The 144,179-nt window shown below is 46.0% G+C and overlaps 1 protein-coding gene across 1 annotated transcript; it reads left to right on the forward strand.

Moving 5' to 3' along the window:
- The first annotated feature begins 54,231 nt into the window (after positions 1–54,231).
- DMBX1 (diencephalon/mesencephalon homeobox 1) lies at positions 54,232–117,738 on the forward strand. Its single transcript, XM_069635395.1, has 5 exons — positions 54,232–54,823; positions 97,570–97,743; positions 98,899–99,077; positions 105,294–105,648; positions 116,413–117,738. Exons 2-5 carry the CDS (start codon positions 97,584–97,586, stop codon positions 116,811–116,813), a joined length of 1,095 nt encoding a protein of 364 aa, XP_069491496.1. The 5' UTR covers positions 54,232–54,823; positions 97,570–97,583; the 3' UTR covers positions 116,814–117,738.
- The last annotated feature ends 26,441 nt before the right edge of the window (positions 117,739–144,179 follow it).

The following is a 144,179-nucleotide window of genomic DNA, read 5'->3' on the forward strand; positions in this document are numbered from 1 at the left end:
AGCTCGAAAACCCAAGAAACCCAAAGAGCTACATAGGGAAATGGGTATACTGCACTCCTAGAGGAACCTGTGAATATATGTATTGGTCATTTGAAGACCATGTTAACCACTATGGACATTTGGGAGGAATAACTAAAATATGGAGAGTAAGAGGAGATAAAGAAAAGGATATGTTTGTGGTCGACAAGTCGACCAGAGGGGGGACTGAAGTGGGAGAATGGAAGAACAGGCTCCCGCCCTTCCCCTCTCGCGCTTGGCCTAGAGGATCACGGCCCAGAAACCCGCCACGAGAGGAGTTTGCCCATCTACCAGACGACCAAATACCCTGGTACAGGAACATACGGATGTGCCCACCAGCCTGCCCTGCACATGCCGACACCTGTGGCATGGATGGACTCGACTGAACCATCCAGCACTAAATCAACACGTCGTTAGAGATGCCATGACGACCTAGCCAATGGTTAGCACACCTGTGCAAACATGCACACTGGACACTCCCACACCAATCCACACGAAGAATATACTCAGTGCTATGACGTAGGCGACAGACATACTCACGGACGTGCATATTTATTATTTTCCACATAGGCTCTCAAAATGCAGAAACGCAAGACGCATCATGAACTTATCTAAAAAGGCTTGCTCACGCTTCTTCTAAGAACCATGTACCATAATGAAGAATATAACGGAGACACGATACTGAGGATAGGGCAATATGATACCGTAACCTAAAGCGCTCTGCATCAAACGGTTCCACCTATGCACCAGGCCCAAGTAGGCCGCAAGCAAAAGCTTCCATGAACATTGAATGAGCAAGAGCTCGGTTGCTGACCCTGCAGAATGAGCCCGGCGAAAGCACACCGCCAAGGTCACGATGTTGCAATCTCGCACGCTGCAAGCCAACGCCAAGGTCGCACCTGCAAGATAAACCAGGCACACAGTGGGAAAAAACAATATTAATTGTGCTGAATTCTGCCTCAAACACGGTCCCACCTCACGTGACAAAGCCAAACCTGACAGGATGCCAAGCCCAGGAGGAAGGAGACGCCTAAATCCCACGTTTCAAGACACAGGCAGATACAATTAAAAGACTCATTGGACATCTGCAGCAGTGGGAGTAGTCGACCTCCCAACATATGAATAAATCCTCACATTTTTACACCTACCCATAGTAAAACATTGTTGCAAATTACAGGTGCACCGCGAGCTGGGAACAGCGATAGTCCCAGACTGGGAGGCTCGCGAGCGGACCAATCAGAACATGGGGCTCTTATCACTGACGCCATTAACATTGACCAATCCTCAGAGGTCTTCATGTAACAATTTTCATGTATCAAATTGAAGGGACAGCCCAAGTATATCACCTGACTAACCCTCAACCACTAACATCGTTCTCTATATGTATGCTATACTAACCCTACCACTCGAGTAACCAATCCAGAGTGGAAATAGGTTTTTCGCTAAACTTTGTAAGGTGACGCAAGTAGCGCGTCATACTAAGGTAAAAAGGGCCTGCGAGCCCCTCGATTGTGTGTGTGTCAGGACGGACGCGTACGCTCCTTGACCCATCCCTGCCGTTTTGTCTAATAAACAGCAGAGTCACCTTGCTTCTTGCGTGTGTCTCATACTCTATCTCTTTTGGGATATACGGGAGGAGTTGGGGCCTCCCTGCCCGGAGGTCTGCGGACGGCCCGGCCGACCCCGGCAGAATTTCCCCCCGACAGCCTTATGCAGGAAGATGTTACATTTGTTGCCAGAGTTTTTAGGTGGTTCGGGTCCACGTGTATTGCTGCACCAAAAAAGAAAAGGCAAGCTTGTTCTGGTTTTCTCTACTCACGGGTATTGTCCAGTAACCATTGGTCAGGTCAATGGCGGTATACAACTTTGACCCGTGGATCTGGGAAAATCCCTGATCATTGTAGGGAAGGGGCCCGTTTAACTCCCTAAGGTCTGCGCAAAGTCTCCATTGGCCTTTGGTTTTGAGTATACCCAGTACCGGGTTATTAAAGGTACTGTAGACTGGACGAATCATCCCACGGGATTCTATGTTTTTTATAATCTCTGTGAGTGACTTCATAGACGCGAGAGGCAACCGGTATTGCTTCACAAATATGGGAGCCATCTCAGGGTCCATAGGTATGGAGGTTCAATGTAACTCTGAGCAACCACAGTCATACGAATCCACAGCAAATATCACCTGAAAATCCAAAAACACCTGTTTCAGCTTCTGCTTTTGCTCCTCGGTCTCACAGGCATCAGGAAGGTTGATTTATTCTTCAACCATCTGCTTAAAGCCTGGAAATACCTTGGGTTTCCCAGTGTCGGTGGTATCCTCCAGTTGAGTGGAGAGATCTCTTGTTATGGTGTTGGCCTGAACATGTGATTTCAAGGATGGGAGGTAGTCACTGTTGACTTGAAATACCACCTCATCCTTCCTGATGTCACAGGTTACCTCTTCTCACCATAAGGGCAGGAAGAGTACACCAAGAGGTTGTCATGACTACTGTGAGGGGGCACAGTTGTGCCACAAGCAGGCTCCCACCAGAAACCTGAGGGCATTAAAACCACTGTAAAAGGGCTCCTGGAGCCAGTCCTGGTGCCTTTGGCACCAGGCTCATATGTAGGAAGGAAGGGCTGATCAAACTAGGTCCCATTTATTTACATGGGCCTTTAAATCCAACATGGAAGCACCCACACAGTCTAGTTCTAAGAACCAAGCAATGCGGTCTAGTGTTTTCGGTGTGGCAGGCCTGGAACTACTTTCCCTGGTACTACTTTACCTGGGCTATATAAACCACACCCTGACTGCAGAACACGCTTCGTGTTATTCTGCAACCAGCAGCGTGGCGCTCAACGGGTCCAGTGCCTGACCCGTTGCAAGAACAAGAACACAATTATTCTGTCTTACCTGAGAAAATACCATCCAGCACTCAGCATCTCAACTTGGCTGCAATCTTTGGAAATCGAGAGAAGAAGAAACATCACTCACCTGTGAGTACTGGCTTAAGGACTTCTGGCAAACCGCTACCACAGCTGCTGTTCGAACATTGTGACCTGCAATAACGAGAAAGGGAAAAACTTTGTAAGGTGACGCAAGTAGCGCGTCATACTAAGGTAAAAAGGGCCTGCGAGCCCCTCGATTGTGTATGTGTCAGGACGGACGCGTACGCTCCTTGACCCATCCCTGCCGTTTTGTCTAATAAACAGCAGAGTCACCTTGCTTCTTGCGTGTGTCTCATACTCTATCTCTTTTGGGATATACGGGTGGAGTTGGGGCCTCCCTGCCCGGAGGTCTGCGGACGGCCTGGCCGACCCCGGCAGAATTTCCCCCCGACAAGTTGGAGGCACTGCTGAGATCTGTTTAAGATCTGCTTTTTTATTTTTACTTTTTTCCAGGTAATCCCGTTGCGAGGAGGCCCGGCGGCGCGGCCCCCTCTGCCGTTGCCCCCTTCTGAGGACTACAGGACAATCGCGGAACTGCGAGAAGACCGGACAGCGCAATCCGGATATTGGCCTTCGGGAGCCGGTTGAGAAGTATCCCGCCCGCGGTTGGCGAGTGTCCAGACGTGGTCCAGACGAGGGGAGGTGGCGAGCCGCTTGGAGGGGTGCACGCAGTCAAGCGGCCCCGCATCAAGAGAACTTGGTGAGCATGCCACGCACAACAAGCAATGTGAAATTGTGAGGGAGGGGGGAGGAATTAAATACGGGAGGTGGGAGGTGTTGCACAGGTGCGCGGCGAAGGTTTGACAATTTAGTGTAGGTAATGAAATGAATGGTAGCCGAACGAGTGCGAGAGCAGTCGGCTACGTTACGCGAGAAAGGGAGGTGGAGCACGAAAACATCACGTGTGGCCGCTCGTAGACACTGATTGGCCTAGTTCACGACTACGTGTAAGGGTGTGTGTGTGTGTGGTTTCCTACGATTTGGCATTTATTGATCAATGAGTAGATGAGGATCCCTATTGTTCGAGCAAGAAACTCGATAGGTAGATGACGTTTCCCTGTAGACGGTAGCTAGTTAGTTGCCCAATACGGAAGATAATTGGCTGGTTAAGCCCTCCTGTCGAGGGGCGTATCACACGCGAGGCGACGCAGCGTGCGCAGTCCGATTATATTATTGATTACCTTGTTCCAGGAGTGACAGGAAGACAGCTGTGAGGATTAACGGGGGTAGATTGCAAGTGTATTTTGGACTTAAAGAATATATGAAGAACTTACCAGTAGTTCGAAGAGATCGGTGACGATACCAGTAGGGCTTTCATAGGATATCCCGAGCACAAGGCATCTTTCTTTCTGAGAGTGGTGGGGAAGAGAACTGTGGTAAGGGAGTGGAAACGGAGATAAACGGTAATGAATTGATCGAGGAAAGGCGAAACGGGGGACGTTGCGGCGCACGGAGAACGCCGGCCCCCGCAAGTGTAGAAGAAGGAGGAGGAGCAAGTGAAAATAGGACGACTGTATAAGAACGTCACAAGGGGTACGCAGCCGCAGGGGGCTACGTGCGCCTCGGCCGCAGGGGGCCGTAAGGGTGTCGTGTAAAGGAAGAAAGACAGAAGAAAATATACAAATGTAAATACTATATTTTAATAATTTTCCTTAGCGGACTATCGCAAGTCCCCAAACTTACGGGGCCAGGTAACGATATAAGGCTGTATATTGTAAACTGCTAGTGAGATAACCGCTACCAAATAGGGGAAGGGTAACAAGTGGAGCGCTACTATGTCACACGGGACAGGATCGGGAGGGTGGGGGAACACCCTCACTACCCCACTACAACACATATGTACACCACTGTCACCCCATAGGGAGAAACTGATCAAGTATAGCATAGAATGGACACAGGGGACGGACAACAAAATGATAACACCATGGCCGCCTAATGGTAGCTTCGATCCATATACCCAACATTCACTATTAAACCATTTGCATAATACATACAAAGGGAAGAAGTTGACAAACCACGTGGAGGTGTTTAACTTATGGAGGATGTTCCAGGGGTCCCGACCAGGACCAAATGGAATGTTCACTGTGGGGGAAATACCGGAAGAAAAAGAGATTAAGGAGGAAAGAGAGAATGGGAAAAAGGGGAGTGAAGACCCAAAGAACACGGGGAATGGACAAGAGGGAGGAGAAAAGAATAATAACTCAAAAGTAAATGAAATAAAAAAGGAACAGAGCAACGATATACCCCTAGCAAAGGTAGTGAAAACAGAGGGAGGGGGGTTGTACCCTTTAAGAGAATTAGGAGAAATAGAAAGAGGACAGTTAAGGGCGGCTGAGGGGTACTCGAACCCGGCATACAGCCCGCCACCATATGTGGCTCATAGGAAGATGCCAGCAGGGGAGGAGAGGAATGGAGAAGAACAAACTGTGGAAATAGGACATGAGGAGTGGGTAGCCGCGCAGATATTATTAAAATTACGAGGTTCATTAACAATAAAGGCACTGCGCTTCACGCTTTCACTTACCTAGAAAACGTGCCTCTCCATCGGGCACGCCAGCATCAAGGCCTTCGCACCTGAAAAGAAGGAGATAAAGACATTAACCAATTTCCACCATAAACAGAACAAAGACTTACAACTAACAAACCTACCTGCCTACCAGCAGATTCGGGGCCACAGGAGGCCTGGGCCCAGGAAAGACATACTGCACCAGTGAACAAACATCAAGCGCCCCTGCACAAGAAACGCAGGATGTATAGCTCACCCTACAAATAACTAAGATTCATTATTCAGCACTGGGCAACTACGCATCCAGGGTTCCAGATCTCAGAGCCTTTTAGACGCCCCCGGGGATATCAGGTGAGCGTAACAGAACACAAAGCCTTTAAACCTTATCCACCTGGGCGTCATGGAGACATCTGAAACTGATCGGTTAGCCCAGCTTTTGGGACAATTACGCGCCGAGGTACACGCAGCCCTGCAGGAAACCAATGCCTTAAGACGAGATTTAATAGTCACAAAAGACCGTACTGATGAACTAAGCAAACAGCTACTCCAAACATAGGTGGGGCAGGCTCCATTGCCCTGATTCACCCATCCGTCGCTACACCATCATCAGTCAATCCAGTACAGATAATGTTGCCGGGAGCAGTACCCCTGGCACCACCAGAATGGTTTAATCGAGACCCCAGAAGGTATGCAACATTCATGAACCAGTGCCGCCTCCATTTTCTTTGTAGGTCTGGGGCTTTCCCAAACGACCATATTTGAGTGGAGGTGCCGCAGACTGGTCGGTACCTTTAGTGAGCCAGGATAACCCATTACTGCAGAACTTCAGGGGTTTTCAACAGGAGATGGAAAAGTTATTTGCTCGAGACTTGCATGGACAAGCTCTTGATAATGAACTCCTGTCCCTCCGCCAAGGGAATCAAGATTTGCTGACTTATATTGCCACCTTTAATAGACTGGTTGTAGAAGCGGGGTGGCCAGAAGATAAAAGAACCACGTTGTTTCATCGGAGTCTACGAGGAGACCTGAAGGATGCCCTTGATCAAGTGGTAGACCCACCTAAAGACTGTGCAGAGTTTATCAACCTGGTATTTCAGTTGGACCACAGATTACAGGATAGTGCCATGTACATACGTTTAAAAGATAATGTTCAACGTCCATCAGAAAATACCACAGAACCCATGCAGATTGGAGGAGTACGAACCCCTTTAACCAAGGGTGAAAGAGACAAGAGGAGACAGCTACAGTTATGCCTATACTGCGGTAAATCTGGTCACTAGCTCAAAGAATGCCCAGTGAAGCCTCCAAGGAAGGTGGTAGGCGCTACAGAGAAAGAAGATGATGGAAAGGAATTGGAAAAGTACCAGGCCCGGCAAGCGTAGAGGTCCGCTTGTCGAGTGAGAAGGATGAGTCACAGACCTCACATTTGGCCCTACCAGTAACCTTGATCAATCACCAATGAACGTCACGGATGCATGCAATAGAAGCATATATAGACAGCGGAGCAGTTGGTAATTACATAGATCGAGATCTGACAACAGAAATGGGACTTCCCTTATGCACAAAACAAACAACTGAAAAGGTATCTACTGTTGACGGTACAGAAATTGCTTCGGGAGCAGTAACCCAATGCACAACAGAATTAACCCTTCTGTGTCAGGATGGATATCAAGAAGCAATCACGTTTGACCTCATCAAAGCTCCTCAGTTCCGGTTGATCTTAGGGATGCCATGGTTAGTAACTCACAATCCCCACATAGACTGGCGTGCAGAGAGACTGACCTTTTCCGATGAATGCGCCCATGCTTGCTACCCAAAATCTATACCACAGCCAAACCTAAAATCTGTTCAAGGAATAGCATCGGGGATCGCGGAACCAATGGACACCTTACCAAAAGAATATCAAGATTATCACGATGTTTTTCAGAAGGAACATGCTAACACATTACCGCCACATAGGCCCTATGACTGTCAGATCGACCTGATACCTGGTGCACAGGTTCCTTGAGGTCAAATTTATGCACTTACGGAAACCGAAAATCTCCACTTGAAGTCCTATCTGGATCAATACCTGGCTAATGGGTTTATCCGCCCGTCAAAGTCACCGGAAGCCTCTCCCTTATTCTTTGTACCCAAGAAGGAAGGCAATTTGAGGACTTGCATCGATTACCATGTACTTAATCAAATCACAGTAAAGAAACGCTACCCTTTGCCCCATATCCCGGAACTGTTGGACCAAGTCAAGGATGCCCGAATCTACACCAAACTAGACCTCAGAGGAGCATACCACCTTGTACGTGTTAAGAAAGGGGATGAATGGAAAACCGCGTTTCACACCAAGTATGGCCTGTACGAATATCAGGTAATGCCTTTCGGGCTGTGCAACGCTCCCGCAGCGTTCCAATACTTCATGAAAGATGTATTACGGGAATTAATCGATGTCTGTGCCCTGGTCTATATTGACGACATCCTGGTGTATTCCCTCTCTGAAAGAGATCATGTGGAACATGTTCGCTCAGTCCTTGCAAAACTTTGCCAGCACAAACTGTACGCTAAACTCAAGAAATACTCCTTCCCTGTCACCGAAGTTGAGTTCCTCGGTTTTGTTCTCTCGCCGAAGGGAGTCAAGATGGATTTACACAAAGTAGATGCCATCCTTAATTGGCTGTCACCTTCTTCACTTAAAGAAACCCAAAGCTTGCTCGGCTTTGCGAATTTGTATCGCTGATTTATTTCAGATTTCTCACGGATAGTCCACCCAATCACATTGTTACTGAGAAAAAACAACAACAAATTCCAATGGACTGCAGAGGTGGAACAGGCCTTTCAAGAACTCAAGAAAAGATTCACCTCTGCGCCAATTTTATGACATCCTCGCCCTGATCTCCCCTATGTAGTGGAAACTAATGCTTCCAGCGTAGCTATGGGAGAAGGTCTCTCTCAAAGAGATCCAGAAACAGCCCAATTACACCCCGTGGCCTTTTGGTCACGTAAATTCTCACCACCAGAACTTAACTATGCAATTACAGACAAAGAATTGTTGGCAATAAAATCAGCCTTCAAAGCCTGGCGGCAGTATCTATTAGGTGCCAGACATACCATCACAGTAATCACAGATCACCGAAACCTTCAATACCTAAAGTCAGAAAAAGCCCAATCGTCACGACATTTGCAGTGGGCTTTTTTCTTCGCAGAATACGATTATGTAATAATATACCGATGGGGAGTGCAGAATGGGAAGGCCGATGCCTTGTCTCGTATGGGTGTTGAAGAGAAAATGAACAGTACCCTGGACCCTGTTGCCATCATCCCAAGTGATAAACTAATGGGTCTCACCACCACATTGACTCTGAGTGAACTTCAAGATAAGATTCGAACCTTAATGAACCCTGAGATCTTGCAGAAATGGAATTCCCAAAATGAACATCACACGGTTTTGGATGGATTACCCTACTTCAGGGAACGACTATATCTACCAAGTAAAGATCTGCAAGAATTGGTCATGTCTGGTTATCACAATTCCCTGATCGAAGGCCATCCCGGAATTGCTAAGACTCTAGCCAAGGTTAAACGGAATTATTGGTGGACAACCTGGCGTAAGATTTGTTCTATCCTGTGGGATATGTGCACAGAATAAATCACAAAAACAGAAACCAGCTGGCCTCCTACAACCACTGGATATTCCACCGGCTCCCTGGCATACTCTTTCTCTTGATTTTATTACTGACTTACCTCCCTGTCAAGGCTTTGATACCATTCTGGTGGTTGTAGACCTGTTCTCTAAAATGGCACATTTCATTCCATTGAAAGGACTTCCTAACACTACTGGTCTGGCAAAAGCATTTCTTGAACAGATCATAAAACTGCATGGTTTCCCCTCAGTCCTAATCTCAGATCGTGGAAGCCAATTTGTATCCAACTTCTGGAGGAAATGTTGTACTATTGGAACAAATCGATGTTCGATTATCCACTAGCCATCACCCCAAAATGGTGAACAAACAGAAAGAACAAACCAGACATTAGAACAGTATTTACGTTGCATGCTGCATCAAGTCGAAGAGAATTGGAAAGACTTGTTATGGATAGCGGAATACGCATACAATAACTCCATACACACCAGCCTGGGACAAAGCCCGTTCTACACAATATACGGAAGACATCCACGTACCTCTGAACTAGACTCCCTCACGACCTTGGAAATGCCAGCGGTAAAGACTCTACACACAAGCATAACGCAAGCCTTCAAAAGGGCAAATGAACATTTACTGCAAGCCAAAGACAGACAAAAACAATTCTCGGACCGGCATCGAAAGAAAGCTCCTGATTACCAAGTTGGAGACAAAGGCCCTCCTTCTGAGTTTGGAGGTAAGGGAACAATGATGCCGGTAAAGGAATACCGGCATCGATTACTGCTACGGGATATTCTGACCAGCCCGACCACTAATAGCGGCATCGTAAAGTACCATGCCGGCATTAGGTGGCATGCCGTAAACTGGAGTAGATCACAAGTGAAGCGGACATGCAAATAACGGCCTCATGAAGGCGGAAAAGGTGCTCTCTGGCATGCCGTAAATACTGGCATCGCCGACCTACCGTAAAATGCCCTGAGCAGTGTTCACAACTGCCACAGGTGCACACAATCAGCACAGGTGGAGGCAATGGAGTCAGGCCCAGTACAAAAGGAGCACACCCACACACCACACCCCCTACCACACCAAGATAATTCCAATAGTAGTAGCATTACTGGAGCTGGAGGACATGCTTGCATTGCCACAACATCAACAACAACAACAACAACAGCCGCCACTACAGAGGAGACGCAGGAGGAGAGGGAGGGTGAGACAGGCCCAGCATGCCCCACCAGTGCAGCCACCGTCACCATGCCGGCAGCCCCCAATCCCTCGCATCAGAGCCAGTCCTTTCAACCTAGGCCCTGAGCAGATCCACACCCTGTACCGTCTGGACCGGGACACCATCACCACCATAGTGAACCTAATACACGATGACATAGTGAGCCTTATTGAAATACGCACTGCCATCCCCCCTCTAATGAAGGTAGTGTCTGCTCCACCTCCTTGCCACAGGCACCTACCAGCACACAGTGAGGCACATGCATGGCATATCACAACCCTTATTTCCTCGGATTCTGAACCAAGTGCTGAATGCCCTCCTCAAGCACACAAGGGACTACATATCCCTACATATCCCTACCACGGACTCCCCAGAAGATATTTGATACAAAAGTTGGCTTCCATGCACTGGCAGGCATGCCCTTGATTGCACCCACGTGGAGTTGGTGGTCCCGCATGCCCTGGAGGTGGTGTACACAACCGCAAGCAATACCATTCCATCAATGTGCAGATGGAATGTGACTCCAACAAGATCACCACACATTGTCGTGCCCGATATCCCGGATCCACACATGATGCCATGCTGCTGTGGAATTCCTTGTTACCCCGCCATATGGAGCGACGTGCCTGTCTGCTCGGTAAGTCACCTGACACTCCCATGCCAGTGCAGTTGGGCGGTGTGATTGGTGGGTGAGTGGAGACAGCACATACAGCATAACACTGTGGCCCTACATTTTCTGACCTGAACCAGACCCAACAATGCCTTACATCAGACCAATGGTTCACACCGATACACCATACGTAGAAGCAGGCCACATCCCTAAACGCGTCCACTGCACATCAACTGAGCATACCCTCTGCGACACAATCCAGCAACATGCAGTGAGTATGCCTAACGCACATGAAGGCAGCAAAGCACAATACAGTACATCTACAAGATCATACAAGGGAACACCCTGAAACATGTGGACTATGCAATCCACACCTGCAGACTATTGTCCAGCACACAATGTGACAAATGTACCTGTATGCATACACCCAGGGACGTGTGCATGTGAACACCAAATAGCTGCAACCATGACAGTGTTTTCTACAGGTGTAATGCCACAAATTGAGTTGTGCATACCTCATTGTGCCCCCATGCAGGTGATTGTGGCTATACCTTGAATCCCTGGCTCCTCATCGCTGTTTGGATCCTGCAGACCAGGCACGAAGAGGAGTGCAATGGGGTCCATATCCGCACCCGTGTTCTGATCGAGCAGACCTTTGGCCTGTTGAAGGCACGTTTCAACTGCCTCAGCAGGTATGGTGGAGCACTCCTTTACGGGCCTGAGAAGGTGGACAAGATCACCATGGTCTGTGCTATACTGATCAGCATGTGCATCCATTGGAACTTACCCTTGGGTGAAGATGGGGATGATGAAGGATAATAGTAGTACATCAGCCATATGCCAATGCCCATGAGGAACGTGCAGTGCACCAATCAGTGATGGACATTTACGTATCATGCACTGTGATGAAGAGGGTGCATCAAATCACGCTCACTGTACACTGGGTTTGGGGGACTCTGGGGAGTGTACACTGTTTGGCATTGAATCCTGACACACTTAATAAGCAATGTCCAGTCATGTTATGTGTATCATAATGAAATGTAATGATCAATACAACTATTTACATAGATGAACAGCCCACCCACGATGCAACAGAGTCTAGCCACCCACCCCTGTCCCCTCCGACCACCATCAGAACTCATCCCTCTAACCCCCCCATACAACCCCGTCCCAAAACTCCCCCACACACCCACGTCCCGGCACACATCATGAGTTCTAACAGCCTCCATCCCGCATGTCTGTCCGGCTACAGTCGGCCCCTTTTGCATGGAGGTTGTGGCTCTCCTGGCCGGCGCATGGTGCATAGTGACCTACGCACTGGGCTGGTCTGAGCTGAGTTTACAGGGGTAATGCTCGTGGATGGCAGGGGTCGTGACTCGGCAGGTGCTGCAGGGCATTGTGCCATGGTGGCAGCCAAATGTATGAGTGCCTTGTTGACTGATTCCATGCCCTGGCGCACCCGCCTAGCAACATGGTTCACAGCACGTGTGAGTGCCTGTGTGCTGAGACAGTGGGCCTGGCGTGTGGCTTCCCCTACTGCGATGAATTGTCGCAACATGTCCTCCATGGACTGCTGACGCTCCTCCATGGCGCCTTCACAATATAACACAATGTTCCATCCACTAAAGTGCAATCCACCTTCAATGAATAGTCTGCTACTGCTGCACTGTCACGAGTGAAAACTCTCTACCAGTTATGGCACAAGCCCCCAGTCTTGTCGTGGTTTATTACACGGTCACACCCAAGTCAGGGAACTCCTTCCCCCACAATGAATGTGCCACACAGTAAAGCGATTTAATTTATTTCTGGTTCTTTTTAGTAAGGCCTCCAACCCGTCTCACACACAACCCCAACAAATACTCTGTCCCACAATGCACTAGGAACCCGGCCGGTGTGTATTAAGAATATATTTATTAATTAATTTATATAGTACTTTATTTTTAAGCTTGTTACAAGATAACAATTTTTAAAAACAAAAAGGAAGAAGGCGAAAAAAAAGAAAAATCAACACTTGATTAGGAAGCAATTAATTTATTTACCCAAATATCACAAATAGATTACATCAGCCACCAATGTTGTGGCAACACAAGAACAAAATACCTTCTGTAAAGGAACCAACATGGAGATATGCTGTCACAATTAATTCCTTTGAAATCACCCACCAATACAAGAAAAAAACAATTGAACACACACAGTGATTTCAAACAGGGTTATGCTTTTCTCCCAGCAGCCCTCACTTTCCAAACATCAATTTGACTTGACTCCTCTGAATGGAAGACCAGTGGCAGGGAGTGGGAACACAATGGTAAAATTGGATGTGGGGTCTTACTCATGGAAACAACATGAAAGAAAGAAAAGTAATGGAAATTTTGTTTTACCACACCTAAAATGAACAGGCAGGTATTTGAGGTTTTAGTCAGCACACAATGGGGAAATTGATGTTGGGATATTTAGCACAGCTGCAGTTTAAAGAGTAGCAAGGAATGGGAAATTTGTTTTGCTACACCTAACAATAACACACAGAGCTTTGGGGTTTGTGTCAGAACAGAATGGGAAAATCGGTTTTGGGTTGGAATTAGAGATGCAATGTGAGAAAGAAAATGCAAATGGGAAAATTTGCTTTGCAGAGCACAATGGGTACACAGGGGAAATTTTGTTTTGCACCTTGCATATGCACAGGCACTACTAGGCTTCCAACTTCTGATTAAAATGAAGGGGATCAATGTGGAATTTCATTTGCACACCCTACACACACACATGGAACAGGGCTTGGGATTAATTTGTTTGGCTCTTCTTTATGTCTATACCGGTTCAAAACACACTTGGAAAAGTGTTGGTTTTGTATGCCAAAAATACAGATCCTGTGAATTCAATAGGGGAATTAATTGATTTACTTTGATAAATATGCTAGGGATCTACACAAATAAACAGGATATTTTCAATGGGGAGATAACGCTGGAAGAATACAGGGCCTACACAGACTATGGCTTTGGGGTAGATCTACTTACAGGAGAGGTCTGGGCTTGGCATCAGGGAACATCAAAGCAGCACTCAGACAGTGAGGGGTCAGTCAATAATCTCCTTCTGGGTCTTCCAAGGGGTCCCAATCAACTTCTATGCCTCCTGGTTCCTGTCTCCAATGCAAATGTAGGCCTCTCTGCTGGGATGTTATTCGCCAGGTTTCAGCAGCAGTTCGCCTCTCGGAATTGTTGTAAAACGTCCAGCTCTGATGGAAACTAGCTTATTATTAGGGCAAATGAAATCACAAATTTGTTATGATTCTCGTGAAAGGGATTGGTTGATGATCACTACCCACCTGTGTGCTGATAGGACAAGGGGATGAGGGAGTGCTTTGGAATAACTGTGGGAGGAGAAAGCTTCATCATCAAACTTTGACAGATTGCCACAGTTCGCATTGAGCTCACAAAATATCTCAACATGGTAAGTACCCTGAATTTTCAAATCTTTGCATGTATGAATACATTTTTAGAACCACATTTTAAGGCAAATCAGATAAGACTAGTGTGAAATATGCACGCCCTTTCTATGCAGAGATACTGTTTTTCTTCATTTACTCAGGGACCATATCAGTAAAAAATATGCCATTTTACAGTCATCATATTAATTATTACTGGCATGCTTTTACCAACTTTCGCATCTCTTGGAATCAATGGAATGCCCAAATCACATTTTCATCAATAACTTTAGTTGTGTTTATCACACCAGGATTGTTTTGCCATGGTTAGAATGGGGTGATTGTCACCTTTAATAAAAGCCTGAAATTAATGTTATAACATGAACGCTGCTCATGTTATGCGATAAAATGTATCACTCCCATTTAAGTAAACTGAAATTTCACAGGTCTCTCTCCCTCTTGCCCCCACCTTTTTTTAAGTTTCATTTCTCTTGGTAGGCCTGTGACCAGGAGAGCTAGGTCTGGGTTAGGTCTGCCTCCCACTTCAAAGCCCAAGAGCTACTAATAGATTTTTTAAGGGACTTGAGATCTGGAGGTCACAAGTGCTGCAGAACACACCTGACTTTATCTGGTCTCCACTGCATTTCTGATCTAAAATGTATTCCTGCTTGTATTTTTAAGACAGGGCAATGATGGATGAGGGCAACTAGGACTCAATCTCCAGGGCAACAGAGGGAGGTCCTGTAGGTTTGTTCTAAATTTGGAGAAATTACCGTCCATCTACCCTACAGCAAACAGTCTGTAAACTCATACATAAATGCATTTTAAAAGACAACTTACAAGGCACACAGTTTCAAAAATACATGTGTAATCCTTTGAAAGTGCCCTTATATGTTATGAGAACACCATGCCCAAGCCTGAAAGTCTGTTGGGCATTTTGCTTAGCATAAGGAGAAAAAAACAAAAATGACAATCTTTTATTTAATAGACATGGAATCCTCCGTTTCACTTCAGCTGTTTGGAGCATAATTTTGGTATCCCATTGAAGAAACTGTGCATTGCCGTTTCCTGATGTGTTAGTGCAGCTCTCCATGGATTGAATCAGAACATCATTGCCACATGTCTTTCTTTCCTTCCTGAAAGGCATTGCACACATCTTAGCATTTTCGGATTCAGGCCCACTTTCTTTCCTTCATAATTTATGTTCCATAGGCCTATGTCGGGCCTCATTTCTGTGATGGTCTCTGTATTTTGGTGGGCATGCACAAGTGACTCAGGCATCTTTATTTATGGCTTCATTGACTATATTTCACCCCACAGGTTTTTAACTCATTTTTGAGTTTTTCCATGAGGCTTTCTTGTTTTAACTCGAACTCATGGCTGCAAAGTGCTTGATCTTCTAACTGTTTAAGTTCTTTGGCAGCCTCATTTAGATTCTCAATCTGACTCGGCGCACAGACCTCACTGTTCTGCACTCGCTCTTCCACTAACTGCAAGTTGAAGTATAGAAAAGCTGTGAACTGAGCCATTTTACTCAGTTCTTCTTGAGCATTTCGGTTCATATAGAATGCCTGTAATGCGTTGTGCCATATCTCTCCTTAACACCAAATGTCAATACCTTCTGGTGTAATATTTTGCATCATTATAGCTTGCCAGCTCCCTCCATCCGTCACTATCCACTCACCACGAATGAACAGTTTAGTAAGGAAATGTCCCTGGCATCATATGCATTCAATTGCATTCATTTCTTTTTAATTACTTTTTTGCAAAATGTGTATAATTTCATGTGAGCAGGGGTGAAAATCACCCTGTCCCCACTTAATTTCCACTAACAATGCCAAATCAAAATGAATTGTTACTCAATCTTAATTTTTCATCTATATACCTTCCTGGAACTCAGGGGTGAAGTCCTTGCAGCACTTTTATAAATCAAAGATTACTTTCCCTCAACCGTAATGCAATTACATCAACACAAATAGTCTTTTACAGGGCACTTGTCATGAGTCAAAAATAGCCAGCCAAATCCCGGCCACGAGCCAATTTGCAAAGGTTTATTGAGAGGTCACCCTCAACACGGGGAGTTCCTTCCCTCCCCAAGATAAGGGTCACACAATAAATGGTTAATGTAATTTTTTATATTCAGCCCTATCACCGACTCCCTTGGATCTCTCTTCCTGAGCTACCAAGGAGCCAAGAACCATGCCGGTGTACATGAAATATATTTGTATTTATGTGGATGATAGGATATAGAACATAACACTAAAATGTCAAACACCACTTATTCCGTGGCACAATACAATAAACATCTCTCAACATAAATAAACCGTTGGGAAGAACACAAATCACAATTCTTTACTTTCTACAGATTGGTCAATAAACACAAACAATTACATATGCAAACGAGTGCAATTTTCAAGCTTCCATCAGGTTTACTGGGACTATCAGTTTAGTTTACATATTGGTACAATACATATGGCAGTTATAATTTCACCCACATCCTTTTCTTTATAATAATACAGAGTGATTTACCAGTTGGTTTTTCAGACCCCCCATACTTTGATCTGTATTGGGGAATTCAAACAGAAGAATTGGGTTGATATGTGAATTTTCGATTTTGGATCCCTCCCCCCCTCTACTTAAAAGCCTCTGTTGGGGAAGCTGGATAGCAACAATTGGGATGATTTGAGAATTTTGGATTTCAGACCCCCCTCCACTTAAAGGTCTGTGTTGGGGAAGCTAGTGGTAAAAATTGGGATGATTTGAGAATTTTGGATTTCGGACCCCCTCTGCATGTAAAGGCCTGTGAGGGGGAAGCTGAACAGAAATATTGCCACATTAAATTACAGACTCTAGTTTTCAGAGGACACTGGAAATTAGTTTTGTTAATTTTGAATTTTACCAAAAAACATCCTGGGTGTTCTACCAAATGGGGAATTAATTAAATAAATATTTTTGGTTAAATAGGATAAGTATCTACATCATTTTGCACTCGCCCCTCCCCACCATAAAGGAAAGGCTTTAAGGCAAGCAGACCCCTCCCCCCTTTTGGTTTCAAATGGTGCAGATCTACTTACATTTAAAACCTCTGTTTAAAGTTCAGGAAAGACAGCTGCATTTCAGGTCCCTTTGGCGGGACAGGGCAGGGGTCTGATCATTCCACTCTCAAGGATGGTCCCCATCTCTTCACCATAGGAACGAGTCATAATCTCCTTTTATTTGATTTACTGTGATATAGTTTGATACAAACGTTTCACACAACAAAGAAAAAAATGAAAGAAAACAAATCTCTCTTTGAGGTTTCCTTGCGGCTGTCAGGTGTTACATTTCAGCAGCTCTCTTGATAGTAATTTTAGTAGCTCTCTCAATGGTAATTTTAGTAGCTCTCCTCCCTTTCCTCATAGTGCATACATGTTATATACCAGTGATGACACCATCAAGTTTACAACATAGGCAGTTCCCTGCAAGAGTTCTCACAACCAATATTGGACCTCCTCTCTCTTCCTGAGTCCAGCCTCTCTCTAAGGATTGCTTTAGGAGTATGGAGCAGACATATGGCCACTTCCATTTGAAATCCCTTTTGTTCCCAAGTCAACTTGTTGGCACATATTAGATATGTGGCAAGACTTCAGAATGTACTAATAAATGCCATTATATATATATATATATATATATATATATATATATATATTCTGATTCCGCTCATCGTGGGGAATTAAATAAAATGACAGCCGGGCCTCTACCATGTTGCCGTTTGGCAATTGTCTGCCATTTTTACAAAAAGAATAATCGTTAGGAACATGTAATTTATTACCCCCATTCCTAATATTACTCTCCACCCATTCACCAACTCTCAAATTCGGAATATGTTCAGAGCAGCCAGGGACACCTTTTAGCTCATCATTACAATTCCCTATGTCACAGGTAGAGGAATTTTATATCACCAAAATCAGTTGGAAACTATCTAAAACTGGCACATCAATCAAGGAAGCATGACTTTTGGTTCCTGAGAAAAACGTCTAAATGATAATATTCCTTGTAAATTAATAGAAAATCTTTATGTTATGCAAACTGATCCCTTCCTGTCTCCAGTAACATTGGCCTCTCTTGACCAGTGTTTTCATTAGTCTATTTGTTATTTCAAGTATAGGCTGCAGATTGTAAACACCTGGGGCCTTGGCAACACAGAGATCCCCCTCGAGACATTCCTGTCATGCACTAGCTAGAATATTTGCCTGCTCAAATCTGCCCTCAGAGACGGAAGGTCTAGGGAAACTTGCTTTTCGACACCCTTCGGGACACATTTTATTGCAGTTGTAAACAGTTGGGATGCAAGCCAGATTTCCAGTGGGGGAGTCTTTTGTAAAGTCTGCCCTACAGCAAGCAAAAATGTCTGCCTCAGGCCTACAGGAACTTTTTTATGGAAACCCCTGAAAACAAAGTGGGATTTTCTTTTCAAATGTTTGCCAGTATTTCACATGTGAAGCATGATATACATTACAATTTGGCAACACACACTAACTCTTTTCCCTGACAGCTTTATGCTGGCAGGCAATCATTTTTCTCTTGACTTGCTTAAAACTGCAAACACACTTGCAAAGTCACTTTAGGGTCAGTGTTTGAAAATCCTGCTTTTTGTGTGAAAGGGTCCTTTGGATTTCTTCTGCCACTGTGAATTAAAAAGGCTGCTTTTCCTTTTGTAATGACAGGTAAGTCTTTTCATATAGTGCAGCCTCGTGTTATGTGCAGAAACCTCCACAGTCTGCCTTAATAGGCCCAGTTTCTGTGTGAATGTTTTTCTTATTTTCTTTGATGAAAGCTGGCAGGCCATACTTCCTGTGGCCCTTCAGTTTCATTTATTTGGAGTCTTTGATTAATCCCCACAAAGTTTCCCACATCCATGTGTGAGGGAGCAATTCAGCCTAATTGCTGCTTGAAATTCTGGGACTTGTATTTTTACTACATGTTGAATGGGAAGGAAAAACAACTATTTCCAGAATCCAAAGGGAACACAAGCATTGGCAATGCCAACAGTTTGGGCTTTTGGGCAGGCATGGGAAAGGCACTTGACAGGCACAGCTGTAGTGTTATTAACTGCCCATTGATGTTAGCAGGTGCAAAATGGTGCGAGTACCTGGGCATCTAATAGCAGTGCCCGACAAATACCTAATACTTATACTTTATCAGGGCTTCAGTAAAAGGACATGCATACTGCTCATAAATACAGTGTCTGAAACCAGATCTGGTTAAGACATTTTTATTATACCAGTAGTGGGTTCACAGACCCAATTAAGTAATTACCTCTCAGAAAACTGCTTTGGAAAAACACTGACATTTATTTGAGTGCAAGTGGTAAGACTTGATTAAAGCGAGCTGAAAGGGTCCCATTAAGAAGTGTTTTGTGCAGACCGGGGCATGAACTGGGTGGGAATGGCCATAGGGATTACCATGGCCATGGGCAGTCAATGGGTGGGCAGTTAATCAATAATTGCACTTGTAATTAGACACACGCACCACCAGCAATCATGGACCCTCCCCTCATCCGCCCTCTGGGCACCACCGAGGGAAGGGTCCCCGGGCACCAGTACCCTTATGGCCAGAACCTCCACGGGCCACCGCACCACCCAACTCAAGGGCATCTCCGCTCTCTCATTACCCGATGAGGCACCAGCCCTCGCCCAGTGGGGCACAACCGTATGCACTCCATGCACCTAATGGACACGGGCCCTTCCCGCAGTAACCAACAAAGGTCTGTAGGGAAGGGTCCCCGGGCACTAGTGCCCTCATGACTTAGACTGCCAATGAGAAACCCACAGGAAGCTCACGGCATGACTGTTCACAGGACCACCTATCCTTCACTATGTGTACTATTAACCCTATTAACCATGGGACTCTGATTAAACCATACCATGTGCAATTTTTTGCAGCCATTAAGGACTACCAATTGTCAAACATACACATTCTTCCTTGTCCTTAGGTAATAACCTCTGGAAACGAATTAACTGGGCAGACCTCAGCCCCGATGAACCCAACTACCCAGGATCAACCTGATGTACCAGAGCTAAGCAGAAATACAGACACCCCCTATCACCTACCAGGTGAGACCCCTGTCAATTGACTCAGGCAACCTCCAACTGATACTACTTTTAGGACCAAATCCAATATAGCTTAGGGAATTTTCTTCTTTTCTCTCCCTCATATATATGAATTACTGTGTAATGCATCTAATATTTGCAATTTTTTCTCTAAATGTATGTACCAATCTGCAAACAAATATGAAACTGTGTGTAAATCACAAATACCAAACTCAATGTCACTATCACTGGGAACTGATTCACCCCCACATAATGTGGTTTAACACAAATGTCACACATTGTCAACACGTTCACGAATTATGAATGCCCCATTTGGGGACCCCATACTCACCATATATGTATCCATCCTTTATGTATTGAAATTCAAAACTGGTAGCCTAGAAAAAGACCTGGTAGGTCGAAACACGTGTCGGCACCACTTGTTTTACCGTCAATTGATGAATCCAAGAAAATAATGATAAAAAATATTTAAAAAATAAAAAATGTGGAGTAATGATAACCAGAAGCTTGGTGGAATTGCATTTTTCTTGCGCTAATGAAGCAAGGGAGTAAATCCCAGGATATCTAACAGCACACGCGCCGAAAGAGTGGAAACTTTAACAAATCTCGCTTGATACACACAACAGGCACCACGAGCATGGGCCTTTTTTCAAGTTTCCACTGACTTGCTGCTAGTGCACCGCTAACAGAGATGGAGGGCACGGCAACCCATGGTACCTGGTGCTCCCAACGCAACAGTTAACCAAACAACACCTACACGCTGTGTGCCTCTCCTCTTAGGACACTATTTCCTTGTCCCTCCTCACTTGCCATATCTCCCAATCTGTACTCTAATACAATAGTGTCAGCTTATAGGTGGCACAAGAGCCACCTAATATCATCAAAACAGACCTGGGTGGATACTTATGCATGGCCAAGGGAATCATGAATGCTCTGGTAGCTGTGCTTCATCAAAGCCATAAGGGGTTGCGGAAGTGACGTCAGAATGTTGATAACATCATGTAACATCACTCTTTAACCCTTGATAACATCACAGGAAGTGGCACTGCACCATCTTTACCTCATGATAGCATGGCACGAGAAGGCATCACACAACCTTTGACCCGAGTTCATGGTCGCTTTTTTTAACGGTCTTTATTGAAAACTGCAGGCTGTAACGTGTTACTAAACATTTGTTTGTAACGTGAACAAATATCCAGCTTCCAAAAGTATCCAAGGCTGAATTCCTCTTGAAACACAAGAGGTCAGATTGAATAAATCGGAAAGGCTAGAGAGCAGTCTCTCGTGTTTGCTGCAGCAGCTGGATAGGGGTACACGTTACCCCTAAATGACACCCTTGGCTTTGTGAAACAGCTCCACTGCTGTGATGACTTTCACGTCACCTTGCTGGCGGGATAGCACTCAGGAGGACGTGATATCACAGCCTGCTGAAATGTTTCTGCCAGAGAGGTTTAAGGGAGTGAGGGACAGGGGGGGGCGGAGGGGGTTCTGAAACTGCTGTCAGAAATGAAAAGGCTTTAAGGAGCCTCAAAAGAGCCTTATAAAGGAACAGGCTTGGTCTCTTTAAGCAGGTCCCTAAATCGGCGTTTGGGGGGAGGGTCGTTTAACTCTCTAAGATGAAGGCTGTGCTAATAACGTGTCCGGGAGATGGCTCCTGGCAAATTGCTTTGTTATTTTTGTCAAAAAAAAAGGTCCCCTGGAAGCAGTCAATTTTAAACCATATATCAAAATGATTAATTGCCCTTAAATGAGCAGATGTTGGAGTACCCTTGAATATAGGCAAAGAGGCTAAACCTTTCTGGATCGCGCGCCTAATGTATTCATGGAGTTGCGGAAATATCATTAGGGCCCGGGCTATTCATTTCGTGACAGGCGCCAGGAGCGCGAGGGCGCCAAGGTGTTTTCTCGCGCCTCCGCTGCGTTTATAGCATGGCGGGGGGGGGGGGGGCGGGGAGGGCGGGGGGGGGGCGGGCAGCAGGTATATCGTACAGCAGGGAATTTCAAATATGTATGTATAAGAGGTCGCTTCTGGAGTCTAGAGTCGTATGCGGTGTAATAATTTGTTGTCACAGTAATACCGGAGTCCAGCCTCTAAGCGAGGGACCGGGGTTCGAGCCTGCGTTTTCTTGCCTCCGAGACAAACGTTGCCCCTGCGCTATCTTCCCTGCCCAGACCGCCTTTATTTTAGTGGGGAGTGGATGTATCAGGTTGTAATGCAAGCATGTGGCAGTGTCGTGTTTAAGAGAGGCTTTCTTTTTTTGTTGAGAGAGAACTGGGTGGTGTAACAGAAACTTTACACAGGTACAACTCCATTAAGCACTAGTGTAAAAAAAAAAGAATGCGAAACGAATATATTTTATGTCACTGCGTGTTTGCCCCCGTAAATGTTCGAACAGGGGCTGGTCATTGGTTAGCCCTGGTGCAAACTCTTATTGACAGAATATAGTTTGCTCCGTAGTAATCATTTCTCTTGCACGTGTGCGCGGTGTTCTGGCACGCAAGGAGGGAGTCTCGCGGCACGTGCGGGCAAGTAATGTGTCCAGCTTTGAGTGGTATGAACGGCACACAGCAAAGATACGCAACGTGAAAAGGGGGGCGTGCAGTGGAACTGTGGGCGATGCCAAACCATGCATTAATAGATGTTAATAGCTCCTTGCCCGCTGATACTCGTTTCAAGGAGCCCGGCAGTGTGAAAGACTGGGTTAGCCATGTTTCAATTGAAAGGTGCGTGTGATCTGCAAGCTAGACAAGCTATCTGCAGCAGGTGCATTAACCCACTGAGCTACCAGACCACGCCACTCATCTTTTTTTGTTGTGAGCGTGAGCACAGCCTAGAGGTAGAGCACACAAATACTCCGTGCAGCTCTAAAATGTGTGCTTAGTCGCAACCCGCTTTCGCACACAAATACTCCGTGCAGCTCTAAAATGTGTGCTTAGTCGCAACCCGCTTCCGGTGTGATGTGGAATAAAAGGAGAGCGCGTTGTATTAACCCATTCCACCTGAATGTTTAGGTACTCGCAACTTTGGTGTCACGAGTTTTCGAGGCGGATTGTTGCAAAGGAGTTTTGCCTAGAATAACACTGCAGCGTGGTATCCACGAACGGGCAGCGCTGCTGTTTGGGGGAGATGTAAACGCTTTAAAAGCGCATTGGCGCTCGTGTCCTTGAAGTCAAATGCATTCGATGGGCATTTCTGCAGCCGGGCCCTGATTTGGGGGAAACGTGTACAGGGCGTGCAGCGGCCCTCCTGGATATTGACAGGTAACCAGAGGACGGATCAATCGCGGGCGGAAAGGACGGCGTGCAAGTGGGAAGGGGCGGAAGTCGATGCGTCTGAATAATTTAAATCATGTTAAGGCACGTAGGTGTGGGCTCTTGTATTTCTCGGGCATTGTTATCTGTTCGTCTTAAGAAACAAGGGCAGGCAGTCTAAGAACCAAGTCCAGCGCTGTTTAAACAACCGAATATAAAACATCATTTCAATGGACTGAGCCAAGTCCACTTGAAGTCCTGGACAGGGGTGGAAAAATGGCCCGGTGAGTGTGTGTTGGGGGGGGGGGGGGAGCGGGACGGCTTTGAATTCAGTTTAAGTTTATAAACAAGATTAAATGGGAGAGTGTCAAGGGTCTTAAAGAGCGGCGTTATTGACCCTTTTAAAGAAAGGCGAGCCAAGGCTCGGCTCTATCCCCGCTCGCTTTAAAGCTCTCTTGATGGACTGGGCGTCCGCCCGCCCTAAATCCCCCCCAAAGCTGCTTTAAGGAACTGGCTGCGAGGAATGTCTTCTCGCTTTAATTGCTTAAGAAACGGTTCCCACAATTGAGCCGTGGCCTCGATTCGCCTCTCGTTTAACTTCTGATTTTTAGAAGTTCACAAGTTAATCCTTTATTTTTTTGTATTTTTCCCACCAATACAGTGGGCGCTGGAGTCAACGTGACGGGCGAAAGCCCGGAGCACTTAAGAAAGGCCCGGGCGGAGGAAAGAAAGCAGCCAGTGCAAGCGATTGGTTAAGCGGGATACTGGATCAACGCCCCTCTTGGGATGTGAGGGGAATTCAGACATTTAAGAATCCCGATCTGAACGCCCTTTTAATTTTAATGAGATCCAGCTTTGAAAACTAAACCAAATCTAAGGACACAATTGATATTCACGCACGAGACCCTGGTTTACAAAGCGCTTTTCAATTGGATTTTCCCATTGAAAACCGTTTTTTGTAAATTAGGTCACATGTATGTTTTCTAAAATAGAAAACGGATTGAACATTGTCAGGCAGTAAGATTGTGTTACCCCAGAACCCGGGAAATCGAACGTGAGAGTTGGAAAAACAGGCTTTGGTATTTTTTTCGTATCGTGTGTTAATAACGCCGCGCTGTTTACAGTCTTATTTAGAGCGCGTTATTTGCGTGTACAATGCGCTCTCCAGATCCGCCATCGTGCATTCGATCCCTAGCGCTATATTTAGCATTAAATGCCTTATGGGGCCATTAAACCCCGCCTTGGGAACACAGTAACAACATATTACGCTGTCAGTCCTAAAACATATGCGCCTTCAAAGGGTAATTAGCAGCAACTACGATCACCCGAAGAGCTCGCGCCGTGTATCTGTGCACAAAACGGGGGACACAAGTTTGAGTCCTGGCAGTGCCGAAAAATTGAGTTTCGCGAAACGGAGTAATAATAGATAATAACAATAATCATACTTATTATTTTTTATAATTACTATACTAGTAATGCCATGTCAATGTTGTTATATTGATATAAATATCACTATAGCGCTTAGAGGCGGGAAGGCATACAGCGGGAGACGGCATAGGCATTACGGGAATGGAAGCCAGTCGTTATTGGGAATGTCGTGTCTGGCTTTCGTTCGTGGCAACAGTTACTCACAACATCATCGCTCCCCACCCCCCTCCCACCGCCCCATCTCCAAAGTGCTGAAAAGTTCCAGAAAGGCTGGTTTTGAAACAGAGAAAGAACAACGCCTCGTCGACGCCTCTCCGCATATTAACCTTTTTTAAATGCCCAAATAGAACACATTTTTCCGTTGCGACGGAAAATGCGGACTCAAATATCAACCTTTAAATAAGGCTTGTGTCGCAGTTGTTGTCTATCGGCTACAATGGTTTATTAAAACACGCAACCTGTCTCCATATCGCCACGGACGGGACTTGGGTGCTCTATCCAGGAGACAGGCAAAGTTGAGCTTTTACCGATATACAAAAAGCCCAGATTACACTATAATTGGGCGTTCTTCTATGCATCGTCCGAAAGAAACACGGGACAAGGCAACACGCGGAAAGGCGCCACGACACGGGGCATCGCGGAGCGAGGCGAGTTTCGAGTTCTCTGAGCACGCCAGAGTTTGGCGGAATGAGGGTAAAGACACGAGGGCGATGTTCAAGGATTCGGGGCAACATCAACGTGAATCCGATGTTGTAATGCGCATGTGAGCCCCCCTGTGGAGAACCAAAACGTATAGCCTTTGAAATGGGACTTGGACACGCGCGCAAACGAAGCGTAAAGAAAAGTTGCACCAATTATTCTCAGTAGCAAATACGCGCCACAAACGCACCAAATCGGTGCTATGGTCAAAGTCGCCGTAGCAGAAAATAACACCACGACCAGTGATAGAGACACAAATTGCACCCCTTATTTCTGTCTTCACCTGGCCGGTGCCCTCCCTTTTCATGTCTGACAGGTGTTATTCCGCTGAAAGGTAAGGTTCTCACCGTTTATTTTAACCACTTGTTAACACGAGCATACGCTTATACTTAAAGCCAGAAGCCGAGATGTGACATTGACCCCTCTCAGGTGTCGGAGCAACCACACGTACGGTACTGGCTTTATCGTTGCATTCTGGTAGTTGTAGTCCTGGCGTACGCCTGCTGAAGGCAACTTCAGAGCGAGGAGTAGAATTGCAAGTATGTAGGCAAGGGTCCGTAGCACTACCTCGAACGCGTTTTCGAATCATTTCTAGCCCATCTGAAGCGAGGGTTGGCCCATCCATGGATGCATCAAGTGCGGGTTTTCTTGGACACTAGGACCCACTTAGTTAATTAATCACTATTTTATAACAGTCGGGACCGCGATTCGATCCCGTGCCTCTCTGCGTTGTCTTGCTTCAGAAACAAACAGGTAGCTAACTCTTGAGCTATCCTCTCGGCTGGCCCAAGGTGCAAAGAAGTGGCCATTAATTCCAAGTGTAGAAGACAACAAGAAAAATGGAATATCCAAATATGGCGGAGGAGTGTGGGGGGCTGTGAGATGTGATGTGTTTGTGTACTATTTTGATCAAATGTCCACAGAACATGTATGGCTCATATCCTGATGTATTCAGGACGCCGGCCATGCCACTCTTGAAAAGCATGCGTGCACGCTTGCATGCGTGTGTGTGTGGGTGTACATTCAAGGAAAAAACTTTAGTTGCAGGGACGTTAAGATGAGAACTAAACTGAGTTCATGTGCAGGAGTTCTACTCTGGCCGCTAGTGAGTGGTCATCTGTGGCCATAGACTGCTAAACAGGGGGCACAAATTTAAGGTGGCTTTATCTGTATTTCCGGGGTTTTGTTGCGTTAAGTTCTCAGTTTAACTGCCCTGCATCTAAAACATTTCCCTTGTATTTCCAAGGTTTTGTTATACCATAGTTTTTTTTCCACACCCCTGGACACAGCCTCAGCCCACTGTTCATTTTAGAACACTAACAGACCACGGCCAGTGGTCCCGGTCTTCGGTCATGCCCACTGACCATTTTAGAGCACTACCAGAGGACTAGCCATGGCTGTAGACCGTGCCCACTTTATTTTTTAAATCACTAGCTCTGTCCTTTGGCCATGGACACTGTGCACAAGCTCCAGCAGCATTTTTTAAAATTGTGCCTATTTTTTCAGGCAATGCACAGCGAGATTGCATGATTTGTTAAGTATCCCGCACTGTGATTAAGCAGAGTGCTGAAAGCCCCTTGTTTTATGGCCAGTCTTATGGTGACTGTGGCGATACATCGCACGGCCTCGACTAACCGAATTTAAGCAGCACAGAAAGAAGGGGGAATAATGAACGGCTGTAAGAATAACATATGACCAGGTACATTTGCCCCATAGTGAAAATCAAAAGCTGGCACCCGTGAATATACGCGCAGTAAGTGAGCAAATATCATGAAGTGAAATATACAAATGTATCTCATTTGACCTTCCCCTCAGAAGAAAGTGCGCAACACGAAATAGCATTTAACTTTTTCAAAAAGTAACGAAATCCAGAAAAATAACTTGAGAGGAGCCATGTTCTAATAAATATGCTGACAAAGTATAAAAGGTGCTCACCTTTTAAACCCAGTAATCTTTAGTGAAATAGTCCCTTGAAAACAAAATTCAATACAAGACAAGTGCTTGTGGGCTTGTGGGTAAGCGTATGCACTGGGAACATGACAACCTGAGTAAAATTCTGGTAGCCAAATACTTCAGCAAGCTTTCTAACCTCAAAAAAACCAAGGAGTTGCATCCGTCCTCTGAATAAAATGTACGCTATCCACCCACATGTGTGCTTTACTTGTGCCCTGAAAAGCAGCCACAATCAGAGGAAAATAACTGCACCAGGATTGCAAACTCTCTTGCCACATGTTTGGCAAATACTCATGACTTACTTGCCCTCCATCAAGGACCACATTGACACCCTGGCTCCTGCTCTTGCCGACTTCTGCAACCACTCCTTCGCCACTGGAGTCTCGCCTCCCCCCCGAAGCACTCCCTTGTGACACACTCCTTAAGAAACCCTCTGCCGAACCGCCCTGCCCGGCTAACTATCTCCCAATCTCCATCACTCCTTTCCTGGGCAAACTCCGGGAAAAGCTGCCCATCTCCCAGCTTAATCTTCACACTGAATTTGTTGGTTGTCTTCATGACCATCAGTCTTGCTTCCGAGCTGCCATAAGCATAGAAACTGCTCCCCTGAGCATCCGTGAAGACCTGCTCTCCAACCTTGATTCCAACCCCCCCTGTGTCCTCATCTTACTTGATATGATATGGCATTTATGACATGCCTATACACAAGTATTTCAATGCGCGACAAGGCAAGGGAGGGGTAACAGAGGGAAAACAGAGACAGCGATCTTACTAGGCCATGTGACATTGAGAGCACGCAAGTGCAGGGGAAGGGGAAGAAGTGTGGGGGAAGGAGGACGGGCAGTGTAGTACATTGGATCAATAGTAAAAAGAATAAATAATGCAATAAATAAAAGTGCGGCCAGCGGTGGCAAGTGTGAGGGTAAGTGCAGACATCAGGTGTCACATACTGGTAGGGGACTGTAGGGATACAGAAACAATCCCCAAGCGCGGGGGTTGCCAGGGAGGTAGTGCAGGTGTGCAATTGGTGGGGGAGGGGACATGGGCACGAGATCATATGGTGGCCCGGTGACCAGTGCAGTTTCAGCCAGGAGTTCAGCAGGGGAGAGGAGGAGAGAAAGCAGAGGCAAAGAGGACGGTTTTGAGGTGCTTCCAGAACCGGAGATGGTTCTCCTCAAGTTTCAGCGGAGCAGGGAGGCTGTTCCAGATGGAGGTCCCGGCCGAAGAAAGAGATCTACCCACAACTCGTTGCTTGGAGAAGCAACTGAATCTGGGGGAGCTGGAGGCAGATGAGCGAAGAGCAAGAGAAGGAAGGAAGTTGCAGAGGGCGGAGAGTAGAAGCTCTGGAGACAGTGACCTTCTGGGGGAAGGAAAGGAAAGGTATTCTTCCCTTTCTCTCCTTCCCCTAGAAGCTCACTGTCTCCATGGCTTTTGTTCTCTCTAGAATGGACTATTGCAACAGCCTCTTTCTAAATCTTCCTGCTTCTACTCTCAGCCCACTGCAACTCATCCAGAACAGGACTGCAAGACTTGTCCTTGGTCTCAAGCCCAGGGATCGTATCTCTCCAGTGTTAGGGAGAATTCTCTGTTTAGGCTGAATTTCCTAACCTAGTGAGTCCCCCAGCAGCTTTGCTGGATTTCTGGAGTTTGTTTTTTTCCATCCTGCCAAGAGTGAGACTCGTTTTCTCCCACTCTTGGACATGAATGTGTGTAATTCTTTTGAATGTCAATGTGTTCTATGGGCTATGGGGTCTTTTACATCATAGGGTCTCGTATGTTTTACTATGTGTGTTACAACGCACCCTCCGTGCCGTAGCACTGGGGCGTCCTAGTGGACCTCCCTCATAGACTCCATACCCGGGGACTGACTACTGTCTCCCCGGGCATGTAAAGTCACCATTGGCTTTACTAGACCTAAATTTACTAACAGAACTAGTACGACCATCCTATTATGGACGTACTAGTAGGGGTAATTCAATTACTCCTGGGTCTGTTATTCGAGGGGGCACAGTCCCGTCCCCCCTCGTCGAGTTTTGGCTGGTGGCAGTGGAAACTACTTGTTATATCCGACCCCGAATATAACCCTATGGGATTCTTCCCATTGTTGGAGATTGATACTTTTCCTCGTTAATCTCTAACATACCTCCGGTTTACTTATCTTAAATAAGTCTATCGGATGGTATTTTCTGCCAGAACTCGGTTTTTAAAAAATGGCATCTGTGTTTGTCTCTGTGACTCCTAAACCAAAGGTTGAGCCCTTTGTTCCACTTTTGGCGGGCTTCTGTACAGAGACCCTCCAAAGTGGTGCCATTCTGTCTGGGTTACCACAGGGGTGTGGGAGGGGGTTTAGGCACCCTGGACCGAGTTGCCTTGCCAACCCCGGTCGCATTCTGGTGTGATTGGCCCAAGTGGTGAGCCACCCCGCTCACCACTTAGCGTGTTTTGATTGACAGCTAGGCTGAATGAATGGGGGTTTTCTGCATAAAAGCAGGGCTTTTGGGACTGGATCTTCAGAAGTCGCCACAGGACCTAAGAATCCGACGAGGGTAAAGCTGAGCCGACCTGCAAAGATGACACCTCTGGTGGAGCCCTGCTGAACCGACTCACCACTTCCCGACGACAGATGAGATCTCCCTGCCGGAGAGTCTCTTCCCCTGACTGGTGGGAACAACCAGTCCCCTTTGCTTTTTCTTCGCTCCAGGACGCAGTGGTCGAATTGCCTGTGCAGAGCAGAGCACCTCGGCAACCGGATAGTAACTACCCCTTTACCGCGACCACCTCTCTCTTCAAATAAGTGATGCCGGTGAACCTAGACTTGTCGCACTATTGTTAGGGGGATTGATCTTTTTCTTCGTATAGTAATTGTGATTGAAGTTGTTTGCCGTATTAGTGCCAGAGTGTTTTCTATAGATGTGTTGTTATAAATAAATACCTATATATCTTTACACCGAAGCCTTGTTCCGTGTTTGCTTGTCCTACTGTGTAGATTGCCCTATTTTGTATACTCCACATACTGCCTAACTCTTCTTGAGGGAAGTCTGACTTCTCAGCCACAGCTACCAAGTGAATCTGTGTGGTACAGACTGCTACCAAGTGGATTTACTGCCAAACACCTGTAGTCCTAAATCTTTTGCAGTGGTCCCAGAGGGAACTGCACAGGTTTCCGTCTAACACTGGTCTACAGCGGTGGGATTTGTATCGAGTATACAGTTTAGAGTGCTTTTCGACACTTTAGGATAACTAACCACAAAGCTTAGCACTAAAAAGCAACTTTCAAAAACATGTCTACTATGGAAGCTTACAGTCAAGAATCCTTGTCAGGTGAAAATACTGAGAGTTTACGAGCTCTCTGTAGGCAAGAGAATCTTTCTGTAAGAGGCAAGAAGTTAGAACTGATAGCGAGATTGCTGGAAAACCAAAGTCTGGGTACTGGTTCAGAGGAACCAACTTCTCCAGCAGATATAGATAACAGTGATGGTGTTGATCTAAATCGTAATTCCGACGATAGTGATGAAGAGGCTGAAGAGGAAGGAGAGGCTAACGAAACTGTCTCCTCTGCTCCTCTACCTGCCTTACCAGCTGTACCTACGGGGCCCATACCAGGTCCCACATGTAACCCTGCTTATTTTGAACTTGAAAAAATGAAGCTCGAATTAGAATACTAACGGTTCTTGGCTCAATCTGAAAGAAACCAAGAGCTCGAGTTCAGACGGATGAATGCCCTGGCTGAACAGAAGCAAGCTGAGTTAAGGCTCAGGGAAATGGAACTTAATCACGAATTAGAGATGAAAAAGTTGTCTGTGGAAAATGCTTCTCTCTCCTCTGGTTCCTCTAGGAGCTCTAGTCCCAAAAGACCCCGGATGCCGAAGGAATTAGTGGGTATGTATGAACCGAGATTTGATGTGTTGGATTGGTTGAAACTGTTTGAGTACAATCATGGGCTCCAGGACATCACCGGGAATGATTTACTTCCCTGGTTGTTCTCTAGGCTCCCCCCAGTTGTGACTGATGTGGTAATGGAGTTGGGGGAGGCGGATAAGACGGATTACGAAAGTGTGAAACTAGCTTTGATAGCTAGATTTGGGAAGACCCCTTCCCAGTATTTTAAGAGGTTTAGAACCCTCGAAAAGCATGATGGTACCCCTTGGGCTACCTGCGTGAGTGAAGGGTTGAAAAACTTAGAGGGATGGATTAAGGGTTACAAAGTGAACACTTATGAGGGTATGAAGAATCTTTTTATGTTGGAGTCGATTTATGATGCCTGTTCTCCTGAGCTCAGACAGCACTTGGCTGACTCGAAGGAATTGGATTCCCGGAAGCTGGCTAAGGCTGCTGACTTATGGGTTGCCAACAGGGCTACTCATAAGGGTTCTGGGGCAACTCAGAAGAAGGATGAGGGAAAAGATCCTAAAAAAGACTCAAAAGAGAATTTGAATAACTCAAATTCCAAAGAGGGCCCCAAACAAAACCAGAAGGGTAAGCCACAAGGAAAACCACAGCAGAATAACGTGTCTTCTGGTGCCAAACCAGAAGGAGGCCAGAACAAGCCACCATTCCAAAAAGCATTCAGTAAATGCTTTGTTTGTGGCTCGACTGGCCACGTGAAAGGAGATCCCAGATGTAAGGGTAAACCTTCAGGGGTCCAGCTTGTTTCCTTAGCCTTCGCTCCAGAGGAGGAAGTCCAAATGGCAAGTGGAAACTTTCTAGCTGATGGGCTAGCTGATGAACCCATTGGAGTCTCAGCCAGCGTTTCTTTAGTATCTCTGGGGTTGTGGGAACAACAGAATTTAGACGTCTATAATTCTATCCCCGATAATGCTAAAGAGTATTATAAGGACAGTGTCCAGGTGAATGGTCAGGAGACTGCTGCCATTAGAGAGACTGGGGCCAGCATAACTGTGGTGGATAAATCGTTTTTTCAGGCTGAGGCTGTTGCTACGGCACCCAAACGCCTCACCAAGTTAGCTGGAGGGCCTGTGCAGATGCTTCCCCAATTACCAGTTCTCATCCAGTGTAACGACATGACTGTGAAGATCCCTGTCAGCATACAGAGTGAGGTACCAGGATGCGTGCTGTTGGGTAACGATTTGAAATCTCTCTGAGTTGTATCGCATACTCCCAGACCTCATAGTAAACGGTTAAAGGAGCTAACCAGACCTGCAAGAGAGAGGACCATGCGTGGTACTCTCCAGGAGATGATGAAGAAAGAAATCACTCCTGCTCCACTGGAATTGTCGGCCGCTGTCTCGAAGAAACCAGAAGCGAAAGGGAAACCTAAGACTTCTACCCCGAAACCAGCAGCCAGCATTTCAGTGCAGCCAACAAGGACTTCCCCGCGGTTGTCCAAAAATACACCCGTAACTCCACCTCCAGCTGAGACTGAGAGGGAGGTACAACCCTGTGTGGTAGAATTAGACTCTGAAGAGGAGCTAATGGAAGGCCAGGAACTCATTGGAGATCTGGATCCTGTTGACCATCCTGAGCTGCAGTCTTTACTGGCAGAAGGTGGACCCAGCAGGGCAGACTTCCGTAAGGGACAGAGAGAATGTCCAACTCTGGAAGGTCTTCACCACCAGGCAGAAGCTCAGGCTGAAGGGCAAGAGCCTGGGAAATACAGGTTGCACTGGGAAGATGGCCTCTTCTACAGTGAACCAACCGAGTCTGCACCTGGAGACTACAAGCGGCTTGTAGTACCCCAAGAGAACAGACCACAGTTCTTGCAGTTAGCCCACGAGATTCCTTTGGCTGTTCACTTGAGTTTCAAGAAGACTAAGGAAAGGCTCTTCCTCTACTTCTATTGGCCAAAGATGGGGGCCGAAGTAGAAAAACACTGCAGGAGCTGCCACACCTGCTAGACCTCTGGTAAGGTTGGCTCCAAGAATGTGGCACCTTTAGTGCCTCTCCCAGTTGTGGGAGTCCCGTTTGAGAGAGTAGGGATTGATATTGTTGGTCCCCTTGATCCTCCAACCTCCTCAGGCAACAGATTTATACTTGTTGTAGTAGAGAATGCTACTAGGTATCCTGAGGAAATTCCTATGAGGACTGTTACAGCTCCGGCTGTGCCTAAGGCCCTCCTTGGTATTTTTACTAGGGTCGGGTTTCCTAAGGAAGTAATCTCTGACAGGGGGTCAAACTTTATGTCCCACTACATGAAGGCCATGTGGAAAACCTGTGGAGTTACTTACAAGTTCTCAACAGCTTAACACCCACAAACCAATGGGTTGGTAGAACGGTTCAACCGAACCATGAAGAGCATGATAGGTGCTTTAGAGGAATCCCTTAAGCGTAAGTGGGACCTTCTACTGCCATGCCTTCTCTTTGCTTATAGAGAAGTCCCTCAGGAGGGAGTAGGTTATTCTCCCTTCGAGCTTCTCTATGGTCATCCCGTCAGAGGTCCATTGGCCTTGATTAAGGAGGGGTTGGAGAGTGCTCCTTCCCCCAAGCCAGTCAGAGTGACTGACTACATGATAGGTCTCCGGAGGAGATTGTCACACATGATGACAGAAGCAAGCGATAACTTGAAAGCTGGACAAGCATTGGTCAAGCACTGGCACGATCAAAAGGCTAACATGGTTGCGTTCGCTCAAGACCAGCTCGTTCTCGTTATGATCCCAACAAGGCAGAGGGCCTTGCAAGACAAATGGATGGGATCCTTCAGAGTTGTGGGTAAACTCAGAGAGGTTAACTATCTGGTGGACTTGGGCAATCCCAAGGAGGCTCCGACAGTCTTCCACACCAACCGACTCAAAGCGTAAGTCTCCCGACCTGATGTAGGAGCGTTGCTTCTAGCATCATCCGAGGAAGAAGAAGAGTGTGAAGCTCTTCCGGATCTCCTCAGAGGCTTACCTTTGGACGAAAACATTGAAGGAGTAAATCTCTCTTCAAATCTGACACCCGAGCAACAAGAAGAGTGCAAATCTATGTTAAATCAGTTTGCCTCTCTGTTCTCGCTCTCACCAGGCTTGACCCCTTGGGGCCAGCATGATCTACTCACTGGTGACTGTCTGCCAGTCAAAAGCAGAGGATACCAAATGTCAGAAAACGTGCAAACCCACATCAAAGGTGAGGTCAGCAAGATGCTCGATCTCAGGGTAATAGAACCCTCTACTAGTCCATGGTCTAGCCCAGTTGTGTTAGTACCAAAGGCCTGATCTAAAGAGCTTAGATTCTGCGTGGATTATAGAGCTCTTAATGCAGTCACCAAGACTGATGCCCACCATTTGCCAAGAACAGATGAGTTGGTGGATAAACTTGGCGCCGCCAAGTTCCTCAGCACATTTGACTTGACGTCAGGCTATTGGCAAATAGCCCTGACAGACCATGCCAAGGAGAAAAGTGCATTTTCTACCCCCGTTGGCTTATACCAGTTTAAGGTAATGCCTTTCGGATTGAAGAATGCACCTGCTACGTTTCAACGGATGGTAAAGCAGGTTCTGAATGGGATGGAGGACTTCTGCATGGCATACTTGGATGACATAGCAGCGTTCAGCAATTACTGGGAAGAAAATGTGACCCACCTGAGAGATGTTTTGCAGGCTCTTGGACGAGCCAATCTGACCATAAAGGCGAGTAAATGCCAAATTGGACAGAGTGAGGTAGTCTATCTTGGACATGAGGTTGGAGGTGGAGAAATAAGGCCTTTGCTCAGTAAGATTGAAGCTGTGCAAAATTGGACAACACCTACTAATCAAACCCAAGTGAGAGCCTTCCTAGGCCTCACTGGGTATTACAGGAATTTCATCGAGAACTATGGGACCATAGCCTCTCCACTGAATGTCATCTCCTCGCTCAAATTTCCTAAAAAGGTTAGATGGAACGAGGAGTGCAATCAGGCTTTTGAAAACCTGAAAAAGGCTCTTTGCCAAGCCCCAGTACTCAGAGCTCCTGATTACCGCCAACACTTCATTGTGCAGACAGATGCTTCAAATGTAGGAATAGGTGCCATACTCAGTCAACTGGATGGGAAAGGTAGGGAGCACCCCATTTGCTTCATCGGCCGCAAGCTGAAGGATCTTGAAACAAGGTGGGCAACAATCGAAAGAGAGTGCTTTGCTATCGTGTGGGCTCTGAAGAAGTTTAGACCGTACTTGTATGGTTCTACTTTTGTCATTCAGACTGACCACCAACCCTTGAGATGGTTAATGCAAATGAAAGGGGAAAACCCGAAACTATTGAGATGGTCGATCTGCCAGCAAGGGTTTGATTTCACCATTGAGCACAGGTCAGGGTGTCACCACCAAAATGCTGATGGTCTCTCTAGGATGTATGTCATCGACTAGAGGTATGAGATTCATCCAGGAGTGGATTAAATCCCCCTGTGCCTTAGTCTGGGTGGGGGGGTGAGTGTTAGGGAGAATTCTCTGTTTAGGCTGAATTTCCTAACCTAGTGAGTCCCCCAGCAGCTTTGCTGGATTTTTGGAGTTTGTTTTTTTCCATCCTGCCAAGAGTGAGACTCGTTTTCGCCCACTCTTGGACATGAATGTGTGTAATTCCTTTGAATGTCAATGTGTTCTATGGGCTATGGGGTCTTTTACTCCATAGGGTCTCATATGTTTTACTATGTGTGTTACAACGCACCCTCTGTGCCGTAGCACTGGGGCGTCCTAGCGGACCTCCCTCATAGACTCCATACCCGGGGAATGACTACTGTCTCCCCGGGCATGTAAAGTCACCATTGGCTTTACTAGACCTAAATTTACTAACAGAACTAGTACAAACCATCCTATTGTGGACATACTAGTAGGGGTAATTCAATTACTCCTGGGTCTGTTATTCGAGGGGGTACTGTCCCGTCCCCCCTCGTCGAGTTTTGGCTGGTGGCAATGGAAACTACTTGTTATATCTGACCCTGAATATAACCCTATGGGATTCTTCCCATTGTTGGAGATTGATACTTTTCCTCGTTAATCTCTAACATACCACCGGTTTACTTATCTTAAATAAGTCTATCAGATGGTATTTTCTGCCAGAACTCGGTTTTTAAAAAATGGCATCTCTGTTCGTCTCTGTGACTCCTAAACCAAAGGTTGAGCCCTTTGTTCCACTTTTGGCGGGCTTCTGTACAGAGACCCTCCAAAGTGGTGCCATTCTGTCTGGGTTACCACAGGGGTGTGGGAGGGGGTTTAGGCACCCTGGACCGAGTTGCCTTGCCAACCCCGGTCGCACTCTGGTGTGATTGGCCCAAGTGGTGAGCCACCCCGCTCACCACTTAGCGTGTTTTGATTGACAGCTAGGCTGAATGAATGGGGGTTTTCTGCATAAAAGCAGGGCGTTTGGGACTGGGTCTTCAGAAGTCGCCACAGGACCTAAGAATCTGATGAGGGTAAAGCTGAGCCGGCCTGCAAAGACGACACCTCCGGTGGAGCCCTGCTGAACCGACTCACCACTTCCCGACGACAGAGGAGATCTCCCTGCCGGAGAGTCTCTTCCCCTGACTGGTGGGAACAACCAGTCCCCTTTGCTTTTTCTTCGCTCCAGGACGCAGTGGTCGAATTGCCCGTGCAGAGCACCTCGGCAACCGGATAGCCACTACCCCTTTATCGCGACCAAAAGGTGGTGCCTTGTGACGGAGCACTCCGCGGCTGGTCTCTTCCCTGGTGGTGCACCGGACTTCCCTTTTCTTCGACGATGAGATCATCTCTACTCTTGGCAAAGACCCGACGTGCATCCACCAGCAGGAACAACTGCCCACCCGGAGCTGTCTCTCCACAAATAAGGTACCGTGTCCGCCTGGCTTCCCTTTCTGCCGGATAGAGTGAGGTGTCTTAATCCTCGCCTTTCCATTGGGTCGCCTCCAAGCTTTCTTTAACTTGTTGTTCTGAACTGGTCCAATCTTTCCATAACAATTTGCGATAAAGACTCGAAGCGGATCTCCACTGAGACACTTTTTGGGACATATCGCCTTGCCTCTCTCTGAGTGGGCCTGGCCTCTGAACTTTGTGATCTGCAGTAGACCCTGCCTTACTTGCCTTGCATTTGTCTGTAAAGTATTGGTACCGAGTTGATTTCATAACCTGCCTTATTTTTCTCTCCCGTCCTAACGAATACTAGAGTGCCATCTAGGTTAAAGCATACACCTCTGTCTGCAAATAAGTGATGCTGGTGAACCTAGACTTGTCGATCTATTGTTAGGGGGATTGATCTTTTTCTTCGTATAGTAATTGTGATTGAAGTTGTTTGCCGTATTAGTGCCAGAGTGTTTTCTATAAATGTGTTGTTATAAATAAATACCTTTATATCTTTAAACCGAAGCCTTGTTCCGTGTTTGCTTGTTCTACTGTGTAGATTGCCCTATTTTGTATACTCCACATACTGCTTAACCCTTCTTGAGGGAAGTCTGACTGCTCAGCCACAGCTACCAAGTGAATCTGTGTGGTACAGACTGCTATCAAGTGGGTTTACTGCCAAACACCTGTAGTCCTAAATCTTTTGCAGTGGTCCCAGAGGGAACTGCACAGGTTTCCGCCTAACATCCAGGACTGAAATCTCTGCACTGGATCCCAGTTGCTGCGAGGATTACGTTCAAAACCCTCTGCATTGTCAACAAGGCCTTCTGGGGCCCGGGGCTTCAATACCTTCAAGTCTCTCTTCCTAAATATCTTCCTTCTCTATCTCTACGTTCATCCGCCTCCAACTCCCTCAGGGACAGTCGCTTCTCCAAGCAACAAGTTGGTGTTGATCTCTTTCTTATCTGGTGCCTCCCTCTGGAACAGCCTCCCTGCTTCCTTGAAACTTGATGAAAATCATCTCCGGTTCTTTAAGCACCTCAAAACCTTCCTCTTTGCTTCTGCTTTCTCTCCTCACCTCCCCTGCTGAACTCCTGGCTGAAACTGCCCTGGTTACCTGGCCACCCTCTGAACTCTGACCCAGGTCACCCCCGTCACCAGTTGCACTCCTGCTCTGCCTCCCTGGCAACCGTCACACTTGGGGACTGTTTTCTGTATCCCTTCAGTCCCCCACCAGCACATGACACCTGATGTCTGCACTTACCCTTGTACTTGCCACCAGCTGACCATACTTGTCTTATTGTTTATTTATTCTATCTATCACATGTACTGCACTGTCCCCCACCCCTTCTCACCCGCACTTTTCCCCTTCTCCCCTCCCTTCCACTTACATGATCTGAATGACACCTGGCCTAGTAGGATCGTTGTCTCTGTCTTCCCTCTGTCCCCCCCCGTTGCCACGTCGTGCCTTGAAACACTTGTGTATAGGCACGTTATAAATGATGCCATATATCATATCATATCCTATCATATCATTTCCCATCCTCACTCCCATGTCTGGCTTTTAACAATACTCTGCTTTAGAAAGTTGACTTCAAAAGTACACATACCATAGTGTCATTCAAACATGTAAATCCCTATAGAAGTCTGTTAGGCAAAACGTGTATATTCATGGCATTATTCCCCCCCATTTTTCTTGCCTTTTACCAAATTGCATTCTGGTTTTTGTAGTCTCCCAGCCCAGATGGGAGACTACAAATACCAGAATGTAATTTGGTAAAAGGCAAAAAGAGTTCTCTTAGAGCTCTCAGAGAGCACTGGAAACATAGAAGATCTATAAACCATATGCGGGCACTATATATAAATATATTATGGTTAAGTTGCACTACTAAAAACCTATGAAATTCAGTAAAAAAAACTTTGTTAAGGGGACGTTATGGTTCTAGGTAAAATTGAAAACCCCCTGAAATTCGCCAGTTATGGTAAGCTAAGCAACCATAACTTGTGCCACCACCGTGCACTGCTAAGACTAACACCCAGGACATCAAATATGACATCACAAATGTCATTGATGACATCACTGATGACATCACCTGTCTAGCTCCCTCCCTTTTCATGCACTGACATACGTAAGGCAGGTGGCTTTCTTCACTGTCAGTCAGGAATTAAAAAAGCAAAAAGTGCTATATTTGTAGTCCTTACCCTTCTCATATGTTCTTACAATACTTTCCTTAGGGTACAGGGACATCATATGCTACATATACATAGGAGAAGAAGGAATCCTGAAACACACGAATCTTTTCTGTGCATGAAGTTAAATAGTTTGGTTATGAAGACTTTCTGGTAATATAGCAATTTTTTTTGCTTACTTTACATTCCCTGTATATGCTTCTATGTGTATGCAGTGTGGTCGCTTTACGTTTTGTGTGTAATAGTATAATTATGCAGTAAGGGGAGCATTCGTAGATACTTATGTTTCACAGAATGCAAAATTATGTAATGGAAGCATTTATCAATTAAGTATGCAGCATGGGAAGATTTCGAACATTGCACCTCTGTAGCGCATGCTGCAGACAATCCCTACGTTTCTTCATGAGTTTGTTTGTATTTGTTTGTTTGTATGTTTATTTATTTGGTATTGCGCGCCAAACCCTTGTACTGAAAGAACTCAGTAATGCAATGGAGTTTTTTATCAATACATTGCGTAATGAACTATTTGGCATACGATATTTCTTCAATGATCTCTGATACTTTTCTGTCAATATTACAATGACAATTCCTTGCTGAGACTCTTGGTGAAAAGTAAATGCGCATATGATGTCATCAGTGATGTTATCAATGACATTTGTGATGTCACCTTCGATGTCCTGGGTGTTAGTCTTAGCAATGCACGGTGGTGGCGCTAGTTATGGTTGCTTAGTTTACCATAACTGGCGAATTTCAGGGGGTTTTCGATTTTACCTAGAACCATAACGTCCCCTTAACAAAGTAGTTTTGACTGAATTTCATAGGTTTTTAGTAGTGCAACTTAACCATAACGTCCCTTTAACAATTTTTTTTTTTTTTACTGAATTTCATAGGTTTTTAGTAGGGCAACTGACCCATATTGTGTCTTGTACAAAATGTTTCTAGTGAATTCAATAGGTTTCTATAGTGAAATGTAACCATACCAGTTACAAACATTTGTCTTTACTGCACACCTTCCGAAGAATGCCACATGATCATATACTGGTGCACAGCATGGTGACGTGTCCGAAAACCCATACACAATTCACAATAAGATCTGTGCCTCGTGGACAGTGTGGAAGTACATTTTGTGCTGCTGTGTGAACTTCCATCTGCAACATTTTTCGTGCAGAACTCCAACACCTAATCGTACACAGCTTATAACAATGTAGGACGCAGCACATACTTTTAATAAAACTGCTATTCATCTCAAAACAACATTAGCTAAAGCCATCCCTCCTCCCCAAAAACACCACTAGTGCTGTGAAGAAACAGCTGGAGAAACACTGCCCTTAGCTCACAAATAACACACACACTACATTTTCCTCCTTCCACCTACCCCTCCATATTACTGTTTGCTGCTTCTTTCCTCAGTTCCATCCGCAACTTTCAGTCTTAGGTATCCTCCCAAACAAAAGCCATACATACAAAAAAGAAATGTTCCTTTGTGACCCACCATTCACAATCACAAAAAGGAAGGAAAAAAATGCATACACTGCATCTGCTTTATATTTCGTAGTAAAGTACATAGACGCAATAAGATTTTCAAACAGTTCCATTTATTTCTGTTATGCTAATGGGAATATTGTAGTGTTCATCCTCTATTCCAGGGACTGGAACGGTGGACAAAGGGCCAGCAGGGCAAGTTATGAGGGCAATGGAACCGAGAGTGCATAACAAGGTGTCTGGATCATTACCCCCCCTTCCACTCCTAACATGGGGGATGGAAGCCATTTGCAATGTACATTTCCAAAGCAGTAACCCGTGGTATTAAAACAGATGATTTTGTGTCTTGAAGCGGGTCGCCTCTACATACAAATGGTATGTGTTGCAAACTTTCACTCCCTGCATTCTTACTGATTTTTCCCTGTAGCTCACGGTCAAAAAACAATGGACTCTTAAGGGTTCAGTTGGATGCGCGGCCCTACTGAGCTCGAAACCAAAAAAGCAAAGCAAGTGACCTTCACTCAGAATGCAAATACATTCTCACTTTGGAACAAAATATCAGAATCCATTCATGAGAACCGCTACTCCCATACACGCGCTGAACCACTGTTGGGAGCAAATAGTGCAGTTGGCTGTCTCAGATTTAAAACTGCAGGACGCCAGTCTCACAGCAATAGTATTGTTGAAGCATTGCAAGACAGACGCAGTGTTTCTTCGCCGTATATTGAGCATCTACTGCCACTTTACCGTATGACTTTGGTGACATGAAAACACCACTTTTTGACTTCCTGCTGCCACACCCCAAACCCAGCCTCATTAACGCTCACCTTCCGAAACAGTGTTTCGTAAGTGTAACAAGTGCAATGGTGGCTGCGTTTGTATGTGTTTGGGCGATGTCCACGTACACCAAAACACGAATGAAAGATGGCGTCCGCAGCAAAAGAATCTCACGCACTTCACGCTGTTCCACAACCAATCAGTAAAGGGGCCACATGGCGCTATGGATTAGCCAATCAATTTTGTCCACGGAGCGAACAGGGAAGTGTGTTAGCGGAGTGGACATAGATATGACAAATTTTTGGAGACATACTTTTCGGTTGTTTTAAAGGAAAGTACTGGACGGATTGTCACCACATTTACAAAAGCACGCTTTCAGGACCAAGCTCCTGCCGCAAATGTGGTGAAAATCCGTCCAGCGACTTGGGCTGTAGGCGTGCGCTAAGTTTCTACCCCATTCAGGTTATGGGAAAAAAAGAAGTTTTGGGACCCCCCCTACAACTTTTCCCCCACTGGACCAAACATCACCAAACTTTGCAAAAAAATTCAGAGTTGCCCATATACTTTTTTTTGCAAAGTTTGGTAAGGATTCGTCCAAGGCAAGCAGAGTTATATGCCGCCCAAAAAGTGCTCTTCCTATGGAAGCAGCAACTTAACCGTAACTGCACAGACTCAAGGTCCTGGCCGCAACCACCACAGCATATCACACCAATTGTGGCTTGTAACTGCACTAAGTACAAATGTGTATCCTTATGAGACCCCTCATTTTCAGTACTTACAAACATTCCTGACAAGGCGGGCATAGGGAATACATCATGAACACAGTTTCGGAAACAGCATTTCGTGTCTGGTCGCCGCTGCGCTGTCGCCGGATGCAAGATGTCGGGCGCATCCAAACAACCTGACACACATCACGGCTCACTGCAGCCAATCGGCGGAGATGTTGCGTGTCCGCGGTCATGACACCAGCCCCTTAGCCAATCGGTATCCTGTCCGCGGAGCGAACAGGGATGTGTGACCGCGGAGCGGACATAGATATCACTAATTTTTAGAGACATACTTTTCAATCGTTTTAAGGAAACTACTGGATGGATTGTCACCAAATTTATAAAAGCACGCTTTCGGGACCAAGCCCCTGCCCCTGCCGCAAATCTGGTGAAAATCCATCCAGCGGTTTGGCCTGTAGGCGTGCGCAAAGTTTTTCCCCATTCAGTCTATTGGAAAAAAAGACTTTTTGGGACCCCCCCTATATCTTTTTCCCCCCTGGACCAAACATCACCAAACTTTGCAACAAAAAAAATTCAGAGTGGCCCATATACCTTTTTTGCAAAGTTTGGTGAGGATTCGTCCAGGGGGAGCGAAGTTATAAGCCGCCCAAAAAGTGCTCTTCCTATGGAAACAGCAACTTAACCATAACTACACTGTAATATAATAAATATATATAACACAAAAGATTAATCTAGCTTGCATCGCATGTACACGCCAAATTCACAATTCTCCAAGTATTCTCCTTAGTCAGACATAGAGCTCTTTTCATATGGGCCTCATGACTGTTTGACCTTTAGAGTGCAATACTTCCAAGGACTGAAAGTAGTATGGTTAAAAAAAAAAAAAGATTGTGGATACAGTGTGTTTTCTTAGTGTCTTAGGACATATTTAAAAATAAGAAAACACACAGCATCCAGGACTCTGGACTTTCTTCCATCCGGACCAACCCTGCTTAGATTCAAAGTGAGGAAGAGGCTGGCCCCCTCAGGCCATTTTGCTCTGCACTTGTAGCTTTTGCTGGTTTATTAGGCAACATGGCCTGAGGTGGCCAAACCCTTCCTCGTTTTGAAGCTAACCAGGGTCGGTCCCAGTTTCTGCATGGATGGGAGACCAGTAGGCCTAATATGCCACTGGCCAAGGCCTCCAGTGATTTTTCACTCCCAACGTCACTGTAACCAGTGCATACCCTGCTTAGCTTCAAAGCGAGGAAGGGGCCAGGCCACTCAGGCCATGTTGCTTCAAGTGGTATTGTAACTTGTGCTCATTTATTATGCAATATGGCCAGAGGCGGTTGGTACCTTCCTCGCCTTGAAGTGAAGCAGGGTTGATCCTGGTTATTGCATGGATTGGGGTCTCGGAGGCCCATTTTCAGTGTATGTACTACAGATAGTGTGTTTTGTAGCTTCGGAAAAAAATGCTTTTTTGCCCTCCAGTCCTCAACAAGTACCCTCCTCCTCTGTGATAGTTCCCCTTACTCCCTAGACAACCTCCTCACCTCCCCTGCCCTCTATCATTCCCCCCCACAACACAGAGTGTTTCAGTAACACAGTTTCTGTGAGATGTCGGCTATTTGCGGTGATAGCCGATGCTAAAGAAAACCTTTGTTTTGCTCAATCCATAGCCCCCTCCAACTCCCAAATTTCACTTGGTGTCCTCTTGCCTCCCCCACACCTATAGCCCGATGGCATTTGCATGTTTCTTTAACTGCAAATACCTTTTTATCTACATTTCATCTTCCAATATCCTCTGTTATAGCCGTGGCTGTCTCTCGCATTGAGAAAACAAAAATGGCAGCTGTTTCATTTATAAACATCCAGTAACTTGGCAATTTATCCGAGATATAGCTATCTATTTGGAGAAGGGGCCTACCCCCCAAATATTTTAAAAAACTACTGGACAGAATAACCCCAAACCATGCATAGATCATGAATCAACAGTTCATGCCCACAATTTCTGGGACCTGGTCCAAATAAGTCCAGTGTTTTGGACAGTGTGGTGGAGCAAAAATTGACCTTTTTTGTCTATGGGGACTAGGCTGCAACTTTGTTTTTGTGTGTGTTTGTTTTTATTAAGAACCTATTTATGTTCTAACAGAACTTTCCCAAATTTTGCAGTATGTGTGTGTGTGTGTGAGGAGGGTGGGGGGAATCCCCAATTCTCTTCAGAATTTCAGCCAAATCCAGCGCACTAGTCAAAAGTTATTAGGAACTAATTTTTTGGGGTTTCCCATGGGCGGACAACCCACCTTAATTATATGGTGATGGCCACTGCCCTGTTATATATATATATATATATATATATATATATATATATATATATATATGAATTCTCAAAACGCTGATGATTATCAGGCCAAATGAGCGGCACTCTCCTTCGTTAAGGGACGAAACAAATCCATCCGGATACCGTGTCTTTATAATAGAAGACAATCTTTATTAAAGTTCATAAAAAACAACACAGCTAAAAAACTTTAGCAAATATAAGCCATAGAGATAAGGCTCTACCAAAATGTGAAAACGTTGATGCGTTTTACGGCAAAACTCGCCGTTTGTTCACAATATATATTATAGGGCAGCAATAGCCACTCAAACCCCTCAAAATTCTATTGTTAAAAAGTTTCATTCGATTAACGGATTTGACCAAAATTCTGAAAGTGTTTAGGGACCCGTGGGCCCCCCTGACTGTAAAGCTTCGTAAAGATACGCTAAAAAATAAGAAAGTTGTGAAGAAGACAAAAAAATGTTTTTCCAAGTTGCGGCTTATTTTCCATTCATTTTCCCATAGACAAACAAGGTCAATTGTTGCCAAAGTGCCTGGCCCAAAACGCTGGATAGATTTGGACCAAGTCTGCAACAACTTGGGCACAAAGCGTTGACTCGCGGTCCATGCATGGTTGGGGTTATTCTGTGCAGTAGTTATTTAAATATTTGACAGATAAGGGGGTGCCCCCTTCTAAAAAATGGATAGTTATATCTCTGACGGTGCGTTGCAGGATTATGGTTTTCAGAAATGAAAAAACTGTCATCTTAGTTTTCTCTCTTTGCGAGAGATATTCAAGGTTATGCTGAGGATATGGCAAAATGAAATGTAGGAAAAAAGCTATTTGCAGGTCAAATGGTATCAAGCTAGAGGTGGGGTGGGGAGGCTAGAGGGCACCAAGTGAAATTCAGGATTGGAGGGGTTCTAGGGACTGACTTTACAACACAAAGCTTTCTGTAGCCTCGGATATAGCCACAAATAGCCGACATCTCAAAGCAAACTGCATCACAGAAACAGCGTGTGTTGTGGGGGAAAATGGCAAGGGGGGTGGGGAGGTCATCTGGGGAGTGGGGGGAGCTGGCACCGATGAGGAGAGAACTTGGTAAGGGCAGTTTTTCCGATATTTGCAGCTATAAACAACTACCGATAGCCATGGGCATGTGTAGATAAGTACCCGCGGTTACCGCTTAATTTCTTTTTGGAAGATTGTTTTTACAGCTATAGTGACGTTAGGGGTGAAAAATCAATGTCCATGGCAGAAGTGGCGTGGCACGATTGCCATCCAGGTCTCCCATCGATCTAGTAACCAGGACTGACCCTGCTGAGCTTCAAGCCGAGGAAAAGGACAGCCCGCTCAGGCCATGGTGCATTGTAAGTGAGACAAAATTACAAGACCACGTATTTATTTATTTATTAAATTTCTGTAGCACGCAAACAGCCCAAGGGCATTGAGGCGCTGTTACTTGCAAGAGCTTAGTTACAGGTTTACAAAAGCAGCAGTAGGGCACTTTGCAAATCATTACAGAAGTACAAACACTTGTGTATAGGCGCGTTACAAATGCCATATCATATCTTATCATATCAAATCAGTACATAATTCCATCAGTACAGCTTGTGCAATGGGTCAGAGGTTAGTGTTCAAGTCTGATAAAATGGGCCTTATGTGAAGAGGAGGGTTTTCATAGCTTTACGGAAAGCTTAGGGCAACATGGCCTTAGGGGGCTGGCCCATTTCTCACTATGAAGCTAAGCAGGGTTGGTCCCAGTTACTGCATGGATGGGAAAAAGTCCACATTCTGGTGCGCTGTGTTTTCTTAATTTTAAATATCTCATCACACACTAAGAAAACACATGGCATCTGCTTGCTCAAATATTTGGTTACCAGGATTTTACTTAGGTTATCATGTTCCCAGTGCAGACGCTTACCCACAGGACTACAAGCACTTGTCTCATATTGGGATTTTGTTTACCTGGTAATATTTCACGACAGATTGCTGGGTTTAAAAGGTGAGCACCTTGTTTACTTTGCCAGCATATTTATTGCAGCATTTCCTCTCTCAGGTTACTTTTCTGGTGTACATTTCTTGCACACTTTCTTCTACGGGTAAGGTCAAATGTAATACTTTTGTATTTTTCACTTTAAGATATTTATTCACTTTCCATGCGCATATTCACGGGTGCCAGCTTCTGATTTTTGCTAATGGTGCAGAAAGTACTTGGGCATGTGCTATTCTTGCAGCCGATCATTTTTTTCCCATTTCCGTGCTGCTTAAATGTAGTTAGTTGGGGGTCGTGCCATGTATCACAACAGTCACCAAGAGACCGGCCATAAAATAAGGGGATTGGAGCACGCTGCTTAAGTGTGTGGTCCCTGGCAAATTATTTAATCTAACTGTGTATTTCCTGAAAACATTGTGAGTTCTCAAAGCCTGCAATCTTTTATACGGAACAATACCACTGTCAAAACAGGACAAAGTCAGTTTGTGATTGATGAACTTCTTTGAGCGATGGGTTGCACGTTTTTTTTAATGTAGAATGGCGGTGCCCACCAGCCAGGGTCGAAAGCCATGGCTCGTGGACTTGTGGTCTAGAAGCATTCTAAAAATCTATGGATTAAAAAACTCTTGAAATTCAAGGAACAAAACATTTGCTGTAGGGACGTTAAGGTAAGAAATGCATTGCAACAAACCTTCTGAAAATCAAGGAAAAAACTTTAGTTGCGGGGACATTAAGGTGAGAACTTAACGCAACAAAACCCCTGAATTTCAACTAAAGCCACCTTAACTTTGCGCCCCCTGTTGCGCAGCATATGACCGCAATGTCAAAATCACAGGTCACATCACTGATGACATCACTAATTACATATTGAATGAGAACACTGGTGATTTTACAAATAACATCACTCATGCCATCACTGGTTACAACACTAATTACATTGTATATAACTGATTACATCAATAATTAGACATAGCATCATTTATAAGTTAGCTCATGAAAACCTTGATTACCTTAATAACAATTTAGGCCGTGGACTTGGACATGACTAACCCTGGGGTCACTGGCCAGCACCAAAGGCCTTAGATAGAGGTCAGTTAGTGATAAAAAAATACCATTGTGCATGGTTAAAAACCATGTCTAGTAGCCCATCACTATTTTAAAATATACAGTGGGCAAAGTTGAAAGCTGCAGTGAGTGGCCATGGCTAAAGGCACAGCCAAAGGCCATGTCCACTGGCTAGTATTTTGTTGAAGATCATGGCTAGTGGCTGTTGTTGTATAATGTACAGTGGGCACGGTCAAAGGACATCGCTTTTTGCATTTATTTTTTTAAATATACAGTGGACATGGCCAAAACATGTCCAAATGGCTCAGGATCAAAGGCCATGGCTAGTGGCCCATGTATATGTTAGAATATATAGTGGGCACAACCAAAGGTTGTGGCCAGTGACTAGTATTGTACTAAATTCTATGGCTAGTGCCTGTTCAGTGTACAGTGGACAAGGTTGGAATCTGTATCCACTGGTAAAGGCCAAAATCCATAGTTGGTAGCCTGTTAGTGTTTTTAAAATATTCAGTGCACCTGGGTGTAGGTTGTGACCACTATCCATAACTGAAGACCGGGACTAGCACCCACACATGTGTTAAAATATATGTGGCCATGAACACTGACTATGGCTGAAACCATGCTTAATGCTAGTTACTGTTGTAATGTAATTAGTGATGTCATTGGTGATGTGATCTGCAATGTCATCATTGTGGTCATAGGCTGCGCAACAGGTGGCGCGAAGTTAAGGTGGCGCAAAGTTAAGGAGGCTTCAGCTGAATTTCCAGGGTTTTGTTGCATTAAGTTCTCACCTTAACGTCCCTGCAACTAAAGTGTCTTTCCTTGAAAAAAAATAGATATATACACATATACACAACACTAAGAATGTTATGGTGGGTTTAAAAAGGTTTGGAAAAAAACCTTTTCCTGGAAATGTGAAAGTAGGAAAGTCTTATACTGCACTGATGATCACTAATATGGGTGAAACTAAGCATGCCGTTGTCCTGTCAGTCTTGCAAAAATGTCTGTCTTGGGTTGATAAAGCTATGTATAAAATAACACCGCCCTCATAGACAAAGACAATTTCCAGGAGAAAAAGGTTTGCATTGATTTAATTTGCATACCCACAATGCCTTGCTGTTGGGGCTCAGAACTGGAGGTGAACGTCCAGTGATGGCTACACAGAGATGTTGCTGGGGGGTGGGGGGAGTGGGATATAACCCCGGGTCCTTTGGTTGTAGCCCTGGATAGAATCTCAGAGGCTACAACCAAAAGGCTACTAGCCCCTATATATATATATGGTATTTCAGTGTCCACTAAAAGCAGTTTCTGGATCTCAAATCCTTGCCATGTCTCTCTCTAAATAGAACATGAAAACGCCACCCTCGCCTTAAGCCCCCCCCCCAAACCTCCACCTTTTTTTCAAACCTTAATTCCTGCCTAAACGGTTTTGCTCCGGGAGAAGAAATCTTTTCTTGGAGGGACAGAAAAGCTGGAAGAAGAGATGGGCTTTATGGCCCTAATCCTCTTAGCGGCGGTCATTTTAAGACGGGCTCTTTGGGGGCCGGGAATGGCGCGCTAACGCCCCCACCCCTTCGCGTCCATCCCAAATCCTCCAGGGCAACAGGGAGTGAAAAGGTGGCGGGCGCGCAGGCTCCTTGTTAGTGAGCCCTCCGTGGGTAGCAGGGGCCACCACAAAGCTGGGAAGCAAACAGGGGCCTGGGTTCACTGGGCTGGCCCTGGCTGCGAGGCCAGTCCGGGCAGGATCTCACGGAATCAAAGAGGGTGCCAGGCTGAGCTGGCATAATGCATGCCAGCTTGTGACAGTGCTGCCGTCCCTAAGCATCGAATTTATGGTTGAAAGGCACACATTTGACGCCCATGTTCTCATACCGGCCGCCCTTCCCTGCCTTTCTGACCCACATCTCCCACTTACCCGCCTGCTTATTTATTTATTTATTTATTTATTTATTACTGCTTTGTTTTTCGTGAACATTACCTAAAAAGGCGCATTCATTCAGAGGCGACACACCACTCCAGAAACTGCTGCCTTGGAAAGAGAGCTGGGGTCGGGCGTGGTGTGTGACTGACTCTGCCCCAGCGTCTCGGGTCTTTGGGAATCACTGACATCATAAGACATCCCATCATCACCCCCCCCCCAAACCCCTTCCCCCCCGCCGTGCCGCGGCCCCATCTGTTTTAGGATTGTTGTGGACCTGTTTACACATCGCTCGTTCTCACGTCCAGGCCGTGGCAGTGTTTAATAGCTAACATGATAGCTGAGGAATAGGCACCCCCCTGCCCCCTCCCTCCCCCCCAGGTTCGCGAGTCTGCGAGCGTTTGCAAGTTCGCATGTATAGTGGGCTCGAGATGCACATAGTGGCCACGTCTTTCTTCTGCCGTGCATCGCTGTGAAAAGGAAGTGTGTGCGGAGGAGGGGAGCAATTGTTTGGGTTGCCAAGCCATCAAAGGTGTAAGTGGGGCACACGATGACGGGGGGGGCACACATAGACAGATAGGAAGGCGAATAAGTGGGTGGGCAGCGAAGCAAGTTGGTGAGGAGATTGGCAGAACGAACATTGCCGAGAAGAGGCGATAACGTGAGAGACGCAGAGAAAACGAGAACGAAAAGGACCGAAAAAGCAAGGTATGGACGGATGAACGGATGGATGGATGGTCTGATGGATGGATTGTGGGTGGGAGCTGCTTAGAAGGATGGGTAGGTGAAGGCGGGAGACAGGGGTCGTAAGTGGGTGGATGGACAGAGAGATGGATGGATGGATGGGTGGATGGTGAATACACGGTGACAGAAGCACAGCCGTAGGTATCAAGCGGGTGGGTGAGTTGCTAGGCAGGCAAAGAGAGAGAAGGAACACGCGCTTGAAAGCGCGCAGAGAAGTGATGGATGAATGTGTGAAGTGGCGCATGCGCCTGAGGTCCATAGACAAGCAAGCAGAGAAAGACCTGCCTGGCCTGTCGACGCTGGAGTGCCCCTGTGAAGGGGACCAGACAGATGTGCAAATGGACATGTCTTGTCTCCGAAGGGTGCAGTGAGCTCCTGAGAAAGGTACATCCCAGAGAACGGGTGGTATGAATTCATTGTCAGTTGAGGGGCTCCCACACTTGTGTCCATTTTGTGAAACTGGGTGTTTCCAGACGTACCCCTAGCTCACTGCGCTTTAGCGAGACTCAGCTTCAGTACTCAGAGGAGAATAGCCTACCTGGCGTGTCGGTAGAATGTTCTAGAACACCCCCTCACCCCAGTGGGGTACACCCCATAGAACATGTTATTTCAATTATGTTTCTTAGCAGGTTATTCACTCTCGGGTTGTGGGGCCCCCACGATTGTGTACATTATATAAAGAGGGCGGTTGTCAGGATAATCATTAAAGGGCCCAGTTCACTGAAGTCAATGAGCTAGATATGGTGCAGAGCTCACACAACAGTTCACTGATACTCGTTACTCAATGAGCTAGATATGGTGCAGAGCTCACACAACAGTTCACTGATACCCGTGAGTCAATGACCTAGATATGGTGCAGAGCTCACACAACAGTTAACTGATACTCGTGAGTCAATGAGCTAGATATGCGAGCTCATGGTACAGAGCTCACCCAACCTTTAATTGATACTCGTGAGTCAATGAGATAGATATGGTACAGAGCTCACAAAACAGTCCACGGATACTCGTGAGTCAATGAGCTAAATATAGTGCACAGTTTACACAACAGTTCACTGATACTCATTAGTCTATGAGCTTGATATGGTGCAGAGCTTGCACAACAGTTTAATGATACTATTTAGTAAATGGGCTAGATATGGTGCAGAGCTCACCAACAGTTCACTGAATCAATGAGCTACATATGGTGCACAGCTCACACAACAGTTCACAGATACTCGTGTGTCAATGAGCTAGATATGGTGCAGAGCTCACACAAAAGTTCACTAATACTCGTTAGTCAATGAGCTAGATATGGTGCAGACACCATGGTGCAGAGCTCACACAAGAGTTCACTGATACTCGTTAGTCAATTAGCTAGATTTGGTGATGAGCTCACACAACAGTTCACTGATACTCTTTAGTAAATGAGCTTGATATGGTGCAGAGCTTGCACAATAGTTCACTAATACTCTTTAGTAAATGAGCTAGATATGGTGCAGAGCTCACCAACAGTTCACTGACACTCGTGAGTCAATGAGCTAGATATGTGAGCTCATGGTGCAGACCTCACACAACAGTTCACAGATACTCGTGAGTCAATGAGCTAGATATGGTGAAGACACCATGGAGTAGAACTCACACAACAGTTCACTGATACTCATGAGTCAAAGAGCTAGATATGGTGCAGAGCTCACACAACAGTTCATGCTTACACAACAGGTCACTGATACTCGTGAGTCAATGAGCTAGATATGGTGCACAGCTCACACAACAGTTCACAGATACTCGTGAGTCAATGAGCTAGATATGGCACACAGCTCACACAACAGTTCACTGATACTCATTAGTCTATCAGCTTGATATGGTGCAGAGCTTGCACAACAGTTCACCAATACTCTTTAGTAAATGAGCTAGATATGGTGCAGAGCTCACCAACAGTTCACTGATACTCGTGAGTCAATGAGCTAGATATAGTGCAGCGCTCACACAACAGTTCACTAATATTCGTTAGTCAATGAGCTAGATATGGTGCAGACGCCATGGTGCAGAGCTCACACAAGAGTTCACTGATACTCGTGTGTCAATGAGCTAGATATGGTGCTGTGCTCACACAAAAGTTCACTGATACTCGTGCGTCAATGAGCTAGAAATGATGCAGAGCTCATGGTGCAGAATTCGCACAACAGTTCACTGATAACCGTGAGTCAATGAGCTACATATAGTGCAGAGCTCACACAAACGTTCACTGATACTCGTGAGTCAATGAGCTAGATATAGTGCAGAGCTCACACAACAGTTCACTGACACTCGTGAGTCAATGAGCTAGATATGTGAGCTCATGGTGCAGACCTCACACAACAGTTCACAGATACTCGTGAGTCAATGAGCTAGATATGGTGAAGACACCATGGAGTAGAACTCACACAACAGTTCACTGATACTCATCAGTCAAAGAGCTAGATATGGTGCAGAGATCACACAACAGTTCATGCTTACACAACAGGTCACTGATACTCGTGAGTCAATGAGCTAGATATGGTGCACAGCTCACACAACAGTTCACTGATACTCATTAGTCTATGAGCTTCATATGGTGCAGAGCTTGCACAACAGTTCACTGATACTCATTAGTCTATGAGCTAGATATGGTGCAGAGCTCACACAACATAACAGGTGTATTTGTAGAGCGAACATTCACCTCCAGAGGGGAATCTTGACACTATTGACAGATAACACATGTTTATTGTTACCCAACTTAATGGTACTCATTTTATCAACCTCGGAAGGATGAAGTGCTGAGTGGGTCTGCCAGGATTCGAACCTGTGACCATGAGGTCAAGCACAGGCCCCTGTAGTAGATGCATACACAATAAGTCAGCATTGAGGCGCCCATGAGCAGTTTGTGGAACCAAATAACTGTTTTGATTTTTAGTCTGGGTGGTTTCAGGACTGGCCCCAATAATAATGTTTTGGGGCATCGAATCTTGGAAAAGAAGATCAAGCACAGGGTCTTTTTAATCCACGGAGCTCAGTGCCAACTTGTGGCCCCTGTGCAGCACACACAGCTCGCTTTTAGGGGCTTGCACCAACGAGAAGGGGTGAGCCAACAGCGAGAGAGCATGCCCACGAACAAGTTGGGCACCCATCGATTCAAATGCGACAGATGCCTATCACAGGGGCATCGCTCTGCCATGGGCAGCATGCAGCAGAGTGGCACAGTTGGCAATTGATGGGTAGCGGTGTTTGTAGGGATAGATGTACAGCAGCAGAGCCCGCATCCGTCATGAAACGCCAATCGGTAACCAGGGTGCTAATGGCACCCCACTTCTCCATCATTGGGCCGCTTACATTATCACCCAGTGAGATAATGACAGCTTCACACCTGGCTGGTCTTGGGTAAATGCCTCAAGATGTGTGGGAGCGCACAGGCGCGCCGTACCAGCCCCCTGTGATTGACAGGAGGGAGGACCACTGAGGACGCAGCGGGGCTGCTCCACGCTCGCGTGAAGCTCTTTTAAAAATCCCTGCCCGGCCCGCGTCCTCCAGCAGATGGCAGTTTCTGTGGTCCCGGAGAGAACTCGAGAGGGAGGAGAGAGGGATGGAGTGACGGGCGGAGCACGGGCAAAGGCGGCCCCACATGTGCACACGGTGTGTTGACATCTCCGAGAGCTGCAGCGTGGCTGAGAGGGGGCTTGCGACAGACAGGCGCTGCAAACACCGCACGCGCAGACTCTGCAAACCCTGCGCAGACCGGCTCTGCAAACCCGCGCAGACACCGGGTGCAGGCAGATCCAGCAGACCCAGTGCAGGGAGGCTCTGCACAGGCAGGGTCTGCACGCCGAGCGGAGGCCGACTCTGCAAACCCAGAGCAGGCAGGCTCTGCAAATCCCACTCTGCAAACCCACATCAGACACGCGCCGCACACCCAGAGGCGCTCACGCAGCGAGTGGAGGCAGACGCTGCAAAAAAGCGCGGACAGACTTTGCCACCCCCAAAAAACCCTGTGCAGATAAACTCGGCGAACACCACCCGCCCAGACTCGGCCGTCCCATCGGGCCGCACCTCGCCCAGACAGACTTCAGCAGTCCCAGCCAACTGGGAGAACTGTGCCCACCGCGCGCGTAACTTCCGAGGAGCACCGCGAACCCCGAACTTCTCACAACGCATAAGGTATGTTTTCAAACTTTATTTAAAAAAATAAAATCCCTTCCAGCTGTATTTTATTGCATGCCCTGCAACTAATAAATAGCACGCTTGAATTTCCAGCGGCGTTTGACAGCCATGCTTTTAAATAGGCATCACAATTCCTGCCACACACGAGAACGTCGACCTATGAATTGGGACAAACCAGAGTTTTGAAAAACGACAGTGGGTCGGATTTATAAACATGTGTTTTTCAATGGGAATACCCCCTTGTAAATTCGGCCCACGGACAGTTGGGGACATTTCCACAAAATACCCAGGCACGGTAACACGAGGCCGAAAGTTCCCCCTAACCGAGAGCCAGGGCTGTGCAGGCTTCACAAGTCACAGCGAGAACTTTTCCTAGAAGGCGCCCCCGTTCTCATGCCTCGTGGCATCAACGCCTCCGTGGAAGCCATTGGCATGCACAATACCGAGGCGAAAGAGTGCGCAAGGATTACGACCCTAGTCTGCCCAGCACTCTGCCATTGGCACACACTCTATTCATGTCTCCAGATCTGTCTTTGCTCATGGATTGACGGATGCCAGTGGCTTGCCAATTAGCAGCAGGTGCTTGATGTTTCATCTGTAGCACAACCCGAGAGACGGAAGCACAGAGCAAAAACCGGCAACAGATATACACAACAGCGCAGCGCAACGCAGGTTCGAATCCCGCCCCCGCTCAGATGATGGACTCCTGTGCTAAGGGCCTTATAAAAGATTAATTAAGCAAATGACTACTGCTGGTGTTGTTTTTTCAATCCAGTATCGATGTCTGTGTTTTGGTCACTCATGGTTATTGTTTAATTGTTATGGCTGCGTGACCAATGAAATGTCTTCGATTATATCGTGACTTGGGAGTTGCCTCTTAATATCGTGTCTTATCCGCTGACGCTCGAGTCTCATACTTTGCAGAGTTAAGTTTCACCCTCGATCCCTACAGACTAATCCCACTCGAACATATGGGTCTTGTCCACAAAATGCCACAACGTTTCAGGTGTGTCGCTCAATTTCGGTTCCAAAAAGCAAGCAAGGATCTCAAGAGTAACGCTCTGCTCTCTGAGACTTGGACAGTCTGAACTTTGCGAGTTCGAATCCCGCCACAGCCTTTCACACTTTCCAGGGTTATATGTATTGAGCATCATTTAAAAACGGTGGGTATTATTATTATTTTTTTTTTTAAAAAAGAACACTTGCTACTCCAGCGCTTAGAAGCTGGAGGAGTCTGAATAAAAGCACGATTTTTTACAGTTTAGGAATGGCATTTGTGTTCGATAGAAACGAATTCTATATCTTTCACCTTAGAAATTAGTCATTTTTTAAGGACGCTGTACTGTACGCCCCCGCCTCTCAAATTGTTACACGAAAAGTCGGCAATTATGCAATAGTTGTTACTAAAAGTAAGGGAAGCGATATTTTTCGTGCAGTCCCCTTGCTTTTATAATAACGGCACTTTGCTTTTTTTCTATAGCGCTTCACCCCGCAGCTTCTGGTGATTCGTAGCGCTGTAAATAACAGGTGTCATTATCACCCTTTCTAACTGTACTTTTATATGTGGTCCCATTCGAGATAACTGGCCGGTTGTGGGCGACGGGAAAAATGACCTGGTCTTTTCCTGGTTGAAACACGCGACCTGCAGTTGGGACCCAAACTGCAACACCAAGAGCTTAACTTACTGAGCTGCCTGGCCGATATACGCGGGCTCCCCTAACATGTGGCATTTTTGCGGAGTCTCTGCGGGTTTGGAAACCCCTACTCATTTTGCAATAAAATCCGTAGGCTACGCTCAATGAATCGGAAAATAATTGCCAAGCTCAGCGGTCTGTACACATTCAGTTAGTTTTGGTCGCGTACAATAAAACGTGACACTTTACACAACACACCGTATTCACACAATTGTCTCCTGGAGCGGGTTGATAGGTCACGAGTTCAAGGCTACCCTCTTACAGGGCACGCCGAAAACTCACGGGTTTCGAATTCTAACAAGGCAATAGTAATCGCTGCCATCACAGCGCTTAGAAACTGGACGATTGCGACATAAAGCGCTAGTCGAAAATCCGACAGCCATAATATTACGAAACAGATACAATGAAGTCCAAATACGCTGACACGTATTGTCTTTATCAAGAAGTGAACGCATCCCCTGGGAAGACGTCCCCTTCGAACGCCCAACTTAACTGCATCATCTGCTCAACCAACTGAGATACCTAGAGCGATATCTGAACAGAACATTGTTTTGTGCTCACATTCTGTTGGTGTTTTTTTAGTTAGCGGTGCCCGCTTTTTTAAAAGAAATTAGGGAGCCGAGCACCGGCACTTCGCCTCGGTGTTCTCCAGGAGTGGTCCAGCCTACGCTGTTCTGCCCTCCCCTCCTCCCCCCAAGCAGCCGATGTCTTGCATTTTATTTCCACGGGCCTTAAAGGAGCGTCTGCTTTATTGTCTGTGTGTGTTTCCCCGGGGGGGAGGACAGACGTGTCAACATTTACAACATCCGACTTAGTTAATATTCGATGCCCTGAAAGAGCGCGTCCTCCCCCGACGGCCCCGGGGGCGCAATATCTCACAGCGCCTCATTTATCGGGATCACGGCGCTGGCTGTGAATCTGGGGCCATTACCATAATGATGGTTTAATACGCAAACAGCCCAGTGTGCGCGATAAGGGCCCGGGGGCGACCCGTGCGGGAGGGAGGCCGAGCAGCGAACTGTGCACATGTGCCCGCATCCAGGCAAGGCGGGCCCTGGGGTCCCGCGGGAAAGTAAAGGGATGCCGGGCAGGGGATGAGAGGAGACGGACCCTAGCAACATATGAATGCCAAGCGACGGAGATGGAGAATACGGGCAGAGAGCGTAATACAGAGAGTCTGAAGCGGCGTCTGTCAGAGCACGCAGAAAGCTGAGGGGGCAGAAACAGACAAAAACAGAGAGAAAGGGGTGGGGGCAGGGATGGAGGCAGGGAAGAACGCGGCATAGGCCCTGAGTCCCATGAAAGCGGTTTAGTACATCAGGCCCTGAGTTAAACAGAGGGAGTAGTGGCGAACGTTACAGGATGAAAACACACAGACTTTGTGAGTGACAGAAAAACACAGTGACAACCAACGCCAGAGGTCGAAGTGAGCAGGAACGGCTCGGAGCGGTGTTCCACTGCTTTTATTTATTTATTTTTTTTTACTAAAAACGACTTTTTGTAAGCATTTTAACCATTCCGGAACTGTTCTTTCTGAAGTTAAATCGCACTTCCCTACTTAACCATCCAATAGCGGTGAAGGCTAAACTGAAATCTGTTTCAACGTGATTGGCTGTCAACCAGCATGCTTGCAACCAATGGACACCGCGTTGCATGTTGCTTGCTTCCCGCCTACTCTGCCCCTGCTGGGGTCACGGTTCCACTACTTTTGTTGGCACACTTCTACCACTCACCACCGCAGAGTACCGTGAACGGGGCTGAATCGGTCAGGGACATATAGATCAGGCCAGGGTTTAGGGGCGAGAACATGATACTTACGACGCGACTCTGGGCGCTGTTGCCTGCCCTGCACGTTTGACACGCACACCAGAGGTTCCAAGTGCCCATGCCTGTGCAGGGGTGTGTAGCAGGATGTTGCTGTGTATTGTAAAACTGTCTAGAGCCATGTGTCCACATGGTATTCGTGACCGTAGCAGAATAGAGTGACATTATTTAAATCAACCCTTTTCCATGGGCTGGAATATGGGCACGAGGCGATGGGGGTGAGCGGTAGTTGTGGGGAGGTGGGGAGGGGGTAGAGTTTAGGTGAGTGTTTCTCATTAGTTTTAAAACTTGGACTAGAGGGTGATTTATTTATTTATTTTACCAAGGTACTAAAATTATTGTGCGCATAGTCTGAAACGCAAAATGAGCATACGTTCCAGAAAATGCAAGCTTTATAGTCAAAATAAACGACTAATTCATCTCAAACACTGTTTAATGGTTTGCTTTACCTGCCGTGTACCCCATGCACCCGTGTAGCCTGCCAGTGTGGTCACGTGGGTTCCTCCTCGCGCCCCTGCTCCCATTTTCACAGTAAGGGGCTCAGCTGACACGATCATACATATTTGCACTTTTCACCAGTAGCCTGAGCTGAAAATATGGCGCCGACATCCATTCACACGGCTAGGAGCCCAGCTGTTGGCGCAGGGGTTTGTGGGTGTGCGTGGCGAATCCGCGGGCGATACAGAGGCCTTGGGCTGATTAGCAAGTCACAGGAACACTTTCGGATGCAGTTATACGGCCAGAGTCCGCAGATGTGTGCTTCACCTCTCCCACTCTTTCTCTCTCTCTCTCTCTCTCTCTCTCTCTCTCTCTCTTCCACCGCCCTCTTACTCTCTTTTTGTCCCCCTCTCTCACACTCTACCCATCTCTTTCTCTCCCCTCTCTCTCACATCCTCCCCATCTTTCTCTCCAAGCCCCTCTCTCTCCCTCACACACACTCTCCCGCCACTGTCTCGCCCTCTTGGTATGTGCCTCTCTTTCCCTCGCACCCTCGTCCCTTTCACTCTCTCTCTTCCCCTGTCTCTTCCTCTACCTTTCTCCCTCACACTCTCTCCATCTCTTTGTCTCTCCGTCTCTGTTCCCCAGACTCTTCCCCCGTCTCTCTCTCTTTCTCTCTGCCACACACTCACTCTCCCACTCGCGTTCGTATATACTTGCCCGATTTCCAAGACTTAATGAAAAATGCCGTTGAAAATGTAACCTACGCAACTTTCTAGTGCAAATAATGTCGTTGTCTGTTGAGCCGTTATTTGTGACTGTGTGTACACAGATAGGCATGGCGTCACAGAGAAAGAAAGAGAGAGAGAGAGAGCGAGAGAGAGAGAGAGAGAGAGAGAGAGATACAGATACACCCTTGTGACTAATCATAACAATGCTATGTAGTTATAAGCACACAGTACACACGGAATTCTATAAAGGCGCTTCATTGACAGGCACCATGCTGCCACGAGTAGCATAACAGAGCTATTCTTGCAAAACACGCTTTTGTTAACCAGGCCCACAATATCCTCGTAGTCCCCGATTGCAGACATCACAACAGGACAACCCCTTTACATTGTTCTAGTTGTCATCTTTGTGAACAGGGATGCTTGTTGCAGGCAGCTGGGATCCTTGTTCTACTGTCTGCCCCCGAGGAAAAAGCGCCTGGGCGCATTATCGTGAAGAACATCTACACTTGTCTCGGCAGGATAGCTCATGGGCAACGTGCTCAACGCAAGACAACACGAAGCACCACATTTTCGAGTGCCGGGTTCGCGCTTAGAAGCTTCTGGGTATTAAACACGTTATAAATAACCTGTGATTTCACTTAGCAAAAACTATTCAAACCCCATTTTAAATGCTGCTCTTTTTCCTAAGTTCAAAACACTTACTGCTTTAAGCGCCTGGGTGCATTACCTTGCAGAAAATCTGCACTTGGCAAAAACTACACAAACCCCTTTTTTATATGCTGCTCTTTTCCCTAAGTTCAAAGCACTTACTGCTTGCCTGGGTCTAATTTAAAGCACAACAGAGAATACATTCCTTCTGTTTACCACAATTTCAAGATTGTACGCTGTTGATTTCTGTGCCTGCATGAAGCAGGGGCCACACAATGTAACCCAGTGACTTATTATTCGCTTACAATGTGCGGTTCTTTAGGGTATGTAATTCTGTAATTTACAACGCAATGTAATGGTCCACATGATGGCAGGAAGTCTGATGTCGGTGAAAAGGGGCAAACTAGAGTTTCACTTGTGTACAAGTGCCACTATTGAGCAAGCGCAACACTACAGTTTGCCAAACCCCCAATAATTATGACTCTTCATCATTTAAATTGGATGTGGTCTCCATTGCACTTTACGTCACAAACCAAGGGACCGATTCATGGAATTTCTTGCTGGGTTCAAAGTGACTTTGCACTGCTGAAAAGTGACTTTGCACTGCCGACATAAACCCTGATTCATGAAACTGTGCAAAGTGTATTTCTGCAGTGCAAAGTTTGTGCAAAGTAATTTTGTACTGCAAAATGACTTTGCACTGATTTAGCACGGACTTTGCACTGCAAACATTCATTTTGCATAGTTTCATGAATCACAGTTTTGTGTCGGCAGTGCACAGTCACTTTTCAGCAGTGCAAAGTCACTTTGAACTGTGCAAAAAAATCCACAACTCAGGCCCTATGGCTTAGACCCTGATTCACAGAAACATTTTATAATTGCGCAATTCCATAGGGAAACAGTCTTTGAATCAGGCCCTTATGGCCTAATTCACAGAACGTTTAGCATGGAGCAAAGTGACTCTGCACTGCAAAAGTACTTTTTGCACTGCACCAAATGGGCCTAATTCACATAAGAGGTTTATAATGGCAAAACTCCCTTGGAAAACACTGTGTGTTTTAGGCCCCTAGGTCTGCGCTACTAGCGCTGACAATAGTGCTTTTTTGTGAACGAGGCCCATTTAGCACACTGCAAAGAGTACTTTTGCAGTGCAGTCTCACATGGTTCAGCTTTGTGAATTAGGCCCAGTGCAAAGTGTATTCTTGCAGTGCAGAGTCACTTTGTTCTGCTTTATGAATTAGGCCCAGTGCAAAGTGTATTTTTGCAGTGCAGAGTCACTTTGTTCCGCTTTATGAATTAGGCCCAGTGCAAAGTGCATTTTTGCAGTGCAGAGTCACTTTGTTCTGCTTTATGAATTAGGCCCAGTGCAAAGTGTATTCTTGCAGTGCAGAGTCACTTTGTTCTGCTTTATGAATTAGGCCCAGTGCAAAGTGTATTCTTGCAGTGCAGAGTCACTTTGTTCTGCTTTATGAATTAGGCCCAGTGCAAAGTGTATTTTTGCAGTGCAGAGTCACTTTGTTCCTCTTTGTGAATTAGGCCCAGTGCACAGTGTATTTTTGCAGTGCAGAGTCACCTTGCACCGCGGCAAACGTTCTGCGAATTAGGCCCTAACGTTCAGAGTCCTCTAGTGAATGATGTCAAAGCGTGTTGCAAAGCACAGGAAAATGACAACAAAAAAGGGACCGTCCCCACTTCTTTGCAGTCGATTGCGTAGACAGAATGCAGTGGTTTCCTTCCAAGAAACGGTCTTTTTAAAATAACATTTTCTATGCACGTCTTGACCCCTTTAAGCATGCCCTGGTCGGTGCACTGAAATTACGGTATCTGATTTAGGCATTCTCGGCAGCGGGACAGGTCATTGAAAGTTGAAGAAGGGCAATTATCCCGAGTTATTGTCACCAAGATCTGTTAGAAAATTAGCAATTTCTGGTATGATTAAATAACATTGTTTCCATAATGTCTAATTGTTAACAGCTTTTTCATCCTTTTTTTTCCCGTGGAGAAGTTTTCTTTTTGCTCAGACATGTTGTGCGTTGAAATTCCCAATTCAATTTCTGTGAAGAAATCTTTGTATGAAAGGTGAATGTAATCATTCTCTGCTACCACCCGGAGTAAGATTGGTTAGAGTGCGGTAAAAACTAACAGTCATTAACGGCGTTCTAATCATTCTGATTGGCTGGTAGGCGTTGATTAATAACAGAGCTTATATTTCCCTTCTACCATTCAGCCTAGAACAGTCACTCACAATGGCGGCACCTTTATGGAGGCACCGCCTACGACCTTTGGGTGAGACATGTTACATGCATCTCTCGCAGTCCACAGCGGCAGCACAAATCCCAGCCGGGTGCTTTATTTGCATGGGGGACTGTGCTGCCTGCCTCTTAGCAGGGGCTCGTCCTACCGCTATGGACATTTCCAAAAAGCCATTTGGGCTTGGTTCAATATTGAGAGCCCAATAATGAGAGGCTGGTGAGGCGTCAAAACTCTGGCCCTGCTGCCTCTCATTATTGCGCTAATAGCATAAGCACTGACTGGCTGGAGAAGAGTCCTCTCCCGTCAGTCAGTGTGCTCTGCCGAGAGCGACATTCGGTCGTATCTTGTGTGCGGCGACAGCTGCAGTGTGCTGGGAGTGTGAGCAGGTAAGTGTTATTATGGGCTAAACAGGCCTACATCGGTACACACCATCTGGGTATACTTTCAAACTATGGCATGACATTTTTTACTGGGCATTAACGATGAAGCAAACATTATCAGTGTTATTACATGGCTAAACTGGCAGACATTTGGTGTAGTCAGTCTGGATTTTTTTTCAAACAGAGGCATGTTATTTTCTGCTGGGCAGCAAGGGTAAATCAACCATGTTGAGTACTATTACTATGTGACTAGACTGGTCTACATTGGTACAGCCAGGCTGGTTATACACTTTAATGTGGCACACATATTTTACTGAGCATAAAAGGAAAAGCAAATATGTGTTCTTACATGTCTAGACTGGCTCACATTGGTGCTACCCATATGGCCATATGGACATCTTCCCTTACTGTGACTTGGTATATTTTTTACTGGCAAAGCCAACATGAACAAGTTCTTATATGCTTATACTGGGATATAAGGGTGATGTATGAGTGGGCACAGCCAGCCTGATTTTTTTTTTTATAGCCGCACATGTTGTGGTTATCATAAAAATGAGTGGGAAAATGCTGCTATGCAGTGTTTGTGACCTTCATCTATTTTATTTGTTCATGTTTTACCGTTCAAAACCGCTTACAAAATTTGTGACTTTTGACTCAAGAAAGTGTGCTGTAAAACGTACCATTTTAAGGCATATATAAAGATAAATGTGTGTGGGGCGCCCCCCCCCCAACTCCCCAAAACTGCCTTGGCTAGCTCAGGCTGCCTCACTGCACTCATTGCTCCAGCATATTTGTCCCCTTCCAAAAAAAAAGTCACCAGCTCCCACTGGTCACTCAACATCATTTGGTGGAATCTTCTATTCTATGTTTTGCAGTGCAAACAGTGCTTGATATAACACCGCAGCCTGCTGCCTATGACTACACCAACGGTTAAAGGCCTGCTCACCAGGTTACAGGCCCAAGATCCAGGCACGAGCCTGTAATGAAGGCAAGGGCCTATAAAGATGCTTATATTCATTGATGGACGGGCTTATAACCCACTTCATCCAATGAAAGTTATAAAGGTAATTGCCTGCTAGCCCCCACAAGTGCTCTGCTACTCTGTGCCTGCTTCTAAGCTCTATGTAATTTAAGAAAAGTATCATTCCATGACAGGGTGAAGCTTTTCTGATTTTGCATAGAGCTCAGAATCAGGCCCTCAGTGTCCGAAATTCAGTCCAAAGATCCCAGGGCTCTAATCACGAGTTTATTGTGATCTCACCCGGTGCACACACAGACACCCTTATTTTCATTTTTTAACAGGAGAAGTGTCTGAAGGAGTGGCTGTCTCTACAGTTTACCCTCTTTCAGGTAGATTTTCATCATTTACTCTGTAATGCAGTATAAGGTACTGCCACGTAGTAATTTCCTAGGCCCTTCAATTCTGTGCATTGAAGAACTCCACGCCCTAAGGCATGCACAGTGGAGACCAGTAATGGCGGCCACCAGGTCAAAACATGGATCAATACATGATCCTCCTCATCGGCAACCCTTCTCCGTCCTTTCCCCTCTCTCTCTGGCTGGCCTCGCTTGGCCCTCCTCTTATCCCCACCTGCGAGGCTAAGAGCCTCTGGGTCATCTTTGACTCCATACTTTCCTTCTCCGCCCACATCTCCGAGGTCTCTATAAAGTCAAACTTCCTACTGCACCTCCTCAGAGGTACTCTGCCTTTCCTCTCCTTCCCCAGACGTTCACTTTCTCCCAAGCTCTGGTTCTCTCTAGGTTGGACTATTGTAACAGTCTCTTTCTAAATCTACCTGCCTCTACTCTTTGCCCTCTGCAACTCATCCAGAACAAGACTGTAAGAATTGTCTTTGGCCTCAAGCCCTGGGATCGTATCTCTCCAGCTCTGAAATCTCTCCATTGGCTCCCAGCGGATGCAAGGATTAAATTTAAGACCCTCTGCATTGTTCACAAGGCTTTCTGGGGCCTGGGCCCAAAATACCTTCAGCTATCCCTTCGCAAATACCTCCACTCTCGAGCCCTTCACTCCTCTACCTCTAACTCCCTCAGGGTCAGTCGTTTCTCAAAGAAACAAGCTGGGGGTAGATCTCTGTCTTTGGCCGGGACCTCCCTCTGGAACAGTCTCCCGGCCACTCTAAAACTTGAGGCGAACCATCTCCGGTTCCGGAAGCACCTCAAGACCTTCCTCTTTGGATCTGCCTTTGCTGCCCCTCTCCCTTGCTGATCTGCTCTCTCTTGCCACTGTGCACCTGGCCACCCACCGTCCCCTTGGCCCAGTTACATGCTCACGCTGCCGTCCTTCTGACTGCCTCCCGGACTCCCCTTGCACTGGAGACTGTATCGGTACCCATACAGTCCCCCATTTTCTTCTTTTTATGCACTTATCAGACTTACCCAGTTCTGCTGCCGTAAACACAGCACTTGCCACTTGCTGGCTGCACTACCCCTGTTTATTGCTACATTATATATTTTTTTGTATTTATTATTATTTATCTGTTTCTCCTCTGCTCTGCACTTTCGACTCTCCCGCTTCCATGCACTTTTCCCCTTTCCCTATCCCATGCACTTGCACGATCTCAATGTCACTGGGCCTAGAAAGATTGTTTGTTTTGTTCTCCCCTGTTCCCCTCCCTTGCCTTGTCGCTCTCTGAAACACTTGTGTATGAGCGCGATACAAATAAAATATCATATCATATCATATCATGGGAGCTACCTTTGCACCAAAGAATAGGCCAAATCTGCAGGGATCCTGGCGCCTTCACCTGCATCTAAATGTGATGCGCTCACACATGCTGGCAGATTTGTGGGCTCTGCAGGTGGCAGCGCGCAAGGGCGGAAGTAACACATGACACAATACATTGGTTTTGTCTGCCCACATTTATTTTCACTGCAAATAAAACCACCCATTACATTAAACATTGCAAAACAGGCAAAACACAACATCATCAAAATAACACATGTTCATATTCTGACCCTTAGGCGGTGCATGGCAATCAGGCCATTAACCCCACCTGTCCCCCCTGCCATGCCCTCTTTGTCGGACAATACCAGGAAACCCTTTACTACGCACCTGAATCGACTCCCTCCTGATCCCACCGCCTGTGTGCCCCTTGTCCCTGTGAGGGTCCGCCGGCCCAAAACCCTCACAGTGAGAGGCCGCCAGCCCTAGTCACTATTCGATTCCGGCACTGGGGTACCTGAAAGGGGCAAATCACTGCCCATAGGGTCCTCCCCCACCTGCCACTTACCACATGCCTCCTTTCCCATTTGATCATGAATGGTAGGTGGGATAGAACTAAAACTCCTTAAAGCGGTGATGTGGCGGGCGCAGAGCCGGGACCGGCGGCAGGAAACCCGGGGAGAGATGGAGCAAATTCTCACCCCTCCTTGAGCTGCCCCTTAAATGGTGGGTTTCCTGCTGCTGGGCCGCGTCCTTGCCCGCCAAGTCCACAAAAAGTCAGCCTACCCGCCGCCCGCAATCCCTACTCCCTGTCCTCAGCACGCCAGGCCCTCTTCTGGCCGGATGTCCTGCATTGTCATGGCTGCGATGAGGTACAACAGGGGGGTGTGGCGAGGGGCACAGTGTACATATCTAGACCGAGCAGGGCTCCCGGAGGCCGTCCGTCCCTTGCACCATTCCCGCCACCGCCCGCTCAACCCGGCAGCCCCTCCATTTTGTTGGGGGCTTGCCCTCGTAATAGACTGGACTAGATTTCCCGCTCCATGCTCACCCTACTCCGCACAGGGAATCCACACCAAAAGGGCGCATGTGAGGTCTCACCTGTGCCATTTTGTGTGTGGCTGGAAACAGGCGTGGGAGCAGCAATCAGAATGTGAGAGCAAAAAGAGAGCTGGGCGTCATGAGTTTGGAGTAAGCACGACATATTGCTAAATAAATGGCCCTTGGGCTTCTTGTCTGGAAAGGCGGACTAACCTGGCTTTTCCACTTGGCTAGATTGTGTAATACTGGACAAATTACTTTATCTTTATACAACTCAGTTTTCTTAGACATAATGTTTCTGTAATATATACAACATCTACATGCTACATTTCACTCAGAGGAGTCAATGCCAGTGCTGGTTTTATCTCTGAATTCTGGGACTTATTGCCCTGGCTATATAACGGTGCTCTCCGGTACTGCAACTCCCAGAATGCCACGTTAGAAACAGGACTGGACCTCCATCTCTACAACGGAATGGGGCCAGTTGCCATTAACTGGGCCTTGCCATTTGCATATTTAGGAGCATCTCCAAATACAACGCTCGTGTGTACTGAATATCTCGTCACAGTACACGCCCTCACGTTTCCCTTGGCCACCCAGCCCCGTTTTTGCTTAGAATTCTGGGATTTGTAGTTTCCCAAAATATCAAATGGATCAAACATATACAAGTCCCAGAATCCAAAAGGAAAATAACAGAACTGGATAGCCTTCTCACGCATGGCCACTGACACTTGAGCGCACTGGTGTACACAGTTCCCAAAAGGGATAAAGGAAGTCTCCAATTAAATAAACAAAACACACTCACAAGACTAGAGCGTTGAACGGCTACACAAGGTAGCTGCAGGGCCAGGACCATGGTTTAAGTAAAGATACAGAAGGCCGTTGGTTCCTGCTGTTGGCCACCGGAAGTCTTATTGGAAAACAATCCGCAGGTTAACGGTGCCCCGCGTGGGACAAAAGCGGTGTCTTCTGGGTACATGTGCTACCTCACCGGAGGGAACCTGGGAGCTGGTGTCCGGGCTGCTGATTAATGAAGGGCTCTCGAGTCGAAACCTATTGGCACCTCCATTAGAGGCTGCGCCAAATGGGGGCCGGTGTGCATATTTTACACAAACGGACATCATACATCTCCGCCTCAGGATGCCCCCAGGTCCTGAGATAGCAGGCGGGGGAGGGGCGTCGCGCAGGCTGAGCCCAGTGCAGCCACTTACTTAGGCAGAAAAGATAATGTTTAGCACAGTCCCTTATGTTTGAGTAATCAGCCGTGCCCGGAGCCCCTACACCCTCACCCACCAGGCTGGTAGGTGCAGCCCTTCCAAAGTCTGCTTAGGCACAGCTTCTCGCCACAATGGCCGACGCATCGAGCACCATCAGGTTGGCTAATAACGGTAGCCATGATCACAGCGCATAGGCGGGAGAGGAGGTGGGACACGTTTACATAACAGCTCAATGTATGACAGTGAATGTGTGGGTCGGGTGTTGGTTGTTTTAATGAGTGTAATGGCAAATGTGTCACACTTGTCTAACATTACTGAGAATTACGGATCTCACCTCTTGACAATTAGACCCTTTGTGTTACTGGCAGGACACATCATTAGAGAGCTCAGCAGAACACTATGTCACTGGAAGGCCTGCAATCCGAAGTGTGTTGCTGTAGAGTGGTCTCCAGGCAGGCCGTTTGAAACAAACGTAGCTTTTCATGCCATACTAGACCAAGCTTATCTGTCTGTCTATCTACCTATCTATCTATATCTATCTATCTATCTATCTATCTATCTATCTATCTATCTATCTATCTATCTATGGGCCTGATTTACAAAGGCAGTTTACAATGGTGCAATCATATTGAAAACGCCTTGTAAATCAGGCCCTATTCCTCTATCTATGGGCCTATCTACGTATGGGACTATCAATCTATTGGCCTACACATCTATTAGCCTATCTATTTGTGTCCTCTTCATCTACGGACCTACCTATCTATGAGCCTATCTGTTGATGGGCCTATCTATCTATGAACCTATTTTCATATGGGCGTATCTATGGGCCTGTCTGTCCATGAGCCTATATGTATACGGGCCTATGCATGGGCCTATCTGTCTATGAGGCTCTATATGTATGTGGGTCTATGCATGGGCCTATCTGTCTATGGGGCTCTATATGTCTATGGGCTTATGCATGGGCCTATCTATCTATAAGCCTATTTGTATATGGGCTTATCTATGGGCCTATCAATCCATGACCCTATATGTATATGGGCATATGCATGCTCTATTGGCCTATTTGCACATGGTCATATCTATTGGTCTGGCTATCCATGAGCGTATATCTATATGGGCCCATGCATGGGCCTATCTGTCCATGAGTCTCTATATGTATATGGGCCTATCTATGGGCCTGTCTGTCTATGAACCTGTTTAGACTTTGTGCCTATCTGTCTTCGTATCTATCTATCTATCTATCTATCTTGTCTTTTATTGTTATTTTATTTTACTGTGCTTTTTCTTGTGTCCCATATGATTACTTTTTTAGGGTCTTTGCATGTTTAATTCTTTTTTTAGAGGTTCTTGTTACGAAGATGCTGGTTTACACTCAAGCACCATCATTAGTGAATGAACTATGCACTGGGGAATAGAGTCTGTTGCACTCCTCCTATTTCACCAAATACTGGACATTCACTAAGATGTATATTATTGTAACATGTGTCTGAAGAGAATGGAGACACTATACATGGAATTAGAGATGGGTAGATATCAGTTACGGAGACATATGCACTCGAAGCGTTCAGAGTGACAAGAAGAGTGATGCCCGAGTTGTCTATGATGTCGTCAGGAGCTGCACACTTATAAGTGTATGTTGTCTGTGCCTCCGGCACGCATCTCTTTTCCACCGCCTGTGCTGTATGTTATGGACCAGCATTGCAGGGGATCATGTTATGCTATGGTACTGGGTTTAACAACATGCCGTAAGGCCCTTGGGAATGTGGCGCGTTACAAAAGTTTAAATAAATAAATATAAATAAAATGCACTGCTGTCATTTATATGGACTCCAGGTGCTCTAGCGGATTTGAAAGAGAGGGTACTGGGTCAGATTAATTGGAGAGAGAAGAATTCGAGACAGAGTTTCTGTTGTGCTGGTGGTGGACTCAGCAGGAAGGCAGTGCCAGTCAGCGGAAGAAACAAACAAGAGGTTGTGATGGTGGTTTATGGGTGAAATAAGCACTCAGGATACTTGGTTAAGTTATATGGTTTTAGTAGGTTCGTATCAATAGGAAAGTACAATTAGGTTACAGTTAAGGACAAGTTCATGGAACAGAAACATCCACCGGTCCCCCTGTGCCAAGATCAGTTTCCACCTGAAACTATAAGAACCTTGGCACTCACACAATAACATTCTGGGTGGAACACTCTAATACACACATTCCAGATGCAGACTCACACATAAATAGGCAATGACTACAAACACAGGATAGGTAAAACATAACACAAGACACCTTCCTTTTTGGAAATATGCGGCCACGTTTCATTATTACCTTTACTAAAGAATCAACACACCAAAATATAAACGTGATCCGACAGTTACAACCTGCATAATCACAACTTGTACACCTCGACTCCTTGTGACATGTGGTCCCCTCCATACCCCACGTTGGGAGGTGATCCCAGGAGGCACTCTTCTCTTGTCCAACACCTTCGGCCTCCTGGCCCAGCTTCCCCATTTTTGGCACCTCCACGTCGGACCGCCGCCGGCTGAAGCCACCCTGCGAGAGGCAGACTGTGCCCTTGCCACTGGACCAACTGGCCTCCGGGTCCACCCGCGAGGGGCAAATCACTGACCGCATGGTCCACCCCCACCTGCCAACCAAAGCCTCCGGCGCCACCTATCCTACAGGGTGGGCGTGATGGAAACCGGAGCTTGGGTGCGGCACCGGCAGGCAGAGGTGGTCAGGCGGGTCCAGGAGGATCTTGCAGATTTCGTCAGGCAAAATTACAATAGGGAACCCGGTATCAAAAGCAGACCGGGACAGATTTACAGTGAGACACACATGAGCAAAATTGCAGTAGGACACATGGGTGAATTGCAGTAGGACACATGGGTGCAAATCCGAGCGGCGACCATCACATTGGTAGACTTGGACTGCAGTATAGTAGAAGGTAGAAAACAGAATGGTGAGCAGATTTCGGAGAGGTGCAACCAATGTAGCCACATGTAGCAAGGTGGCAAATGGCAAAGGAATCCATGATAAGGCCATGGGAAGGCACAGAGGGAATAACAAAGCATTCAAAGCTATCACATCACCAATAAGGATAACAGTGGTTACCTGCCCACACTCCTACAGCTGACATTTGCAGAAGGGCCAATTCACTGTCTCATTTTGTTATCATCAAATTCTATCTCTCTCTCTCTAGTTTCAACAATCTCCTAAATACATTCGTTGTACCCAATGCGCAACAATTAGCATCTAACGGAGTGGTAGTGTGAGACCATTATGTAATGTGTAGGCACGGCACGCCTATATATAACATAAAGAAGCCCAAATTTCCTCTTCCCTCACCCCACAGCAACTCAAAAAGTCGAAAAAGGAAATACCCAGTAAAGAAAGTAGTGCTGGCCGGAGTGAAATGTCACACCGGTCGATTATGAATGACCTAGTTCTCATGATGTCACCACTGGTGACACAGAATTCAGAAAGGAAAATAGTTGCTAATGGCTTCCACAACGTGTTTCTCACCACCAAAATAGGATGACATAGTAGGGAAAGACAACATGTCTATCAACCTCCACAGACCTTTACAGAATGGACAAACAATAACCAGTTTATTACTATCCCATATAGGACTCCACATTCTCCAGAAGTACTGCATGCTCCTTGCCACCCCAAATCATTTTTTAATTGAGAGGGGTGCAACACTATGTTTTTAACACTTTTGCAAAAGGCTCTATAATGTTCAATTACACGAGGACATTGGTTAAATGGTTCTTTGCCATTTGGTTGATTTATTTTCCCACCAAAAGCTGGGGGAATTTGCATACCCACAATGCCGTGCTGATGTGGCTCGGAACTGGAGGTGAACTTCCAGTGATGTTACTTGGTGGTGTTGTTGCTTGTGTGATTTGCCTCAAATTGATTACTCTACTTTCACACTTCAGGTAAAAGGGTATGTTCAAGGCTTTTTAAACCCACTATAACTTTGCTGCTATTTGTTAAACATATCCCGATGGTCCTACAGACAGGACTGTGAGACTATACTACACTGAGGATCCTTATCAGGGTGAACCCATCTAAGTATTTGCCTGCAGCCTTCAGAAATGGCTTTCTTGGGTTGATTAAGCTATGTATAAAGTAGTACTGTCCTGTAAGACATAGGCAATTTTCTGGAGCAAAAGGCTTGCGTTTGAGCTCATGTGCCTGCCCACACAATGCTTTGCTGATGTGGCTCTGAACTTGAGCTGAACTTCCAGTGATGATTCTAAAATATTTAAGTGAAAGTTCAAATGAAGTGATCAAAATCATGTATGCACTTCAAATTTTAAAAAGCAATATACTGTGCCTAGACTCAAAAAACATGTGTGTGCAAACTGCATGTGCCAGTGAGGAAAAAGCCTGCATTCTGTGTGTGGCAGTATTTGCAAAGGTGTCATTTTCAACACTACTGACTTTGCTCAGAAAATATCATGCCACCCTGAGAATTTCAGGTGTGGGGGCATACGGCTGGTGTCTCGCACACATGCTGGGGCACATCAATCATTCTTAAAGTGGTTCATTGACGCCAGTGCAGACAGTACCTGCATTTCTCAGTCCCCGATAGAAACAGTCATGCAGAAAAAGGGGTGGAAATATACAAAACATGCAAAACATGCATTATAAATCGGTATTGATAATGTGCGGGCACGCGCGCGCACTCACACAAATGTATGCATTTGAATGTGCGTGGGTGGGCTATACTGGTGTTGCCTGCATGTTTGTTAGTGTGTATTCATTATAATTGAAGTGTATAGTGACCTGCTACTGGCTATAGAGGCAGAAAGGGGGATTTCATATATATATATGGTCAGCTCATTGTTGCTTTTATGATTTCAAGAGTAAATACTGTGCACTCATTTGGGCATGACACCCATAATCAGCATGGGAACAATGGACTAAAAAGACATTCTGCACTTTTCCAGGATCAGTGTGGGTCAGCTACTTGTAACATAGAATTGGGTGGCTCTTCTGGAACATGCACTTCACATTGTTCTTTCATGGGACTAGTACAAAATTCATACATATATGTGCTTCCTTTATATGTAATTCTCTATGGATTCCTGCACTCTGGTGATTGAGTATCCCTTCAGGCATCTTAAGACCCAGGTCCCCCTCCTTATAAAAGCGTGATTCAATTGGCCCTCGAAGCGAGTGTTGGAGTGATGTGAAGCATGTAGTGATCACTACACTCAGAGTGCATTACATGCTTAGTCATTCAAGCATAGAGCCCTTTTATTACAAACATATATTTGTCAAATATAACGTTTCCTGGTCCCAAAATGCTGTTTCATTTTTTGCAAAGCGTCCAGGAAATACCTTTGGTGCTATTTGTCAGCTCCCGCTTTTTCATAAAGGAATTTGGAAAAACAGTACAATAGGAGTGCACCATACCTGGTTTTAGGTTCTAGGTTTTGAAAATGCCCTTTGCTCAATAGGGCAAGTGTAATGTTTTCGAATTAGGACGACATTTATATACTGGAAGTGAGTTTCAATCATGAACATTATAACATTTTAGAAAGAACTAAAGATTAAAATTAAAATGTGTGATCTGTTTCTTCTTAGGGAACCAAGGCAATTTTCAATTCTGTGTGCTAGTCATTGATTGGTTAGTAGAGCTGCCAAACCTGCACGTTTGTTACAGTATGTACAAACATTAATAATTAACCCCCCCCAAAAAATGACATAGCTGTAGACCCTTCAGCCTTGTCGTCTTATAAGCTAGAACTTCCCACACAGCCTTTACACCCCCCACCCCTTACTTACCATCAGCAGCAACGGCTGGGGTGATGTAGCAAGCACACACCTACCAGGGTGACCTTTACTCCCAGAGAGAGAAAGAGAGAGACACAAATGCAGAATGAGAGAGAGCAAGACATAGGGGAAAGAAAGAGAGTGGAGAGGGAGTGAGAGAGAGGGAGACACAGTGGGAGAGAGAGAGAGAGAGAGAGAGAGAGAGAGAGAGAGAGAGAGAGAGAGAGAGAGAGATAGATCAGCATATGGTACACGAGCTGCACCATGACTATTTGATTTTGGCCTCACCTGGATCACCAATCATTGCATACCCCTTTGTAGTGGCAACTAGTTGTTGTTGTGAAATGGCCAGTTGATGTGACTATTCCATGGAAAATGTAAAAGGAACCCATATTATTCCACTTTGTGGGAGTGAGAGAGAGTGGGTAAGGATATTGAGATATGCTATGACTAAGATCTGTAGTAAGGTATGCAGGCAGGAAAGGTAGACCTATAAGAAGACAGAAAGTTAGGTCATTTAGTAGAAAGGTTAGTAGGCACATAGGCAGCCAAATAAATCAGTAAACAGGTTAGCAGGTGATAGATACGTAGATATGTAAGTAGATAGTAAGACAGACAGGTTGGTTTGTAGCTAGGTACTTGGGTAAACATGCAGGGCTAGACACAGACAAGGAGATAATTAATCAAATAGACAGGCAGACAAATAACCTGATCTCCTGAACACCCGTGAAGACTTGCTCTCCAATCTTGACTCTAATCTCCCTTCTGTCCTCATTCTCCTCGATCTATCCTCTTCCTTTGACACAGTCAACCATGCCACCTTGCTCAATCGCCTCCGTGATAACCTTGGTTTTACTGATCAACACCTGGCCTGGTTGACCTCCTTTCTCACTGACCGACCCTCTCAGGTACAATTGGGGTCTTTCCTCTCTTCTATATCTCTCTCTCTCTACTTGTGGTGTTTCCCAGGGGTCTAACATCTCTCCCTGGCTCTTCAACCACTACCTTGCACCTCTTTCCCACTGCATCGCTACTTTCTGCTCCAATGTTCAATGTTATGCGGATAACACTCAGATCTCTTTCAGGCTACCCTCAGCCACCTCTGCTTATTCTCTCGTACCAGACTGTATGATTGCAATTCAGGAGTGGTGTGCCGCCAATTATATCTGCCTTAATGCCAGTAAGACTGAGATCCTCCTCATTGTGATACCGGCTGCCTCCTTTCCTTTCTCTCTCTGGCCGCCCACACTGGGCTCTCTTCCTGCTCCTTCCTGTGAGGCTAAGAACCTTGGTGTCATCTTCAAGTTCACAATCTCCTTCTCTACTCACATCTCTGGCGTACTTAAGAAGTCAAACTATCAGCTGCACCACCTCAGAGGTATTCTTCATTAGCTCTCTTTCCCCAGAAGCTCACTGTCTCCAGAGCTCTGGTCCTCTCGAGGCTGGACTATTGCAACAGCCTCTTTCTAAATCTTCCTGCCTCTTCTCTTTGACCTTTACAACTTATCGAGAACAGGACGGTAAGACTTGTCCTTTGCCTCAACCCCAGGGATCGTATCTCTCGAGCTTTGAAATCTCTTCACTGGCTCCCCGTGGCTGCAAAGATCAAGTTCAAGACCCTCTGCATCGTCCACAAAGCTTTCTGGGGCCTGGGGCCGCTCTACCGCCAGCTTTCTCTTCCAAAACATCTTCCTTCTTGAATTCTCTGCTCATCCACCTCCAACTCTCTGAGGGTCAGACGCTTCTCCAAGCAGAGAGTTGGGGGTAGATCTCTCTCCTAGGCTGGGGTCTCCCTCTGGAACAGACTCCCTGCCACCTCCAGTTCCGGAAGCAACTCAAGACCTTCCTTTTCGCTTCCGCTTTCTCTCTTCCTCTCCCCTGCTAATGCACCTTACTGCTCTGTGCACTGGTCATCTGGTCACCCTCCGAACTCAGGTCCAGGCTCCTGAATGTCCAGTTGCCCTTGCACTCCGGGCTCCCCAGCACTTAAGGGTCTGTACCTGCAACCGTACAGTCCCTTCTCTCTGCACTTATGAGCCACCCACTGGCTGCACTTGTGAGTTAACAGCACTTCCCCCTTCCCCTCCCCGCAGGCACTTATCCCCTCCCCCCTGGCACTTATCCCCTTTCCTCTTCCCCGCACTTGCATGATCTGAATGACACAAGGCCTAGTAAGATAGTTATTTTGTCCTCCCTTTGTTTCTCCCTCGTCGTGTCGTGCCTAGACACACTTGTGTACAGGCGCGCTATAAATGCCACATCAAATCACCATATCATATCATAAGTAGAAAGATAAACATATAAACCTAAATATACATGGATGGATGGATGGGTGTGTGGGTGGATGGATGGACGGACGGACGGACGATGGATGGATGGGTTGGTAGGTGGGTGTACGGTGGCATGGATGGATAGACGGGTGGATGATGGATTGATTATGACTCCACTTCACATGATACACAAATCCTTTGCAATTAACTAATTTACATTACTTGGGAATGTTAAAATATGTCATACAATCATCTCCTTGCTGTGATCTTGCATTAAGTGTCAAGAGACATTTCAAAGTCACTATCTCTGGCTATCCCATGTGCCTTTCATCATCACTTTCATATGGATTGCTTGCCCAAAAAACGGCGAGACAACAGAGTACAGCAAACACTATGTGGACAGCATGTGTTGGCCCTTTTAGAAAAAAAAGACATTCACAGACTCGATTCACAAAACAGGGACTTGTTCCTTAATTATTGAAGCAAGTCTTTGGCATCAAGACAGGCACGATTAAGCCCCTCCCGGGCCCTAATGTTGATATTCAGAAAAAGCACACATTGACTTCTGACGCTACAATCGCTTGCTTCTTACTAACGATGGATAGAATTATAATAGGCACATAACAGGCTCTGAAAAAGAGTGCGTACCAGCCCTTCTCTGAACTGGAGTGTCCCAACAGTGGTGCGATGCCTTTAATGATTCCGGGGTGCAGTGTATTAGGTATGGGGGAGACTTGCACTTCTCAGTGGGGGCGGTGGTCGGGTTATGTTTTTAGTTGGAGAGCACCAACACTTGTAAGCACGTGCTAAACAGGATCACAATGCTTTGAGTGGACGAGTGATAGCACTTCCCACAAGATGTGCAGAGCCTTCCGTGGGGCAATAACAGTAGTTCACACCAGGGCTGCACATGGGGGAATACAGAGATGTTCTCAGCAAGGGCGACATACTTTAAACGGGCGAATAAGACACTTTCTCAGCAGCGGTGAAATGCGTTAAATGGGGGGAATAAACACACTTTCTCAGCTGAGGTGAACTTCTTTAAATGGGGAGCCAAAGACACTTCCTCGGCAGGGGTGAACTGTTTTAAAAGGGACTATGAAAGAATTTCTCTGCAGGGTTGCGCTGCTTTGAATGGGGAGGGGGGTACAGGCCTTTCTCAGCATGGGTGACACACTTTAAATGGGCGAATAAAAAGCACGTTCTCAGCCAAGGTGAACTTCTTTAAATGGGGGGATGAAGACACTTTTCCCGCAGGACTGTGAACGCATTTCTCTGCAGGGTTGCAATACTTTGAATGGGAGTGGACTTGCACTTTTATTGCGCTCGGCTATTATTGCAAGTACCAGCAGTTCCTACTTTCCATCAAAGTACCGCCATTGCCCAGCGTGGCTGCGGGGCTTTTCCATCAGAAATGATCAGCGCCTCTCAGGGCGATGTGGGCCCACGGAGGTGGTGAGTGTTGGCCCCTATGTCTATCGATTTACAATATGAATTATTAGCAAAAGTAAACCGTGATGATATGTAAATTACTGGGCGTTAATGTGCAGGACTAGACACCCACATGCAACAGATCACATAGCCAGGATTTTACGCACGATCTTTAACACACGCAGCTGCACTGCCCTTAGCTACTAGCGGGGGTGTCAGCCCCCGATAACTAACAAAGCAATGCATGTCCCACTCTCCAGTTCCAAATAACACATTTGATGAAGTGTAAGTCAATGGGAATGAACTCATGCCTACTCAAGCTAAAGGGCCGCCCTAATGAACTCCCCACATGGTGGCATCTCCCCCCATCTTGGATGGTGGCCAAATATTCCCTTCCCGACTGGGCCCCTCTCTCCTCTCGCCCAAACTACCCTACTTCCCTGAAACATCTACAACCACTTTACATTGCATACGCACGCCTCACCAAATGGCCACTTGGGGGAGTATCAGTTACCCGATCTAACCCCCTTCTCCCCCTCCCAGAATAAACACGCTCCCAAACATCTCGACCAAACAAGTGGAACCAGAGAAGCGCTCAGGGGTCGGCAACTCCCGACCTGCACCCTTCAAATCCACCGGTATATATATATATATATATATATATATATATATATATATATATATATATATATATATATATATATATATATATATATATATATATATATATATATATATATATATATATATATATATATATATATATATATATATATATATATATATATATATATATATATATATATATATCTCCCCTCCCTCTTTTCTTAATGGACAATGCGCAGGGAGACCATCCAAAAAGGCAGGAGGGCGCTATGCAAAACCTCTTTGGATTACACAACAACGTTACAACAATCACAGCAAATCGTAACATTCACATGGTATTGGCAGATCTAAAGTCAAATCAGCCTTAGTTTCAAATCGAGGCTTGGACTGGCCTATGGGGTTGTGGAGGGGTGTGGGGGAGGGGGCGACCAGCCGAGTGTAGGCCAGTATTGGAGACCAACGTGGGACAGTTTGACGAGTGTGTACAATGGCAGCTGGGACCAGTGTTTCAAACCCAGTTTGCGTTCAAATGAATTGCCCTCCACACAGTCCACCAGAAACATGCCCCACGTGTACTTACGGCTTAAAAGTGTGCACACCAATAGTAGAGTGTGATGTGAGTGCAACTGTGGGGCACTTTTTTTTGTGCGTTTATCCCGGCCCGATAGCGTTCATATCGGATACGCCCGCCTTTCCCAAGTGTCGCTGCGCAGTCTCGTTCACGTGCTAAATGTATCTCATTGGGGCGATGGGATGGGGTTCCGCTACGCCGGCCCCTCAAGTTTTCCATGTAAATGGCAGTCATACATATCTCTTCACGCCCTGGAGCTGTGTCAGGCGTCGGAGCACAACACCTCATTAATGAATTATCTGACGGAGGAAAACATAAATAAATAAATAAATAAATAAATACTAGACCCCGCCGAGCGCAGCCCACGCGCGGCGCTTTATTTTGCGAACTCTGCCATAAATTGTAATTACGTGAAAGCATCTGTACACATTCACCCGGCGCTTGCACAAAGGATTTCAATAAAACCGCTTGTTTCATTTAAATATGTCACTGCCTCGGGGCTTTGGAGGTTATCTGCTATTAAATTCACTGCATACACTTTCTTGGCCTTAATGTACCGTGTAACCGGTTTAAAGGAACCTGTTTATTTGTGTTTAATGTAGGGCAATGCATGCCATTCTTTACTATTTATTCTGCTGTACGTAAATGCCTAATATTGTCAATATCAATTATCAATAATCAGCGCCTCGATGCTCCTGGGGTGCGTGAGCGCTTTATAAATGCACATAAATGAATATTATTGTGGATATTTTATCTATTTATACGGATTAGAAAGTATATTCATGAACACGAATAACTCTGCCATGACGGATATATATATATATATATATATATATACACATTACGATAACTAATACGATTATTACTGCACACAAAATAATAAAATCAATAGTCATAACATCAGCAATAGCAATACTATTAGAATTAATCATAATGAGATACGCATCCCCAAAAATGTGGTTGCAACTAAGAGTAATACGAATAATAATTGTAATAATAAACGTCGTTAGTAATCATAAGGTTAATCATGCTAATGTCACCAGAAATACGGGTGCAATTAATAAGAAAAGCAATAACATATATCATAATTAATATTATTATCATTATTCTGAGTAATACACTATTTCTAATATCCCTGGTGGGAATACCAGTGTAAAGTTACACATCGCTTCTACTGGATCCAGTTCCGCAGAATAGGGGTTCGTGGGCACAGTAGAATACACTATGGACATTGCAGTTTTATACACATACATCGAAGATGTTTCCCACCATAAAACACAGCTAAGTAATTCCCAGATGCAACGAGAATCAACTAGGAATTCGGTGTCGGGCACGGGAGGACAGATTAGGGGCAACGTGCTTACTTTCAAAGCAAAACGTCACGGAGCAACACAGGTTCGATCCCCGGTCCGCGCTTAAAAACATCCCGGTGTTAAGCGCGTTATAAATAACCTATCATGTAGGGTTTTGTTTTATGTAGCAATTGTATTCCTCCTCACTGCCATTGACATAGCCTTGACGAGCTTTATTTGCTGTAAACATTAGCATCACTGTTACTGATATAACTTATTAATATCATGTATCACTGCTCGTAGCAATTTAGCGTGGTAAAATGTGTATGTCCGGCTATTTAAATATTGTGTCTCTCCATTTTCAACTCCCCCAATTAATCTGGGAATTATAAACTCGAGAGCAGCGGCTGCTTCCGCTGCGACAGATTTGTTTAAAGGGATCTGAAAAATGTCCCTGCGAAAGCTTCCCGGACAATTAATAAGGTCTTAAGGAGACTTTAATACCGATGCGAGGTAAGGCGACCAAATTAAACCGCGGGAGCTGGATTGTGTGCCCCTCTGACTGAACAAATGAAGTGATTACATCGCTTTCAAAACGCATCAGTCACACGCCATTAACCGAGGGGGAGTTAATTATCCCAATTAGAAGGCTGATTTATAATTAATGGCTCGGACCAAGTGATAATTGGATGCTAATGGATAACCGTTTTTTTTCTCTTCTTCGCCTGCGTCGTCCCTCAGGCGGGTTTCCCGCCATTTTGCCCGGAAGCGCCGAGTAAACGAGGAGCTGAATCTCTTATTAGCTGATTCAATGATAGCGCTCGGCAGCTCGGCTTTGGGGGATTTCATGTACTTTGGCGTCAGCGGGGCCGTTTGTCAATGGGTTGGACCAGATCACAGTCACTTGAGGACTTTCTAGTTTATACATATTAATTATTATTTATTTTTTTCTTCTTAAAATGTTCCATGTGTGATTTACGGGAATTTTGCTGATCATGGAAAGTCCAGGAGAAAGGAATTTGCCATAAAAGGAGGAAACTGGCTCCATATCCATATGCAACTTATTTTAGTTGATCCATTTTTTACATAGCGCTACATTCGGATTAGCTGCTTCGAATCGCATGGACAGACATGTCAATCGCATGGACAGACATGCCAAGTCTCGTGCATCTCGCGGGAGTCTCTAGCTGAGGGAGACATACTACAGCACTCGCTCCCAACCTAAAACAATGAAACCCCCAATGCAATCCCATGGGGAAATTCCTTTCTCCCGCATTCTGAAGCAAAATCTCCCTCCCAACTGGTTGAGAAACTTGCCATGTATGCATGGAGGAGGGGTTGCGATGAGGAGCCGATCCTGAATGGTTACATCTTCTTTTTCCCACACCGCTGTACCCGTAATAAGTATATTGGCTCGGGCAGAATGCGCACAGGGATAGCTAGGTCATATCTCTGAAATTATTGAGTCCACAAAGTGGGTGAAATCTGGTGATTTTGTCTAATGCATGTGGAAGCCCATTGAAATGTATGGATGAGTATGGGGCATGCCATATATATGAACTGCATCCATGACAGGTAACACCATCCAAAGGCGTGCAGTTCAGAGGTACGGCACGTCAATTCTACTGGCCCGTGTTTTTTTGAATCTCAGCGAGGACAGCAGCAATCATTTTGAGGATCTCAGACAATTTGAAGGAGTGCAGGGAACAGACTGTCTAGGTAGCTGCTGTACCATAGGGTCAAAAGCATGTTGAACATACATCTGTGTTCTACTGGAAACTGAGGTGTCACATGGAATTGATTTCTTACCTCGCTGATTCGTCTGACGGTGGGATTCTGTGTGATCTACTTTCCCTTGATGAGTGTTGTGGGAACCCCATTTTGTAGGCTATCATAGTGGGCCATGGGAGGACCCCCAAGCTGGGATTTCTGATAATGCTCTAAGGACTGTGATGCATTCCGGCCGGTGCATTTGGAATTCGGCTCTTTTACATATTGAATTGACCCATGGTTTAAAGGACATGTTGGATATGAAGACAACCTTTAGATTCATGGCATTTGTAGGAGAGGGTGGAGATATGCTTGCCTACATTTACTAAAGAAAAACCCAGAGGATGATGTAATCAGACGCCCACCCCCTTTTCCCAGAGACTCGGCCCACACACGCCGCCTATATTTAAAAGAAAAACCACAAATCAATGTCAAACGACACCAATCTGAGAGAGATTTACACTCATCTGCCCATATCTCAATGTGATTGGCTACTATCATTCTGTTTGTAGCCAATCACATCGCGGTGTGGGCATATTTACTGGAAGGGACAGATATCCCAGAGACTCCACGCTCCTCCCCAGAGACACAGAGAAGAGCGTAAAAACACAGAGTCTCCGGGATAAACCTGGAGACTAGGCAGGCATGGGTGGAGGGCACATCTAGGATGGCCAACCACTGGATATATAGCAGCTTTTTTTCGATGAGCTGACCAAACATTATAATCCAAGTTGTTTCTCCAGTTAGGTGGAGGCTTCCGGTTGTCGCCCATATATATGGCCTCATGCCTGTTCTGTTTGGGAGGTGGTAGTCCAATCCTATTGTTTGTATTCTTGGACTTGTTGTCCCAGATTTATAATGTTGAAATCCAGGACTACAAAAAGTCCAATAATGCAAAGAAACAACAGTCATGGATTACCATATCCTATATGGAATGCAAAATGTTTGCCTGTATGCATACCTGTGCGACACCTTTACCAGAGGCCGACTTTTCAGCAATTGTATAGCATATTCTGTGACTTATACATTTTCTTTCGTACAATAAGTATGGTTTTATAAATCCCAGTAGGCATACTGCTGTTGCCTCAAAAGTTTAACCCTAAGAAGCTAGGATTGGCTGAAACTGTCACACATGGCGCGTGGCACTTCGGCAGCTCTGAACTAGCATAGACAGAACTTCTTTGGTCCTAACATTTTTGCAGGTATTTGTGACGTGCGAATTTACATCTTCATCATTTTGTGCTGCTCTGAGCCTCAGCCCATAATTTGGGCCCGACCTGCAAGTTTTTTGAAGGTCCAATGTGCAAGCGGGGGTGCCCAGCTTGCCTCGTGAACACTGGGAACCAAGAGCAGAGCATCTCTCCCACTCTTCTTTAATGTCCCACTTATTCCTGGCGTGCACAAGGCCCACTCTAACTCGTCACATACACCGCTGGGCGGAAAAGCATAAAGATGAGATCATAATTCCGCTCAGCATCGACCGCGTCATGCCCCTTTTGCACCGTGGTCCCCCCCTGTGTACCGCTGCACAACGCCCGCCCCGCCATGCTGCCAGAGTTCACAATGGTTATCATGCTGGAACTTGTGTGCATCCATAAAATAGAAAAAAAAACCTGCACGTTTATTTATTTTAATTGTTTTTTAATAACACACCAAATACTGTACTTGAGGTCGGTTTCTAAGTGCGGATTCACGATTCACAGATCTATTGCTCTGCATGGTTTTGCTTACAAGACCAGTGCATTTCCCCGGTGCTATCCTCCGTTCACAAAAATTACCATCTATTATAGAGTGTTGTTAACTAAAAGGCCAGGTGTGGTGATAAATCCCAGGACTCTGCTGAGACTAACATCAAATCTTCAGTTTTTCACAAAGGTGAAAAGATTCAACACTGTATTATGTTATGTGTTGTTGTGCTTTCCTTTTCTTTTTGCAAGATTTATGCCATGTGAAAATTCTGGAAAATTCCAGAAAGTATAGACAGGAAGAACCTGAGTCTATAAAGTTTTGAATCCTCAACTTAATATAATTATTTATTTATTTATGTATTTATTTTTACAGTTGTAAAGTGCCCAACCCCGAGGGTATCTAGGCGCTGTCATGAGCACAGTTACATACAAAGATAGGGAGGACAATGGAGGGGGATTGATGGGGGTAAGATTGTAGGGAGGGACTGTCGTTAGGCAATGGAGCCAGGCTTTCAGGACTGTCATTTAGCAAAGCGACATGTTTTCAGGGTCTTTTGGAAGGGCCAGTAAGCCTCCTCAGCACTTGTGGCTGGAGGAATGGCGTTCCATTGGTTGGCCGCCACATATGGGAAGCTGGATCCTCCTCCTCTGCCTCTTTTGACTTTTGGCACGGTAAGGCGATGCACGTGGTTTGTTCTTAGCGGTCTGCTGGATTGGCATTTGGACATTTTTTGGGATAGGTATTCGGGGGACAGTTTTCGCTAAACATTTATTTAAGCGTTATGGATAACGTCTTCAAGATAATCTTTTCCCGAATTGGGAGCCAGTGTGCTTCCTTTCTTCCTGCAGAGATGTGCTCCCCTTTGGGGATGTTGACCACTGAGTGAAGAGCATTGTTCTGGATCACTTGCATTTTGTGGATGTCCTGTTTGGAGGTTCCAGCGATACGCTCTGGCCTGTAACTACGGCTCTGGGGGCATTATCTGGGCGGTATTGGCCCGCCGCTTCCGGTCTTATTGCCACAGTAGAATCCCTGCTGTTAGCCCTACCCATCAACATATCAATGAGTCTTAGATTATGAGTGGTAGCCAAGGCAATTGTAAAAGCAGTTTGGAACTTGTCCAGAATCTCTACTGTTTCAGACCATCTACCAGTGGCTTACATCTTTGTTCCCAGCATGCACTAGTGTCTTTGAATCTCGGTAGCTACCAATGTCTGTCTCACTTTGCCCTATTGTCGCCTCTTCACTGACTGCCCCAACTAAACCACTCTTTCAAAGCCATTAAGAATAGTCCCGGTCTCATTGATTCTGCAGGTCTGTAGAGTAACGCTGCCCAGTGTTAGCTGGGCTTCCTCAGCGGTGAGACCGGTGCTCAGGAACTGTTCATGATGGTACAACCGTCCAGAGATTGACTTCTGGTGTTTTTAAGCAAAACGTGTTGTAAATGCCTACCATGCAAGCCTTCCATACATATCTACATTTCCTACAGTTTTGGCTGGATAATCTCTGTGGATATTGAGTGAACCAGTTTCTAGCAGAGCTGAGTATACCTGTGCCCGCTTTTATGTCCCCACTCTGCTATTCCATCATTTCCCATATGGGGTGGTGTGCCTGGTTGCCAGGTTCCTGTGTGTTTTACCACCTCTGCCATGAAATAAGCGGCTATGCCGGCTTCCAAATATGACATGGCGGTTAGCATTACAGTGAATCCATATGCATTCCACTTTTTTGCAGGTGCAAAATTCAGGTAGAAATCCACGGGGATTACAGCCTCTCCTCCTGCATCAAAGTTAGAGGATGGTGTCTTTCCCCCTCTGAGAGCAGAGAAACGCATGAAACATCTTTCCTGCTCCAGGCCTCTCTTTAGAAGAGGAAGGCTGACCACAATGGCACTGCCCGTCCCCTTTAACACCAGTGTGCTTTATCTTAAATGATGATGTGGAAGAGGTAAGGATGCATTAGCACCACACGGGGCAAGCACCAACATGAGCGGGCACAGTATCTCATCCAATGGCACGCCTGTTGCTCTAATTCCTTGGAGGAAAATGCCAGGGTTAAGCCATTTAAGCTGCTTTGCAGTTTTCCATCCTTTTCCTACTGCACTCAGCGAGTGATAAGCGCTCTCAGGTTTCATCCTATGAAAGGGTTACGTTATCGGCTTGAGAATTTCCAAGATGTGCTTAAAAGTGGGTCATTATAGGTTTATCACTGGACTACCGCATTAAAAAGTGTGTGGGGGTGTTTGTGTTTCTTTTTGTTTTCCTCCAGTTTCACATCGCTCCTTAGCACTCTTGCTTTTCTGCACCGCCACAAAACAGGTGGATCACTCACCGGGCTCCAGGAACTAAGATGCAAAGTGCTAAATGCCAGGACAGATATCATTGAGGGTTGTCGGTGGCTTTTATCTCCTGGTTGTTATGTATATACCCTTGGGCTGTCCTTCCTACATAGACACGTGTGTATAGTCCTTGAGTCAAATGATATCATGCATATCTCCTCTTATGCAGTACACACTGTGTACCAGCAGGATTTATTCTTGCAAACAGTCCTTCCGCATACTCCCTGGATGTTCTAGTCCTGCAAGATGACCAGTGCACCATTTCTGATTGAAAGGGGGCATAAACCTTGGTTTTCTGCAAGACATTGGACCTCATTCCGAGACTGGAGGTAGTCATGGCGCTATTTGCGCCATGACTGCCTCCAATAATGGTACCGGCACCGGTCTCGTTCAATAGGGACTTACCGGTGTAGTCCGACCTTTGCGGGACCTGTAAGTCCCCATTGAAAAAAACATTCCCATTCCCAGTTGAGCCCCCATAGGGCTCAATGGGAATGGGGAAGCAGTTAATAACGGTACCGCAATTTGCGGTACCGTTATTAGCTCTGAAGTCCCTTAGCAGGTCCCGTTCATAACGCCGGGTAAAACCAGGCATTGAAGGAGGGACCGGCTAAGGGAACTCGTAGTAGGGCGGTAAGGGATTAGCGGCACCAGTCTCCTTAACGGTGCCCGGTATCCCTTACCGCCCTACTCGTAATGAGGCCCATTGACTTCCTGTTGCAGGCAGGATTGTGCACAACCTAAGCGCGGTTTAAGTTTATCCATAGAGTCGCTCCAGCTTATCTGTAAACATTGAACTTCCCTATAGAGCTCGCAGTCTACTTTGCAGCTGAGCTTCATCTTCTCAGCCTTTCTCCGTTCAGACTGGTGTCCAAGGGTGGCAAGTCCTTATCATTCCAGGTACTGGAGATGTTGTTGGCTGCTCTCTCATTGGTGACCAACGCTGCCTGCTCTACCAATGAAGCTCAACAACAAAGCAACCTCTGTTGTGTCTGACTCTGCCTGTCTCGCAAGCTTCGATGTGCGCAGGGAAACAGAGGAAACCCTTGTACTTTTGCAAATAAATATAGCTAAAGTATTGTTACACATTGACAAAAAAAAAAATACAAATCACTCATAACGACTGCACAATTCTCTTTAATATGGTCAAATGGGTGGGCATCATTTTGCTTCTGGTTGCCCTGAGTTTGATAGACATGTTCAACCAATAATATGGTATGGGATCTTCTGCTCCACAGGAGAGATCTGTCCCATTCCCAATTGGAGCGGCAGCCTGGGTTTTCCCTGGCCAATTTCCACCCACCCGTTCCCCTGTCCCTGAAATTACAATTCCACAGTGCAATATCTGCTAGAATACTCGGACCGGGATCCCAAATTTCCAGTCAGATCCAGTGGACAGTCGACACTGTACTCTCAAAAAGACAGTGGCTCAATCGAAATCTCCAGCAGTAGGGAGTGGAATATCCCGACTAACATCCAGGAAAGAAACTATGGACATGCTTTGATATGCATATATATATTTCCTCAACCGGAACTGTTTATGGAAATCATGGAAGGACTCCCGGGGTTTGAGTGCGATGAAGACCAAGCAGCGGCCGATGCCAATCCAGGGAGGACCTCCTCGTTTATGGGATTCATGGCTGGTGCCTAACACGCCCACGATACATCACGGCTGGATGAGGTATCTTTCTAGCTCCAGACAAACCTCATGCGGACGCACTTTGATGTTAACATACAATTCAGCCTATTTACACAATGTATTTATCGATGGTGTTCTATAAAGTGCCTCATCGAATCCCTTGGGCATTCCCCCTTACAGGACCTTCATCTATGTGGAGTGTACACATCTTTTTCATTTGTAATATATCATGCTGAGTCTGGCTTTGATGTCTATAGTTGCCCTGAGAAGCAGTTGTTCTCTGGTATTGGTTCTACTCACTTGAAAGGATCCTACCTAGTGTGTGTGTGTGTGTGACCTGGTTTATATGTGTGAAGGCCCGTAGAGCTGCAAGCCACCTTGTCTGAAGCCATCTAGTGTAGTCTTATGGAGGCCATACAAACTAATCATTCACTTTCCCACTGTCCCCCTGTACTAATCTGCTTGACATAGACGATTACACAAGTGTCAACATCTAATCTGGGAGTTGACAAACATATTGTTCAATGTCCATTACTCATTCCTGGGAGGGCACGCACGTGTCTTTTTTTTGCCTTTACAGTTCTAAGTGTTGATAATTCGTTTATGTTGTTATCTAATGGAGACGTTTGTCTGGTGGGAATGAACTATGGTATTTATTCTAATTTTATTTATTTACAACAGTTGCAAAAGCACAAACAGGGCCCTTTTCATACACAATTACACAATAACACAATAAATGTAAGATTCATATACTAAAAAATGTAAACGTTTATAAAAAGAGTTTGTTATAGCTGAATGGACGGGCAACCTGGAAGCATAACAACACAAGAATGGGGACATTATTAGGTACATCTGACAGGGGCCAAATCTATAGTTTGGTGCAGATTTTTATATTTGGAAACAGGTGATGTTTTAGACAATTGCATGTATTTTATTTAACTTTTATTATATGATTTTTCTTTTTTCTCTTAAATGTGTCAAACGTTTTTTTTCTTGATTGAAAAATGAACTAAATGCACAATAAATAAAAAAAAAATCATAATAATTAGGTACATCAGGTTACTCTTCGGATACCAATATTCTCTGTTGGCATTGAAACAGCTGGAGCAGGCGACGAGGACTTTTACAGTCTATAGACAAAAGATCGGGGCCAATTCTTATAAAATGAATTAACAAACAACCTGGGAGAGGTTATATATGCGCCTATAGATGTAGCAATGGATACCTGTGTCAAAATATTCTATTGCCAGGCACATTTTAATCTACACATTTCACTTCAGGCGTCCATTTGCCTGGATGCTGAGGTGGCTGACCTTTGAACTTACACATTGACTTTGACCCAGAGACTTCGAAATAGAACATGTTCAGGCCAGTGAGAGCCGACGAGCTGAGCTGCTCTGCAGCGGATAATGTCGGCTTGTAACGCGCCCCACCTGTTCAGGGATGCTGAGAGTGGCATTCAGCAGGCATGCACTTGGAAGTCTGCGCAGCCACACTAGGCTTTAGGAAGTCACATACTCTCGGAATGGGTCACCTTTGGGACAACTGGCAGCAGCAACATTTGAAAAAAGTCCAACATTCACTCAAGGGCCAACCAGGCTCAAGAAAATGGGACTGAGCGGTAGATGCCTCAGTGCCAAGGCCACTCAGCTTGTGGAGCCTCCAATATACCAAGTGTGCAGGGAGTCGAATCACCTTGCATTTAGGAAGGCTTCAAAGGCATGTCTGTTCCAACAGCAACTCTCGCAAACCAGTCATTCGTAAATATACTGTGAGGTTGGGGGAGAAACGTCACTGGCCACATGACCAGTGACTTGGTAGTGTTTTAAAGTAAATAGGGGAAAGGTGGAATTTTGGCCCGCTTTAACTCGGCGCGTTCCAAGATTCAGAATGACGCGACCAGATCAGCAAACTGGTGATGTCTTGGGTTGGGAGGCCATCCAAGCCTATCAACAGATCAGTTTCACCGGAGGATTCATGTCAGCCACCAGGCACAAGAGATTTCGTGACTGCTTTGCAAAAGCTTTTTTCAATGGGGAATCCCCCTTTGAAAAATGTGTTGTAAACAAGGCGCTGAGTGTCTACAAGCAGAGGCACCAGATGCAGTGCTTTCAACCATGCACCAGAAGGTTCACATTTGCAGGCAGATATGAGTTATGCATGTGTTGCCGCAAAACATGAAAGAGGCCGTAAATGCAATGAGAATCGATGCGATGCCTACCGCGAGACACATTGGGCGTCATCACGAGTTGGGCGCTAACCCCGGTGATTTTAGGCCTATCGCCAAACTCTCCGGTGCTAGCTCCGGATCATGGGTTTGGGGGAACGGTTAGTCCACATTTCCCATTTGGCCCATTCAGGAATTTCCCATTCCCCATTGGGCCCAATGGGGAATGTTTGGCACTATTACCGCCGGCGGTAATAGCACTGAAAATCAGCAGAATTGCAGCGGATTTGCCCCCAGCTGTGAGCTGGGTGCAAATCCGCCAAGCCCGTGTCATGGTGGAACCTTAAATGCGGCGGTAATGGTGTGACCACCGTATTTAAGGGTTACTGCCAAACTCGTGATGACCCTGGGCAGTAGCAGGTTTTTCACCAGAGAAAAGAGATATTATACCTACATTTAGACCAGAGAGTTGCATTGTCACATTTGAGAAATGAAAGTCCTCTACAGGCCCAGTAGCCAGGATATCCTTCTTTGTTTAATGGAAAATAAAGATTGTTTTAACCATTGTAAGCACAATTTGACTCCTCGGACAGCACGGCACTGACTCGATGAGGGACTCTCTCATTTGTACAGAAAAACCTTCTGCACAGGATCTTTTTAAGTGTTTCATTTATTCTGGGTTGCTGGGAGGCAAGAGGACTCTCTGTGCATGTGGATTTCCATGTAACCCTGTGTTTAGCCAGTCGACCACTAAAGTACTAGAAGGGGATTCCTCTGGAATCAAACATAATACGATTCCTGTTGACTGCGGCCTGTGGCACAATACCACCCCGTGGGTCACACGCCTCTGCCACACACCGATAAAGGTTTAATTACTCAGTGGTCTTTTGACATATTTTCCATCTTTCAACTCAGCAAAATATTTCATTCATTTCACGTCATCCATCTCTTGCACGCCAAGTCTCTCAGTGCTTCACACCCTCTAATTCCACTAAAGAATTCGTCGAAGTAGATTTCGTCAAATACTGTTCATCGATTTTGCAGGGTGGGCTAAGGGGGGTTGTGAGGGGCCTCCTGCCATATATATTTGCAGCATAATCGTCCTGTACAAAAAAAAAGAAATTAGATGAAATCTACTTCAACAAAAAAGATTCAACCACATCAAATAGTACCTAGAATCTCAAATTATTCCATCTTTCACTCGCTCCTTTAAACTCTTTTCCATTTCCCACCGCTTCTCCCTTTCTCACCCATCACTTGGTCATTTCTTCTACCTCCATCGCTCCATTTTCATTCGGCTCATGCAACTCCCTCGATGCTGCTATATCATCCATTGAGTTTAACCTGTCTGGTGGAGGCGTAGCCGCTGTATCGGAATGGCATGAACAGACTGTAGCAGCACCTGATAGAGCAGAGATAAGGACCAGTCACAATAACAGGACAGAGGTCTATAACATTCAGCTTCTTTTCCGGATCATTAAGAGGAAGAGGTACTCTTTCATCCGAATCCCAGAGTTTTGATGTGTTTTCCCTAGAACCTGGCGGGGAGCATAATATGCCAGCGACTCATTATAAGCATGGCAGCATGGGAAAAAAGAGGCAGTAACAGATTTACCACTGTTTTACCCGCATCATCCGCTCAGGAGGATAGCTCAGGGGCAATGCGCTCCCCCTGGAAGCAAGATGTCACAGAGCACCGCAGGTTCGATTCCCGGGTCCGGGCTTAGAAACCTCTGGATATTAAGCATGTTATAAATAACCTATCATATCAAATAATAGGTTTTGGCAGATTCACCGTAGGTGCAATTACCGTGCCATAAATCAGCTGATATTTTGAGGACAAGTGTCAGATTCACCCAGATCTTGTTGTTGAATGTAAATACTCCACTTTGACTCCAAAAATCAGCGGATTTATGGCATGGTGATTGCGTTGTCAGTAAACCTGACAAAAAGTTCCCATGGAGTCCTATGGTCTCCAAAAGGGGGGAATTCCACTGCTACCACTTGTGATTCCAGGTAATGGCCCAAAATGTCACGCTCAGAATTCTGACGCCCTAAATTCAGACTTTTTTTGTTTTGGACCCCCCCCCTTACACCATATATATATATATATATATATATGGGTATGGGATATAATAGTAGGGGGGATATGAGGGGTCGCCCCCGCATATGTATGCAATGTAAAGGGGGTTTAAAAAAAAAGGCGGCACTTTCGGCCGTCGGAATTCTGGGGATCGTAGTGTTCACATAGATCCGTATACTCCCGTGGTAACTCCACAGGACCAACTGGTGATAACGGTAATCGAGTTTCGTGGTAATTTGGATGATTCACTGCTAAATTACCACCAAACTCTAATTGAGGCCCATAGCCCACGCAGCCATGTAATGCTCTTGAAAGCTAAGGGAAGGATTGCTCTGAGCCAAAGTACATGGAAATAGTTTGTTTCATTGTTAGATCTGGCTTGAGATTAAACATTATCTTTTGTAGAGCCCCCAAAGGACAAACACGTTGTGCGTCTTCATTGTTTGAGCTTTGCCAATGCTTGTTGCTTTTTACTTTAAAAATAAACACATGGCTACGAGTGGGGTCTGTGGTACCTTCATTTGAGCACTCACTGTATTGTCGCTCATGGGAAATTACTCTCGCAAGGACGCAGACCACTTTGATTGGCCCCTCCTCTCCAGACATTGGATACTGCTTCCTGCTATGGATGCAGGAACAGGAAGTGGCAGGAAGGACAGTCAAGGTCAAGTTAGCGAGGAGACGACCTGGTGAAAGGCCAGCCCTTCACCAGGAGAAATCAAGGGTGAATGCAAAGCAGGGCCTATCGTTTATTAACACCCGTTTTTCTAAGCCACCTAATCGCTCAAACTTGTCTTCTCAGTAACTAAGGCCCAGCTAGATGCTGCAAATATTGCACATGCTCTGTGTATTGAATCCAGGGATTGAAAACAGAATCAGAATGGACCATTCATGCATGTCTTTTGCTTTCTTTCTCATGATTCTTATAATTGTTCGTTGCTTGTATGGTGAAATTTACCACACGTTCCACACCATTCCATACCATATAATAGCAGGTTGTTTAAGTGTGTGCTATTGAGTTGGGCAATAGCCTAACCACTGATCACAGATTACATATTCAGGACACAGTATATTAAAGAAGCTGAAATGCAATATTTCCTAATTTAGCTGCTACTTTTATTACCTGCATGCTAGAACCGGCAACTTAATTCCTTCGACCAAGAGAACACTGCCCTCCTCTTGGTGAGTATGTGCAAGGCAAACACTTTTCCTGAGATTATAAAGTCTTGAGTCAGATTGATGACCTCTTAACATTTAATTCAGGAGAGTGGGATTTAGCCCAGCGGGCCTGATTCACAAACACATTTTTCTATGGGTAAACCCCATTGAAAGATGCTTCGTGAATCAGGCCCACAGTGATTTCACATAAGCAGGATGGGGACAACAGACTGCATTCAGTCCCATGCTGACACTGATGTCTGGATCCTGTAAAGCAGACAATCCGATCCGCCATTGCCCAATGGCAATCCAAATGACCAGTTAGTGCTGGATGACTCTTACTTGTATCGTCACTGCCCGCCAAGCACCCTGGGACTCCTGGCGCTCTTGATTTTGTCTGCAGGCATCAACATAAAGAGATAACATTGAAAAAAGTAGCATGACATATTTGAAATATGGTTTGCGGCTGCCATCCGCTTCTTCTACCGAGGTGTCTTCTTTTGACTTACAGAGAGAGCATCAGCTCAATGTGCCAATCAAAGTAAAATTCTGTCTTTTTAATTTACAGAGTCCCACGCTCATGCATTTCCCCCTTTCTGCAGGTTAGGTCGTTTTCTGTTTTCGAGCATGCAGAAACATGTGTGCGGAGTTCCTCACTTGTTTTATTTTAATTTTGAGTTTAGTTTAAGTGTAGGCATAGATTCTTCAATTCAAGTAGAGTAGCATTCTGCAAGCAGTGGGGGACTAGTTCGCTAATATACAAATATGAAATTTGGGGGTGTGGATCATGTTCAAGAATAAGGGAAAGGCTGGGTGAAGAAAGTTAGGGGGACTAGTGGATGAGAGAAGGCGTTTCTTTTTGGACATTGGTGGAATCTCATGAGTGGCTTTCATGCCCACAGTTGCGCTTGTAAAGGCATTCTTCCGAAAGAGGTGATATGAGCTTTTTCCTGAATTGAGGACTGTTGGAGTGAAACTCACATGGAAAGGATATCTTGTCTTGGGGGTACAGTCTGAGAAAAAATTACTCTGAATTTTCTATTTTGGTACTGGTGGCCATTTTGTTTGTTTACATTTTTTCATTGGCTGCCATGGAAAGGGAGAAGGGACTACATGTAGTCCCTTCTCCCTTTCCATGGCAGCCATTTTCTTTGTTTATTTTTTCCATAAATTCAGTAGCAACTATGGAAACAGAGGGGATGCCTGATCCGAGAAACAATTTCATTACGGTTTCTCAGCTCAAGAAAAAAATATTAGTACCACGTTATAATGTGCCAGGGTACTAATAAGAATAAAACCATCAAAAGGTGGGCATTACCAGTCTGGTAATGCCCCCAGGGCTATGTTAAATCCCTTGCTTCACTTGAACTAGTAACTATCGCCACAGGGCTTCTTCCAGATCAGTAATGCCATTCCCCACCCCCCTTGGGTTCTGTTGCTTCAGGCTTCTGCTGTCAGTGGAAAGTCTATATATAGGTTCCATACTTACATACCTAAAGAGGTAAAAACCTTGGGTTTTTAATGGACTCACCAATGAATCTGAATAAACAGGTTAACGCTACTGCATCAGCTACCAGCTACACATGTAAACTTATCAATGCCTGTAAACCGTTTCTCTCCTCTAACAGCTGCATTACCTTAGCACAAGCCCTAATTTTGTCAAAATTAGACAACTGTAACGCACCCTATCTCGAAACTAGCAAACACAATATCAACACACTACAAACTTTACAAAATAATGCTTTAAGACCAGCGCTAGTCACCCCCAAAATGCAACACATTTCGAATGCCAGACGTGATTCGAAATGGCTTGCAATCAAAGATAGAATCAAATTTAAATCTTTAACCCTTACACACAAAAGTCTCTGCAATCTGGCCCTCAAATACTTAGTGGATATGTTCTCCAAACGGTCTTCCAAATGCCCCACAAGAATTGTGCATGCCAACTGCCTCAAAGTGCCAAGATTCAAGTTGAAGAAATCAGGAGGAAGCAGTTTTCCCATCATGGCCGCTCAGTTGTGGAACTCCCTGCCCACATCATTAAGAGCAGACTCTTCCTTTTACAGCTTTAGGAAAGACATTAAAACGTAGCTTTTCACCCTGGATGCATAAGCCTGCTAGTAATAACTGCTTTATATGTAACTGTAATATGCAAATATGTAAATACGCTTTCCTATGTATCTGTAAATATTCCTCACTTGTTTTGAAATGACCTCATTGTAAATATTCATTATTTGTATTGTAATTACCTCACTATATGTACTGTACATACCTTGTTATGCAACTTGAAGAAATGCGTCCAGATGCCTAAGGGCGAGGCACACTATATACATAAAATACGAATACAAATACCCGTCTCCACTTCTTGCAACAGTCAGCCTAATCAACTATGCCTCTGCGTACTGCGTTTAATTGAGAAGCTGGTGGTAGCAGCATGAGGGCCACACATTTCCATAGATGACATCACAACTGCCACTGCCCAGAAAGGCACACAATGTAGTAGCTTCCCAATGTAAGCAGTGTGTATGTGCCTTCATTAGAAGACCTGGCAATTCTTTAATTTGCCTAGCACCATTTCTAGTGCCCATTGCTCTGTGTCACATATACACACCTAGCAGCGACACCTAGGGCACATGACAAGGAGTCAGGATCAGAAGGAGGCTGCCTTTTATTTTTATTTCACACTGTTAAAAACAAGATATGGACAATACTCAGGATTACCGTTTATAGTCGGTCAGCAACATATATAGGTCAACAATCAATTCCTACCATCAACTGCAAAACAACCTATCTTGAGTGTTGGGCCTATCTTTGTGCAATGCAAACCTTTGCAGGCAGAAGCACAAACACAAACTGAAATGTTTGTTAGCAGTACTGGTAGATCACTGCAGTCACAGAGATAGTGGCACCAAAAAAAAAGGACACTGGGGCCTGGTTGTGTCATACAACATGGCAACACATGGGTGAAGTGGAAAGGGAAGTAAGATGCCCAAGTGGTTGGGATGCCCAAAAGAAGGGGGGTCCTCCCAGATTGTTTTTCATTTTCTTCCTCTGTCAACACATATGCTCGCTTATGCTTAACTGCTAGAAGGGATTTCACAGGTTTTCCACCTGAACATTCTAGAAAAAACTGCGGGGGGGTTGGGCATTTATATTTGTTCTTTCATTCTCAATCCGAATATGGCATTTTATATCGTTTTTATAGCAGTTCCGCCCTTATACAGTTCATAATAGTTAAAGAGGAAAGAACACCCGTAGCACAGTGACCTCGACGTTTCCCAAAATAAACTAAGTTCAACGGGTGTAGAGATTAAAGTCTACGTTGATAATGTAGCTCAATCATTTTGTCAAATCAGCCCCTTTTTTGTCATGTATGTTCCCTACGGATGTCCCTGCTGCATACGCTGACAATGACCCACGAGAGGTCCAGGATAGGGTGACCAGAAGTCCCGGAATTAGGACCCCTGGTGCCCCACGCCAAGAGTTTTTTTCAATTTAAATTACATGTTCAAGTTTTGGGAAAGGGGGGAGGGGTTGGCCGCCGCTCTAATGCAACAATTCAAGCTGACAGTTTAACTTGGCATACTGTTTTTTAGCATCGCTATTGTTAGAAACCACAGGGTAGCCTCGAACCTCCAATCTTTTTGTCCATAACCACACACGCATCGACTGATTGTGGCACTAAAGACAGGTTAAAAAGAAAATCTGGTCACCCTAGTCCGGGAGCAGATGCATTTACCTGAACTGTAAATGTAGACAACGTTAGGACAGAAAGCAAAGGTGCCAAACAACTTATATGAAAAGGATACATTGATCCAAGAAACAAACAGCTTTTTGTTGTGACCGTCGAAGTTGTGCCGGTTCTTTGAAGGTGACCACAGTGATTTATGCTTAATGAGACAAATAGGTTCTTCTCCATCTCTATGTCTTTCTTCACAAAGGACTTTACTTCTTACCAGCTTGCCAGACATATAAGTGGAGTGATTACCTTTAAAAGCCTATCAAGAGAAATCAAGAGTTATAGATTTTCTGCTAAACGACCAGTTCTTGATTTCCTTCTCAAGGATGTCAACCAGACAGCTGCACATACATTTTAAAGGTGCATTTCTCTGCCTCGCTGATATTGCATCTTCATTTAAATCTATTGGCGCATTTGCTTTGGTGCATTGACATCGGGTTTGCTAATTTTTCAGAGAACAGCGCAAACACGAGCGAGAGGGTGTAGACAAATAAAAAGGGAGTCGGTTACAGTGGTTCTACCCCTTTTTTAACTAAAATGGGCAAATTCACGGATGAAAATACATAAAGATGAAAATGCATCGATGCATCGACCCCAAACTGCACATTGGCTGTAATGAATGACTTGGCCGCCTCCCTCATCAAACAAAACCATATCTCCTCAGAATGTTCATGTTTCCCTTCTTAATCACATCTTAAACTCTGTCCCTTTGTAAATAAAAGTCACAGTGTTTTCATTTGCTTTTGTTTACACCACTGACATTATCTCACGTGTGGCCTTAACTTTATTCCAAGCTCATAACAACTCATTTGCTTTTAATACGTTTTACCAATTTTCATATTGCAGCATCTCACTGTTTGCGAAGGGCGCAGTTCAATATGACGCGTCCCTTTAGACATTGGCAGATTTAGTTTTGAAATCTCCAGACATGTATTTCTTTCTATTTCTCTTCTGGGTTCGGTCAAGTGGCCATCGGATCTTCCGCACATTAATATTACTTTCTCGCAGCTTCCTAAATATTGGTTTCCAACACATGTAATGTCCTGATATAGCCTCTTCTATAAGTTTGTCTCTGAATAAGTTGAACCCATGATTTCAATATGGCTTTCCTCTTCATATAATACCAACTAATCTTTATCTTTGCCAAGGGATTTAAGAGTGTCCTAAATCAAGCCTTGTACACGTAATCAGAGTAGAGTTGAGACCTGCATAGCTTTAAGCAGAGCCTTTTAATTTTTTGGACTGAGATTCGTGTGTAAGAACTGCCTTTCAGGCTTCAATTTCTCTTCTCTTTTGTTTGCAGGTTTTCCGCTCAACATGCAGCACTACGGAGTGAACGGTTACTCTCTCCATGCCATGAATTCTTTAAGCGCTATGTACAATCTCCACCAGCAGGCAGCGCAGCAAGCGCAGCAGCAGCACGCACCTGACTACAGGCCCTCTGTGCATGCCCTCACACTGGCAGAGAGACTGGCTGGTAAGAACAACTATTTGACAGCATGATGGCATAGAGTTGCTTGAAAGACAAGGTGGCAGACATGTTTGTAGAAATATGTTCTACCTCAAGAAATGTGCGTCAGGATTTTTAGATAGGAATTGACTTTCCTGATTGGATGGAGTATTTTCATGTGACCCTTTCTTAACACTCGACAGTATCACTGGCTGATGGAAAAGTAGCACATTACAGTTTGCTGTGCGGTCTGATGTTTATGTGAGAACAGGCAGCGTAAGATCATTGTTTCACAAAGTCAAAGAGTTATATCTTGTATGCATCGATGTCTTGCAATTTGCAGCACATGTTATGAGCAGTGAAGATAACCCCATTTGACCAAACTGCCAGTTCAATAAATCTGAGACCTCTACACTGACTACACCAACTATTTGATCAGCTTTAATTCTCAATTCTCAGCATTTGAAGAGTTTCATTGGTACTTGTGATAAAACACAGTGTGGCTTCTGCTTTATTTGAGGACCGATTACACAAAATGGCCGACACACCTACTCCACAATCAATCACCATTTCCTACATTAGGGGTAGACAGCCTACTACTTTAATGATGTCCAATCATCCCTAGCCAGTGTAATGAATATTGAAGCATCATGGGATTCAGATGCCAAACCATCTGGAGATCTGCTACATTGGCCAGATTACTTTCAGATACTTTATGAGGGCCGCAGTAACTTGTGTGGCTAAACGTTGATTATCATAAAATTTGGAATGCCGCCTGAGTCACAAAGTATCCCTATTTCCATCTAACTGTAACTAAAAATACCTTGCCTAGGGACTATGAACTTAAAACCCCTACCATGCCATATTTATTCAAAAGAAAAAAATATTGATTGTGATTTTAATTACTATCTAGCTTACTGGAGCTTGTGGTGCTATCCTTAAAATCACTTTGGCGATCCTTGTGTTTGGTCTTATCGGAGTTATTCCAACACGTATTTGGGATTTCAAATATTGTTTTAGATGCAAAACCAATTATGGTATTTTCTTGAAATAAGGATTGTTTTTTTAGATAGTCAGACTATGCAACCACTGCTGCCTGTTTGTGTTGATGTCCATTGTATTACTATCTCCAATAATTAAATTGGCCACTTTACTTGTTTTCCAACGGCTGTACATTTCAAGACATCATCCTGGAAGCCCGCTATGGATCTCAACATCGCAAGCAGAGGCGCAGCCGGACGGCGTTCACTGCCCAGCAACTAGAAGCCCTGGAGAAGACCTTCCAGAAGACGCACTACCCTGATGTGGTGATGAGGGAGCGGCTGGCCATGTGCACAAATCTTCCCGAAGCACGTGTGCAGGTACGCAGATTCGCCTATAGATTTTGTACAGGTGGTCCTCTTTAAATAGCGGGCTCTTGTCTATTACTGTATACCTGGGCTATACATTTGAAGCATTACACATGCTAGACTAGGAATATACACACATATGCCATACATACACACATATGCATTTGTTTTCATACCGGAATATCACAATCTAAAATCAGTCAGTAGGTACACATTTTCTATGGAGTTTCTGATTCACCTGGCCTTATTTTCAAAACTTTTTTATGGTAAAATCAGGCCCATCCAGTCTGTGTGTCATTCTATATCAAATGTAATCTGTTATGAAAAAAAATGATAAAATGCAGACTTGAATACACATTAATAAAAGGGATTCATAAACTGGTATGCTGCGGCAGATAGTAGACGGATAATAATGTATTTACTTAGAGAAAGAGAAGAAAGACTATTTGAAAGACAATTTCAATGTACAGTTTTCTCATGTGCATATTTATACATATATAGAGGGTAAATACTGCAAAAAAGAACACAAAAAAGGTTTGAAATAAGCAGAGATTGGACTGACACAAACAAATTAAGTTTGATTAAACAAACTGAGCATAGACAAAGAAGTTGTGAAGCAATGATTGACTGAAGGGCAGATAGAGAAAGTGAGGGCTGGACACTGATGTGACATGACTAAAAAAACAAAGACAGAAAAAGACCATGTAAGTTACAAAACTAAACAGATATGCTGAGATCCAAATAACAAGACTTTACATTAAGCAAAAAGCAACATTGTACATGAAGATATGTCACTATAAGATAAACAGAGTAGGCCAGAAGTAACAATTACGAGAGAGAACGTATGTGACAGAAGCACAAAACCTACTGAGAAATAGAGAGAACCCCAAATGAATGACACAAAAAAGAGAAAAAGAGGATTTTTGGTCAACCCTACACAAACTGATAGATGAAAAAGATGAATAACAAGGCACAGATCATAAGGTGGGAGAAACCACAGAAAAATGAAGAGAAGAGAATTAAAGAATAACTGAAAGAGATCCAATGCCTGATAGAAAGAAGGAATGCCTTCACTGGTAGAGTAGCATTACAAGCCTGGAATAGCTGTTCAAGATTTTTATATTTAGTGGGTATTTATAATGCGCCTCTACACAATGTGTTTCGGTGGGCGACAAGAGGGTGGGGGAACAGGGAGGACAAAGAAAACGATCCTGCTAGGCCTTGTGACATTTGGATCATGCAAGTGCAGTAACGAGAACTGCAGGGGAAGGGAAAGGGTTCCCGGTCAGGGCCAAAGGGCCTGTTAGAAAAGCGAGTGCCAGGAGAGGCTAGGTGGACAGAACTAGAGGAAAGCAGATAATTAAGGGCTAAGGAAGGTCCATAGCTAAGTGTGAGGTAAGGGGCTGGAAGAGCTACAAGGGTGCAGGCCCAGCCAGGCTACTGTGGGGGGGGGGCCTGAAGGGAAAGTGCAGGATTGAGGTCAGGGGGAAGTCAGAGGAGACCAAGGGCAGGGGACAACTGGACTAGGGAGGCCTGGTGCCCTTAAAGACTCTGAAGGAACCAGGCAGCTTGTCAAGGGCAGATGGGGACATTAGCAGGTTATTGGGAGGGGAAGCGGGAAGGAATAAGAGAATAGGAAGGCCTTGAGAAGCTTCTGGGAACTTAAAGAGATCCTGCCCAAGTCTAAGAGGGGCAGGGAGGCCATTCCAGAGGGAGTCATCTGCAGAAGAGAGAGATCTACCCCCCACTCTCTGCTTGGAAAAGCATCTGATCTGCAGAGGGTTACAGCTAGACGACTGAAGGGCTCTAGCAGGGAGGTATTTAGGGAAAGGGAGTTGGATGCAGCGGGATCCCAGGCCCCAGAAAGCCTTGTGGATGATGCAGAGGGTCTTGAACTTCATCTTCACAAGAACCGGGAGCCAGTGGAGAGATTTTAGGGCTGGATAGATGTGGTCCCTGTGCTTGAGGCCAAAGATATGTCTTGCAGTCCTGTTCTGGATTAGTTGAAGGGGGCGAAGGGAGGAGTTAGAAAGATTGAGGAAGAGGCTGTTGCAGTATTCCAGCCTGGAGAGAACCCGAGCTCTTCAGACATTCAGTTTCTGGGAGGAGTTGAGGAAAGGGAGAATGCCTCTGAGGAGGTGCGCTGAAGTAGATCTTCTTGGCAAGGTCTGTCATGTGAGGAGAGAAGGAGAAAGAGGAGTAGAAGATGAAACCAAGGATTTTTGTCTCACAGGAGGGTGAGTGCATGGGGTCCATGGAGGGCAGCCAGAGTGTTGGAAGGAAAGAGGGAGCAGGGGTCCCAATGAGAAGGATCTCTGTCTTACCAGCATTAAGGCAGCAATTGTTAGCAGTGCACCATGCCTGAATAGTAGACAGGCAGTCAGGATTGAGAGAGTGAGAGGAGGAGGCAGAGGAAGGAAGCTTGATGGAGAGCTGTGTGTCATCTGCCTAACACTGGAAGTTAGAAGAGGTGAAAATCAAATGGTCTAGAGGGGCAAGGTAGATGTTGAAAAGCCAGGACGAGAGGATAGTGCTCTGAGAGACACCATAGCCAGAGAGGGAGATGGTGGAGATTAAAGGGCCCCGTTGAACCTGTGAAGGTTGGTATGAAAGAAAGGAGGTTAACCAGTCCAGAGCCAAGTCCGTGTTGCCAAGGGTATCACAGAGCCAATTTATCAGGTTGGCATTATTGACCATATCAAAGGCAGAGGATAGGTCAAGAAGGATGAGAACGGAAGGAGAGCTGGAATCGAGACTAAAGAGCAAGTCTTTGTGGGTGTTCAGGAGAGCAGGTTCCATCACTCTGGCAGCTCTTAAGCCAGATTGGTGGTCGTGGAGACAACAGATTCAGATTGGTGTATAAGCTGGGAGACAGCCAGCTTCTCCAAGAGTTTGACAAGGAAGGCGGTAATGGAAACAGGGCAGTAGTTTGCTGGACAGGAAGGGTCGGCAGACAACTTTTTGAGGAGAGGGTGCTCAAGGGAGTGCTTGAGGCATGAGGGGAAGGATGAAGTGGCAAAGGAGTGATTGCTGAAATCAGCCAAAGCTGGAGCAAGGGAGACAATGTTGTCTTTGATAGTTCTATAGGAACAGGGGAGCACCTCTTTGGATGAGACTTCCACAGACTTGTCTAGAAACCTCATCAGGTGTTATGGGAGAAAAAGAGGAGAGAAGGAGGGGAAGGGAGAGGGGGGCAATGGAGGCCTGAGACCAGATGAGGGAGAAGGGTGTGGAGTAGAGGAGAGTGAGGACACAATGTCCTGAGTTTTAGAAAAATTGTGAGAGGCCAGTGAAGTGCCAAAGGGCCAGGGAAGACAGAGGAGAAATGGAGACTGCTGTAGGATTGTTGTTACTGGCCGCAGAGATGCAGGCTTGAATATAGGCCCTCTTCTTTGAGCAGATGGAGAGTCTGTATTGCCTTTGGAGCAGGCTGCAGGCCAGTATGTCAGAGGATGTGCTTGTAGCCTACCACTTCCGCTCAGCCACTCTGCACTTGCACTTCACAGCGGTCAAGTCAGAGTCATACCAGGATTTGCACTTGGAGGCAGATTTCATGCAGATCCTCATGACAGGGGCAAGGATGTCTAGAGTGTTGGAATCGGAGAGTTGAAGGGTAGTAAGGGCTGTGTCAGAGTGAGAGTCAGTGGCAGGAGTAGGAGGGGGAGTGAAGGTGGCGGTAAAAGTTGTAACTGACACTCGCTTCATAGTTCGAATGACAGAGAAAGAGGCTGTCAGCTCAGGCGGGGGCTTAGCCAGGGGACCCAGGATGTCCAGGTGAGAGGACAGGAGAGCATGATCAGAACAGGAGGGGGAAGTAATGAGCAGGTTGGAGATGGGGATGTCCAGGGCTTTAAGTGGGCCGGGGCCTGCCGGGGCTGGGCCCCGGCAGGCTCCGAAATTTCGTTTTGAGGCGGGGCCCTGCCGGGGCCCACTAATCTCCCCGGGCAGCCCCGGCCACTACACGAAAAGGCATTTTTTTCTACAGCCTGAAGCTCTCGCTCGTGTGCGAGAGCTTCAGGCTTCAGAAAAAAATGCCTTTCAGCTATAATGGTGGCGCCGTACCTGCGAGGCATCCCTTTAATCAAGGGATGCACGTGGGCCGGCGCCACCATTATGGAGAAACGTGAGGCCGCTGGAAGCAGAGGCCTTGCTTTCTTAATACTGAATCTCCCGCGGATTCGCGGGAGTTTCAGTCTTTAGGAAAAAGGCCTCTGCTTCCAGTGGCCTCACCCTTTCAGCCTTAATGGTGAGGCTGCCCCTCCCCAGCTGGCGAGGGGCAGCACAACCATTAAGGCTGAATAGGCGAGGCGCTGTCCCCTGCCAGGCAAGCCTATACAAAATAAATGCGGAGATCAGCATCCTCTCCCCCATAGGGGAGAGGGTGCTAATCTCTACAAAAGGCTGCCTGGCAGGGGTGCCAGTAGCCCATTGAGCCGGGGCTCGTCAAGGGGGCGTGGCCTAACGGCCCATCAAGATCCCGTTGTTAGGCCACGCCCCCTCGATGGGCCCCGGCTCGATTTGTAGTGCCACTTAAGGCACTGGGGATGTCTGAAGAGATGAGAGAATCCAAGGTGTGTCTGACTGAGTGCATCAGACCGGAGGGAAGAATGGAGAGGGAAAGAGAGTCACAGAGGTTGCTGAAGAGCCCAGAGGCCAAATAAGGGGAGTCCAGGTAAATATTGAAATATTTGAGGAGAAGCTTGCAGGAGGAGGACAGGAGAGAAGAGGTGAAGTCAGCCTACTGTGAGAGGAAGTGGGAGACCTGGCCAGGGGGCCTGTAGACAGTGGCTAGAGTCAGAGATGCCAGGAGAGACACCAAGCCTGCAGACAAGGCATTCAAAATAGGAGTAGGCCTGAGTGGATATGATAGTTGCAGGGACACATTCAAGGAAGATCAGGACATCTCCGCCCCCGGGCTGGCTATGCCTGTGCTTAGAGAGGATTTTGTAACCCTCAGGGAGGAGAGTATCAAAACTCATGACAGAGCTGGCAGTGAACCACGTCTCGGTGAGAGTGAGGAACGTTGAAGTTGAGGTCTTGAAGGAGGTGGTAGATGTCAGAGGAGTGTATGATGGCAGAGCGCGAGTTGAGGGTAGCTAAGTGGAGCAGGTTGCCACTTTTGAAGGTCTTCCGAGGAGGGGTACAGGGGTGTGGTACATCCGTCAGAGGTGACAGAGGGGCCAGAGGGGTAGCAGAAAGAAGGGTTGGCAGGAGAGGGGAGGACGTTGATGTGGTCTTTCCAAAGATCTTTGCAAATTTTCAGCTAGGAAGGGGCACTGGTGCTCCAGAACCACATACACTGGTCCTGTAATTGGTTTTCATTGGTGCATCTTTTTGTTGGTCCGTGGGGCTCAAGCGCAAATAATTAATTTTCTTGGGGAGTAAGGGACTCACAGATCAGTGCGGACAGTTGCTCTGTATTTACAAATCAATCATAGCCTTCACTCAAGTTGTCCAGCATTTGCATCATGGTGAAGGTTGCCCCTTTTTTAAAGTTTCATAATGGGAGCATCATTGACCGGTGGACCAGTCATCCTCAGAAAACACCTTTATTTGACCCATTCATTGCCGCATCCTGGGAAGGCATTTTCTTGAAGGTGTGGGGCCCTGCAGAGATATTCTAATGTCTTTGGGCATGGCTTGCTATAAACAAGAGACAGGAGGGTTGCAAACAGCCTATTCATGCACCGATGGAAATGACGAGCAGTCCAGAACTCCCGGATACACCAGTGTTGGGCACACACGCCAACACCAGCACTATAATAAGCTAACAATGCTAACAGGGTTGCTGGAAGTACATTTTAACGTGATGGGTCTATGGGTCCATCAAGTCGAAATGGAAATAAAAATAAAAATACCACAATACCTAATTTAGAAACAGTTATGCAAGAGGGCCTGCATCATTTCAAAACATTGCTGTCCTGATTTTAAAAAAGTGCAGAAAAGGGACAGAAATAATCCATCTATGCATTGTGCATGTCCTTGCACATGTTCCATACAAGCACAGAGATGTCCCTTCCTTGTTCACACATTTAAAAGTAAATTCTCCTTGTAAATAAGTATGCACTTTTAGACATTATGTGCTATCATTCATTTATTGATTATGATGCATCTGTTGTGTGGGGATGAGAAATTGCTGTGAAAAATGGTGTCTCTAACAATGATCTTCTGCGTCATTTCACAGAATGTGTACTAAATGCTCCTCGTTTCGCCCATTTTATTACACAGGTCTGGTTTAAGAACCGGAGAGCCAAGTTCAGGAAGAAGCAACGAAGCCTGCAGAAAGAACAGCTCCAGAAGCAGAAAGACTCGGAAGTCAGCCACAGTGAAGGGAAGAACGAGGAGGCTGCCCCGGAAGCACAAAGTTCTCCAGTTGAACAAGAAGCGCCCCGCAACATGAAGAGCGAGGCACGCGCTGAACTTAACCTGACGCTGTCGGACCAATCGGGTGCTGAATCAGCTGCAGAGGAAAATACAGATCGAGAAGACGACTTCAAGACCCCTCCAATAGAGTTAAAAGCAGACAAGAGCCCGAGTGCGGAGGGCAAGTCTTTCCACAGCAAGCGAACAAGTCCAAAATCAGGTGAGAGGAGTGATGGGGGAGACTTCAGTAACTAGGGAGGGCAATCATTTGTAACCCATTTTGACTGAAGTTTAGCCATTCTACAAAATAGGCATTAGCTCACATGCAGTGTTACACCATTGCAAAAAATGTAAACCTGTGCCGAAAGGTACAGTCCCTGCAGAGGCCCACCAAAGAAATATAAAAAACAGAGATTTTTGTTTGCAATTATCTCAAAAGCACAGCAATCCACGATTCACAACTCATAATTTTCCAAAGCAGGAAAAATAAAGCCCACAGATTCTGCTCTTCGCAGTAGTCTAGATTTATTGTGATGTAGATCTACCCGGCAGATCATATGGTGATCTGGCACACTCTTGCGCTCTCTCTCTCTCAATCTCTCTTTCTCTCTCTTCCTCTTTCTCTCTCCTTCTCCTTCTCCCTCTCTCTAAGAAAAAACACAGACATCTTGAAGTGGTTCCTCTGTTTTGTTATGGATAAAATACAATGGGCCCCATTACGGGTCTGGTGGTCCGGACCGGCAGATTACGAGTTCTGCAGGTGGGTGGTGCCACCGGCCTGCAGACGGAAATGGAAACACCAGCACCGTTATTTACGGTGCCAGTGTTTCCATGGTCGCCATGGAGCCCTATGTGACTCCATGGGAATGGGGATTAATGGAATTCTGCCTCTGGAATTACCGGGTCACCAGGGTCGTAATGCACCGATAAATCTAGCAATCACAGAGGCGTTAATTTATTCCGGGTCCGGCGGCAGCCTGCCGTTTTTTCCTGCATGGCTACTGCCGGACTTATAATGATGCCCAATGAGGGCAGCAGCAGCAGTAGGATCACTCTAGTTGATGACCAGACTGGTATTTGGTTTAGTGTGTGCTGGAATATCACACTTATGGTGCATTGCACGTAGTGAGAAACCATGGGGGAACGTGGATAGGCTCTTTGGTGGGGTGGGGTATGTGGGGTACTAACGTTCAGGCAGACCAGGCTGCTGGTTCTACAACTGTGTATGTCAATTTCTATTTTTTTGTGACTGATTCATGTTTTTACAAACTGTAGCATATGTGCGGGATTGACAGCACTACCAATCACTCAGTGGTTAGCAAACACAATAAAACGTTGCCTTGGTGCTCACAGCAAACAAAAAGTTGGTTTTGTGACCAAATACCTTCCAAGATGGAAGTGCATTTTGAGAGATGATGTGGCATATATTCTCTGTGAAAGAAGCTAGCAAAAAAGTATGTTATTTCATTGTACTAACATTGTAAACTGGTTGTTTTTAAACTTTTACAGTGTTCATTTCCAATGAACACATTCAGGATATGTTGCAGTCGTAATAAGAACATTAAACTTGTCTCACTGAGTAAAGCATGGCATCAAAATCTGGACTAACCACATCATTGGGCCTCATTAGGAGTTTGGAGGCAGCCATGCCATTCTTACCTGCACGGCTACCCCCAAACGGGTACCGGGTCCCAGAAATAGGGAATTACTGGTCCATGCTGACTTTAGCGGGCCCGGTAATTCCCATTCTCGGGACCCGGACCCAGTACATCCCCATTCCCATTTCAGCCCCCATAGGGCTAAATGGGAATGGGGAGGATGCTAACAATGGGCCCATTATTGACGGGCCCGTTGTTAGCATCCTGGTCTGCTAGCGGGTCCCGCTCTGCGCGTCTGACCAGGCGTGAAGAGCGGGACCTGCTGCAGAACTCGTAATGTGGCGGCCCGGAATGAACGGTGCCGGTCCCTTACCGGCACCGTTCATTTCTTGGCTGCCACACTCCTAATGAGGCCCATTGTCTATTTGATAGAAGACTTTCATTCCAACATGGGCAGTCTGGTACACTTCCATTCCAATCATTTCAAATGCCTCTATGAGAAAGAAGAGGACTGGGAACATGTACACCAGTGAGAGAACCTGGCTGCTTAGCATTTGTGAAACATACGAATGATCACAGTTCTTTATATTTGGCAAATATGTCTGAAACAAAAGATCTGTATGCTTAAATAAGTAGATAATGCACACTGAGTTTGGTGAGCAATTCATTTATGCAGCACGCCCTCTAACATTACAGTGCTTGAAACCATGAACCATATATGCTCATTTGAAAAGCATCAGCATGTGGATTTAAGGATAAAAGCACTGCACCATCGGTCACACCATTGCTGTGCAGGGCTGTCCTATTTACACCGGGCCCAAGAGCTCAGTTAACGTTGTCCTCTAGAAGAGGTGGGCTACCTTGTATCAGGATAAGGATGATCATAGACATACCGGGTCACCAATACACAGACATTGTAAGAGAACTATATATAGGGTTATTAAATAAATCAAATCATTCTATCTGCCTTGCTCTAGCAATCGTACCATGAACAGGACCACTGTATCCGCAGGAGTCCTAAGCGTGTTTGATACTCCACTGCATGAAATGTAGAGAATGCATAGGATATGGGAAAGAGTACCCCTAAGTACTACCCGTTAGTATATTTTCTCATATTGAGTCTGTGTGGTGCTTCAGTGCTTACTGAACTGGCTTACTGAAAAGAATCAACTTGGTAACGGGTACACTTTGAGCACATTTTATCACTACCCATCGGGCATCATTGCCAATGGGCTAGTTTATCGTATAGGAGGCAGATGTCTCAATCACATTCCAAAAGACAAGACATTTACTAAAAAGTCAGTCAGCCAGCAGTGGCAAAGCCGATAGTTTTTGCTTTTGTGTAGGCAGAGGGTATGATATGATATGATATTTTATTTATATCGCTCTCATACACAAGTGTTTCAGAGCACGACCAAGCAAAGAGAGGGGAACAAGGGAGAACAAAAACAACGATCTTACTAGGCCCAGTGACATTAAGAGCGTGCACGTGCATGGGAAAGGGAAAAGGGGGAAAGTGCATGGAAGTGGAAAGTTTGGAACAGAGGAGAGAACCGAATAAATAATAAGTGAAGTACATAAATAAAAACAGGCAATGAAAAGTGGTAGTTTGTTTGTTTGTTTGTTTATTTATTTAGTATAGCGCGCAAAACCCAGAGGTAACAGGGCGCAACAGAGGTCAGGAAGATAGGATTACATAAAAACTTGGTTACAGAATAAGATAGGCATGAGAAAAAGAGCATTGCATTTACAGTTACATTGTGTGGGATGTGCATATATACATATAATTGAGCGAAAGCTTACAAATTTACATATTTAGTGCTGTGCATAGGGGCAGTTCGGTTGCATTTACATATTTACATATTTAAGGCTGTGCATGGTAGTCAGGTTATAGCACTGGCATGATCAGATTAGATGGCAGGGTTAGTCGTGAGGATCATTGGCCCGCAGCCAAGTGAGGGTGTTTCGCCTGAAGCTATAGTAGGATTGGTCTGTCCTAATGTAGAGTGGGAGGGCGTTCCAGTGTTGGGCTGCCAAGACAGGGAAGCTGCTGCCGCCGGTTTTCTTTTGTTTGAAATTGGGTACCTGCAGGCAGTAGGAATTAATCGATCTGGTGGGGCGGGTGGACGTTTTTTTCTTTATTCTGGATGCGAGATAGGGGGGGGCTGCGTTGTTTAAACATTTGTAGGTGAGTGATGCCGTTTTGAGGGAGATGCGGTCGTGGATTTTAAGCCATTTGTGTTCTCTCCTTTTGTTGGAGATGTGTTCCTTAGAGGGTAGGTTGAGGGCTGTTCTGAGAGCGTTGTTTTGTAGTGTCTGTAGTTTGTTGGTTATGCATTTGTTGGCTCCTAGGTACATGGCGTTGCAATAGTCCAGTCTGGATAGTATTAGGGCGTTGGCTATGATGATGCAGCTAGCTTGGGTGAGGAAGGCTCTGCTTGCCCTAATTAGCTTGCATGTGTAGGCGGTGGAGGATGCTAGTGAGTTAACTTGTTTTTTTAGTGACATGGTTGCATCAAGGTGAAAGCCTAGTGTTTTCACTGTTTTGGCCACTGTGATGGTGTTGCCATCAATGTTGAAGGCCTTATAGTTGGAACTGAGTTTTTTGAGATTGGTATTGGATCCGAGGAGCAGGATTTCGGTTTTCTCATCATTTAGACATAGACCGTGTGTGGCCATCCATGCCTGAATGATGAGATATATTTTGTTTACCAAGGCCGTATCTGAAGCGTAGTTGCCTGAAAGGGGTATGAGGATCTGGGTGTCATCTGCATAATTGGTATATGAGACACCCAGTCTGTCCAACTTGTCAAATAGGGGCTTGGTAAAGATGTTGTAGAGGGTGGGAGAGACGCAGGAGCCTTGGGGCACCCCACAGGTTATTTTAATGGGGTCTGCTGAGGCTAGGGTGGAGAAGACCCTCATAGTTCGGTTGTCCAAGAATGATTGGATCCAGGCTATGGCCTCTTTCGAGAAGTGGGCTGCTGAGGCCAGGTGTTCGCACAGGACTGCGTGATCTACCAGGTCAAATGCTGCCGACAGATCGAGGAGTAGTAACATGGCAGTGTTCCCTTTGTCGTTAATCTCATTGATCTGGGTTTTAAGATCGATTAAGGCTGTCTCGGTGCCGTGCTTCGGTCTGAAGCCTGATTGGTGGGTGCCTAGTAGTTTGTGAGTTTCAAGATATTGCTGAATCTGCAGGTATGCTACTCTATCTATTATCTTTAACAGGAATGGCACCGTGGTGATGGGCCTGTAATTGGTGGGAATAGCGGGGTCTAGGGTTTGCTTCTTGAGGAGAGGCAGGACCCAATATTCTTTGAGGTTACTTGGTATGGTGTTGGAGGAGAAGGAAGCGTTGATCAGCTTGGTTATAAAGGGGGCTAGATCCCTAGCAGCATCCTTGATTATCTGGGGAGGGCAGTTGTCGCCTTTGCAGTTAGATGGTTTAAGTGAGGCTATAACTTTTTCTGTTTCTGGGATAGATATTTTGGTAAATCTGAAGAGATTCTGGCCTGGACGGTTGGCTGTTTTGTCGTGGTTGCTGGGAGATGCTTCATTGGTGGTGAGAGAGTCTTTTTTCAGAGCGATTTTGGTTTGGAGAGTTTTGATTTTATTAGTTAGGGCGTTTTGGACGCTGGTGCACCATACTTTATCTTTAATTATATTGTCTGGTGGGGGTATAGGGGATTCTAGTTCCCTTAGTATAGCAAATAGTTCTCTGGTGTTGGAGCTCGATTTTGCGATTCTTTCATTGAATAGTTTCTTTTTGGTGAGTAGAATTTCTTTTTTGTAGTTGTTTGCACAAAGTTTGAGTTGTGATTTATTCTCTTCTGTAGGGGAGTTGCGCCATTGGCTTTCAAGTTTTCTTTTGTGCAGTCTAAGTTCTTTCAGGTGTGGGGTGAACCAGGTGTTCAGGTGGGCTTGCTGTTTGCTTTTTTGCAGTTTTAGAGGGGCAATGATGTCTAGTCCTTTTTTTATGATATTGTTATAGTTTTCTACTAGGCGTTCTGGTTTTAGATTATCGGGGAGAGCATTGAGGGTTGGCAGTAGTAGTGGTAGGAGGTTGTCAGGGGTTATGTTTTTTTTTGCTCTAGTGGGTAGTGGTGGTGCCATGATTTTTCCTTTGTTGACTTCTTTATTGAGAGATAAGGTGAAGTCAATGAGGTGATGGTCTGTCCAGTGCTGGGGAGTGGTTTTGGTAATGACGGTGTCGCAGTTTAGAGTGGCGATCCAGTCCAAGGTCCTACCTTTATTATGGGTGGGGGTGAGCACTCTTTGGATTAGGCCGTGTTCATCTAGCATGTTGGCTATAGCTTGTGCTGATTTGTCGTCAGGGTCGTTTAGTCCTAGATTCAAGTCGCCTAGCAATAATATTTGGGTGGTGTCTTTTATGTTGTTGGCTAGGAGGCTGGATAGGTCTGCTTCGAATGAGCCAATGGGGCCGGGTGGCCTATATATTAGAAGGATGGTTAAGGTGCGACAGTTGGAGATGGGTAGTTTGGCTACTAGGAGTTCGCAGGATTTGAGAGGTGCTTGAGGCAGTGGTCTTAGCTCGAGGTTTGTTTTAGCTATGATGGCTAGGCCGCCTCCTCTGTTGTTGGGCCTGTCCATTCTGATTATTTGGTAATTTTCTGGAATGGCTATTGAGAGTGCTGGGCCTGCTGCTTCGTGCAGCCATGATTCAGTGATAGCTAGGAGGTCGAGGTTGTTTGAGGATAAGGTGTCTGCTATTTCTGTGGCGTGGGCCATTATCGATCTGGCGTTGATCAAAGCTCCGGATATAGTGGTAGTGTTGGGTGTATCCTGGATTGTTATAGGGATGAGTTTGGGTTGGGTGGAGTTGTAGCAGGGTGTGATGTGTCTCGGGTGGATTTTGGTGTGTTGCAGGGTGGGTCTCTTGTTGTGGTAGATGGGCTCGTAGAGATGGGGTAGTCTGGCTCGTAGTCTAGTGTTTCTTTCTAGGGTTGGACAGGGTGCATTTTCTGCAGGGTACATGGTTATGGTGGCAATGAAGATGGTAAGGTGTAATATATGTATGAGGAGATACAGTAGGGTGGCTGTTTGGCTCTTGCTGAGGTACATTGTACGGTTTGGCATGTGTAAATAGACAGGGGGTTTACCTGAGTTCGCAACTCAGGCTAAGAATGGCATGTGCAAATAGATGCAAGTAAGCAAGTAGTTCACCTAAGAACAGTAATCACATTTAGGCTAAAATGACATGTGCAAGTAGATGCAAGTAGGCAAGGGGTTCACCTAAGAACAGTAATCACATTTAGGCTAAAAATGGCATGTGCAAGTAGATGCGAGTAGGCAAGGGGTTCACCTAAGAGCAGTAATCACATTTAGGCTAAAAATGGCATGTGCAAGTAGATGCAAGCAGGCAAGGGGTTCACCTAAGAACAGTAATCACATTTAGGCTAAAATGACATGTGCAAGTAGATGCAAGTAGGCAAGGGGTTCACCTAAGAACAGTAATCACATTTAGGCTAAAAATGGCATGTGCAAGTAGATGCGAGTAGGCAAGGGGTTCACCTAAGAGCAGTAATCACATTTAGGCTAAAAATGGCATGTGCAAGTAGATGCAAGTAGGCAAGGGGTTCACCTAAGAACAGTAATCACATTTAGGCTAAAATGACATGTGCAAGTAGATGCAAGTAGGCAAGGGGTTCACCTAAGAACAGTAATCACATTTAGGCTAAAATGACATGTGCAAGTAGATGCAAGTAGGCAAGGGGTTCACCTAAGAACAGTAATCACATTTAGGCTAAAAATGGCATGTGCAAGTAGATGCGAGTAGGCAAGGGGTTCACCTAAGAACAGTAATCACATTTAGGCTAAAAATGGCATGTGCAAGTAGATGCGAGTAGGCAAGGGGTTCACCTAAGAGCAGTAATCACATTTAGGCTAAAAATGGCATGTGCAAGAAGATGCAAGTAGGCAAGGGGTTCACCTAAATTCGGTAATCACATTTGGGCTAGAAATGGCTACAGACATATAGATAACTCTGCAAGTTGGACCAGTTAGTAGAAAAAGACTACCACATGGTCGGGGGGGCGCATGATACCAAGAAGGATCTGTGGTGTTGAGGGCATTGCTGTGTATGAGTAAACATGTATTCGTGTCTACTGTACTTGCTTCTTGAGTACTATAGAGTGATAGCTGTTCAGTAAGTGAGAGAGCTCCAATCACACATTAAGAAATGCGTACAATTTGTTTAACGTTAGAGAATCTCAGAATTTCCGCAGCTGGTGATTGTTACTGCTTTTGTTGTTAGAAAATCAACAATTACAAATGTAGGTGTATCGCTTCAGTTATTTCTTATAAGAGCTTAGCCGTCTTATGTAGTTAAGCATTACTCACCAAAACAGTTCAGTTAAGCTGATAGGTATCATGGTGCTGTACATGGCCAATGTACCATACATGTTTAGAATCAGTATAATGCGGCTGAGGGCGTCTCCAACTTCTGATAGTGAGAGATCCTGGAGTTGAAAGGGCAGAGATCCTGGCCCCTGGCTCCTACGGCTCCGAACAGGCACCCAACAGGCCTTAGAGTGGCCTTCGAGCTGGCCGCCGGCGTGATCCGCCTGCCGGCGGTTACAGCTGATGTAGATGAGGCTCAGCCTCGGTTTCAGGCCGCGCTGCGCCCGGCATGGGCGAGTCAGGCGCCGTGTGGGGACAGGGTCAGGCAGGCCCTGTCCTGTTCCCCGCTTGTCGCGTGGTTCCTCTGCTGGGCTGGGGGTGCTGGGGGGGCTCCTGCCCTCGCCCCACGATGAGGAAGAGTGGAGTGAGGGGGTTGGCAGGCACCCAACAGGCCTTAGAGTGGCCTTCGAGCTGGCCGCCGGCGTGATCCGCCTGCCGGCGGTTACAGCTGATGTAGATGAGGCTCAGCCTCGGTTTCAGGCCGCGCTGCGCCCGGCATGGGCGAGTCAGGCGCCGTGTGGGGACAGGGTCAGGCAGGCCCTGTCCTGTTCCCCGCTTGTCGCGTGGTTCCTCTGCTGGGCTGGGGGTGCTGGGGGGGCTCCTGCCCTCGCCCCACGATGAGGAAGAGTGGAGTGAGGGGGTTGGCAGGCACCCAACAGGCCTTAGAGTGGCCTTCGAGCTGGCCGCCGGCGTGATCCGCCTGCCGGCGGTTACAGCTGATGTAGATGAGGCTCAGCCTCGGTTTCAGGCCGCGCTGCGCCCGGCATGGGCGAGTCAGGCGCCGTGTGGGGACAGGGTCAGGCAGGCCCTGTCCTGTTCCCCGCTTGTCGCGTGGTTCCTCTGCTGGGCTGGGGGTGCTGGGGGGGCTCCTGCCCTCGCCCCACGATGAGGAAGAGTGGAGTGAGGGGGTTGGCAGGCACCCAACAGGCCTTAGAGTGGCCTTCGAGCTGGCCGCCGGCGTGATCCGCCTGCCGGCAGTTACAGCTGATGTAGATGAGGCTCAGCCTCGGTTTCAGGCCGCGCTGCGCCCGGCATGGGCGAGTCAGGCGCCGTGTGGGGACAGGGTCAGGCAGGCCCTGTCCTGTTCCCCGCTTGTCGCGTGGTTCCTCTACTGGGCTGGGGGTGCTGGGGGGGCTCCTGCCCTCGCCCCACGATGAGGAAGAGTGGAGTGAGGGGGTTGGCAGGCACCCAACAGGCCTTAGAGTGGCCTTCGAGCTGGCCGCCGGCGTGATCCGCCTGCCGGCGGTTACAGCTGATGTAGATGAGGCTCAGCCTCGGTTTCAGGCCGCGCTGCGCCCGGCATGGGCGAGTCAGGCGCCGTGTGGGGACAGGGTCAGGCAGGCCCTGTCCTGTTCCCCGCTTGTCGCGTGGTTCCTCTGCTGGGCTGGGGGTGCTGCCAGCAAGTGGCAAGTGCATGAATTAGTCAGATTGGGTATATCTGATAAGTGTAGAAGAAAAGTGGGGGACTGTATGGGTACAGATACAGATCCCAGTGCAAGTGGTGGCCCGGAGGTAGTGCAGGAGGGAGGCAGGGTAAACAGGTACCTGGGCCCGAAGGACAGAGGGTGGCCAGGTGCACAGTGCCAAGAGAGAAAACAGATCAGCAGGGGAGAAGAGGGGCAAAGGCAGAAGCAAAGAGGCAGGTCTTGAGGTGCTTCCGGAACCGGAGATCGTTCTCCTCAAGCTAACACTGCTGCCTTTGTCAACGCTTGTTTATAACAGGAATTGAGTGCAATCACGTGCATACTGGTATATAACAATGCTCAATCCCCATATATTGGTTTTCAATTAATGCATATGTGTTGTTTATAGATACTCATACAACACTCATCCTTCCCCCTACATAAGGACAGGCTTTCTGCAAATATTAAACAGCCATGTTCAACTTTAATGGCCTTAGCATGACTTCTTTGTGGTAGGTGGTGATACCATTTACAGTCCTCAGACACATTTAAAAGCATGCATTGTTACAACAAAAACATTTTATGTAGCCATGGGATAGGAATTTTTCAGGCACTCCCATAATGATACTAGCTAGCTGTAAGGTGGTAAGAGCTGGAAAACAGTATTAGTAATAAGGCATATTATGGCCGGTACTGTCAAATTACTAATACTTACACTAAAGCCAACATTGTTGGCTTTGCCAGTGCTTGATTTTGACAAGAATTCTGAACAGTTGCAAGGACACACATATTGCATATAAATCAAGTGTCAGAACACACACTTGGTTAAGGCATTTGTATGACACCAGGAGCTTATATAAAGCTGCAATTATCCTCCTGTAGACAGCTTAGAAATAACATGATCATAGGTGATCAATAGATGGGTAGAAAGCCAAAAGATATCCGCAGACTGTGTTCCCCTCATCACATCCATTCTCTCTTCAATCTTCAATCCCATGACAATACCTTTGGCTTATTGTCAGCATTTACAGCACCACCTCATAAGGAAACCTAAAAAGAAATATGTGATGAAACACGCCATCATCATCTACCAAAAAACACTTGAATAACATAATTGAAGGCATGGAGAAAGAAAGGGAACTGAGTTTGGGAAAGAAGCAGGTAAATCTTTGGGGTCAGGTGTACAAAAAAGGATGGTGAGGTGGACCCTGCCATCTTAGGTTTTGGAGCACTACGGAAGGTTAAAGGTAACTTTTATCAAATTCATCAAAATGTGCCAATTTTGTATTTGTTGCTGTAAAAAGAGCACTGTCATAATTTTTCATACAATAAGAACTGTTCATTAGTCTAACCAATTTTATTAGACTGTAATATACTTAGAAGGCTGTGCATATCTGCATTTTATCCAAAACAAGGTCAAATTCCACAATGCTAGCTATGTGGGGTAGCGGGAAGTAGAAGATTGAGATGGATTTGCAATGGTTTGCCTTTCTGTCTGGTGAATGAACATGCATTAGACTATGGCCTTTGATTAAATGGGTTTTTGTATTTGTTTTTCAGACTCTCCACTGAGTGCTTCAGTGACACCTTCTTCCAGCAGTGGAATGGCTCCTACACACTCCTATGCCTCCTCCCCACTGAGTCTCTTTCGCCTACAGGAGCAGTTCCGTCAGCACATGGCCGCCACCAACAACTTAGTCCATTACTCCTCCTTCGATATGGGGAGCCCACCTGCTGTGCCGTACCTGGGCATGAATGTCAACATGGCACCCCTGAGCTCCCTCCACTGCCAGTCCTATTACCAATCCCTCTCCCATGCCCAACAGGTATGGTCAACACCCATCCTGCAGGCCTCCAGTAGCCTCCCGAGCTTGAACAGTAAAACAACAAGCATTGAGAACCTGAGGCTCCGAGCAAAACAGCACGCAGCTTCCCTTGGACTTGATACATTACCCAACTGATCACACAAGAGAATAAGGACCTGGTCCTGTGGAAGGATATTCAAAGGAGTACTTCGGCCCTCAATGTTATTCAGCTTTGTAAGCAGGCAGCCATCTTAGTTTCTTCACTCGATGGAAGCCATATTTAAACAATGAAACCTCTTTATGCGTTTTTAAAATTCTCACGCGCAAGTCAAGCACTGGTAGACAAGACACAAAGACAAATATACCCAACTTGTGCTTTTACCAACCTATGAAAAAATGAATACAAGCATTTTGAGTGGACATCTCCGAAAGAGCTAGTATGAGGAGAAGACTCTCTTTTGTACAATGCCAACTTCTGTTCAAGTTTCCTAAAAGAATATATTCCCAGAGTGTACATACATTAACGTTTGGGAGATGTCTTTCAGTCTTGTGTAAATGTCAGTGTTGCCTTATGCACATTGTGGTGACCTACTGTATAAGAATTATTTTCTGGCTTTATCTTAAAGTGACAGTCCCAGAATGGTTTCCTGTTGCTTTTTGCAGACATATAACGGTATTATTGAGGTACATTAAAATATGTATGTAACTTATATCAATGGAACCATATTATAGTGGTTCAAAATGCAAGTACGCCATCTGGGTAAAAAGTTTAAATTCAAAGGATGAAGACAATTGTTTATCATCAATTTCCTGTTGTAGCACTTCTGTGGCCACGTGTCGTCTTCTTCTAAGCACTTGTTTTCATTTCATATTTCTGAAAGTTCAAAGCAAACATTAATCCTACAGGAGGGTCAGTGACAAAAATATGGAAGCAATGGACTTTGTAAAATATACAAATAAAAACATAATGGTTACAATTCAAATACCCATTGTTCTATTTATAAAATATGTATAGTAAATTTGCAATTTACCATATGTTTAATGTAACAATAAAAAGCTTGTATGGCTGAAACTGAATTCACCCATAAGTTGTATTCTTTATTTCTTGGAGAGCTTCTTGAAATTGAGCTGCACATGTCTCTTGAGACAGCAGAGTATTTTTACACCACAAAGTAAGCACAGTATTTGAGAGATCTTTGGCAGCATAATTTTTGTTGGTCATAAGTGATGTTTGTATGGGCCTCTAATCACCTTAACCAAGCAGGCCACCACTTAAGGAACAAGTGCAAGTTTATTGTACAATCATCCTGGAAGGAGCTCTATGACCATGTCAAGTCAAACTAACCTGAGTCTCACCGAACCACATAAATTGACACATTATATACATTTTTGCAACAGTTAAAACACTCCCATGTATTTTATAACAATCCTCCTCCCACTTGTGATTTGACAAAATCTATACAAAGAAATTCCATCTTTCTCCAGGTCTCCCATTCTCATTGGCAATCGTGATCTTGACTAACATCTTCAGAGCGTATTCATAGAAAGCACCCATTTGGTATTTGTCCGTGGTAGGTCATGACATCAGCACATTGTTATACATTCATATACAGACATAATTCATTACAGGTCATAACTGGCCTGAAACCTCTTTACCCTAAATGTAGTAGCACATGGTTTGCATGGATACTTCAAATGACTTGAGGAAAGCAGAATAAACAGGTTGCCTTTGAAGTAGCGATATCTATCTCATCCATCCACATTCACATTTTGCTGAATTGTCTAAGCAGCAAAAGTCACTACCTTACTAACTCACTGGAATTTCCAAGTCACAATTTTACATATGATTTATTGTGCTTATGTAACTAACATGTATAAGAAACTACTATTGAATACAACCTATGTAACAAACAACTTGTATTGTTTCACTCCTTTGATACCGGTGAGAAGCGCTTATAATAAGTGAACTTGCTTTCAAACTATATCTTGAGGCCGAGGATATAGGTCTTCCCTTAGGTGAGCTGCTCTCAGAACTGCCCAAAAGACAAGACACGTACATAAATATAAAGAGCTTAGGTGGCGCAGACAACACAACCCACCAACCACACAGTTTTCTAAACTCTCCTTTGTCTTGGACTGGGAGCATACCAGTCCATCCAACCCCATGTCATACCCAATTCACCATATCCCTGTTGTCACAATTAACCCTGCAGTCCCTCTGTGTAGCTGGAAATCACTGCCCCTTCCAAACAGATTTTCGCTAGCTTTTTATGTATCAGCTTGACCTTTTGTGCCTGCTCTATACTTTCCTTTGCCTTCTCTTGCCTGTTTTCACAAAAATGCACAAAATGCGCCTGCATTTCCAGCCAACTCTTGGCCTCCATCCGTACTACTTTATCCAAATTGTGCTGGACTTCCTTAGGAAGTCCCTTCTTTAGCATGTGTAAAACATCACAACATTTTTCTCCCATGCTTCGCCCGTTTCTGCCCTCCACATCTCCTCAATTAACTAGATGTGTGCAGCACGATCATCATCCAACTTCATCTTTTTTGCAGAATAGAATGTATATCTGGCAAATTGGGATACATTTTCCACAGAGCCCCTTATACCTGTACCCTGCAATTACTAAAAACGGCACCATCATGAGCATTTGAATCCAACTAGACTCCCGGAAAACCAAGCTCTCCTCTAAACCTCGTCTGACTGCTCCCCCATCAGAGCAACAAATACGCATTTCCTGTCCCCTATGGCCAACATGACACCAGCGATATGTTCCTCTAATGTATAAATCCACTTCCCCATCCCTGCAGTGAGCGAAGGGAGTATCTTCATCAAATTATTCTGGTCCATGTGTGACCACAGGGCATACTATGCCTTTCCCAATCCTTCTGGAGCAATGGAAACTGAGTTGCACCCACTTTTTCTGTGGCTTTCCACATCTCTCCCCTGCTACTTACTATGACCATGCGTGCACCACGGCACATCCTAAGAACCCATTGTGTACTCTCTGTCACTGCTACTGGAGAGGAAGGTGGGGCTACTACATCCTGCTCTCCCTGCTTGACATCTGATTCCCATTTCTCTTCATCTCCTGCTTTTTTCCCTGACATGTCTACAGTTACAGAAAGATACTTAGCACTACAATATGGTGCCGGCTCCCCTTCTCCTTGCTCGATTCCTGTGCCCATGCCAATATTTCTGTTCTCTAGGTCCACATTGACCTCTAATAATCAATGTATCCAAACTAACAAGAATCTGTCCATTCCTCCACCTTCCTTCCTCTACATCCTTCGCTTGTCTATTCATTTTTGCTCTCTCTTAATTTTTCTGCCCCCGTAACATCATTAGGTCTTCCTTTGCTAGCCTCAGCACTTCTTCTATTTGTTACCGCTCCTGTGTCTCTACTACCCTTTGCAGCCTATCCTCTATGTTATCGGAAAAAAAGTCATAGGGGGTCATTACGAGTTAGGCAGTAAGGAGTTAACAGTGCCGGTAAAGGTGCCGGAGCCTTCAACCCCTTACCGCCTAATTACGAGTTCTGCTTGTGGGACCCGCTAAGGCCGCCTGGTAAAACCAGGCGTCCTTAGCGAGTCCCGCGAGCAGTCCTGGGTGCTAACAACGGGCCCGTTATTAATGGGTACCATCCCCATTTTTATTAGCAGCATGCAGAGTGGACACCCAGGTGTCTGGTGTCCCAAGTTTCACCCTGCCTACCTTCCATCAATCAGTATCTTAGGGCTATGTGTCAATTAGTTGGCTGGGTATGGCCTCGGAACTGTAGCCTCTTATCAGGAAAAGTTATGGCATCCTCGGGTTCTGGATGACATCAGGCGATGGTACCTCTTCGCGCCTGGCTGGTCATGTGTCTATTCACCATGAATCTCTTTCAGTTTCCAGCTTTTATTGTATATAATTCTGCTTAGGCCCTGCCACCTGCCTGGGTCTCTCTTATCTTGACCTCACGGGCGAGCTGGTATGCTCCGAAGTTTGATTCTTGCGAGTTGACGCTCTCCTCCCTTTCTCTGAGTGACCTCGATTTCCCAGGCATGAGCCGCTCTCTTTTGAGTTTCGTTTCCACTCTTCCTCTCTGTTCTGGCTGGGTTGTGAAACTTGGCCCGTTATGCTTTTGCTTTACAAAATGGGGTTGCACTTGTCTAACGTGCTTCTTGCGTTCTGCGTTCCAAGCCTATTTACACATGTTTGACTGGTTGGTTAATTTCATCCTGTCTTGTAACACGTTTCCTTACATTTTAGCATCGTCTCTTTCCTGTGTCCATTACATCTATTTCCGTAACTGCTCGCACTGGCGTGTTATCTGCGATAGCCGTTTTTGTTCATTTGCGAGTCTGCCCAGGCACTTATGTCATTTCCAATGGCCTTCCATTAAGGCTCTTGGGGTCTCTTTGTGGACCGTATGTAGGTACTCCTCATTTCGTATCAGCGGCTGGTATGGCTGTCTAATAGGGTACCGTGCTGCCCAGGGTTGTCTGGTTATGGGCGCATCAACAGGTGTAGATCTTCTAATGTACACTGGGCAGAGTCCCAGTGCGGCTCTCTGTTGGTTCATTTGCTCTTCATACGTCACATACCTTGGCGAGTACCTTCCTGGTAGCTCGAAATGAGGGGCAGGGTAGCAGGTCATGTCTGGGACCTCCTTTACACTCCCCCCTCTGGTTGGTTCATCGACCACTTCTGCTTCATTTTTCGTCTCTATTTTCTTTGATTCTTCAGTATTTTGTTCATCGTATTCAGGGTTGGTACATGATGGCGTGAACATGTGTGTCTTTGGAGTCCATATTTTTATCACAACTTTCAAACTCCCTGCTGTTTTGACATGTTCATCTTTGTTCCAGGCCATTAGCTGGCATTGTGCATTTGGACTGCAGTAGGTCCATTTTCCTTCATACCTTCTTCGCCTTTTAGGATATGTGAACTTTGTTCCTTCTAGCGCAAATTCGCTGGCCTTCACAAAGTCTCTTATTTCTTCATCAGTCAGGTCTCTAGGCTTCCATCCTGGTTCAACATTGACCATTACTTTCATCCCTATGGCTGCTTTCACAGATTTCTGGCACTGTGTAATGATTATCTTGATGACACAGAATCCTAGTAATACCATGGCCAGTAGAGCTCCCAGAAACTTGAATATATCTGCCATCCATTGTGGGACCCACAAGGATAGGTCTCCAAACCAGCTGTCATCGTCCACTTCATCACTTTCATCGATCATCTGGTTTTTCAGGTTTGTCAACATGCTTATGGCCTCTGTTAGGGTTCCGTTTTCTTCATCGTGTGATGGTACAAATGTGCAACATGATTCTCTGATTTTTGCAGAAACACCTCCATCCATTGCAGTGACCATGTCAAGCACATATCTGTTTTGGATGGTCATCAGTCTGATTGCTCTCAGTTCTTCTTTGATCGCGTTGAATCCTTTTATAGTGGTATTGATGGTCTGCAATAACTCCCATCAGGTTATCTGCAACCATTTAGCATTCACTCCAACTTGGATGTGGGGCAGGAGCAATGTTGTGAACACTGTCGAGGTGAGGCTGAGTAGCCTGTGTTCATAAGGGATTGCATGAAATGCCTCTTCTGATTTGGCAGAAAAGTAATTTTCTCTTTTTATCCTGGATACTAGTTCCGCAGATCTCCTTCTCCTTAGATGAGAATCTGCTTTCAGGAAACTGTCCAAATTTAGGTCATTTTTGGGGATCACTAGTGCAGGAACAAGGATGTTCACCAGTGTGCATATACCTCCCCAATTCTTTGGTAGTCTTATATATACCTCGGATCCACACACCCAGTAATGGTCCATAATTACTGTGGTTCCATGTACCATTCCTGGGGCGTCAAAGACTCGTCCACAGTTCTGATTCTCTCCCATCTTCCTCGTACCATTGTTTCTGAAGCATTATTTTGGGTTCTCCAGCGGTACTATCTGCAGGGGTCCCCCTCTGTCTTCGACCCATGAGTAATTTTGCAAGTTTTGGCCATAATGGCTTGCATCCGTTCCGCACTATGTTGATGGTAGGCTCGTATTGACCAATGACCATCCAGGCTCTGCCGATCACCACTCCTTTCTCCCATCTGTCCGGAGAAAGGACTGTCCCCCAAATCTGCATTTGGCCTCTGTTCTTCCAACTTCGAGCCTCCTCTGGAATTTTTCCTTGAAATTTTAGCTTCTGATTCACTTGCCATCTAATTCCAGCCCCTTTTACTCCAGGGTTCTCGTACCTGATTACATGACTCTTTGTATGGGCTCTGTTTCTTGTCTTTATGTCTTGAACATAATCAACCTCGTCGGGGTCTGTTGCTTCAGTTGCCCACTTCAGGGAGGCATCACTGCCCATGAACTGGCCTCTGGTCTTGCACATTGTTACGTGTGACATACAGTGTGCTGTCAGGACATCAACCTCTACAGCCACAAAGATCTTGGATTTTTCCTTACCGTATGGCAGGAGTGCACAGACGAAGCATTCTCCTTCTTACTCTCTTCGTCCTACTTCCTTCTTGTGCTGGTACCATATGTTGTTTCCATGATGGGCTGTGCTGTCCAGGTAATCGTTAAGTTCATTGTTATCTTTGTGAGGGCGTCTCTTGATCCTCAGCGTTCTTCTGTAGTTTGCTATGACTATGGGCCTCATTCCGAGTACGGCGCTAACCAATGGCGCTATTAACACCTTGGTTGACGCCGTACCCGGACCGGCAGCGCCTTGGTGGATGGCGGAATTACCGCCCCATTCCAAGGTTGGCGGGGCGGTAATTCCCCATTCACCAAGGCTCTTCCCCATTCCCAAATGAGCCCCCATAGGGCTCAATGGGAATGGGGAAGATGCAAATACGGTGACTGTTCATTACGGTCACCGTTATTGGCTTGGAGGCCCCTTTGCGCCCTCGACTTTAACACCTGCTCAAAGCAGGCGTTAAGGGCGAGGGCGCAAAGGGAACTCGGAGTATGGCGGTAAGGGATTACCGCCACCGGTCTCGTTACCGGTGGCCGCTATCCCTTACCGCCATACTCGGAATGAGGCCCTATGTCTCTAAATGCATCTGTGCTGCTTATCCACTTCGGGTATTTTGGTGGAGCAGGCTGCCTCGACTGCATCGCTGTGGTAGGAGACAGTTTTGTGCTTCCTTTCCTTTCCTTTTGTAGTCTGTTATAAACTTCCCCTAACCACCATTTGTTCGCCAACCTCCCAACGCGTGGCTAAGCGTGGCTTGTTCCTTGCGTTGGAGCAGGTGTGCTTGCTGTTATAGTTTCTATAGTCCTGTTTTCCAGCTCCTCGTGCAGTTTGTTTGCTTGGACTATGAATGGGAACAAATAATCTATTAGCATTTATGTCTTCTCTGTGAATTCTTTTGTGGCCACTTCTGTTCTTTTGAGGGATTTTACTATTCCCTCCGTCTTTGGTATTTCAGTTGGCTTTTCTTGGTCATTTCCACTATTCTCTGGGATTGAATGTTCGGCAGGCAGTCTCTCTTTCTCCGCTGCCTTCGTTGGAGGCCTTTTAGCCATCAACACTTGCCCTTGTTTGTGTGCATTCTGTGTGTGGGTGCGTGCCGTGGTCAGTGCTACATTATCATTCATTCCGTGCTGACCCTGTCTCCAGCTTTTCTCTCCATTCATCGCCTCAAGTGTGTATGTATCACTGCTAATTACATTTAGTTTTAGTTTGTTTGTTTTATCATCAGCCTTTCTGGGAACTGGAATCACTATATGGGGTCTGGGTGCTTTCGTAGGACCCAGACGTTCATTATCCAGTGGGCGTACTGATAGTGGGACACTACGTGCACCAATAAAGAAAGCAGTTCTGATTGTTAATGACAGAAAAACAATAATACTCACTGTACATATGCACATTATCGTTCGGAACAACAGTTTGCAGCATTTTCTTCCAAGGATGTGGGGGCGCCCTTCTGTTGGGGTTAAAACTATGTTACTGTTCTGGGCCCCCATTTCGACCGAGTCCATAGTCAATTATGTATTCTTTTCTTGCTCTGATCTCACAGTCCAAAAGTTTATTATTACTAAAGTGTCGAGTGCTTTTCAAGTGTCCCCCTCTTGCGGGTGATGACGATAGTCTCCGGGTATGCAGCACGGTTCTGTTTGCTACACTACGGAAAAAGGTTAGGCTAGCAACTTTGGTACATCACATTCATTTTAGCATTTCTATAGTCGGAGATGTTCCAGTAAACCCCTCGAATTTGCTTTGGTCCGGTGGACATGCTGGAACCTGTTCAATGCGAAGGAATGAAAGTATGGAACTGCTAAAAATCACAAAAAAATAAAATGTTGTAAAAATTATAACAAAAATAAAAATAACAGTGAACATGAAAAAATAGGAAAAAATGAGAAAAATGAAGAAAAAGAAAAATAAGATGGTGAAGTTCTTGTGTCTGCTCCTTTCGCTCGGTCTCTCGGCGACAAGTTGAAGAACAGTGTCTCTCTCCTCGATCTGCTCCACAGCAGAAAGTGTTATTGCGGATCTCCTCCTTCTGAGGCTCTCCTCAGCAGTTGATGAACGTAATTACTTCTTAGTTGGGCTATGATGGCTCTCAGGAGCTTGTTTAATTGTGTGCTCTTCACTGGGTCTCTGAGGAATGCGCATACGCCAACATTGTTTGGTCTACCCACTAGTTCTGGAAAGTTTTCAATGAGGTAGAAGAAGACATGGTATGCATATCTGCTGTCTTCTGGTGACAACAACATTCGCTCTGATTTTCTGGTCTCTAGATAACATGCCTTTCTTGTGACGTGAACAGTCTTTACACTTTACTGCTGCGTGGATTGCGACCATGTAGTTCAGTTTGTACCACACTTGGTTTAGGAATTTGTTGTTTCTTGGAACTCTGATAAAGGATAAGGTATTTGTGGTTCTCCCGATGAGTCCTGGGCATTCCTCTATGATGCGAAAGAAAAGCATGTATGTCAGCTCATCAATGATCACTTGTGGTGGAAGCATCTGTACCCTTATCACCATACTCGGGCAGTACAATGAAGGCTTCTGTGATGACAGTGAGTAGTTGCCAGATTATTTTCTTGTTGGCCGGATCTTGAATAAAGTCTGTGATACTGGTATCTCTCCCTACAAGTGATGGATATGTCTCTAATACTAGCCGAAAACAGGAAAGCACATCCTCTGTGATGTTTCTACTGGGGGATACCATAAGTTCTGTGAGCAAAGTCTCAAGACTGATTGCTTCTGGATACTGTGTTACACTCTCAGGCAATGTCTTATTTTCCGCTTATCAGAGTATTAGGGCTTTTTCAATGCTTTGTGTGGCTTTAAACGTTCATATGAGCAGCGTTACTACAGCTTTGGATGTACGATTCTCTTCTTTCCCTGGCCCTTTGGCTGCACAGAGTGTCTGTTTTATTGTCTTTTATCCCTTTCAGTGCTTAAAGGAAATGTTCAGCGTAAGGCCAAGATTTTCACAAAGAGCGCTCTCGTCTTGTCTTTTCTGCTCATGCGTCCTTCTTCCTCGCCATTGATCTTGTCTGCACGTGCTGAGGTTCTTCCCCGTTGTCTGTAGATTCTTCACAGTTGGATGCAGCTGGAGGTCTCCCTCCTATATAGGGTTTAATGTCACTTAGGAAGATCCATGCTCTTCTGCCCTGGAGCTTGACGGCGGACGGGGTGCAGTCCTCTATGATAAAGGGGCCATTAAATCTTGGCTCGTCCCACCTTTTTCTTGTGTGGTTTCTCACCAATACTGCATCACCAGGGAAGATGAGGGGCACACATAGATCATGAACTGTGCCTGCTTCAGCACTTCCTGTTGTGTTTTGTGCTGTGCTGTCCCCTTTTCGCCGTCGCTGCAGCTGGCCTGTAATGACAGAGGTGCTGGATGTCATGCAGTTCAAATACTCCTGCATCTCTGTTACCAGAACCTCCCTAGTTGGCTGGGCATCACATATAGCTCTATTTCAGGGGGTAAGAGGGGTCCTTATCCTTCTGCCTGTAACTATCTTGTGCGGCGTGTGATGATGTTCGGAGCCCGATTAGTTCCGAAGTGCATCCAATGCGAGTGGTAGACAGTGCAACCATCCCTTTTTTAATGTGAGCTTCAATTTGGCTATCCTTTCCTTCAACAGGCCTTTGAGTCGCTCACATATGCCATTTGATAGGCCAACGAGAACTTGTGCTTTATACCAAGCAACAAGCTAATCTGTTCAAAAACTGAATTTACAAAGTGAGCCCTGTTGTCTGATCTCATTACCTCGCACATCCCCCATCTAGGAAACACTTCTCTCACCAGGAACTTGGCAGCACAGGTAGCATCGGGGTGTGTGCAGGGATCTGCTATCCATCTAGAGAATGGACACACCACCACAATTAAATACCTGTATCCATTGCATACTTGAATCATATCGACGTAATCGATATGCAACTGCTGGAACGGCCCATTTGGTCTGGGAATGATTCCTCTTAATACTTTTAATGTGTGCCCAGCGGTGAATTGCTGGCAGATTATGCAGTTCACCATGAAAAATCCAACATGCTCTGCTCAATTCGGTGTGAACCAGTCTTCTGCGAGCGTTGCAGCCAGGCTTTCTTTCGTCCTATGGATGGGGTAGTGTAGTTGTTCCAATGCTACTTTTAGAAAGGCGACAGGCATTACTGGTTTACCAGTGCTGTCTTGCCTCCACAACCCATCATAGGGGTTTAAAGAACACCCTCAACACTTCCACAAATATTTCTCCTCCTGAGGTGCCTCCGCCTGGAGCTCCATTAGCTGAGTCTGCCGCATATTGCTATAGGCTCCTGGTGTGGCTTGCGCTACCATCATCCTCTCATGGGTACGTGGCACCTCCACGTCCATGATTGTTTCATACTTGGATGCCATGCGCTTGGCTTCCGTGTCTGCTTCATAATTTCCACGTGACATGAAATCTGTCCCCTTGGTATGAGCGGCACATTTCACGACCGCTATGCCCACTGGGAGCTGTAGTGCTTTTATCAGCCTTTCCAATAAGGCTGCGTGATACACTGGCGTGCCGTCTGCTTGGAGGTAGCCCCTCCTTTTCCAGCGAGCTAGTCCTGCGTGCACTGTGGACGTCACGTAGGCAGAGTCACTGTACACCGTTACTTTCTCGTCTGCATGATTCTCAATGGCGAGTATCAATGCCAATAGTTCTGCAGCCTTTGCCGAATAGTGAGATGGTATTCGTGCACTAACGAGTACTCGAAACCCCCCATTCGCTAGGTGTTTTACCACAGCCATGCCTGTATACCTTTGTCCGTCTTCTTGGTCGATTCTCGAAGACCCGTCAATGAAGACGATCTCTCCACTCGCCAGGGCATTTTCTTTTACCCTGGGGATCTCATTATAGAATTCCTCACAGTTAGCACAGTCGTGTATAGGTTCTCCCTCGGTGACTGGCTCAGCTATGAACGTAGCAGGGTTTACAGTTTTACATCGCACTATTTTGATGGATGGGTTAGAAATAATCACTTCATAGGCGGATGCTCTCTGAGATGTCAGTGTGCCCTTTGGCTTCTCTAGTATGGCGCACAGTGAGTGCTCAACATACAATGTCATGGAGCACCCCATCACAATGGATGATGCCTTTTCGATAGCGAATGCGGCAGCAGCTAGGTTTTGTTCGCATGGGCAGTGGCACTTCATGACCGGGTCCAGACTCCTGCTGTAATATGCTAGGGGCTTGTACCCCAGCGAGGTTCGCTGCGCGAGCACTGCCGTCATAAAATTGCCATCGGTGTGTGAGAAAAGGTAGAATTCCTCTGCATAATTAGGAATCCCGAGAACTGGGGCCTTATGAATTGCCCCCTTGAGTTCTGTAAACCCCTTTTCCATTGCCTCAGTCCATTCGATATCTTCCCTTGTTGCCTGGGCCTTTTTTAGGGCCTGAAGCAAGGGATTGGTATATGAGCTGTAGTCAAAGACCCATGCTCTGACATAATTGCACAGGCCTAAGAAGCTTTGCATTTGTTTTATCGTGCGCGGCTTGGCCGTGTTCATGATAGCTTCAGCACTTTCTGGGGTTACCTTTTTCCCCTCATGTAAGATCAGTTGCTCTATGTACAACACTTCTTGTTGACAGTACTGCAACTTTTCCTTATCAACTTTGTATCCCTTCTCAGCCAGTATAGTCAATAGCTGGACAGGGTCGCACCTGCATTGTTCTTCAGTGGTGCTGCAGATCAGAATGTCATCCACAAACTGCAATACAACACTTTCCACTGGAATATTGCTTAGGTCAATTTGCAGGACTCTGTTGAAAATGGATGGGGACTCGCAGTACCCCTGTGGCAACCTTGTGCTTTTCAGGTGCATTTGTCTGAAAGTTAATGACGTCAGGTCTTGTGAGTCATGGTGCAATGGAATCGAGAGAAACGCGTTTTTCAAATCGATTACCGTGAAATAGTTTGCCTCAGTGGGTATGTTACACAATTTTGTAGAGGGGTTCGGGACTAGAGGGAACTCAGCTTCAACAATATCGTTTAATGCTCTTACGGGGTAGATCACTGTGTTACAGGGTGATTCTGATGTCACTAGGATGCCCTGCTCCATCATGGCGGAGATTGTCTTCGCAATCCCTTCATCTGCCTCTCTGGACATGGGATATTGCTGCGCTCGTGTTAAAATTGCTCCTGATTTCAGTTTAATTTTCATTTCACCTGCCCCCTTCAAGAGACCTACATCATAGGGCCCTGTCGTCCATACTGCAGCAGGCACTTGGGCCATGTCGTTGTCAAAATATTCTGGACGTACCAGCGCCAACATCATTCTCAGTGGCACCTCCCGTTTGATCATTTTGTCCCAAAACATGAGACTCACCTCCACCCTTGTCTCTTCTAGGTCAGGGTGTTCTTCGAACAGATCGTCATCGGTGACGTCAGTCACTCAATACCCTTCTTCAATGGCGAGAATCGCACACCATTGTCTGCCTTCATCGTCATATCCTTCGACCAATAGCACTTTTCCTCGCACTGCGGCAGATTGTATCATTAAGGGAAATACTTGTCCCTCCTCTTCGTGCATGGGTATTCTTGGTCTGAATAGAAACTCATCAGGGGTTCTCATAGTTTTGTCTACGAGGCCTGGCAATCCCGCCATAAGCACCCGCACACCATATGCAAAGACCTCTGGTTCTAATGGTATAGCTCTCATAGCTATACGTCCTGAGTACGCTCTGATCATTTCACACACGTTTGAATAATGCATTTCTTGGGGTGGAGCACACTATACCGTTCTCGGTAAATGAGATGGTCATGTTTAATTTAGTCATCAGGTCCCGACCCAGAATATTTACTGGGGTCTGACGTGAATATAATAGGGGTACATTCATTTTGCGCTCTCCCACTGAGACTGGGAGTGCGTCTGTAAAGGGAACTTTACTGTGAGCTCCAGTGAAACTCTGAGTATCTATAGCCTCGCCAGACAAGGAAAACTTGCCTTCTCGTATGCATGAACGCATTGCACCCGTGTAAACTAAGAAGGAATATTCTTTATCCCCTATGGTGACATTCACCCTAGGTTCCCTATTAGGGTCTGGTGTCACTGATAGGATAGAGCACATCAGAGTCTCCTGTGAGCTGTCCTATTTCATATATAGGTTCGGTCCACTGTATACTTGTTTGTTTCCCCCCATTTCCAGGGTTAACTCCTCCCTCTCCTTAATTAGTACCCTGTGCCATCTGTGGCGGTGCCTGCTGGGGTTGTCCCTGTGGCAAATTCCCCATGTTCGGTGGTTGAACCACTTGCTGTGCACCTTGCTGCACGCCTGACGCCTGCGGCTGCACTGTGTAATTTTGTGCACCGCCCTGTTGCGGGACGACAGGTTGATTCACCATGCCTGCCTCCATCCCTTGGCTGTTTTGCCACATGCCTTGACTTCTACACATGCACGCCATGTGTCCTGTTATTTCACACAGCCAACATACTGGTGGTGGTCGTGCCATCTGTCCATCTGGCATAGCTTGACCGCCCATCTGCACATTCTGGAAGCCACCTTGAACATTCTGAAAACCTCCTTGGTTACCTCGAAACCCTCCCTGATTACTCTGCCATCCTCTTCCTCCAAAACCCCTTCCCCTCGTGTGAAATCCCATGTTACCTTGATTATTCTGCGATGGGTTAGTCACTTGCTGTGCACTTGGCTCGGCTGGGCTGGTGAGCATGGCTCCCTCGAGAGCATAGTTCGAGACTTCTTTTGCACCAGCTATGCCTCCTCTCCCCTTACGAGTTGCCTCCTTTTTCCGATTCTGTTCTTGCAACAATCTACAATAGTGTGCAATTGTCAGCTGTATTTTGGCCCATGGTTTAGCTTCTATTCCTACCAATTTCTTGAGCTGTTTTTGCACTGGTTCAGGTAACCCTTGGCACAATATATGGTAAAATATAGGGATAGATTTCGTCCAAGACTCATGCGTTTCGAGCACCCACGCGTCTTGAAAATTCTGGATATAAATCAACGGATCCTCTGATTCTTTCATTTTTTGAGTCATTATAGCTCCCATATCAGACGTGTCTGGTTATAGCGTACGCAGCGCTTTCCACACTGATGCTCTACAGTTATTAAATGGGGCTCCGTCATGGGAGGTGTTAGTTATGGTTGCCCTAGGGTAGCCTGCCCATTTCCACACATCATCTGCTCTTTCACCAAGTATAGCAATTAGAAGGCCCTTAATGTCCACTATAGCTAAGGTGACACCCCCCGTCATTTTCTTTAACTCATGTATCCACTTCCCGGCTCCCGATGTCAGCATCGGAAGTTTGTTTTTCAGGTTCTCTCAGTCCATGTGTGGCCATGGAATATATTGTGGTCTTGCTCCCCACTTTTCTAGCAACAGGAATTGGAATGCACAGTCCTCCTTCTCTTTCACCATAATTCTCCGGTCTTTCGCCGGGGTGGCGTTCCCGCTTTGCCGTCTACCTGGCAATGCCCCTAATTTATCTGCATAGGCAGGTACTGATGCCCCCCTCTGACCGTGGGCTGTTTCTTCATGCCGGCTGGACTGTATAGCAGACCTTGGTGTCCTCGCTACGGACCCACTAGCGTCTGACCATCTTACCCCCTCGTCCCTTGGGAGCTGATTTTCTCGCCGTCTCTCTTCTTCATATGTCTCATCCTCCGTTTCCTCACCGGAGTCAGATTCTGAGTGCTCCCAATTTACACAACTCCTTGCATCCTCTACATTCTGCCTTATCTCTAGTCTGTCTAGGGACAGTCCCCTGCTCCCACTACTTCGGGTGACATCCTCAGTGTCATATAGCTGAGTGCTCTCTAAGTGCTCGTCTTCCCTTCCCCCTTGGGAAATTAGCTCCAGCCCCATCTCGTCATAGATTTTATCAATCGTTTCCCCGATGCTTCTGGTGTCAAATCCATCTTCAATATTTGTCCCGCTTGTAGTTGGTACCGCACCGCTTGCAGGAAAGAATTCTTCTATGTCTTCCCATTCTACAACAGGATTGGGTTTTTTAACTTCCCGTTGCAAATATTCTAGATCTCGTGCCCTCTGTCTGCGCTTGCGTTCTGCTTCCTCATCTATTTCTTTTCACTTCTTTGCTTCTTCTCTAATCTTGTCTACCTCCCTCATCCGTTCATTTCTATGTTCTTTTGCCCTTCTACTTTCCTCGTCTTCCCGCTTCTTTACTTTCCTTTCTTGCACTCTCCTTTCTTCACATAACTTTAACATGTTCTGCCTGTACTTTTCATAGGCTGCGTATTGTGTGCGACTGAGCGGTATCTTCGCGATATAGTTGTTCTCGCCTTAGCCTATCCTTTTTTCTTATCCTCTCATCCCTCATTTCCTTTTCTTTCTCTTTTTCCTTTCTCTCCGCCTCATCAGACCGCTCCCTCGGTCTCACATCATCACTTCCCTTTCCATCTAATTTCAAAAGTATCTGTCCTCCCATCCATTTGTCTTTTGCGAATGCTAACTCATCACTTCCTTTCCGCTTCTTTCCCTCTCTCTTTTTCTCGAGAGATGCACTACTCTGTGCCTGATCCTTTCCTTCATCATTGCGTCTCTCCATGTCCCTCGGGACTTCGGAGTCAAGATTACTTTCCTGCTCCTTTTCTTTGATTTCGTCACTACTGTATGTAGGTGACTCATATGCCGGGTTGCTGTACCCCGTAGCTGCCTTAAATTCTCTTAGTGGGTAAAGACCCTCTGACTTACTTCCTTCGATCACTGGTTCAGGTGGGGCAGGTGGCACGGTAGGCGTCTCCCCCCCTCCGTACATACATTTAATATCCAATCTGCGGGAGGTTCCTCCTCCTTCGTCTACTCAAACATTTTCCAAAGTTCAAGAACAGCAAGGCGTTTTTCTAACTTCTTGCCAGTATATGTGGTGTGCAGGAAAGTCGTCATATATTGTAAGATGGCTTTAGAAAGAGACCCGTTCTGGGGCCACGGCATAAACATCTTATTGGCGGTACCCTTAACCCACTCCTGGCTGTATTTCTTCAGCTGTGGTGCATGCTTGGGCAGCTGCTTGCATAAATGTGCAAGTGGGGTAACTTCCTCCATTCTTAATTTTGTCACTACCAGTATTTATACAGTTCTTTGACCTCTCAATAATATGAGTGAGCACCAAATACGCAAGCTCCAATCCAATCTCTTCCCCCCAAAATATATACTATCAATTTACTCAAACTCATCAATTCAATGGCGATTCCCTCTTAGTTACAGAATCGTGTAAAGCCAAAATGCATTTCAAACAATCATCAATACAATTATTTTACATTTGACATACAACAGAACACATATGACAGGCATTTGACAGACTAGACAGACACCAGATGGTCATACGTATACATGCCTTCTAATCAATACCCTGTCATGGGATGTAAACAAACTCCCTTAATGACATCTTTAAACATCACCGTAGTCTAATTGTCCCCCCTCTGTGGGCACTGTGTTCACGTTTCTTCTGACCACTCTTTAAAGCGCAGGAACAAGGCGAATCCTTACGTTTTTGTCTCAGGTGCCCCCCTGGTAATCCTTAAGTTTTGTCTCAGGTGCCCCACTGTATCCTTACGTTTTGTCTCAGGTGCCCCCCTGTATCCTTACGTTTTATCTCGGGTGTCCCCCCGGTATCCACTCTTTATTTCTTATGCTCGAGTCATTAACCCCCTATATATATACAGTCTTCTCTACTTCTAACTACTTTTATTTTTTCTCTGCCGCCCACCGTTACCTTTCCCTTACTGGCTCTAATGCCTACACAACATTTGCCAAAGTAACGAGTTTATTGTTTCACTCACCGATTGCATCGTTTCCTCTCTGTAACTTCGGGATCACCGCCCCTTCCTCTTCCTGCTTTTAAGGTTTTCGTCCGATCCACTGCCCGTGGGAATGAGAAGGGTTATGCTTGGAAAGGCGGATTCCTTCAGACCCACTGCAGATTTTTACTCTATCATTGTCCATGCGGAGCTTCTCAGTCTACTCAGCCGGAATGGCGAAAGGACTTGTGATCTTACCGAAGGCCTAGAGTTACTTTGTGCCGTCGGTCTAAAGGTGTCTTATAACTATATCAATCGATAATCAATAATCGATGGCCGAAACCATCCTCACACTACCAAGTGTTCACGAGGAGATGAATTCACTGACGGGCCCATAGGGTGCAGGATTCAAATACTCCAACACGACTCAATAATGAGGACTCAGTAAGTTGGAAAAGGGAAGTCTGTTTAATGACAAGTACATCAAACAGAGAAACAAATGTAAATCAGCAGGATTGCGATCACCAGTCTCGCTCCGATATCCTCAAACTTCAGTTGAAGAGCAACATTTATGCATAAAACTCATCATCATTGACGTCTAACTCTACAAAACTCGTCACGTAATATAATTGGTTAGGAAAGGAAACTTAAGTGTAGGTGCTATATCTGTATATGGTAACAGAGCATGCGAATTGGATAACTCTTATCGGGTGGGCGTCTTCGTTCTACTCTCTACATCACGCGTGATAGATGTCACTATAACTACGATGTCCCATTGGTTCTACAACCTATAGGACCCCAGATAACTTGGTTCATTGTGATTGGGCGGGTTACACCCCTTAGACATTAATCCCCATTTTAATTAGCAGCATGCAGAGTGGACACCCAGGTGCCCGGTGTCCCAAGTTTCACCCTCCCTCCCTTCCATCAATCAGTATCTTAGGGCTATGTGTCAATTAGTTGGCTGGGTATGGCCTCGGAACTGTAGCCTCTTATCAGGAAAAGTTATGGCATCCTCGGGTTCTGGATGACATCAGGCGATGGTACCTCTTTGGGCCTGGCTGGTCATGTGTCTATTCACCATGAATCTGCTTCAGTTTCCAGCTTTTATTGTATTTGATTCTGCTTCGGCCCTGCCTCCTGCCTGGGCCTCTCTTATCTTGACCTTCACGGGCGAGCTGGTATGCTCCGAAGTTTGATTCTTGCGAGTTGACGCTCTCCTCCCTTTCTCTGGGTGACCTCGATTTCCCAGGCATGAGCCGCTCTCTGTTGAGTTTCGATTCCGCTCTTCCTCTCTGTTCTGGCTGGGTTGTGAAACTTGGCCCGTTAGGCCTATGGCAGCCTGGGCATGCTTTTGCTTTACAAAATGGAGTCGCACTTGTCTAATGTGCTTCTTGAGGTAGATATATATATATATATATATATTTGGCTCATGCCGCTTCTATTATTCTACTAAGCATAGCAAGCAGTATCGTTTTCTTAGCTTCTTGCGTTCCAAACCTATTTACACATGTTTGACTGGTTGGTTGCTTTCATCCTGTCTTGTAACACGTTTCCTTACATTTTAGCATCGTCTCTTTCCTGTGTCAATTACATCTATTTCCGTAACTGCTCGCACTGGCGTGTTATCTTCGATAGCCGTTTTTGTTCATTTGCGAGTCTGTCCAGGCACTTATGTCATTTCCACTGGCCTTCCATTAAGGCTCTTGGGGTCTCTTCGTGGACCCTATGTAGGTACTCCTCATTTCGTATCAGCGGCTGGTATGGCTGTCTGATAGGGTACCGTGCTGCCCAGGGTTGTCTGGTTATGGGCGCATCAACAGGTGCAGATCTTCTAATGTACACTGGGCAGAGTCCCAGTGCGGCTCTCTGTTGGTTCATTTTCTCTTCATACGTCAGGTACCTTGACGAGTACCTTCCTGGTAGCTCGAAATGAGGGGCAGCAGTGCAAGTCATGTCTGGGACCTCCTTTATACCTCATTCAAGGAACCCGGTTCCGGTACCCGGTAAGGGGGTAACCATGCCGCTAATAGCGGCATGGTTACCTCTTAACTCAATGACTCCCATAGTCTCCGTTTTCACACCTCATTCTAAACCCTTCATCTACTTTTGTGATTGCTGTCCTCACTCCTTCTCTTTCCTCCACCTTTAACCTCTCTGCTAACCTAGCAGTCGTGGGAATTATTCCCTTTCCGCTCTCTGTTCTCAACCTTTCTGCAGCCCTAACCATTAAAGGGGTTACCCTTCCACCTTCCTCACTATCACATTTCCCAGGAATTTTAGCTAATGGAAGCATTGCCTGTGTCCATTTTGTAACCACTGGATTGGCCACTGGAGAACATTGAGGTTCAAACCCAGGGTCTGTATACCCCTCTGCAGGTGATAAAGGATAGCACAGATGGTGCAGAAGGAACTCATGCACCATCCTTTTTCAACCTCTCCTCTGAGACTTTAACCCTACAGGCATTTCCAATTTTTTCACACATCCTCCATAACTATAAAATGTGTAACTGCTTCTCTAATCTTGAGCCCTTGTGCCTTTGTAGTTAAAAAAGTATGCAGGTTCTCCAAATCCCCTTATTTTAGGTCCGCTCAGTAGGACATAAATTGAGCATTTTAACCCTTGTTTCTCGCAACCATTCCCAATGGTATTTTAGAATCTTTATCTTATAGCCAGGAAGTACCTGACACAAATGATTCAACAGAGTCTCCATTTTCCAACCCAATCTACCCAAACCAACTGTCCAAAAAATAACACTGAAGCTGAATCTGCAACACAAAAAATGTTCTCCCAAAGAATCACCCTTTTTTCCTCCTCCCAGTTTCTTAGTCGTTCCACTCACTCACCTTACTCGCTTCCACCAAAATCCCATCGCTTTGCTATTTGCTTTCATTATACTGCATTTTATCAAATAACAAACGACGGCCACTATCTCCAAGATATCTCCTTTACTCTAGCATAGAAGGCGCGCAATGGTTTTCACTACAACACTGCTGATCTAGCTCTCTTCATCACTAGTACTGTCTTCTCTACTACAACATTGTCTTTTTCTGACTTCTGGAAGATCCCCTTCACTACTTCGACTAACCAAGAAAAGTGAGGTGAAGGCTCCACCCGCACAGTCAAGACAAAATCAAAAATGCCATGGGTATACTCCAGGGAGGTATCTGCGGGTGGACTTACCATAAGATTTTATTTTTATTTATTTTATTTTTACATTTGTAAAGCACCTTAGCCCAGGGGTATAAGGGCGCTGTCCGCAACCAGTTACACATGAAGCTTACAGAAAGACGAGGGGTAGGAAAAAATGTCCCCTCATATGAATACAAATGAGAGGAAGCTTCAGGTTGCCTTGCAGTGTTGTTAGGGAAAGAGCCAAGCTTTTAGGGCTCTGCAGAAGTACCAATAGGATTCCTCTGCCCTTAAGGAAGGGGGCAGGGCATGTTGCCACTGCGGGGAAGATGGATTCTCCTCTAGCATTTAAGACCTTGGATGGTACAAGGTGGTGGGCGTGAAAGGACCTTACTGGTCTGGTGGATTTGGATCATACAATACTTTGACACAGGTATTTCAGGGCAGAGTTGGCCAGACATTTGTGCGTGATGGCAAGAGTTTTGAAGAGGATTCCGTCGCGGGTGGGGAGCCAATGCGTGTCCGTTCTTGCTGCTGAGATGTTTTATTTTCTAGGGATTATCAGGGCTGCACGTAAGGCATTGTTTTGGATTACCAGAAGTCTATTGGTGTTCTGTTTCGAGGTTCCAGCAAAGAGGATTTTGCAATAGTCAAGTTTAGCTCCTGTGATTGCTCCGGTGGCGTTGAGGCAGCTGGTGGGTGAGAGGAATTGTTTAACTGAATTGATGAGCCTGGCTGTGTAAGCAGAAGATGAGGCGATAGAGTTTACTTGTCAAGTAAGGGATAGGGAGGCATCAAAGTAGACAAGCAGGGTTTTTACCGATGTCGAGTTGGCGATGCGAATGCCATCTATGATGAAGGCTGAGTATTTGGGGTCAATTTCTTTTTAGCATGGATGGAGATCCCGCCATGAGGATCTCGGTTTTGTCATCGTTAATGCATAGTTGATTCATGGCCATCCAGGATTGGAAAGATACGTACATTTTGTTGATGGAAAGGGAGTCCATTTCGTAAGTGCCAGTGAGGGGAAGGAGGATTTGGGTGTCCTCGGCATAGCTGCTGTAGGCTATGCCGAGGGATTCCAGGAAATCGAAAAGGGGCTTGGTGAAGATATTATAGATGGAGGGGGAGACACAGAATCCTTTTGGGACCCCACAAGGGATGGGAGTGGGGGGGCACTGGCGATATCTGAGAATACTCTCATGGATCTGCCTTCCAGAAAGGAGGCTACCCAGGATGAGGCATCTTGGGAGAAGTTGGCGGTTGTCATGAGATGGTGGCAAAAGGTGTTGTGATCCGCCAGGACTAAGGCGGCAGACAAATACAGGAAGAAAAGCAGGATGGGATTGCCTTCATCCCTGAAGGCATCAAGCTGGTTCTTAAGATCTAGCAAGGTGTATTCCGTTCCATGTCATCGACGGAAGCCTGATTGGCGCAACCCGAGGATGTGGTTGGAGTCTAGAAAGGCTTGGATTTGTTAGTAGGTTGCCCTGTCTAGGATCTTAAGTTCGAACAGGACCGTTGTAATGGGGAGGTAGTTATTGGGTGCTGAGGGCTCACGCAAGTTTGTTTTTAGAAGGGGAGGATCCATGATTTTTTATGCTGGTTGGGACCTTGCCCTTTGAGAATGAGGCATTTATGAACTTCGTGATGAACAGCGCTAGGAATTCAGAGCAGTCTTTGATGATGTTGGGGGGCATATGTCTCCTTTACATTTAGAGGGTTTCAGCTTTCTGAGAATATGGCTGTTTCAACTCCTGACACTTGCCTAAGTGGAAGGAGGGCGAGGATAGGAGGTTGGTGGGGTGAAATGAGGGTTTGTTTCAATTGTATTTTATGTGGAAGAGAAGTGATTTTGGTGCACATAGCCTTTTGGATGTTAGGGCACCTGGTTTTATCCTTGATAATGGTAGAGGGGGGATCTGGACACTGATTCCAGTTCATGAAAATTCTGAAGACTTCTTGGGAGTCCAAGCTGGCATTGGTGATTCTAGTGTTGTATTAGGTCGCTTTGGCTAACATGTTTATATTCTTTGGCGATTGTATTGACGGAGCTTTTCAGCTTGTTGGATGGGTTCTTTCTCCAGGTGGATTCTGCCTGTCTTTTTCTTGCATGCAGGGGTGAACCAAGAGTTTAGGAGAGCCCCTGGTTTGGCTTTCCTGGGCAATAATGGGGCCACCAGGTTAACAGTGTTATTCAGGTTGCTGGCGTAGATGAGAACTAGGGTGTTGGGGTCAGTTGTGTTGAGGTTTTCCGGTAGGTGTGGTGTGAGGTGAGGTGAAATAGAGGCTTTGGTTATTTTGTGAGAGCATCGTGAGAGGGTGAGCCGCAGGGCAGGTGGGGCAGGCAGTGGCTGTTTGAGTGGCTGGATATGATGAAGTGATCTAACCAGGGGCAGGGTAGTATGGAAGTGATGGTGACTTGGTTATACAGGTCTGCTATGCAGTCCAGGACTCTGCTTTTATTGTGGGTTGGGATAGAGACCTTGTGAGAGGTTCGAGAGAGCAGAGGCTACAGATGCAGCTGAGTTGTCTGCAGGGTCATTAAGACCGTGATTAAGGTACCACAGTATCATAGTTCTGGTAGTGGGTTTGAGAGTATTCCCTATCATTTGGGTAATAACTTTCGCAATGGGGGTGGATGGGCCAGGAGGCCAGTAGATGATGTGGATGGTTACGCTGCCGCAGGTGGACAGCTCAGGGCCAATGAACATTCCTTGGAAGCAAGATGATGCAGAGCAACATAGGTTTGATCACCAGGTCCGCGCTTAGAAACCTCTGGGTATTAAGCACATTGCAAATAACCAATTACAATTACAATTACCGGTGGGGTGGCGAGTTTGACCGTGAGGAGCTCGAAGTTTACTTCCTTTAAACTCACAGTGGTTCTGATATTGAGAGAGCCTCTCTAGATAAGAGTGATGCCTGACCTCTGGGCTCCTCTCTGTCCGGTCTGAGTATGGCCAAACCAGCGATAGGTGCCAGGGATAGAGCCGGGCCTGAGGCTTGGTGGAGCCAGGACTTGGTTATGGCTAGCAGGCCAAGGTGTTGCGCGATGGTGAGGTCGTGTATGTCCCGGGCATGGGCGGGGATTGATTTGGCATTGACAAGGGCTCCTTTAAGTGGGGGGGTTTGAGCTAGTTGCAAGGGGGTAGGGAGGTGTGGTGAGGCGTAGAAGCACTTTTCCTGGCGAGAATATTGGGAGATGTGTTAGAGAACATGGGGTGGGTGGTATTCTGGGTGGGAGAATTTATGGGGTCTTGTAGCAAATTGGCAATGGCTGGGCTACAGATGGTGGCTGGAGTAGGGTGGCCTTGGATGGGTTTTCTATTAGGCGGCTCTGGTGGGCTGGGTTCAAGGTTGCTTATGGATAGATGGGCACCAGTCTGAGGTGTTTAGGTGGAGAGTGGGATGCAGAGTCTGTTTGCAGCATGATCAGGAGCCTAGGTAGGTGTTTCAGAAGTGCAGGGGGGCAGGTAGACAGTGTTGCCTGGGGTTTGAGAGCCTAGAGCCGAGTCCTTTGTTCATGGTGAGGGCATCCAGCGGTGAGTTGGAGGGGGGCAGGTTGGTGCTTTCTGGAGTGGAAGGCTGGGATTGTGCCCTGTTGATCTTGTAGGCATGCAGAGGCTGTTTAGGGTCTCTAGGCCTGCCTACAATATGAGGGGCAATAGGAGGCGGCACTGGTATGCAATGGATGTGGGGGAGGCATTTGTTAGGAGACATGGATGTAATGGGCTTTGAGCAGGGATGTGCATGGGGTGACATTGTTGGAAGATACGTCACAGTCCAAGGTGGTCTTGTGATTGGTCTTTGTTGCTAGCTGGCGGCCTGGGGCTGCTAGATGGATGCAATTTATTGGTGGCTTCTGCTTTGGAGATCGAAGGCATGTGGAGGCCGCGGTTTGTGTGGGCCTGCAAGTTTGGGTGAGTTGGCTGGTTCATTAGGCTATTGGGGCTTTTTTGATGAAGTAGGAAGTGTGGTTGAGCGTCAGTGATGGGTTGCTTCCAATGAGAAATGGATGTTGAGGGGTTTCTTTAGTGCAACGCGATGTGCGTGCTGGGTGCTTCGGGGTCTGAGTAATGTTGTTGTTGCTGAAGGATAGGCGGTAGGTACTGGGAGGGTAGGAATTGTGTTAGGGGAGTGTGCTGACAGTGGGATACTGAAGTCTCATGTAAGAGTCTGTAGAAACAGAGCCATCTGTATACATTAATAGAATAGGCTTACCTCCCAGGAACTGCTGCCTTGCCATTAAGGGATGTGGGAATGTCGGCGTCCCATGCGGGAAGCAACAGAGAGCTGCAGTAACTTCTTGGTTAGGGCCCCAGATAACCAGACAAGCAAACTGAAGTGTATCAGGACCAACCTCACAATGGATGTGCTGGGTATGATAACACCTCACACCTCTAAAATAACAAACTAGGTAAAAAGGTAGACAAATGACTTACAACATAAAACAGTTCACGCACTCCTTCATAGCATTCACCCTTTCATTCCCCGTAATCTCGGCTAACCCCACACATACACTCCGATTCTGCCCTTACAAAACTCCTTAAATCAAAGTAACAACCCCTTTTCCCCCTCTTGCTTTAACCCCCAAAAGTGCACTCAAGTGAACCTGAAGCACCCTCTCCTCCTCCCCCCTCTCCTCCCTCGTCCGTTAAGTCCATCTTCTCACCTGTTTCCCCTTCTGAAGTCTCCTCCATTCTATCCAAGGCCCACCCCACGTCTGCCCCCTCCAACCCTCTCCCCTCCGTTCTTATCCCCAAATATCTACCCTCTTCTTATCCCTTACCTTTCCACTTTCTTCAACTCCTGCCTCTCCTCATCAACCATTCCCTCTGCTTTCAAACATGCAACGATTATTCCTATTCTAAAGAAACCCTCTGCCGATCAACCTCTCACTGCTAACTACAGACCAATCTCTCTTCTACCTTTCCTTTCTAAGCTTCTTGAGCGCCTTGCCTACTCTCAGCTCTCATCCTTTGTCACCACTTCCTCTCTCATTCCTCCCTTCCAATCTGGCTTCCGTCCCAAACATTCCACTGAAACTGCTCTCACCTCTATACTTAACCCCCTCCTCTCTGCTCGACATGCCAAGCAATCCTCTATCCTTATTCTCCTTGATCTCTCCGCAGCTTTTGACACTGTCGATCATCCACTTGTGCTCCAAACCCTTTCCTCCTTCAGGTTTAAAGGCCCTGTTCTAAAATGGCTATCCTCTTACCTCTCCTCCCGTTCCTTTGCAGTATCATGGGGAGGCCAGACCTCTCCTTCCTTCCCTCTTATTTACGGTGTTCCTCAAGGTTCTGTACTTGGTCCTTTCCTCTTCTCTCTTTACACCTCCCTCATTGGCCCTGTTATCTCCTTGTTTGGCATCTCCACCATTTCTATGCTGACGATACTCAACTCTTTCTCTCTTTCTCCTCCTTCTGAACTGACCTTCACCTTAAACTCTCCTCCTGCCTCACTGCTATCAAGAACTGGATGTCCTCCCGCTTTCTCTCTCTTAACACCGATAAAACCAAAGTCCTTTTCTTCCCCTCTAATTCTCTCCCCCCTCCCTTACCTCCCCCTTTCATTCACTTTCCTCCCTCCAATCTCCCTATCTCTCCCCAAGCTCGTCATTTAGGCTTTCTCTTTGATTCCTCTCTCACCTTCTCGCAACACATTTCACTCACCTCTCGCACCTGCCGATGCCACCTCTACACTATTCGCATAATCCGTCCCTCCCTCACATTCCACGCCACCAAACTCCTACTTTCCTCTCTCATCTTTTCCCGCTTCTTCTACTGCTCTTCTCTACTCTTTGGACTTCCTGCATCTCAACTTGCCCCTCTTAAATCCATATACCACTCTACTGTTCGTAGCCTTTGTCTCCTTACCTCCCATGACTCCATCTCTTCCTCGCTCTCTTACCTTGGCTGGCTACCTTTCCACTTACAGCTAAAATTTTACTTTCTCTGCCTTGTTTTCAAATCCCTCCATGGTCTTGCTCCTCCTTATCTCTCCTCCCTTCTCTCCTTCTACTCCCCCTCCCATTGCCTTCGTTCCGCTGACCATTTCCTTCTCAATGTACCTCCATCCCCTTGTGCTTCCTCCTGTTTCCAACTCCTTGCACCTCTGCACTGGAACTCACTCCCTCTCACAATCCGCTCTACCACGACCTTCACCTCATTTAGAAATTCCCTTAAATCCCTCCTCCTCCATTCTCCTCCTTGAAAACTCCCCCTCTGCCCTCTCTACTTCCCCCCTTCCCTTCATCTGATTCCTCTCTCCCCTCTCCTGCTCCTCTCTCTCTCTCTTCCATTTTCCCTCGTCCAATCCATCTCCAAGCCCCCCCACACCTAGTCCCACTCCCCTTCCCCCCTTCAGTTAATTGCTCCTTGCACTGTTTTGTTGAATGATTCATGATGTAATTTTGCTCCCACTGTTATTTGTTGTTGTTATCTTGTATTTTGTTGTTCCATTGTACAACGCCTTGGTGTAAAGCGCTTTGTACAACGCCTTGGTGTAAAGCGCTCTATAAATAAATCAATCAATCAATTAATCAATCAAGGCCACCAAGTGCCAGATATCTCAGGGGAAAGTCACGTACCTTGGTCCTGAGGTAGGAGGGGTTAAAATAGAACCTCTCCTCAGTAGAGTACAGGGTGGGAGACTTCCACTACTACTAGAACCAGTTGAGAGCCTTTTTGGGCCTCACTGGGTATTATCGCAACTTCATGGCGGACTGTGGAACCATAGCTTCCCCTCTGACACCTCTGACTTTGCCAAAACAACCAATGAGGGTTAATTGGACAGAAGACTGACAGGGCCTTTGTTGGCTTGAAAGAAATTCTGTGTAGGGCACCTGTGTTGTGTGCGCCTGACTACAGCAAATTCTTTATCGTCCAGATAGATGCCTACGACACCGGAATTGGAGCTGTCTTGTCCCAGTTAGATGACAAAGGGAGGGAACATCCGATCATATTCATCAGTAGACAACTCAAGGGTAGAGAATTTAGGTGGGCTGCTGTTGAAAAGGAATGTATAGAATGTAAGTATTATTTGAAGCCTTAGGTATTTTAGGCCCTACCTTACAGGGTCTACCTTCAAGGTCCAAACAGACCATAAGTCCTTAAAGTGGCTTATGCAGATGAAGGGTAAAAACCCGAAACTACGCAGGTGGTCCATTAGCCTGCAACGGTTAGA

This window comes from Ambystoma mexicanum, chromosome 1q (assembly GCF_040938575.1).
Source record: "Ambystoma mexicanum isolate Mex_15411 chromosome 1q, UKY_AmexF1_1, whole genome shotgun sequence".
Classification (NCBI taxonomy): domain Eukaryota; kingdom Metazoa; phylum Chordata; class Amphibia; order Caudata; family Ambystomatidae; genus Ambystoma; species Ambystoma mexicanum.

Coding starts and splice junctions, on each gene's coding strand:
- DMBX1 (XM_069635395.1), top strand. CDS start 97,584: ATGCAGCACTACGGAGTGAACGGTTACTCTCTCCATGCCATGAATTCT. Junction 99,078..105,293: donor TTCCCGAAGCACGTGTGCAG/GTACGCAGATTC, acceptor TTTATTACACAG/GTCTGGTTTAAGAACCGGAG. Junction 105,649..116,412: donor GCGAACAAGTCCAAAATCAG/GTGAGAGGAGTG, acceptor TTTGTTTTTCAG/ACTCTCCACTGAGTGCTTCA.